This window comes from Ammospiza caudacuta, chromosome 15 (assembly GCF_027887145.1).
Source record: "Ammospiza caudacuta isolate bAmmCau1 chromosome 15, bAmmCau1.pri, whole genome shotgun sequence".
NCBI classification, from domain to species: Eukaryota; Metazoa; Chordata; class Aves; order Passeriformes; family Passerellidae; genus Ammospiza; species Ammospiza caudacuta.
This window is the reverse complement of record NC_080607.1, coordinates 10,329,495-10,469,342: the sequence shown is the minus strand read 5'-3', so window position 1 is coordinate 10,469,342 and position 139,848 is coordinate 10,329,495. Positions and strand designations below refer to the sequence as shown.

General features: G+C 52.2%; 4 protein-coding genes across 5 annotated transcripts; 2 read left to right on the top strand and 2 right to left on the bottom strand.

The window, feature by feature from the left end:
• The first annotated feature begins 12,001 nt into the window (after positions 1–12,001).
• Positions 12,002–21,444, top strand: EMILIN3 (elastin microfibril interfacer 3). Its single transcript, XM_058814948.1, has 4 exons — positions 12,002–12,195; positions 15,645–15,767; positions 18,400–18,647; positions 19,550–21,444. Exons 1-4 carry the CDS (start codon positions 12,020–12,022, stop codon positions 21,442–21,444), a joined length of 2,442 nt encoding a protein of 813 aa, XP_058670931.1. The 5' UTR covers positions 12,002–12,019.
• Positions 21,445–25,082: 3,638 nt separating this feature from the next.
• LOC131564271 (phosphatidate phosphatase LPIN3-like) lies at positions 25,083–33,093 on the bottom strand. Its single transcript, XM_058814632.1, has 19 exons — positions 32,893–33,093; positions 32,476–32,571; positions 31,501–31,709; positions 31,175–31,279; positions 30,616–30,736; positions 30,074–30,455; positions 29,369–29,468; positions 29,084–29,247; positions 28,908–29,001; positions 28,675–28,744; positions 28,499–28,588; positions 27,861–27,925; positions 27,601–27,730; positions 27,212–27,360; positions 26,961–27,047; positions 25,894–26,046; positions 25,525–25,636; positions 25,330–25,433; positions 25,083–25,218 (listed from the first exon to the last, which is right to left on the bottom strand). Exons 1-19 carry the CDS (start codon positions 33,082–33,084, stop codon positions 25,083–25,085), a joined length of 2,559 nt encoding a protein of 852 aa, XP_058670615.1. The 5' UTR covers positions 33,085–33,093.
• A 23,677-nt stretch (positions 33,094–56,770) lies between these two features.
• On the top strand, positions 56,771–85,883 carry ZHX3 (zinc fingers and homeoboxes 3). Its single transcript, XM_058814762.1, has 3 exons — positions 56,771–56,869; positions 76,197–79,104; positions 80,342–85,883. Exons 2-3 carry the CDS (start codon positions 76,347–76,349, stop codon positions 80,350–80,352), a joined length of 2,769 nt encoding a protein of 922 aa, XP_058670745.1. The 5' UTR covers positions 56,771–56,869; positions 76,197–76,346; the 3' UTR covers positions 80,353–85,883.
• Positions 85,884–86,315: 432 nt separating this feature from the next.
• On the bottom strand, positions 86,316–135,459 carry PLCG1 (phospholipase C gamma 1). 2 transcript variants are annotated; one of them, XM_058814455.1, is made up of 32 exons: positions 135,247–135,459; positions 113,741–113,893; positions 113,332–113,425; positions 112,848–112,895; positions 107,291–107,375; positions 106,177–106,260; positions 105,985–106,007; positions 104,842–104,914; positions 103,772–103,873; positions 103,008–103,126; positions 101,759–101,844; positions 100,691–100,811; positions 100,155–100,323; positions 99,617–99,739; positions 98,662–98,763; positions 98,267–98,454; positions 97,804–98,004; positions 97,362–97,481; positions 96,822–97,002; positions 95,889–95,966; positions 95,312–95,415; positions 95,000–95,096; positions 94,825–94,894; positions 94,415–94,572; positions 93,828–93,924; positions 92,789–93,013; positions 91,893–92,041; positions 89,631–89,745; positions 89,255–89,416; positions 88,676–88,764; positions 87,891–88,078; positions 86,316–86,879 (listed from the first exon to the last, which is right to left on the bottom strand). In XM_058814455.1, exons 1-32 carry the CDS (start codon positions 135,446–135,448, stop codon positions 86,837–86,839), a joined length of 3,849 nt encoding a protein of 1,282 aa, XP_058670438.1. In that variant the 5' UTR covers positions 135,449–135,459; the 3' UTR covers positions 86,316–86,836. The 2 variants fall into 2 exon arrangements, with proteins under 2 accessions (XP_058670438.1, XP_058670439.1); XM_058814456.1 differs by having other exon boundaries at positions 87,891–88,075.
• Positions 135,460–139,848: the final 4,389 nt, after the last annotated feature.

Genomic DNA, 139,848 nt, shown 5'->3' with positions numbered 1-139,848 from the left:
CACAGACACCCCTGATTCTGAGGCATTCCCAGGAATTCAACAGTTACTCTATAATTATTGTCATCCCCTTGCTCACGGGGATCCCTGCCACCCCCAGCTGGTCCCCCATGGCTCAGGGGAATGAATGAATGCATGCCATGGCCACAGTCCCCTTCACCAGGGGCAATGTGACATTGGTGGTGGGGCAGTGGGGAGGTCAGAAGTAAAACCACATTGCAGAAGAGATTAGAGCGGCTCAGGGGGGCTGCAGGGGGCTGGCCCAGAGGTGTGCCTCACCCTTTCACTGCCAGCAGCATCCCTGCACTCTTACTTCACTCCTCCTGTCCCAGCTCCCGCTGCTGGCTCATATTTGAGAGGTGACGTGGGGCTCCCCAGGCCTTTGATGTGCTCCAGCACAGCTGTTCCCAGGCCTTGATGTAAGGGACAAGAAATGTGACTGAAATAACTGACAGAGTGAACAGGAGCAAGTGTGAAAGGCTATAAATAAAGATGACACAATAGCTGTGGTCACTGCTAAATAGGTTTTAAATTGAATTGATGGTATAAATAGAGTGGAAAGCAAAGATGCCCCCAGCAGGTGACATGGGTTTGAGGAGGGGAGTGACCAGGGTGATGCAAGTGCAAACACATGGAGGCCCCACATGTTCTCACTGTCCTGCTCCATCCTTGCTTCTCTGCTTGTTCTGCCCTCTCCTGCTCTACAGGGGATGTTGGGCAGCAGCCATTGCTCAGCAGTGAATCCTCCTGAGAATCAGGGTGCCCCTGAGAGGGGACAGGGCTGCAGTGGCATGGGGAAAAGCCAGTGGTACCAGAGGCTGCTCCTTCCTTACCTCCCCTTGGCCATGCAGGACCTGGATGACCCAGGCAGGGTGGGATGTGCCAGCCCAACCCAGCCCTGGAGGCACATGAGGAAGGCTGAGCCCCTTTGAGGCATGTAGAAGCTTGGGCCCCTCTCCCAGAGCCCCCTTGGAGAGCTGACAGCCTCACATGTGGCCTCCATGCAGCCATTATCTGGAGTTTACATTTCACTTTCAGTGTTTAAAATCTTTTCTCCCTTCCCTTTCCCTTTGTGTTGCTCCCTCCAGCAAGTCCTGGTCCTTCATGGGGCTCCAACACTTGGCAGCAAGAGCTGTACCTGCATTGACTCCCTTGCTGGCTGATGCAGGAGCCTTGTGAGCTCCTTAACCCAGCCATTTTGCAGCTATCCCCAAATTCCAGAGGCACAAATGCTCTGGGCACCTCAATTCCAAACCCATGTGAGAGTGCCAGGGCTGGTTTTGGTACAAGCACTGCAGTTCCCACGCAGCCAGGGCACCATCCCATGTGCTTGGCCACACAAACAGAGCAAGAAGCAGAGCCAGGGACCTGCCCCCCCTTGGCTGGCCTTGCTGTTCTGGGCACAGCAATTCAGCAAACAACACCCCAGAGACTGAGAGAACACTGGGATCAGCCATGGGAGAGCCTGGCGGGGACAGTGATGTGCCACAAAGGGGACAACACTGCCAACTCCATCGGTGCCAGCACAGGGTGCTGCCAGCTCCACAATGCCCAGCAGCACGTGGGAGGACATCCCATCCATGGCTGGTGGGGCAGACACCTCTTCTGATTTCACCCATGGGTGATTTGCCCAGCTCACATTCACAGCAATCCTGGCAAGCTGGAACACTTCCCCACTCTTTTCTCCCTCTTTTCCACCTTCCTTGCTGCGGGTCCAAACCAATCCCTCTCCCAGTTAATATTTTGGGCAAACACCCCCCTTGGCAGAGAGCTTTGGGCTGGGTTCAGCTCCGTGCAGGGGGGAGCTGTGGGAAGGGGCGAGGGGCTGCAGATCAGGGCTGATATGGGCTGGCATTTTGGCAGAATTTTCTAGGACAGTTTGTACAGTGCCTTCCCCATACAATGGTTGTGTCTAGCCGCTGTGCTGCAGCTCTCATTTCCATGAGCAAGGAATTCAACCGAAAAGTAAACAGGAAAAAACGTTACATCTCACAGTTTATAAATATATACCGAATTATTTAGGCAGTCAGGCCAATTTGCACAGATGCCACATATATGCTGTGACAGATCTCTGTGTTGTTTTGGAGCCACCCCTAGTGAATGGGAAACAGGGCTGGTTTCTTGCCATGTCTGCATGAAATATCAGTATCCTCCTGCAAGCTGGCTGCCAGCAGCAGTGCTCTGGCTCTTGGGAACAGCTCTGAGAGCTGATGTGAGCTATTTGCACGTAGTGCTCACAGACTGGAGCCCCCACGTTTCCAACTCGGGCTGCACAAGGCCTTGGGAAGAGGCAGGGGAGTTTTTCCTGGGGATTTCAGCCTGGGATCTGATGGGACAAGCTGTGCTTCGGTGGGATGGGGGCAGGAGTGCCCTGGCACTGACATCTCCATCAGGGTGAGTCAGCATTCTGCAGTCCCAGTTCCCTGAGTCTGACAGGCTGGAGCCACGGGTTCCCAGAGCCTGGGGGCACAGATGGGGACAGGCAGGACAGAATTGCCTCCACACTGCCCAGGGGAACAGGGAACCTTAGCCCTCATCCCATCAACCTCCTCCGCAGGGAGCATCCCACTGTGCCCCAAACCTGGAGCCACCATTCAGATCAAAATGATGGGAGTGGGCTTTTTCCCTTCCTCCCCCTCTCACAGCCAGCCTGAGCCCAGAGGTTTATTCAACCTGACAGGCGAGTGACTTGAGCCTTCCAAGCGATGTCTTAATTGCAGGACATCCTCCATGGCGTTTTCTGGCTATGGACAGCAAAAGAAATTTCTCTTTGCCGTCCTCCCTGTGCCCCCCCAGCAGCACTGAGCCGTGCCGAGCCACGAGAGCTGCTCAGACAGTGGGGATATTGTTTTGGCCATTGCCTGAATGGCCCAGCCTCCTCAGCTGTAAAATTACCTAGAGGATAACTAAACAAATCCCAGACAAACACTTCTTTAAAGGCACTGCTTACTTTGCAGCAGCCGTTTCCCCCTGCCCGCCACATGTGCTCATGCTGGGTTTGCTTTTCCTCCTCCTCTCAAGGGTGACACACTTGCAATGCTCTTGCAGGGCAATGGATGGGGAAGAAGGGACGTGAGGGGACGTGGGGGATGCCATGGGCTCTTCTGGACCAGGCTCTGCTCAGCCCAAACCCAGGAGATGGTTTGGGGCAAATGCCAAGGCATCCCGAGCAAACAGGGAGGCAGAGAGCAGCTCCTTGGGCTGGTCAGTGTTGGAGCTGGGAGGAGGATAGTGTTTCTAAGGGTTCAGCTCTGCCTACAGTGTCTGAGGTTTTTCCCAAAGGAATGCTGGTCCAAAGTCCACTGAAACCAGTGGAAAAGCTGTCCCACACTCCAGCATCACCCAAGAGGATGCTGAGCTCCTGGGGACAAACCCAAGAGTTAAGGGATGATAGAACCCCTCTGGACTGTACTGGTTAAATGGGAAGGTCAGAACAGGTCCCCTCTGGGAGGTTTTGCTGCTTTCCAACTCTCCCTTATAAATAGGAGAAAAGTTCTGGCCAAATCCTCCTTCAGAGTCAATCTAAGCATTTCCTGAGTCGGTGTTGATTTCACAGATTAAAGCTGGTCAAAAACAACCTGGTTGCAATCCAGACAGTATTAATTTTAGGAAAAAGACCTTGAGGAATTTCCTTTGAGTTTGTTCTGATGGTAGGGGCTGCGCTCTTCCCACCCAGAGCCTTGTTTGCCTTTGGAATACGTGCAATAAACACATGAACATCGAGCCCCAGCTACAAGCAGGAAGGTTGAGGTTGCCTTCTGCTGCAAAGGCTTTTTTTTTTTTTGAGGTAAAAATATGGGTTATTAGTTAAGCTGAGGTTATGCCTTTAGTTTCAGATCCACCATTAAAGTATTACAACTGCACCCAAGTTTCCATGTTCATGAGGGCTGCAATAAAAGCCTGGGTTTGGCATGGGGAAGCAAGACAGGAATTTAGGATGAAAAGTCCCGTTGATCCCATAATAAAGGGATGTTAAATAAATCCCTCTGTATTCCTGCAGCCTGTCAGAGTGGGAGTTTCTTTTCTCCTGTAGTTGACCCATTCAGAGAGAGTGCCACAAAGGGGCAAGTGCAAAGACAGGGGTGGAAACCTAAAACACAACACCACAGCATGTGCTCTGGAAATATGCATGGCCCAACCGAGGCAGATCCCAAAGTTTGGCAGATCCCTAGGATCAGGAAATTCCTTGAGAGTTTGGGAAGTTCTCCAAGGCTGAACCCAAGCCATTTCACTTGCAGAAGATATCAAGTTCTCCTCCTCCTCCTCTTTTTTTTGTTTGTTGGTGAGGGGTCAGTGGGACCTTGGCGAGCACACGTTGCTGTACAGTGAGACAGAGGATCAGCAAACCCAAGCACAGCTGCTTGCAAAGGGAAGAGGGTGAAGCCAAGTATCAGCCATGAGCTCCAAGCAGGTCTGGAAGGAGCCCAAGCTGGTATCAGTTTCTCTTTCTTCCCCGTGCATAAATAACCACCTGTTATTTATGGCCACTCTCATGGCACCGGCGTGCCTGCGCTGTCACCTCGGGGGATGGGGCAGAGCTGGCTGCAGCAGCAGGACATGGAGGGCCCCTCTTGGAACCCAAAAATAGCTGCCACTCATCCCCTTGCCTCCAGTGATGTGGATGATGGCAGGGTTTCAGCCCAGCTGCTCCCACATTGGGTACATCCAGAGTCACCCAGCGCTTGGGGACATGAGGGAGCCACGCTGCCCATGGCTTGGAGCAAGCAGGTATGGCCACAGCCAAGAAAAAGCAGGGCTGAGGTGAGGGAAAGCTTCCTGCTGTTCCAGAACCCCATCTCCAGGCAAAATGGCCATGGCTGGGCAAAAATAGGCACAAAATAGAGAATGAGATGTGCAGGATAACTGATCCCAGGTGGGCTGCTCTCCATCAGTCACCACAGAAACACTGATTGGCCACTCTGGGACAAACACTGGGACAATCCTCATCCAAGCAGGCTGTGGGTGCATCCTGGGAAGTTCTGTGTGGTTTGTGCCTCTAAAATGCAGGAGATGGGGGAGAAGGGACAAACCTCAGGCTGTTTCTTGACAGAGCCCTGCAGCAGCCTCTGCACTTGGCCATCACCCCTGTGACCCACCATGTACAGGGAAACCTGTACCCACAGCTGTCCCTCATGCTGAAATCACCCCAGCAGACCTGGCTTGCTGTCCTTCCTTGCCTGCACAAACCAGATGCTCATGGGTGAATTAAAAAAAAAAAAATCACCAAGGAAGTTTTTCTGTATTATTGCCCTTCAATATTCCCCACATCCCAAAGGAAAAGTATTTTCTTTCTGCTCCTGTGATGCTTTTCTTCCACTGTGTGCAGCAGTGAGGTGACTGAGCAGAGGTTTGGTGACTCAGGGGCTGGGTGGCTGCCACCATCCTGTTCCCAGGAAAGGCAGAAGGTGACTCAGCTGGACACTCAGCTAAGGAGGAATATGGATCTTTCTAAAATCCAAAGGCACAGGTCTGCAAAGACCAGGCTGAGCCATGCAGAAACAATCAAACACATCAGCTGGTTTGGGCTGGAAGGCACCTTAAAGCTCATCTAAACAGTTCTGGGGTGTTTCTTTAACCCAAAAGCGGTGAAATTGTTTCTTGCACCAGGGATAGTCCCTAGAGGACATTGACACAGGAGCCCTGAAGCCACAAAATTCCCCAAAGCCAGGGCTCCTCAGCCCTGCAGACAGCACAGCCTGTAGGATAATGTGATGTGCTGGGGATGAGCTGGCATCAGCCCCTCTCCCAGATCCATGGGACTGGCATGTCAGACACCTCTTCTCATGGCTGATCCTCTGTGAGGGCACCAGGGACCCCCATGGTCTCAGCCAGGCTGAGCAAGACCATGACCTGCTGCCAGAGCCCTCTCCAGCAAAGCCAGCATGGACAGGAGTCACCAGGATGGACGGGAATTGCCAGGATGGACAGGAGTCACCAGGAGGGACAGGAGTCACCAGGATGGACAGGAGTCACCAGGATGGACAGGAGTCACCAGGATGGACAGGAATTGCCAGGATGGACAGGAGTCACCAGAAGGGACAGGAGTCACCAGGAGGGACAGGAGTCACTAGGGTGGACAGGAATTGCCAGGATGGACAGGAGTCACCAGAAGGGACAGGAGTCACCAGGAGGGACAGGAGTCACCAGGGTGGACAGGAATTGCCAGGTTGGATAGGAATTGCCTGGCAAGAACCCCTCCTGCCAAAGCTCCCCAGCTGCACCAGCACCTTCCCTCCCAGCACATCCCTTCAGCTCTGCTCCTGCCAGCACAGCTCTGTGCCTGACAGCCTCAAGCCTGCACTCTGAAGGCATTTTCCTCTCCTACCCCTTTCCCTTGGATTCAGGGATGCTCTTTCAGGTAGGCAGGAGCTGAGCAACTTTTTTCTTGCCCTAGGGATCCCTCCCAGATCTTTACCTGCCCACAGAGCAACCTTTTCTCTCATACCCTGGATAACGTGGGGAACAGAACCCCTCTCCTCCCCAGCCCTGGCACCAGCCTTTTCCAGCATTCCCAGGCTCCTGCCCAGCTGGGATCAGAGCTGCTCCTCCCTGGGGCTCCCAGGGCCAGCTACCCCATCCCCACAGGCTCCCAGAGCCCCACCATCAATATGCTGGGGTTTACTGGGATGGTGTAATCTTCTTCTTTCCTCACTCTTCATCCTCTCACCCTGATCTGTGTGCTGCTGAATCCTGCTCCTGCTCCATCTCCATGGCTGCTGCCTGTCAATGCTCTCATCCCTGGAGTCCTGGCAAAGCTGGGAAAAGTTGTTTAAGCACATCCCCTCCTGCCTGCCCATCATCCTTGCTCAGTCTCCCACTGCCAGTCTCCCTGCACATTTTCCTGAAGGAAAGAAGCTAATGGATATATAAATAAAGCAACCTGTGTATTCTTTTCCCTGCTCAGAGCTTGGATAACCTGTGGTTGACCCCTCCTAGTCCTCCCTAAACCACAAGCCCAGTATGTGCTGCCGCTGCTGCTGCTCTGGCATTTTTATGAATGGCCTTGAGCCCAGGGAAGAGATGTGAGCTGGATTTGGAGCAGCTCCATCCCTTCTACCGCAGCGCTAATCTTGACAAACGATCAGCGTGTGCCTTTCCAGCCAGAGATAAGGCTGCCTGCCCACTCCAAGTCACTCTGCTTTCCCACCAAGAAAGGGATTTTGTTCTCAGCCCCTGGCCATGACTGCTCCAGAGCCTGGGCAAGCCCAGGTGCCCCCAGCCCACAGTTTGGGGGCACAATCTGCAGTCACAGCCCTGGGACTGAGGCCAGGGGATGGCTCAGAACAAAGCCCTGGCAACCTCCAAAGAAGGCAAATGTTACTTTGCCTGGGTTTCTGATGCACCAGGGATGCCTCCTGCCTGCCCACCTGTGCTGCCCTGTCCTTCTAAGTTCTTCTAAGCCTTCTGATGTTTATATTTTTTGTAATGGAGTTTCTCACGCACTTTTCATGTGAATAATGATTGTTTTGCATTCCTTTCTAGAGGAGGAGAGAATTTGATAAACTGTTGGTTTGACCAGTGTGGCTGGAGAGGTGGCAATTTCATCCTCCAATCTATAGTCACTTTTGTAAGTCTATAAATATTGGAGTTTGGAAATAAACTTCCCCTTTTTTACCTGAGACATTTCAGCGTGTGCATGTCGTTCATTTCATGTCCTACTGGGACACAACTGCATTGTCTTCCCCTTGACACCAATGGGAGAAGTGGCCCATGCCCAGCAAGGAGCTGGCAAAAGCATGTGCTGGGAGCCAAAAAGAGCTTCCAGTCCTGCAGCTGAATCATGAGCATGGTGGGCTTTCCTTGAGCTCAGTTTAGATGGGATCAGGAGCACCTGCAGAACTATCACTGTTCTGCTTGAACTGGTATCCCACTGCACTGCTGTGGTTTGGGACATGGACAGCTTGGGCAACACATGTCCCCACCCCTCCCTGGGGCTGGGGAAGCAGTGTGGGATAGCTGTGGGATCTTCCCAGGGATTATGACACGGGAGAATGAGCCCTGAGTGATCCTGATGGATGTGCACCTGGGAAATGCAGGCTGTGCAGAGGGGTTCCTCTCTCACACAGACACAGACTCACTGCCAAGAGAAAAGGCCTCTGTGAGTGCCAATTCAAGGAATGCCTTTGATCCAGTGGGAATCACTAGGGAGAAACTCTGCCTCTAAATAGAGCTGCTCTCTTGCCTTGCCACTTTGGGAAATGAATTTGTGCTTGGAAAAATCTCAGGCTGGGAGAGCTCTTGGGAAGCCATCCAATCCATTTCGCTACCCCAAATTGGTCCTGACAGGTTTTTTTTTTTTATCTAACCTTTCCTTTAAAATCTCCAGATGGCCCAATACAGTCTCCTCCAGGGCTATATTATTTTTACTAGCAGATACTGTTTTATTATTAATACTCAAATTAAATTTCCCTTGCTGCAATCTGCTCCTATCCCATGGCAACAGAGAGAGCAACTGCCCTCCTATTGCCCAGCATGCTGGGGGGTTTTCCACCACTGGAACCTATTTAAAGCTCAGCATTAGGGTGGGCAAGGCTGGTCCTGGCCAGGATCAGGCTGAGTTGCAGAGTTCCTGGGCTGTGCTATCACTTTTGCTGTCTCTGTGGGTCTGGGGGTACAAGAGCACACACCCAGCCCTGTGCAGGCACCAAACCTCATACCCAGATGGGAACGGGAGGTCAGGGTCTGCTGGCTTGTTGACCCATGAAGGAAGGCAATTACTCAGCTGATGAGGCCATGCAAGTGTTAATTAAAAAGCATGGGAAGCAGACCAGGTCACTGTTTGGTGTCACCCGCTCGTGAAATTAGCTCGTGGTGGCTCCCCAGCCCTCCCCAGGAGCAGGGCAGCAGCTGCCCCCTGTGCCTCTGCTCTGCTCTCATCTCTTCCTGCTCAGCTCCTGTTTCTGGGTGCCTCCTGTGTCCTGCACAATGTTCCTGCTGGATCCTTGCTGGGAAAACTACCTATTCATTTCTGGACTGGCTTGGAGCAGGAGTGAGAGGTGTGACCAAAAGAATCAGCTCCTGGCTGTGCAAGTGGAGAAGGCAGCTCCCTAGGCACATGGTGAGCCATGGTAGGATGTGCTCACGTGGAATCACTGATGGACACAGCCCTCCTGCCTGGGCACACCTGTGGGCAGGGTTTTCCCAGCATCCAGATGTGAGCAGCAGCAGCAGCAGCTCTGATCTGATCCCCCTCACTCTCCAGGGGAGAAGGCAGATCTTTCCTCTGGAAGCACCAAGGGCTGGTGCTCCCTGAGCAGAGAGCAGCTCTGCAGAGCCCTTTGGCAGCACTTCAGCGTGGCAAAGCCCTTCCATTCTGCTGGAGAGCCCAGTGCTCAGCAAGTGTTTCACAGCCCTGGGAGATGGGGTTTGACATCTTCTCCATCAGCCCTGGGACATGCCCATGTTGGGAGGAAGGTGTCTCCTGTTTGCTCTCCACATGAGACCTCTCCAAAGCCAGGTTGCCATGCCAGGCTCCTCAGGGCACCCTCCTGTGCCTGGCCAGGGCTGGCAGTGTGCTGGGCACTGCCAGAAGCACAGCTGAGCGCCAGACAGTTCAACCTGAGCTGCTCCCTGATAAAAGCAACTTCACAAATCCCAGTTTCCTGCTGCTCTGTGTCTCATGGCTGGGTTAGCTCACAGCTGAAAAGGCACTTGAGAGTTTTCCCCATGATTTGGGGCACCCATAATGGCTTTTTCCTGTATGGATTCCTTGATGTTTTACAAAAGAGCTGATGATGAATCCATTTCCTCAGCTGGGACCTGAGTTTGGCTTTCTCTTGTCTACTCAGATGTCTTTTTTCATAAACAATTAGACAACAGAACAAGAAAATGGGATTCAGTGTCTCTGAGGGTCCTGCCTCACTCTGAAATCTGGTGCTTCAAAGGTGAGTTTGGACAGCAATGCCAGACAGACAGACAGACAGACACACCCACCCCAGAGCAGTGGCTCCCACCTCCCTGCCTTTCCCAGCCAAGCTGGTGAGGATGAAGGAGCACTTTTAGCTCAGCCCTGCTGTACCCATCCAGCACAGCACAGGCTCCAGGGCTGGGGCCAAGGGCTCTTTCTGCAGCCCTGCTACACCAGATGTTTTTTTCCGGAGGCCTCAGACACACACGTGCAGCCTGCTGTTGTTAGAACTGGCTCACACTCCCTGTGCACAGGGAAAAAAAATTAAGGCCGTGCTCAAGCTTCATTCTCCACTTTGGCATCCAGCATTAAACCAGGCAGGCTCGGTCAGCTTTTGTTTGTTTTGATGGAATTGCTTGTGGAGCGTCCCTCCCGCAGCATCCCAGCGGAGCAGAACAATTCAGTGCACCAGCTGGATGGGGATTGCTTCATGTGCTGCCAAATGCACCACGTACAAAGCACTCTGCAGCACCTCTGGGGTGCAGCCTGACAGGCTCAGCAACACCCTGCAGCAGCTTGAACCAGGAGGATGCACTGCTTCAGTGCTCAGCCTTCCTCCTCTTGGTTTTCTGCCTGCTCTGTCCAGCTTGCCTCTCCCAGCTCGGCATTCTGATGGATTTTTCTTCTCCTGATAATGTTTCCGTACTCACCTCAGGCCGAGCCAAAGACTCATTTTAACTGAAAAAGGCTGTTTGTCTCAGTATCTTATCATCTCTGTCTCAGCCCAAGCCTTGATGCCTCCTTCCCCCAGCAGCAGGTTTCACTCCTTCATTTGGAATTTCACACAGCCACCTTTTCTCAGCCACCTCTTGTTTTCCTCCAACAGTTTCAGAGAAGCATGGCACACCTGGTCATGGGGCTTCCCTGACTTAAAGCTGGCTTCTCTGCCAGCCAAAAGAGAAGTCTAATCAAAAATCCACTGGTGAGGTTTTGATGGGATGCTCAAGGGTGTAACTGCCTGCATATATAACAAAATTTCCTGCTCCTTGGCATGGCTTCACTTCTACAGGGCTTCTATCAGACTCCACTGGGTAGCACCAGGGATGTTACCCCCTCCCAAAATTCCCAGTGCCCCAGGTGGGGGTTCTTTCCCCCCACCTAACAGCTGTGGCTCACACAAAGGGTCTTGAGGGGCTGTGGTTCATGGTGTGGATCCTCAGGAGGGCTGGCAGGGCAGGGCAGGGTGCTCAGAGTGCTCCTTGCGTGGGTCACCTGTGGGTGGGGGCATTGGGGTGCAGGACAGCAGGGATCTCTGCAGGGCAGGAGGGCAGGGAGACACAAACACACCTTCCAGAGCCATGAAAGATGAAATGTCCTTGGCTATGGGAGATCCAGGGGTCTGCAGGGAAAGGCGAGGGATCCCTCCCCACTCTCTGCTGGAGCCAAAATCTGGGGAGGGCTCCAAAATAGCACCACTTGCCTCTCCTCCTTCCTGCAGGTGCTGAGTTATGCTCTATGCATCAGGCTGGTGCCAGCCATGTGATTGATAGCTGCCAATCTCCAGCAGCACAGAAATCCTCGGGGGCAGCATTGGGGTCGCTCCAGCCTTTCTCTCGCTGGTGCTCCGGGATGAACAGGGCAGAGCTGGGGACTGGGGGAACCAGAAGCCACAGGGCTCCGGACCCCGCTGCACCTGCGGGGCAAATCCCAGTGCGCGGGGAGGGGACATCGGGACAAGGGGACAAGAGGGGGCCGGGACAGGGTGCGAGCCCCAGGGTGGGCAGCGCTCACCGGGAGCTGCAGCACGGCTGGGGGGCTGCGTGGAGGGACAATGGGGGTCGGGGGGCTCCGCTTTGTGTCCCCGCCCGCGGGCCGGGGTCGGCGGCCGAGGGAGGGCGGGAGGAAGGAGGAGCGCGGCCCGCCCCCGCCGCCGCCCTACAAAAGGGGCCGGGCGGGCGGCGGAGCGGCGTGTGCCGCCGGGCAGGACCGGCAGGGCTGGGGACAGCGACAGCGACAGGCAGGGCAGGGGCCGGGCAGGGCGCAGCGGGCGGCGCTCGGTGCCCTCCGCGGCGCTGTCCCGGCGGGGCCCCCAGTCCCGCCCCATCCCCATCCCGTTCCATCCCAATCCCAGTTCCATCCCGTCCCATCCCGCTCCGCCGCCGCCGGGCCGGGACCATGCGGCGCCGCCGCGGAGCGCTGCTCGCCTGCCTCTCGCTGGGGACGCTGCTGGCCCTCGCCGACGCCAAGGGAGCCTTCTACCCCCCCGCCGCCCCGCTGCCCTTCGGCGGCAGGTACAGCCTCTACACGGCCGGCTCCAGCCCGCAGCTCGGCAAGCCCGTGGGCAAGCACAAGTAAGCGACAGCGGCCGCGGAACCCGTCCGGAGGGCACCGGGAGCCGCCGTGCCCGGCACCGAGCTCCGTTCGGGCATCCCTTACCCGGAACAGAGCGCGGGCACCGGGAGCTGCTGTGCCCAGCACCGAGCCGGGGCTCCGTTCGGGCATCCCTCACCGGGCACTGGCCGCTCTCCGGGCATCATTCCCAGGGCAAGGGCTGCTGCGAGGACCCAAACCCCGGTGCCACCTTCAGGGCTCGCCTGCGGTCATCCCTGGCCGGGCGGGAGTCCCTGGGTACCGCCGCGGCATCCCCTGCTCTGTATCCTCCGCCAGGTACCGAGCGAGGGCTGGCTGAATGTGCCAGTGCCCCCCTCCATCTAGAGGAGGCTCCGGGAGTTGTACTTCCAGGAGGGAACAGGGTGCGTGCGGTGCGGGACGGGGCTGGGGGTGCCCGTGTGTGGTTTTGGGGGTTTGGGGTAGGTGCAGGTACCTGCTCTGTGTGACATCGGCGGGTGGTGATGTGCGGGCAGTGCACAGATCTGCGTGTGGAAACAGCTTGCTTTGGAGGGAATTGCTTGTAAAATACATGCATGCTGGAGTTTAAATACGTTTTCAAGAGACCTGGAAAGCTCAGGCAGTGAGGAATGTGGGTTTTACACAAACTGTGGACTTTTTCCGTTCAGTTGCATAAGAGCTGTTACATTGGGGGTGTTGCTTCCCTCTCTGTTTGCTAGGGCAGTTTCTGCCGGGCTCCTTTGAAAAAGGGAGGATGTGGGGTTACAGAACAAGCTGAAATGAATAAAGTAACCCTAGGGATGAACAATACTGGCAGTGCCAGTGAGAGCTTTCAAAAACCCATAACATTTTCCAGCTGCTCACTCTAAAAACATCGGGCTGGAGCTATAAAACTGCTTGCCACAGGTCTGTGAGAAGGGAAGGGGTTCTGAGAGAGAGAGTGAGCCAGAACCATGCTAACCCGAGCAGCCACAGGTAGGCAGGGTTTATTACTGGCTGGTAGAACTGCCTGCACTGGCTACTGGCTAACTTAGAGGCAGCTGGTGCTGTTTGTAAGCAGGTCCTGGATTTATGGATAGACTGTGATCCTAAATTTCCACATACACACATGAGCTCCCTTGCCTGCAGCTGAGAGAAGTGTCTGCCCTTCCTTCTCCTGTGGTCCTGTGCACGGATGAGTTACTCACTTGTGGAGGAGCAGGGAGCAGCACAGGGCCCTGCTCATGCTCTGAGTCTGGCAGCCCCTTGCCAGGGCACAGCTGCTCAGGTCTGGGCAGGCTGGAAATGCCAGTCCCAAACGGGATTGGTGTGCCCATCTCAGGGGATCAGAGAGGGGCTGGGGTGGATGTGCTGCTGCAGCTCCTGGGGGCAGCAAGTGGGGTGTGCTGGGGTGTGGGATCAGGGGATCCCTGCTGGAAGGGAGCAGAGAGAGGCTTGGAGGGAGGATGACCCTGCTCACACCTTGCTGCTGAGAGAGCTGAGAGAGAGCTCCTGCCCTGGGGGGCTGTTGGAGATGGCGCAGCCTCTGGATGGGGGCACTGGGAGGCAGCTGGGGCTGCTCAGCTCAGCTGCCTGGTCGCAGGCTGGGATGCAGCCAGAGCTCCCTGGCATGGCCATCACATGGCCTGTGGAGAGCAGCCTGGGGGCTGAGCACAGAAACGAGCTGCAGGGCCTCGGGTCGTACACTCTATATAAGTTAAATATAGGATATCTGCTTTATGTAGAGTTGAATATTAACTGACTTTGGACTGAGGTCTTGACAGTACAAGGAGTACTCTCTTGTAAAATTAGATCCAAAATTAATACAAAAACTTTTCTCTATAAAAAAATATATATTTGTATATGACCAAATATCTGTCTTGTGTTTCATTGTTACAAAATATTACAAAGAAACCTATCTGGTAAATAATATTTTCTGATTCACAAGGAATAAAAAGGTAACTCACATGGGCTTGCTGTGGTGGTCTGGAGGATGTTGAGACACTTCTGGCAGGTGGAGGTACAGGAAAGGGACTGTGACTGTCAGGGTGGAGCAGAAGGGTTTGGTAAGAAGGGTTGTGGTGTCTCCTGTTTGAGTGAGTGTGTGTGTGTGTGCATGCCCAGGGTGGGTGTGCACAGCCCTCCCCCAGCACCCCATGTCACACTCAGGGGCCAGAGCAGCAGCACTCTGGCTCACCCTGAGTGGGGAAAGATCAATGAAGGAGGGACAAGCACTGATGCAAACAGGTGAAGACAGAGGGTGTTCCCCACCCATGCACAGCAAGCCCCCAGCTGGCACAGGGGCAGCCACGTCCTCCCGCCTCACTGAGCACCTCCCTGCACCTGCAGCCTGCGCTGGCCCATCTGCTCATCCCTGACCTCCTGCCTCAGCCCTGCTCTGCTCCCTGGGCCTGTGCCCTGCTCTCCTCCTGCTCTGCCGTCTGCCACATCCCCCTGCCCTTAATCCCTGCCTCCCCTCACTTCCCTGCTGCCTCTGCCCCTGAGGACCGAGCCCATCTGCTCCTGCCGGCAGCCCTGCCTTCAGCTGGAGCAGCCTGGGCCTCCATCTGTCCTGCAGCATCCTACATCCTTCCCACACACTGCCTTCCTCCCAGCCAGCTTCCCTCAGCGCCTGGCTGTGCTGCTCGGCTCAGGAAAGCTGACTGGTACCTGTGGCACCCACTCAGGGGGATGGCAGGAGGGAGGAGGCTCTCTGTGCTCACTGTCCCAGGGATCTGAGGGGGTTTCCAGCCTCCATCACAGATCTGTGTCCCTGGCTCCATACCCACTGCAGGGGTGTGGCAGGAGGGAAGAGGCTCTGTGTGCTCACTGTCCCAGGGATCTGAGGGGGTTTCTCCATCACAGGCCTACTCCATGTCCCTGCCTTTGACAGAGGGACCCACAATGCTGCAGCCCTACAGAGCAGCATCCCCATCCCATCTCCTCCCTGTGCCTTGTCTGTGGCAGCACCCACAACAAGGGCTGAAGGCTTTTGTGTTGGCCCCTGCACTGGCAGCACTCCAGGAGCTGCAGCAGGACAGACCACCCCTGCCAGGCACTGCTGGAGCTGTTTCTGGGATCCTATTCCTATAACTGCTGCTGCTGCTGGGATTCTTCTGACTGTGCTCACAGCCTGTCTCACCACACAGTCCATGCTGTGCTGAGCTCAGCCCAACTCTGGGGACACCACCAGCACTGGTGACAGCATGGCTGTGACAGTGACAGGAACCACGCTCCTGCAGCATGGTTGTGATCCTCCTCCCCAGCAACTCTGGGGACACCACCAGCACTGGTGACAGTGACAGGAACCACGCTCCTGCAGCATGGTTGTGATTCCCCTCCCCAGCATCTGCCCAAGCTGGGGGGCTCCTTCCATCTCCTGCCCCCAGAGCTCTCAGGCAGTGTCTGGCAGTGCAGGCACTGCTGTTTGATTGGGCAGGGGGGTGACAGTGTCTCTCTCTGTGTCCCCCAGGAGTTTCTGTGCCTACGTGGTGCAGCGCAATGTGACGTGCACGCTGCAGGACGGGGCCGAGAGCTACGTCAAGGCTGAGTACCACAAGTGCAGCTGGGGACCCAAGTGCCCAGGGAAAGTGCTGTGAGTATGGGGCACACTGGGCCATGGCTCCCTTCCCCTCCCAAAGAGATTTATCTCCTGAGACCCTATGCCACCTTTCCAGAGGGCAGTGAAAGGGGCTGAAGGACTTTTCCTGGACAATGCAGGCAGTGGCAGGGCAGTGGTGTTGGGACGAGGCAAGGTGGGATCTGTCAGGAGGGAGAGGGAGCTCTATCCCTCCTCAGAAACTGTCAGGGGAGGTTTAGATTGGATATCAGGAAGAGGTTTTCACCCAGATGGCAGCTGAGCACTGGAAAAGGCTCCCCAGGGAAGGTGATCATGGCACTGAACCTGACAGAGTGGAAGGAGAATTTGGACAATGTTCTCAGGCCCATGGTGAGATTTTTAGGGGTGTTCTGTGCAGTTGCTGAGCACAAAGATTCTTAAGGGTCCCTTCAAACTCAGGATATTGAATGATTCAGCAATAAACCTGTAAATCATGGGAAGTGGGAAGGTGCCTGTGTAGGAGAGCAGTTTGTCAGGGACCTGCAATGTGGCAGAATGATGGCAGCTCAGTGAGAACCTGGCTGAGAGGATGAGGAAATGGAGCCTGTGGCTGGGGATGTCTCAGTGCTTCCTGCTCCAGGAAATACCTGCAAAACCCTGCTACCTCATCAGTGCTGGAGGGAAACACTTCACTGTGCCACAGCTGGAGCTGCTGGTGGTGCAGGGGCTTTGTGCTTCACCGCCCTCCAGGGATGCTGCTCCCTGTGGAAAAGCTCTCCTGCATCCTCCCCAGGCTGGAGGAAGAGCAGAGCTGAGCACAGAGGAGAACTGGGATGAGAGAAGTTTTGGTCAGAGCCTAGAACCCATCCTGTGGCAGCTGGCTGGGACTCTCCATGCCCCTGTGGTGCCACAGGCTCTGCTCAGAACCTCTCCTGGCAGAGACGGGCAGCTGGACCCACCCACTCACTTGCTCTTCCCATCACAAGGGTTTTAGCAGCATCTGGGGACTTCAGGACATCCTGCAGCTGCTGGTATCCATGGAGGAGATCTCCAAAGCCTCTTCCATCTCCATGATGCCCTCTGTTTGTCTCCTTCAAACAAAACCAGGGTGAAACCAGGAGGTTTTCTGAGAGCAGCTGGACCCACAGCTGTATTTTCTGCAGAGCCTCAGCTGCTGCATCCATGGACAAAAGGGAAGGATGGATTTTCCACGTGCTGGGGCCATCAGTGAATGTTTGTGCAGCTGGCTACAAATACTTCTCCTTGCTGCTGTTTGGAGCAGGGGTGGAAAGATTTGGAGGTGCCCAAGGCTTTGAGCTCCTCTGCAGAGGCTGGGATGGCACAGAGAAGGTACTGGGGTGACACAGAGAAGCTGCTCTGCCTTATGGATGCCACCCTCCTCCTTTCTTCACCCCCTGACACTGGCTGGAGCAGCAATCTCCCATGGTACATCCAGGCAGGTTTCTACACACAACAACAGGAGCAAAGATCATTGAAACTCAGCAGCATCTGTGAAGAGGAGTATCCAGAAGAGCTTGTTTTGAAACTGTCCCTTTGGGAAATTGATGTTGAGAAGTTTTGAAGAGATTTAAAGAGCAGAGGCTTTGGGTTTGGTTTATTCCCTTGCCCTGTGGTGTGTGTGGAGGTGGCTGTATCTCACTGGGAATTGTGTGGGAGCAGCACTGCCAGGGCTGGGGACGCTGAATTCAGACAAGGACATGGATGGCAGGGACTCAGCCCTGTGTGCTGCCCTGACTGATGGATTGGTGCCTTCTGCAGCCCCTCTGCAGCATGGATGGCTGTGCTGCTCCTCCAAGACCTTCTGCTGAACATGCTGCAGAAGAACAAGATGCTCATGGTGTGTGCTGCAAAACAGCAAACTTCAGGATTTTCAGGCCCTGGTAAATTCAGATTGGATATTTCCAAAAAGCAGGCTTAAGGCATTGATGTTTGGAGGTGGTGAGAAAAGTGCTGTGTTCATCGCTGCTGCCCCACAGGGGAGCAGGAGCAGCTGAATCCTCCCCCAAGGCTGGTGGGACCCCATCCAGAGCGAGAGCTGAGGGGGAACTGTGAGGTGGGCTTGCACCTTGTGTGGTGGATAAGGGAGGATCAATGCTGTAACACCCAAATTTGTGATGGAGACACTTCTCAGGGCATCCTCACCAGACCAGCCCAAGCCCCTTTAGGCTTCCCAGCAAACTGATGCCCTCCACACAGAGAGAAAACACCTTTCCAAAGGCATTTCACCTCTCAGGGGGGCTTCCAGACAGGATTACAGTTGAGAAGTGAGCTTGCAGGGCTTTTGGAATCAGTTCCATCATTTCATCTTGTGCTCTGCTGGCCAGAAGTTGCCAAACAGTGTCACAGTGGTCACTTATCAGGCCTGGGACTGCAGCAATACATTTAGAGCTGCAGTTCTAAATAACCACAGTGTCCCAGGTTAGAAAACACTCACCAAAACCCCTCTGTAATGCTGCAGTGAGCTACGGTGCAGCAAGAGCTCTTGGAGAAGATGGGCCATGGTCTGCAGGTGCAGCACAAGGGTTTCAGCCAGGTTCCCCATGTGCCCAGATCTCCCACACCCAACAGGACCATGTCCCTGCTCTATCGATGGATGTTGAGGTTATTTCTCTAACCTGTCTTCTCTCTCCCTCCCCTCTCCTGCAAGGTACCGCACCTTCTTCAGGCCCAAGTACAAGATTGGGTACAAGACAGTGACAGAGCTGTCCTGGAGGTGCTGCCCAGGCTTCATGGGAGAAGGGTGCCATGACAGCCCCACAGACCAGCCTGGCCTCCTGCCCCAGCACCCCAGCCCCAAAATGCCCCCTGGGCAAAAGATGTTTCCAATGCCCAGGCTTCCTCCCTACCCCAAAAGCCACCCTGACCTGTTTCCAGGACCAAAGAAGAATCAATATGGTGAGATCTTGCTCCTGCTTCATGTCCCCAGATCACCCCATGCATTCAAACCTCCAGGTTCTCTCTGTTCAGTGCAGAGCATGAATCTGGCAAAAATTCAGTGGGTGATGTTTTCCATCAGAGACCTGACATTTGATTGCTTTGAGGACCACTTGCTTTTTAAATCTTGTTTTTTTTCAAAACATTCAGCTTCAAAATTGCCTTTCCTCATTGACTGAGAGCATTTTCCCATTAATTATGGGGTTGGTAGGGGTGTCTCAGGATGAAGCTCTCCTGGGCTGTTATCATCACCTGCTGTTGAATGTGGATGGATGGATCCCAAGAGGAAAGAGGATTTCCTGATAGCTTAAGGAGAGAAATGACAATTTGCTGAAATGACAATAACAGAGGGCAGGACACAAGGTTATTATGGGAAAGGACTCAAAGAGGGGAAGTTAAAGGAGCACCAGCCCTCACTGTGCCCTCTCTCTTTGTGGTAAAGTTCCTCATTCAGGGCTCACCAAATGTGGTGGTGTTTGCAGGGGTCCCAGGATGAGGGAAGAGATGAGAATCTTGACTCCATGTTTCAGAAGGCTGATTTATTTTTTTATGATATATATTATATTAAAAGAATATGATCTATTAAAACTGTACTAAAAGAATAGAAGAAAGGAGTTCATCACAAGGCTAGCAAGGAAAGGCAAGTAATGAGAATAAAATCTTGTGACTGCTCACAGCCTTGACACAGGTGGCTGTCATTGGTCATCAAGTAAAAAATATTTCACATGCTGGGTAAACAATTCTCCAAATCACATTCCAAAGCAGCAAAACATGGAGAGGCTGAAGCTTCTCAGGAGAAAAGATCATGGCAAAAGGATTTTTCATAAAATGTGTCTGTGACATCTCTTTCTTTCCCCATGCAGGCAGGAAGCTGCCTGGCCTCTTTGGGGACCGCCTGGACCGGCTGGAGGAGGAGGTGAGGCGCCTCTCCCAGTCCTACGACAGCCTGCACGCCTTGGTGAGCGGGCTGGGGGACCGCCTGCGTTTGGCCATCCAGGAGGACACCACCAAGATGATCGGCTCCCTGATGAACAGCCCGGGCACGCCGGACTCCTCCGTGGGTTTTGGCATCATTCCTGACGGGCTGGTGGACGTGGCAGACAAAGCCGACATGGCCACGTACCCTCCCGTAGGGGACATCCTGACCAAAGTGACCGAGGTGAGCGACGTGCTGAAGACCAAGGCGGATCTGCTGCACGAGGTGCGGGGCATGGTCCTGGACCACGACGGGCAGATCAAGCACCTGCTGGAATCCGCCCGGCCCTCGCCCCTCACCTCCATCGACCTGCTGGAGGAGTACGTGGACACCAGGCTGAGCAGCCTGCGTGGGGAGCTGCTGGATGGCTTTGAGAAGAAGCTGGGCAAGATCCAGACCACGTGTGATTTCCGCATCCAAGAGGTGCGGCAGCAGTGCGAGGAGGAGAAAGCCGCCAACCTGCGGCTGCAGCAGACGCTGGATGGGAAGGAGCTGGAGATCAAGAAAGAGATCTCTCAGCTGGAGACCCAGATCCAAGGGCTGACAGTGGTGGAAAGCTGCTGCAGCAACCTGGACTACCTCACTGATCGCATGAACATCCTTGAGAAAGGCCTTCACAGCATCTCCGAGTCCCAGAAGAACCTGCACTCACGCCTGGATGGAGAAATCTCCACTGTCACCCTAGGGAACCTCTTTGAAGGGCGCTTCGAGGACCTGGAAGCCAGGCTCAATGCCACAGAGAGGGAAACGGGGAGCTGCTGCTCTGGTATAGAGGACAGCATGAAAGGCACGGTGGTGGCAGAGGTGGATGGCATGAGGACTGCCTTTGAAGACAAAATGCAGACCCTGGAGGACAGGTTCATGACCATCATGGGGGAGCTGAACAATGTCAGTTCTCCCATGGGCATGGATGGAGCAGTGGTGCCTGTGCTGGAAGGGGAGCTTGCCAGCATGAGGAAAAGGACAGATGAGACACTGGAGGCGTTGCAGAATCGCCTCATCACCCTAGAGACCACCTGCTCCCTGGGCTGCACCTCTGCCTCCAAAGATGTGGAGACCTTTCGGACGGAGATTGAGGACTGCCAGAACAAGAACCAGGACCTGCTGCTCCGCATGGACAGCAATTATGACCTCCTGCGCAAGCTGAACGCCACCATCCTGGAGATCCAGCGGCGCATCGAGGAGGAAGCATCGGGGGCTTTGCAAGGGGAGATCACCTTGCTGAAGATCAACCTGAACACTGTGAGCAAGTCTCTGACAGGGCTCAAGGACTCCGTCTCCCAGTACTCAGACACCCTGACGCATGTCAACTCCTCGCTAGATGAGCACGAGCGGAAGATTGAGGACGAGGTCCACTCCATCCAGGAGAAAGTCAACGACCAAGGTTCCCAGCTTTTCTTCAGCAACCGCCGCGTCCTGAACCTCAAGGGAGACCTGGAGCGACTCAAAGCCAGGATTGTGAGCGACCTGAGCTCCTGCAAGAGCGTGGCCCACGGCCTGCAGCAGGAGGTGTCTCGCTTCGACGAGCGGGTGGCGCGGGTGGAGAGCGCCTGCGGCCTGCTGGGGGCCATCCCCGGCAGCCTGGACGGCATCAGGGAGGAACTGGAGAAACACACGGGCAGCCTGTGGGACTACATGGACCACGTAAACGGGACACTGGCTGCCCACTCTCAGGAAATAACAGGACTGAAGGACAACTTGCTCGACTGCCAAGCCAAGGTCTCTGAGCTGGCAGAGCAGGTCGGGCACTTGGAGGAGAAGGCGGAGAGGAGGCAGCATTAACCACACTGCCATGCCATGTGCCTTCCTTCTCCTGCTGTGAAGGACAGGATTAAATTATATCACACAGACTCACTCCAATGTGACAACAGTTCTTGGGATATTTTTTTTATGAAAAGCTGCTACATTTTTTTCCCTTTGATCTTGTTGGCCCCACTTCTCCTTAACTCTATCATGGTGGTGCTCCCCTCCTGATGCTCAGCAACTGTCCTGACCCTGGCACAGCAGTGTCACTGCCTCCTGGCTGGGGCTGTTGCTTTGGCTCCTGGGCTGATGACCCCAGAAGGACAATTCAAAAGTAAGCTGGAGGCAGAAACATTTTTTTTCATTTTATTTTTGTGGATTTATCGTTTCTTGAAGACTAAAACCCTGTAGTTATCAGCTGAGGAATAGTTTCTCTGACCTAAAGACCACCTGCATCTTAATCCAGAGACTGAGCAGAGCCAGGGCTCCTTGCAGGGAACAAAACTCACCACAGGAATTGTAGATTTCAAAGAACACACGTATTCACACGTCCCTCTGGGAACTGGCTTCCCTTCTCCGAGATGGCAGCCCTCCTTGTGTATGGTAAATCCATTGATAATGCTCCCTCCTCCATGCAGATGCACATGCCTTATGGAGCAGATGAGGGTGTGCATCAGGAAAACACATATGCATATATATATATATATATATATATATATATATATATATATGGTATGTGTGTATATTTTTGGACGATTCTGTGTCATGGTGCTCATCTGATTCCAGTTTCCTAATGCTGCCCCCATGTCCTTTGCCATATTCCAAAGGCCCACAATGAGCAGCTAAAAGCTGTGGCAGCAGTGTTTGGAGAGAGCCCCATGGTTCTGGGGGCTGCTGTGCTTTGCAATCCCACTTTGCTGGGCTCTCTGGTTACACCTGGGACTGACTGATGGTTATGGGGAATGTGTCTTCCCTGAGGAGAGCTGTGTCCATAGGTCCCTGCAGAGACCAAGCTGGGACAGAGCAGTCCTCTCCTCCAGCTCTGGCTCTCTCCTGTTTTATTGCTTAAGCTGTGAACTTAATCATCTCATCCCAGGCAGGAGAGTTCCAGCTGCTCCAGGGTGTGAGTGCAGCAGGGGAGGAGCAGGAGCCCACATCCTCCTCAAGCTCTTCTGATCCTTCTGGGATGCCAGTAGCCCTGGGACCAACACCAATGTGGAACAAGGCAGGGCATCTGTGAGAGCCTGTCTGGAGGCCTGTCCTCAGCTCAGAATGAAAAACCCACATCATTTACCCAGCTTGGCTCTGGTTTCCCACAAATAGGCAGGCTGGAAAACGTTGTCCGTGTTCCTGAGCAGCTCCAGCCTTGTCCTGCAGAGCTATTGCACACAGATCCATCTCTCCCTAGGAGCCCACCATGGGCACCCTCCACTGACCAGCCAATGGAGACTTCATTACCAGGATGAGGAGGAAATTAAAGAGCCTCCATCCAAGCAACTCTGGCACTTTATAGCAGAGGAACATACTTTTCTCTCAGCATTAGAGCTCATGAACCCTCCCACACCAGCCAGCCTTTGGCTCTCACGCAGTGCCTGTCACCCTCACCAGGCTGTCCCTGCTCTCTGCACCATAATTCCCCCCTTGACTGCATGAAGGAGCAGCTCTGTGCTCTAGCACAAACCAGCAGCAGCAGCTCCCAGCAGAGATGCATCTGGGCACTGTTTTTCCCTCAGAAAAATCTGGGTGAGCTCCCTTAAACATGCTTCCAGTTTAGGGAGGACCACAGGGATCCCTGAGGCAGTAAAAGCTCATTCTCCTGCCAGAGGAGCACGAGCTGTGGGAGCATAGAGAGGATATGTGGCCTCCCCACTTGCCCGGCCCTGCCAGGTGCTCACAGCACCAGAATTCACTCTCACTGCTCTGGCTTTGCTGATTTGGAGCTACCCTCCAGCTGCTGAGACACTTCTCCACATGAAGAACAACGTCCTGCTGCCTTTGGGCATCCTGCAAAACCTGCTCTTGGACAACAAAAGTTATTTTTTCCTCCAGCCTAAGAAAGGAGTCTCAAGGCAACCCTGAGTACTTTGTGTTGGGCCAGGGGAGCCCTCACCCTGCAGGGGGAGCATCCTGCCTAAGCCCCTTTTCCATCCCCTCACACCAGGGAGAAAACCAAAGAGAAAACCAAGCCAAGGGCCAGGCTCCCCATTCCCCAGCCTGGGTTAGAGTGGGTGAACAGGAACAGCTTCCCCAGAAAAGAGGGAGCCAGGACTGGCCATAACAAACCCAGGACAAGGAAGAAGTCTGGCCTTCCAGAAAATGGTGCTATGTTTGGACTATTCCTGACTAGTCACTTGAAGCTATGGACAGTTTGTTATTTCAGTTCTCAACTATTCATGTTTAAAAAGTGAAAGGAACTTTGTACAAAACTGGGCATTTTTAAAAAAATTGCTTGCAAAGTAAGGAAATGCTGCCCACGGGGTTGTGCTTGCATGGGCAGCTTTCTGAGGCAGTTTATAACTGATCCTGTTAAAAGACTGTGTTCTGTTGTTTTTAAAACCATGTCTATTTGTTCAGATTTTAAAAGCTGAAAAACTGTTTGTACTGGAAAGGAAAAAAATAAAGTATTTCTTGCTGAGGTTTCCAGGACCAAAATGACTTGTGTGGCTTCCAGAAGTGGCAGACAGGATGCCTTACACACAGGGGTCAGGGAAGGAGAAGGTAGGTGCCAGAGGAAGGAGCCCAGCAGTGCTTCTGCCTTTGTTTTACTTTATAACTTTTAAAAACCTCCCATGAAGAGAGAGTTGGGAATGCTCAGCCTGGAGAAGAGAGGGCCATGGAGGGGCCTCACTGCAACTGTACAGGACTTGAAGGGTCCCATAGGAAAGATGGGGACAGAGTGTTCAACAGGGTCTGTGGTGGAAGGAGAAAGAAAGATGGCTTTCAGCTGCAGGAGGTTGTATCTAAGAAAACTGGTATTTTACTAAGGGTGGTGAGGCACAGGCCCAGGCTGTGCACAGAGGCTGTGCATGCTTCATCCCTGGGAACATCCAAGACCAGGCTGGATGAGGCTCCTAGCAACCTGGTCTTGATAGATTCCATCACTCCTAGGACCCACTTGGTAGGATGCTTGAATAAGAATAAGTCAAATCACATTTTAGAAAGGATTTGGAGCCTGGCTCCCACTTCTATGCACAGGGCTAAAGCAGACAAGAGACAACCTTGATTAAGGCACTGTTTATTATTGGTTTTTGTTCAGAACACTCAAAACACCAGCATCTTCCATCAACCTTTACAAGTTGGTGGGCAGTTTCAGCTATCAAACTGCAGGTAGCTGGACTGTCTGGAACACTGGTCATACCAAAGGTAGTAATAGCTATGGCAGAGGCTCATCAATAAATACAACAGTGAACAACCACCAGCTTTAAAAAAGAGCCGGGCTTTAGAGGAGCTACAAACACCAGAAGAGACCCAGCTTTCAGGAATTTGTGTTTAGCAACTGGAGTTTTTGTAGAGTCAGAACTCCCTCTTACCCCCTTTGGCTTCCTGTTAAGGGGTGTCATGACCTCTGTTACAAGTACAAAATGCCCAAACAGGGGGGGATGAGGTGCACCTGGAGCATTTATTCCTAGCAAAGAACATACAGGAGAGCTCTGGGTCAGGTCTCCACAGGGATGGGGTTAGGAGGAGCTATCCCAGTCATCATCAGGCAGTGAAGATCTCCAGTGGCTGTACTCTGGGGACACCAGAGCAGCGCTGGTCCTCCGTCCCACAGGAGGGAAGAACACCTCCACCAGCTCTGACAGCTGCTCATACCTGTGGGGGTGAGAAAGAAGTTACACTGAGGTCATTGGGTGTTTGTTTGATGCTTCTCTGCATCACAGCTGGGTCATCCCAAAGATGCAGAGGAATAAACACTTTGCTTACGTTGACTTTTGGTTTTTTGTGAGCTCCTGGATCAGCTCTCCTTTGGGGTTTACTGTGAATATGCGGCTCTCTGGCAGCCCCACTTGCTTGTAAGTGTGGACATCCTGCCCAAGGAAGGCCAGCACAGAGTGAGAGCAGCTGGAAGGCACCAGCACCCAGCCTGAGCCCTCCCTGCACACCCAGAGACTCACTCACATGGGGCGTGTTCCCAAAGCCTGCGTAGAAGGGGAACTTTGTAGCAAACAGTTTTCGGATGTCTGTCAAGCAGGGGATCTTGAACACCTCTGGGTTCTTCTCAATCACCTCCCTGCAGCACAAGAGACATGGTCACAGTGGCAATGCTGGCCAGGACTGTGGGCCCCAAAGCTGTCTGGGGCTCAGGGAAGTCATTTGAAGAGCAAGAGGTTTTGTGCTGTGAAGCTCCAGCAAGGTCAGGCAGCCCCCCAGCATTGTGCACCAAGGAGGGCAGAGCAGTTTAAGGCCAGGACAACTCTCAGGGTCAAGCTGGGGAAGGGGTTGCTGTCCCCAGGGATAGAGGAAGTGCAGGAAAAGACAAGACAGTACCTGTGGAAGGCAGACAAGAGGCTGCTGGGGGAAAGCAGCATGGGGCCCATGGGGAGGCCACAGCCCTGCTCATTGACCCATTTGAGGTAGCCTTTGGTGATGTGGGCCATGCCAATAGCCCTGGCTGAGCAGTAGAGGAATTTGTAGCCATTCCTAGAGAGAACACAGGGAGCCACTCTGAGCTGTGGCCTGGGCAAAGCATTCTCCTGCTCCAAAGAGGAAGAGGTAGCCAAGTACCTGGCCTAAGACCAAATCTTATTCCAGTAAGCAAGGTGGCTCCACAAAGAATATGAATCCCTTATCTGGAAACCCCATCTAATCCCAATCCTCACCTGCCTCACACTGGGGGCCCCTGCACCACCCTCCATGCTTGTCCCAGCAGGCACACACCCACCCAGCCCAGCTGCACAGCCCCCATTGGTGCTCAGCACCCTCACACAGCACTTTTATCCCACAGCACTGCCTGCCAGCTGTGGAGGGCAGTACCCAGCCCTTGCAGATGCCTGGGCAGAGGCGATACCCGATGGCCAGAGGCAGCTGAGATGCCGTTCCTGCAATCCCCGGGAGCGCATCCCTCCCGTGCTCCTCCCGGGGCCACAACGAGCCATCCACGGCCCCACAGTGCCTCTCAGTGGCCACAGGGCCCAGGCACCAAGCTAGAGGCTCCGCAGGGACTCACTGCTGGTGACACCCCTCGCAAGGAGTCCCCTGGGTTGTGGGAAGCAATCGCTGGGTGCCCAGAGAGGTACCAGCACTGCAGTGCTGGGGACCCCCGTGCCCCCCTCTCAGGTGTGACCTCGGGTGGTCTCCTCTGCTGTTCAGCTATGTCTCCCCAGCAAAGCCTCCACTGACACACACACTCCTTCCAGGGAAGGTAATCCCAGCATCTGCTCCCAGGGGACCCTCTGCTTTCACCCCTCAACATCACATAGGCAGCACAGCCAGCATCAGCCACCACTGAGAGCAGACAGTGCAGCCAACTGGGCCTGCACCAGTGAGTAAGAAGCCCTGACTCTGACTCAATCAGCTTCCAACCTCCCCTTGAACTCAGCTGATCCAATACCTACAGGTGAATTTTGTTGAAGAGTTTAACAATCCCAGGGTGAGTCCAATCTTTACCCAGCTGTGGCAAGATGTGTCCAAGAGCATCCGATCTCAAAGGAAAGGAGGCTGAGTTAGTGCCATCCAACGTGGTGAGCATCCACCCCCACCCCACAAGGGGTTGTGCTCCCTTCTGCCTGCTTATGCAAGCCTTTAAAGGAGATTTTCCCCCAACAGGGAAAAACAAGGTATTTGGGGTGGGAGAAAAGCCTTTTACCTGGTGATGGTGCCATCAATGTCTGAGATCACCACCTTTTCATTCCAGTTCCACAGGTAGATGGTGGCCTCACAGCGGCACGTACCCTGGTACCGAGTTGTCACGCTGAATGCCACCTCGTTGGGGCCATCCTGCAGATTCAACCTTCCCTGGGGCAGAGGGGCACCAAAAGTGTTACACCAGCACCAATTCACACCAATCCAGGACTTGCCAGAGGCCAGGCTGCCACCCACCCAGGCCAGAGGTCCCAAGACTCTACAAGGTGGCCAACAAGGGAAAATATTTGGATGTCCTATGAAAACATGAGGTCAGGAGTAGAGAAATCCCTGTTGAAGGGTTGTCTCACCCCTACACACATGGACAGTGAAGATGGAGGAATAAATACATACAATTTGTTCCGAGGAGAGCCGCAGGGATTTCCTGAAGTTTGGCAGAGGTTTCTGAGCGGGAGTTTTTGCTGCCAACGTGTCCCCAAGGTGCTGGGGCTCATTCTCACTGGGTGACTCTTTTCCCTCCTGCCTACACAAAGAAGAGAAAGGGTCAATCAGAGTCTTAAAAAAGCTTTCTACCCTCTTTTATTAAGCAAACTTAAGAATAATTAGTCACACAGGAGAACAGGAGTATCCAGACTCCAGAGGGAGGCACTCACCTCTGCTGAACAAGGTCACGCCACAGTGTTCCCAGGCTGGCTATCCCTGGTCTCAGCTGCTGCTGCTGCAAGCAGAGAGGGGTGTGCTGCTTCTGGTTCATTTTCTTCACAGTGACTTAGATATGGGGCTGTGTTCTGGATTTGGGCTCAACACAGTGTTGGATAACAGAGATGTTTCTGTTACAGCTGAGCAGTGCTTGCACAGAGCTAAGAGCAAGAGCATGGGCTGCTTTGCTTTTCTTCCAGTTGTAAGAGCAATGCCAAAAGAGGCATCACTGCTGTCCCTGCCTTCACAGAGACACTGCTGATGGAAGAGGAAGCACAGCCTGATGCTGTGGTGGGGCAGGGAGACCAGCAAGCACACATGCTGCCCAGGGACCTGGCATGACAGGTACGCAGCACGAGGTCTCACCACTACAAGGTCCACATTTCTGCATTACCAGGTGCTGCTCTGCTGCTCAGGCATTAACAGACAAAAGGGACAGGTAGCAACCTTAAGAAGTCACCTCATCAGGTCCTGGATGTCCTCAGAGTCAACCTCAGGCCATCCCCAGGACCCTGCTCCCACCCTGGCCAGTCAGCAGAATGATGCCTGTCCCCATGGGACATGGTTGTCATATCCACTGCTGCAAACATACCTCCTCTCTTGAGCTTTCTCTCCTCCTCCAGAACCAATATCTCCTGTCTTTCTTGGGCGTCGTCTCCTTCACCAATTCATCAATGATACTCTGTGAACATGGCAGAGCATGGGAGGTCATTCCTCAGCCCAGGCCCTGCTGAAAATCATAGCCAGTAAATGTGCTGTACCACTGACCTCAGGAATGTTCTTCTGGAAAGCCTGCAGGGCCAGGACTATGGGACCAGCCACTGCCCAGCTGTAATACCTGGAAAAAGCAAGAGAGATGAGTCATCACCATCCTGCAGCATGGCCAGGTCCCACAACTACATTGTACAATCATGCTCTGGGATGGAGTCACATTCCTGCAGGGACAAAGGGGCCATGCTGTCCATTGTGGGATGAAGGAGCAGGAAGAGTAGGGCACTTACTTCTTGTTGATCATTATCACCAGGTTTGGGTCACTGACGAGCCTTGGATTCTCAGCAAACTGCTGGTAGGAGATCCTGTGTTCCATGAACTTCTCTGGTGGGACAGAGGCTGTGTCAGGCCATTGGAGGATAGAAAGGATTTCAGGGCTGCAGATTGCCCCTCTCCTCCCACCTACCATGAGAGATCTGTGTGTTGTCCCTGAGGCCTCCACACAGTGACAGGGCAACTGTGGGCATCGAGTCAGAGTCCATGGGACTGCTGGCAGTCGAGGTGGATGGCAGCTCGATACTCACAGGGTTCCTGGGGTCTGTCCCAGGACTCAAACTCTGCTCTGTGTCACTGCCAGCAAGGGAGGAAACGGTGGTGACATCAGAGAATAGCTTTAAACAATACCTCCATCATTTGTGCCAGGGGAATTGCTCAAAAATGTCTGAGCTTGGCCAGCTGGGGCAACTCATACCTCTCAGCCAAATAGAGAGCCACTGGCTTGTGGTTGGGATCAGAGAAGTCTTCCAGGTAAATGGCTCTGGGGCCCTTGTGACAAGCTCTTTTGATGGATCCTCAATGCATAGACAGAAGAGAGAGAGCTTAGTTGAATCACCTTTCCAATCACCCCAGCATCTATAGAGAAAGCTAACAGCATTTTCCTCACATCCATGTACCATACAAACAGGGCAGACATTTTCCTACTGGAAAAACTGCTGTAAGTCAACAGCAACAGAAGTGTTTTGAGACACTTGCACTAGCATGATCTTTAAATACAATGTGAAGGAGGCCACAGAAATGCTTCTCTATGATTTCCCTGACTTGGCAAGCTCAGGATGAAGACACAAGTCAGGCCAGGTGCTGTGTGACACTTGAAATTAAGGTATGGCCTGTACTGCTGAAAAATCTTCTAAGAATGCAAAAGCAGAGACATTGTAGGATGGACTTTAGGGAACATAAGGCAAGAAAGCCTTCCTGGGAGCTGGGTGGTCACTGAAAGGTGAACACCTAAGGCATGTGTCTTCAAAGCAAAGGAGATGGTAGCACACAGAGAAGGCAAAGCAAGCACACCACACCTGCAAGTCATGGAATTACACTGAAGGGACAACCCAGAGGCTCATCTGAGTCAGACACATCTGCAGACAAACATCACTTCAAGGAGCACCAGTCACCCTCTCACCTTGTCTCCTCTGCCTCTCCAGCTGGGATGCAGGGCCTTGTGAGCCTGCCTGCCTTGGAGCAGTGGCTCCCTCAAAGTGCTCCACATCTGGCACAGCATTCACATCTTCCTTCTGCTGCTCTTGTGGGACTGAGGAGGCCCCCAAAAATGTCTTTGCCCTGATAGCACGAAGGACGTCCTTCAGCCTGCAGACACTGTTTTCAGCCTGGGGTGTAAGTGTTGGCTCAGTTGCAGACACAGGCAAGGAATGGGGCATGTCTTGAGGTTCTGCTGGGCTTGAAACCCCTCCTGGATGTTCAGAGGTGGCAACAAGAGGGGTTGTCCCATCCACGGCAGTGATCTTTGTGGACTTGGCTGGTTTAACTTGCACCAATTTATTCACCTCAAGGGAAGCAGAAGAACAGGTTTGAGGATGGAAAGTTGCCCAAAGCATCACACAGAAGAGGACAACTTCTCTAAGGCTGCCTGGCCACAGCCTCCTCTGCTTTCTGCAGGTCTTTTGGACACCCACTCCCAGCAAAAGAGCAAGAGCAGGGACTCACCTGAGGGAGCTTTCCCCAGATCCACTTCATGTGGGATTCAGCCCCTAGAGAAAAGCTTTCCTGTGGTTTGATTTCCAGCTCAGAATCACTTTTGTGAGGAGGCTGATGGCTCAGCTTGAAGCTGCAGGAAGAGAAGGTGATGTGGGGCCTCACCTACTCTGCAGCCCCTTGGTGTCCTATCAGTGCAAGGACATTTAGGGCCAAGAACCCTGTAATGCTTGTTTCCCATAAAGTCACTTCTACCTTATAAGACTGTCACTCCTAAAGGACCAAGATCTATGGAAGCTGAGGCCCAAGGAAGAAAAGTGCTATGCCAGCAGTTGCCCAGAGCACTTCATCAGCAGACAGCCCTGTGCAACAGGCTTCTCACACCTGTGACCATGGCCTCAAGTGTCCCCTGTGCCCTCTGAGCCTTCCTCCAGCCACACCAGTTCTCAAGCTAGGAGAACTGTCCTCTCCTGACACCTCCAAGTCACTTTTCCATACCTCCTTCCCTGCCATGGGGCGTGTGCCCTGCTGTCACCAGAGCTGTGCAGAACACCTTAGCCCTGCCCCTTACCTGTCTGCTTGGAGCAGCTCCCCATCGGAGAACGGGCGTGTCTCTGGGGGCTGCAACGACCCAGTTACTTCAAGGACATCAGAAAAGGATGAACATGTTGCATCACTGCAAAGGAGGAAAGAGAGGGAACTTGTGCTACCCTCATGCAGCAGCCTCCTCTCCAGAAAGCTGGCAATACCCAGTTTCACCATTCCCCCTGGCCTTCTACTCCACAGGAGACTGGGCTCCAACTTGCACTTTCCCCCTGTTTCAGTACTGGTGGCCATCACCAAATGAACCCACAGGCTTGACCTACTGCATCACCCAGCCCAGACCAAGCAGCTCACCTTGGGACTAGCAGCTCTTTTTTGGCCTCATCACTGTCAGAATCTGTGTCCAACACCTCCCTCTTCCTGGGCCTTCTCCTGCGTCGCCTCCTCCTTCGCAGGATCACTCCAGTGCTGGAGACCCCCAGCCCCTGGGAGGGCTGAGCAGCGCCTGTCATGCACCGCTCCTTGCAGATGGGGGATGTGCAGAGGAAGAAGGGGATGTTGCTCTGGAACAGGGATGGGACAGAGCACATCAGCTCCCTCCAGCACGCTCCTTTTCAGCCTAGCAGCTCCTTGCTCTCTATGGAGCATATTATGGAACAGCACAACCAACACCACCGAGCCCTCGGCTCAGGGGTGGTTTTGTGGCCTGGCCTGAAAGGAAAGGATTTGTACCTACAACATGTGAATAAAAGAATATTAGGGTGATCCAGCCACAAGCTAAAGACATCCTTAACATGGGCCAGGAGAGACAGGCAGAAGATGGCACCACAAGACCAGAGTTACCAAGGCTGCAAATGGGATTTGACTCCAGAGCCCTTTACTACTTCCAAACCCAGCCCAAGCCAGCAGTGACCACAAGTATGCCTAAGAGAAGAGCTGCCAGGATTTCTGGAAGCCACAACTAGTCCCATCCCACTTCCCATTGGAGCAGGCAGCCTGCCACAGCATCTGTCTCATTCTCATCACTGCCACAAGATCCCCTGAGAGGCCAAGCTCCAAGATATCCACCTGTCTGGCCAGCAGCCATGCCCATTGATGGAGACCAGTCTGGGATGCAGATATTTGGTCTAATACTCCCTCAGGGTGCTCCACCATGTGGGTTGCAAGGTCCTTTGATCAGGAACCTTTCCAGACACAGAAGACATCAGATGGGACAATGGAGTCACTCTGGGGAGGAGCAGCATTCCAAACCTGGTCATTCTAACTCAACACTGCACTTCCAGGGAGTCACACCAGGACACAGACATGCAGCATCTCTTCATAACCAACCTCATGCTCCTCTAACTCCTCGACAAAGAAGGCCTCTCCATTGTCTCCCAGCTTCATGTGCAGGTCCACAGGCTCTCCATTGATTTCAATGTCAACCTAGCAAGGGACAGAAGCATCCTCATCCACTGGAGCACAGGGCACTTCCAGATGGAGGGGATGGGTTGAAGTTGCTCACAGGGCTGACAGCCACACGGCCTTTGGGGCAAGGGACCTCTCCCAATTTTCCTGGAGAGCACATTCCACCCTGGAAATGGATGAGCTCCATTTGGGGGCATCCCCCTCAAAAACTTGGCAACCCTTTCAGTGGGCTCCCATTTCCCTCAAAGAAAGTCTTCCAATAAACCCCTGGGTTATAGAAAATCCTGGGTCTGGAGACACTGGGAAGGAAGCATAGTCCCAGGGTTATGGGGCACTTACCACCTTCTCCTTGGAGCGCAGCACCCCCAGCTTCCCGAAGCGCACGTGAAATGGGGAGCACTTGAAGGAGTTGTCGGGCTGCCTCACCACAATCACATCAATGCAGCCTGTCAGGGTGGCAGGGTTCAGGTCACGGTACAGACTCTTCACTGTGACAAGGACGCTCTCAGCCAGGTGCCCCACATAGTTCATGGTTTGAGACTGCAAGGGAGAGACACAACCAGACCCAGGTAGGAGAAGAGAACTGCAGCAACTAAAGGCAATGTGAGTTTAGTGCAGGAGAGTCATGTCATGGCTGCAACACACCCCCAACATGGGGAGAGGCAAGCCTCTAGAGAAACTGAGGCGAGGCAAACACCTGAGGGCTTTGATGGAAATCAACCACGGCCTCTGTGAGCACCAGAAAACAGGACAGAAGCCAGAGCATGAGTTACTGCATCCAGCTTGGAGGAGAGACGTCCTTGCCATTGGGATACACCATCACATTTCCTCCTTGAGAGGGCAAATACAGCCTCATAGCAACACCACACAATCAAGCTGTCAACATCCCATTCAAACAAGAATTGGGCTGGCAGGAGACCTCCTGTCCTGCACTGTCCTTAGAAATTCCCAAACAACTCATGGTAGAGAGGTGGGACATCCGAGCTGCTCCATACACCACACACTTTGAATAAAGCCCAAACCTAACATTTCCCACTCAGAAGAAAAGGTATCCCACTTAGGCATTGCAGAATTGGCCAGACATGGCTCCTGTACAAGCAGAACTCCTGTGCTGGGCAGCACAGCCAGGTGATGATGTGGTGTCCCCAGAACTCTCAGCACAGCACCCAGTGCACACTCAACTCAAAGAGCAGCTGGGGGGAGTTGGTTCCTTACCCAAAGGGATGATGACAAGCATGTGCCACGTGACAAGCCCTCTGCCCCCGCAGGTATCCAGCCTCTCCGATCTGTTTTGCATAAGCTCAACCCTGTCCCATTCCCAGACATCCCTCCTGGAAGGGAATCTGAGCAGGCAGATGTGGTTCCTGCTCCATGCCCCGTCCCCCACCTCTCCCTGGCAGGCAGGAGTAAGCCCAAATCCCAGATCCTCTCTGGAGGATGACAGCAGGGAAGTGCTAGCCAGCTCCCGAAGCTTCGGTGGCTCCATCAGCTCTGCTGTGAGCGGGGCTCGGATCACGGGGCCTCTCACCAACCTGCTGAGCCCAGCTTTCCCAGGCACTGCTGCCAGGGCAGACAGCCCTCCAGCTGCTTTCCCTGCTGTGCTGCAGGGCCTGGCAGCAAAGGGGAGACAGCTCCTCTCTGTACATGGGGGCAGTTTTGGAGAGAAGGAATGATCAGACTGACCCTGATGCTCCCTAGACAGCACTTATGAGCTTCCAGTTGAGATATACACTGACACAGACCTGAAAAGTCCATAGGGAAAGTCCTGGGCAGAGAAATCCCATAGGATTTGGGGTGGGGGCTTGGAAGTTATCCCCAGGTGTGATGCACTGAGCACCACCTTCATGGTGAATGCAGGGTGCAAGAGCTCAACACAACACTGCAGCCACACAGCAAAACAAGTGCCACCATGTCCTCTCTGCAGAGCCACTGTCCCCCTTTGTCTCAATGGGCAGCTGCCCTCTCCCCATGCATCTCATTGCTGGAGTCTGCATGGCTCTGGCACAGTTTTCAGCTCAGTGAATTTAATTCCCTGTGGGTCTTACCTGGGATGGCTGGAGGAAGGCAGGGAATGGAGAGAAAGAGGCTTTACCCCGCAGGCCTCGGCCCCACCATGGATGGAGCAGGCCCGTCAGGGAGGTGAAGAGTAGGTTATAGTCTGGAGAGACATTAATAGGCAGACAGGGCAAGAGAAATGGTTTTTAAGTCATATTCAATCAGCAAACCCTCTAGAGGAATGGGGCATCTCCAGTCCTCAGCCCCCAAACCTCAGCCAGGACCACAGCCCTCCACCATGCAGCTCTTATGGAGGATGAAGGGGACAGTTCTCCCCTGCCAACAGCCCATATTAACCTCCAGACCCAAAATAAGCCAGGTGCTTTGTTGACACCAGTGTGCTTTGCTCCTGGGCCACCCTGCCAGCAGCACATCCACACCCAGAGCTGCTCTCCCATCCATCGCACGCTGCAAACCAGCAGGGCCTTCTCCATTACCTGGGCTGAGCCTCGGCACCTCCTCGACTTCGGGGCAAAACTGAACCCCGGGCTTGCTCTGTGCCGGCAGCAGCACTCACCCTCAGCTCCTCCTCTCCCTGCTGCTTCCTTCCTCTCACCTGAGCGGGGGAGGGCCGATCTCCGAGCAGCCCCGGCCCCGTCCCCGAGCGGCCCCGGGCCGCACACGCTGCCTCCCGCCGGGCCTCTGAGGGCCGCGGAAGGCCAGGCTGGCTCTGGGCTGGCACCGGCACCCGGGGCTCGGCCAACAAACAGCCCCGGGCACAGCTGCCGTGTGCTCATGGAGACCCTTCCTTCTCCAACTCACCATCTCACAAGGACACGGTGAAGCCTTAGTGAGACGTCAAGGGTGGCCAAACCCCAGGGCTGCTCTGCCCTGCACCGTCTCCATAGGGATGGGAAAAGAGGGCATGGTGAAAGGAGAGCACAGAAAGCAGACGCTTTAGGAAAATTGATGCTCTCCAGATCTCAGGGAGCCTAAGAGCAGTGGGGAAGTGATGTGGGAATAGCTGGGTGGACTCAGGTGAGAAACTGACCCCAAAAAGTGCACTGACTCCCACCATACTATAATTCCAGGGCAGGGATGTGGCTGGTGTGGGCTTTGTCCTGTATTTTCCTGACTTCTGTGCTGGTGATTCCCCAGCAGCCTTTCTGCTGGGTTTTGGAGCGTTGGGGACTGAGTGGTGGCACTTTAGGGACAGAACCTCTCCAACACAGCACTCATGGAGCTGACATTGTGCTGTGAGGGCAGGGAAGCACCAAACATCAAGGGTGGCTGCTTAGGACATCTTTAGACCCTGAGAAGAAGGATCCAAAGCTTGTTGGTCCCAGATGAATGGTTGATCTGCAGAAATGCCACAGCTCATTCTCAGGACAACCCTCTTAGCACCCAGTGCCTCACTTTCCTCAGTTATGCTGATGGCAACTGGAGGCACAGACATCCCCCCTGTGCCCATCCAGTGCCAAACATGGCCTGGGCACAAGATCCCAATCCCAACATAGGAACTTTCCTGAAGGCTGTGGCAAATCTGCTGAGGAATGAAGCTTATTTTCCAGCTGCTTAGTCTTCTGAGAGCTCTGCCCCTCAGTGAAACTGGACTGAAAGCAGCTATTGTGGATGGCCCAGCATGGCTGCAGTCCCTGAGGAGGGCGGGCTGGCACTGCAGGGCAGGCAGCTGCCACCAAACCCCACAGCCCATGGCCAGGTCACTGGGCACTTCTGCCCAGCTGGAGAGGAATCTGCTGGAACCTCCATCAACACACCTTGGGTGTGACATTTCAGGTGTTGTCCCTAGACTGATGCCACTGGAGCGGGTCTCACCCAGGGCAGGGTGTTACATCCTGCAAGCCCTGAGGGTGTAACACAAACCCCAGGGCTGCAACACAAAAGCAAGGACAGATTTGGATGCAGATTTCGATGCAGATGCCTGTTAACTGGGGGGACTGCAAATGCCTGGAAACTGGTAAAAAATGCTGCAGAGAACATTCAGCAAAGGACATCCAAGCACAGGACACCATTTCTTCCTCAGCCAGCTGAGTGCATCTGGAGAAGGAACAAAATGCTAGCAGGAGCAAGCGGGCAGCTCAGCCTGGCTGTGGCTCCAGGCCCCCACCCTCTGGACACAGGAATGAGCTCCTGGCACTTGGGCACCGTGCAGAAGTACAGACCCCATCATTTACCTCCAAGGCTCCTTGCCCAGCTGGTTTTCCCCACCAATCTGTACTCCTGGTTCCTGACACACCAAACCTTTGCTTGCACCCCCATGCCCCCGCAGCAGATCCCCAGCTGTGCCATGGCTGTTCTGAGTGATGGCTCAGGGGGTTTCCTGAGATGCTGGCAAAATCCAGGCAGGCTGAGGCACAGCTGTAAGGATTCCTTTTCCTGAATGCTGTGCACTGAGCAGGATGCTGCAGGGTCTGGTGAAGGATGGCCAGAGCTGTGGGGCTGTTTGACAGCAGTCAATCAACCCATCAAGCCCAAGGTCCTTGTGGCAGGCAGCTCCCAGGAGCAGCTGCCTGCTGCTGGCAGGGTTTTCATCCCTGACTGACATTCCTCTACTGTGACCCTCCAGGGAATCCCTGCCAGACACTGGGATATGAAAGGGCTTTCTCATTATCATGGCCCCTTCTCCCAGCAGGGAGAATCAGCATTTCAAGAGGACAGGGAGCTTCAGGAAGGTTGGCAGAGCTTCCTGACCCTCAGCTGACTGGGCTGGGGCTCCCATTTCCTTTCCTGGATCAACAAAGAGCTCCAGAGGCTTGTGAAAGGAGTGATTCAGCAAAACAGGATGAGAGGAGAGGCAGAAACACTAAGTCAGCACAGCTGGATGGGGTCAAATTCCCATCCTGTGAAAGCCATGGGGAGCAAGGCTCAGGTGTCCTACTCCCTCAGGCACAGGGACAACTCCTGACAGTCCAGCTGTTCTGGATACCAGCCCTGGAGTCAGGAACACAACAGGAAAACAGCGTTGTTGGTTTTGTTTTTTATTCCCATTACCAGAAAGATCAAGTCAGACTGGCCTGGCATGCGATGGAGTGGGTGGGAAAGCCATTTTGCCTGAAGAGGAGGAAATGCCATCCTCAGTCCCCAATCACAAGCATTGAAAAAGCTGAATTATAGCAGCAGAACTGGTTGAAACCATCCGTTCTGGTTTAAAAACATGCTCTGCTGATTTGGCTCCTAGTTTCTGACCTGTTGGAAGTTCACATTTCTTCTGTAAACACAAAGAGTTTAAGCTTACTTAATTAAAAAAACCCAGAAAGCTGCAATTCCCACACAGTTGTGTGGCTCCAACAGCCAGGGCTTGCAGAGAAATCCAGCAATACCCTCAAAATGGGAGAGCTGAGAGCCCTGAGCAAAACATGGTCCTGAAAAATGAAGTCTCTGAACTGAGAGCCCTCAGCTTTTGTGTCCCAACTCCTGACAATCCAGCCAGGACACACACTCTAAAGCCAATAGCTTTAGATAAGTGATATATTTACATCAATGTAACTGTGACCAGAGACTGACCATCAGCTTCAAATCCAGGAAAAGTGAGATAATGTGCACATTTAGGCAACTGGAAAATCTTTTATCTTTTGTCCAAAGCTGGTGTCTGATTTCAAGACAAGATCTTTCCAAGACACACTTTATTTAAAGGAAATAGTTAGTGCTTGGTTCGATTCCTGACCTGCTCACAGCAGGCTGGGAGTGACGCTGCCAAAGCCTTGGGGTGCAGAGGTTTGGGCACCCCAAGTGCCTCTCCAGGCCGGGGAGTGTGGGGGAGAGCAGAGAGCAGCTCTGGGGTCCGGCTCACTCCGTGACTGGACCCCTGAGCCCCCCACAGCACCTCCGTCCCTCACCGGATGGGACAGCCCCACCTGCCCAGGGAAATGGGAAGGAGAAGGGGCTGGGGGCTTCCAGCCACACAACTGGCTCCGCCGCCTCGGACACCGTGCAGGGCTGTCTGCCCGAGCCGCCCGCGGTTCCTGACAGCGCTGATGGAGATCGGACTCGTCGCCCTCCTCCGGTTCCAGCGGAGCCCCGCGTCGGCGGGCCTGGTCAGCTCCGTGCGGGGAACGGCAGAGCGGCGGGGACAGCGGGGTCCCGTGTGCATCGCGCCGTGCCCGGCCCCGGCCGTGGCCACACGCTCCCCATCACCGTCCCCTCCCCGTGCCCGGGGCTGCCGCCGCTCCGCGCACCCCACGGGCGCTCGGGGGGCTGCTGCGAGCACTTGGGAGCAAAGCCCCGGTGCAGGCGCTCGCCGCACGCCCCGGTGCCCGGTCCCGGTCCAGATCCCAGTCTTGGTGCCCTGTCCCAGTGACCGATCCCAGTCCAGATCCCGGTACCGGTGACCGATCCCGGTCCAGATCCCAAATCTGATACCCTGTCCCGATCCCAGTCCCGGTGACCGATCCCGGTCCAGATCCCAAATCTGATACCCTGTCCCGATCCCAGTCCCGGTGACCGATCCCGGTCCAGATCCCAAATCTGGTGCCCTGTCCCGATCCCAGTCCCGGTGACCGATCCCGGTCCAGATCCCAGTCTCGATGCGCTGTCCCTATCCCAGTCTCGGTGCCCGATCCCTGTCCAGATCCCAGTGCCGTTGCCCTGTCCCGATCCCGTACAGATCCCAGCCTCGGTGCCCTGTCCCGATCCCGTACAGATCCCAGTCTCGGTGCCCTGTCCCGATCCCAGTCCCGGTGACCGATCCCGGTCTAGATCCCAGTCTCGATGCGCTGTCCCGATCCCAGTCTCGGTGCCCGATCCCTGTCCCGATCCCAGTCCCGGTGCCCTGTCCCGATCCCTGTCTAGATGCCAGTCCCGGTAACTGATCCCGGTCCCGATGCCGGTCCCGGGACAGCCCCGACCCAGCCGGGTGTCCCCGCGCGCAGGCGCGCTCCGGCGGGCTGCGGTGACGTCAGCGCCCCCCGCCCGGCGATGGAGCCCGGCTGATGCCGGTGTGTGTCGCGCCCGCCCGCCCCGCGCTCCCCCCGCCGATGCCTGCGCTCGGCGGCGCCCGCCCGCCCCGCTGCGCCGCCCGCCCCGCGCTCGGGGCCGGGGCCTCCGCCGGACCGCACCGGACCGGACCGCCCCGCACCGAGCCCCGCCGAGCCGCCACGGACCTGCCGCGGGTGAGTGAGTGCCCAGCGCCCGGCGCGGCGGGGAGGGTCCCACGCCCCGCGCTTCGCTGCCGCCCGCACCCGCTGCCCCCGGTAGCGCAGAGCCCCGGCAGGTGCGGGGCAGCGGGACAGAGGCGGTCGCACGCCCCCCGTCCCCGTGCGGGGCGCCCACCCGAGGGTCGGAACACGCGTGGACCCCCCCGCCCGCCGCCGCCCCGGTGCGCCCAGCCCTGCCCTGCCGCTGGCCGGGGAGCGCCGGGGCCGCGCTGCCGGGCGCTCGCCAGCAATTCAAATTGAAATAAACCAGTTAAAAATCGGGTCCCGCCGGTCTGGGAGCTTTGCGTGAGCACCGGCTGCGTGGGGCGGCCCGGGACCCGCTCGGCTGCGTGGGGTGGCTCGGAACCCCTCTCCCCGGCGTGGTCTGCGTTGTTTTTCTTTTAGTCTGGGTTTTTAGAGGAAGAAAAGTGCTTTTTTCTAGCCGTCACTGGCTGCTCGCTCTATGGGCAGCGGGGCAGCACACCCCACTCGTGTCGCAGCTGGGGCTGGGAGGGTCGGGCACCGTGGGGATTTTTGGAGCTCCTGCTGCTGCGGCAGTGCCGGGTTTAAAGTGCCGGTGCTTGGGACAAGCCGGGATGTGAGCAGGGACATCTCCCTGTTCACAGGTAGGAAAGCTGAGCGGCCGCTAAGTGAGGAGCCCGAGGCCGCACAGGAAATGTGCGGCGGAGCCGGGACTGAACCCCAGATTTCCCGTTCGGTGCTTTCCTTGTCTGGCTGGGGGCAGTGGTTTAACCTCACGCTCCCGGGGTAAAGTCCTGCCCAGCTCCCAGCCAGGGCTCCTGCGGTGGCAGCCGGGCGTGTGGCCAGGTGCCAGCAGAACGAGGCCTCTGTGCTGCGAGAGCTGGGTCTGGAGAGCAGGGATGTCCCTGTGGATGGGAACTGGGTCCAAGGTGGAGACTGGGCTTGTGCCACTCGGGTGTCACATTGGCTTGGCATGCTGGCCTGCGTGAGAAGTGGCCCCATCCTGCTGCTCAGGGCACGCATTGTCTGCACCCCCAAATCTCAGACAATGCGGTTTTTCAAAGGAGTTCTCTGTTACTCTGATTACCTGATGGGAAACTTTTGGGGGACTTGTCTTGTAAGGCCGTGTGACGTACCTTGAAAACCTCATTTACAAGGCTTTCTTGATCTGATTTTTCCAATTTCTGCCCACTAAAAGCATGAACTCTGCCCAGTGCTGTAGGGTGGCTCCAGTTGCACAGGGAGGGTTTCCCTGCTCTTCTCCCTGACCACCTACTCTGGCTGCAGTCCCCAAGCAAGGATCATAGTGTCCTGAGGAGCACTTCTCCATGGGTAGGAAGCCAGAAGTTTACTTCATTATCTGGAACAGCTTATTCTAAACTAATCTCTCTTTAAGAGATGAAGAGGAAGGGAAAACCGCTCAGATGCATTTTATTTACCGTAAAAGAAAACAGCAATTTAATGATAACTTGTATTAACTAGGTTGGGTCTGTGACCTTGATGTATTTTACAACGTAGCTGAGAAGAGGGAGCAGACTGTTCCAGTCTGTTTATTGTTTCCTCTTAGTGCATCCCAGTAACTCGCAGCACACGGATGCCCACACAGTTCTGCAGTCCTGACCCACCTTTGGGGGTGGGAAAGATGAGGCTGTTGCATCTGATTTGCTTCAGATACAGCCTAATCTGTAGCTGGTGTTAATTATATTAGAGATGGGTTGGGGTTTAGCATAGGTTTTTCTGACAGGGCTCAGCCTCCGCAATTCATGCTACTGTAGAAAAGCTGTAGTAACTTGAAGCCCTGAAGTTACTCGTGGGAGCACATCCCTATCAATAAATTCCTTGTTGTAAAGCCAAGTGAAACCAGCCCTCTGGTTTCACTTGGGGACTGCTGGCTTTCACTGGGGAGGCACAGAGATGGATGCAGGTGGTGCTGACAGCCTGGAGCAGGTGAGCCAGGCTGGTACTGAGAGCCATCTGCGTTGTCAGTGTGGGGAGATTTCAACAGCAGTGTGCCTCCAGTTCTCCTTTATATAAGTGTGTCTCCCTGCTCTGCAGGGTTTTCCTTCTATTTAGACCTCCCTCCTGCTCCTCCTCTCCAAAAAGGCTTTCCCCTGGTGTATACCAGCTTTTCCCTCTGCTTTGGTTACTATGGTGCTACTATGTAAAAACAGCTCCTCTTGTAACTCCTGGAATGATCTGCACCTTGGGTTTGCAGTCCAGCCCTGGGACAGGGGCCTGTGTGCATCCCTTGTCCAGCCTTTCCTTGTCTGTGTGGTGGGACAGGTGATGGATGCAGCCTTGTCTGCAGGGCACGGCTGTGCCTTGCTCCCACAGCACCTCCTCCAGGTTTCTGGGCACCAGGATCTCACTGCTTTGTGCCAGGCTGTCACACAGGTGCATCTCTTGCTATTCCTGAATGTGGGACAGGATCTAGGCTGTGATGAGCCCTGCAAGACCTGCTCACATTCATCCCCTCCAGGGACTGAGCTGATGGCAGAGAGGGCATCAGCTCCCCATGAAAACTGCTGAGAATGGAGACAAACAACTGGGAGTCTGTAGAAACCTGTGCAAATAAAAGGCACAAGATGAGAGCAGACATCTCCTCAGCCCCCCCAGCTTGTGCAAGTTAACCCCCCTAGGGCTGGCTTGTTGCTGCCCACTTTGCTGCAATGGGTCCCTTGCTTCCCTTGCCTGACATTATTATTCCTTTCTGGCTTTCCACCTGATTTGCATGTAAAAAAGCGTGAGGGAGGTTGCCCCATGGAGAGGTCCTTGGTTTGCTCACAGCTAATGTAATTATCGTTGCCCTCATTCTTGCAGGGGGCTGGGATCACCCTGGAACAGAGGGATTTTGTTGGGATTGCAGGAGCCCAGAACCAGGTCCAGGTTCCCCCACCCTGCTCATCCTAAGGGTGATTTGCCCCATGCAGACACAGAATCATGCTGAGTTATCTCTTTGCATGAACTCCATAAGAGATCAGGGGCATTATGTCAGTAACTAAAACACCTGCTCCAGGTGGAATGAGCCTAGTTCTGCTATGGAGCTGTTTTGGAGAAGATCCTGCTTGCTGGTGCCTGATGGTCTTTGTGGTGAAGGTCAGCAGCCACTCTCCATCTTGCAGCTGTGATGGCTCTTCTGCTTTGTTAAGTAGGAGTGGGGTGATGCTTCTAATTATAAAGGAAGAAGCCTTGTGCTTCTCCCCTCCTTTGTTTGTTTGCTTTTTCTCTTTCTTTTTTTCCTCTTGAGAAATGTTCTAAATAACAATGCTTAAAATGTAAATGTAACGAGCTTGCTGAAGTGCCTGGGAAGGCCTGCTTGGGGTGGACTGTGGAGGGGCTCAGGAGCTGGTGATGACACATGGCACAAGAGCAGAGCCCAGGCAGGGGCTGGGTTGTCACCAGAGCAGTCACAGCCATGGCAGCCGTGGCTCATCTCCACGTGGAGGACGCTCTCATGTCCTTCAAAGGCTTTGTGGTTTCTCTTTCCTCTCCCCATTCAGAGGGGCACTGTGAGGGTGCCCACTCCTTCTTCTACAGGCACAATAAGGGGACATTTAAGTGGACTCCCTTTTATCTGTGTGCTCTTCACTCCTTATTCCTGCTTTTATTTTTATTATTAGAAATAGAACAATTGGACAATGAGCCTTCTAAACTGTGTGTCCAGTTGCAGTCATGGCATCTGTAAAGTCCCTCCTACTGCAGGCAAGTGCTGCCCTTGCTGTTCCAGCCAGGTCCCTCATGTGTTTTAGCATTTGCTTGGGGAAAAAAAATGAAATAAAATAACATGGTGTTGAGGTTGCAAAAGTTTCCATTATAGCTCCACCCACACTCCTGCCCAGTAATGCTCAGAAAATTCAGTCTGGGTGATGGGGCTTTCCTGCCTGCTGGGCTGCTTGAGGAGAAGGGGAACAGCTTTTGGGGTTTAAAAAATTTTTTGAAATTATTATTATTTTAATACAGAGATGCTGGAGAGCCATGTCAGGAATAGGATGGGGAATGAGCTCTGGTGCCTGGCTCCTCCATGAAGAACCTGGGTGGTGCAGGTTTAAAGTGTGGGCACTCAAAATTCACTGAGCAACAGGCAGATGGAGCAGAAAGAGGCTTCCAGAGGGGCTCTGTGCTATTTGTGTCAGTGTTGTTTAACTCTTCTTCTCCTGAAGAAGTGCCTTGGTGTTGTTTTCAGGCTGATTTTGTCCCACTGGTCTAAAGGCATCAGTTTGCTCCTCTGGGAAGGGTAAGAAGGGAGTCAGTTCCTCCTGGAACATGGCTTGGTGTGCAGGATGCTTGCAAATGCTCTGCTCTCATGCCTCAGTAAATAAAGAGGTTTTCATGGGACTTATAAAAAACTTCTCTTTTGGAAATAGGTCAAGCAAATATTTATTTCCCTAAGGTGTCGTGCCAGTGTTGCACAAATACTTGAATGGGTAGTCATTTTATTTTTCACTGCTTTGTTTCTTCCTAAGCACATTCAGTTCTTTTTTTCCAGTGGTGTAGGGACACACATTAATAATTGTATGTAATCAGTGCTGTCCCTCTCTCCATCTGGAAGTCTGTGCATCTTCTGTGGGCTTGGGCTGTAAATTGGAAGCTGTGACACTTTTTTCTTTACATCCAGATGCTTCTCTGCTGTGAGGATATTTTTGTTTTCCAAAAGAGTTTCAGGTCAGTGGCAGGCCAGCTGCTGCCATGAATTTCAAAACAAAACTCCCAGAATACAGCAAAGCTCAACATAATGGCCATGCTGGTGTCTTGCTTTTCTGTCCTAAAGCCTCAGCCATGGTTTTGGGGGTGTGTTTATGGAAAGTAAGTCCAATGCTTGGGTCATCCCACAGATGGAGAGTGCAGTTACTGCCAAAAGCTTGTGCCCTGCTGTCTGCTGGAGCTCCTGTCTTCCCCAAATAATCAGGGATCAGTTGGTGTCTGTCTTTAAAGAGGGATTGAAACTTCTTGCCTGCTCTTAAAATGGTAAAAATAAAGAGTTTAGTTAAGAGGACCAAAATTAGGCTTGAAGTTTTGGATACTTGATCTTAGAGCTCTTCATCTCCAGATGTCCTCCATGTAGGGTAGCAAGGGTTTATGTTGGAGTGCACTGGAGGACTTGGAGTATACTTTGTGTAGGATGTTTGAGATGGGCTTGTCTTGGATGCTTTTTGGTGTGTAGAATATTCAATGAAGTCTTGGGTCTCTGTGTGAAGGATCCAAATGGATTCCTGGCTCCTGGTGCTTGTACTCAGGGCAGGCTGCAGTGGCTGGAGACCCTCCTGGTGCCTCCAGCTGCTGCCTCGGGGCATGGCAAGCACCAGGGTCATTCCAGCTTCCAATGATGGAAAGCACTGGGCTGTCTCTTGCAGCCTGCAGCCTTGCAGAGGTGGTCACCTCTCAAGCAGCACCTTGAGCAGGTGGCTTTGGAGACCTTGAAGGGGTGAATGTGATGCCATTTCTCACAGCCCTGCTAAGACAGGTGTTTACACTTTGCATTAAAGGCTAATTGGCTCTTGCATTGTTTCCTGGCTGTGGGATGGCCCTTGGAGACAGATCAGCCTGACCCGTGCTGGAGGTTGTGCAAGCCTGCTGTGTGCTGTGCTTTGATTTGTTAAACAGGATGTAAAAGCAGGCTCCCCATCTGAAATGCATCCTGCTCTTTCTTTCTTTGCTAGGAATCATTTCCACGTCAGAAAACATTTCAGAGAAGGGGAGTGTCTCTGTTTGATAGAGGCAGAGCTGACTTGAACCCAAAAATCCAAGCACAGACCCCCTCAGCTGTGCTGGCACAGGGGAGGCAGGCTGTGGGCTGGGGTGTGAGCAAGCAAATGATGTGAATATTTCATTTAGATCATAGTCCACCTGTTGGGCTTTGCTCCCCCAGCCCTGCATGCACTGGGAAGTGCAGCAGATGTTTTAAATGGCAGCCAGCACTCCCTGCTCCAGTGTCTGCCATCTCCATGTTGCTTTACAGGCAGGAAAGACAGACTGAGGATGATGTAGAACTGCTGCTGCAGCTTTGCAGGTCCTTTGTTTTTAGTTGTTTTCCCTCTGTTGTTCTGTCTGCTTTGGTGGTGTGGTGCTGTCCTGCTCTCCCAGCCTGTGCTGAGCTGTGGCTGCTCTGCCTTGTGCCAGAATAATTTCTGCAGGTTGGAAATTTGGCCCTGGGAACACAGTATTACTGATAAGGGCACTAGAAATGAAGGTTCTGTGGAGGAGGTATCATTTAAATTGGTGTACTGGGGGGTTTATTTTACAAAACCCCTCTCCTGTGTGCAGTCACTGTGTGCCCCCCTGCTCCTAACCCTTCTCCAAGCTCCTTTTGCTACTCTATGCTCTCCTGATTTTCCTGGCATCTTTCTCTTTCTTTGTCAGCTCTTTAGATGTGTTTTTCAGTTTTATTTTCTGCTGTGGGGTCACCTGTGTGTTTCCCTTTGGTGTTGCAGGACATTGCTTTTCTTGTAAAACAGGATTTAGGTTTCTGAGCAGCTTGTGGGTGCTGAGCAGTTTGTGGCAAGCAGGAGATTGGGGTGTTTAAAGGAATTTTAAAGCCTTGGTGCTCCTACTTTGATCTTCTCTGGCACCTGGGATAGGTTTTGATTGTTTGTTTGTTTTTGTAGTTTTCAAGGGGATGGTTGGAACGGAGAAGGTGGGGATGAGAAGCAGCCCTTGCTTTGAGGGGTAACTACAAATAAACAGCACTGACAGGTAAACATTTTATCCCCTGTGTGCTCAAAGCCCTGCTGTTGACAATATTGTTGTGCCTGTCCAGGTGAAATGAGATGGTAAATAGCATTTGAGATGCAGAAGTGAAATTAGGGATCTCTCTGCTGGGTATTTCTGAACAAAAGGGGTTCCATAAGGAAGACCTGAGAGCAGGATAATGTGGTCCTTGCTGCTGGATGTTGTTGGGTGTTGCTCTGTCCCTTGTGCTCTCCTGGTGTGAGGATGAAGCTACCAAAGTCCCCCAGAGCTGCTCATGGGGCAGGAACATCATTCCTGCCTCTCCGTGGGCATTTCAGCATTGCTGGAGCCTTGCCCTTGGAAATGGGGGCTTGTTCCCCACCTGTGGGGAGATTTCCCTTCCTAATTGCAAATATCAGCCAAGTGGAAAAGGGTATGGTTCGTGTGAGGCAGTGGAGGATGGGGGAACAGCAGAGGTGTTGATGCACATGGGAGGGTTGCATTGCCTTCCCAAAATATCTGCTCTGTGGATTTCATTTCTGCTCCAGTCCTTAATGCTGGGAAATGCCTTGTGCATCTGCTCTGCTGGGGCTGAGTCTGTCAGGGCATTGTAGGCATGAGGCTGGGAACAAAATGAGAAAAAAAACCCCATGTTGAATGTAAAATGTCATTGATTTCTTTCTCTTTTTCTATTTTTTCCTCTAATTTAATCAATTCCCTACTGGGTTGTAAATTCCAAATGTGAATGGGAAATAATCTCACCAGTACAATAATTAGCATGTAACCAGCAGATGAAGAAAACCCAAACTGCTGAGCTGATTGGTGAATGCTGACTGTTTTTCGAATTAATTTCAATAATCACATCTCCCATTAAAAAGAAGACGGGGTGGGGAGGAAGTCTTAAATTTTCGTCAAGCTCAATGTAGCGAAAAATGGTATGTGCAGTGTAGCTGTTCTGCATGTGATTAGAAGAAAGAGCTGAGGGAGGTTCCTGCAGCTGAATTAGCAACAAAGTATTGCTAATTTTACAACCAAGTAGCTCAATTTCACCTGCTTTTTTTGAGAGGAGAAATAGAATTGTAAGTGAAATATCCATAATTGTATGTAGGTGTCTAACAGTAAATAGTCTTCTAGTTCTTCTAGTAGAGGAAAATATTCCCTTGCAGTTGTGCTTTGCTGCAAGATGCAAAAACAAGTCCACTGGAGTAGCAGTGAAATATGGCCATTAGCAGAAATATGTTTAGTGTGCATCCATCCAGCTCCCAAATATTTTGTTCTTGTGCTTTGAAGGGAGAGATGGAAATTGGTGTTTGGCGATTTCAGAGCATCCAGGAGCTGCACACCCTCTTGGCACAGGGACCTGCAGCCCTGCCCTGCCTTCCTCTCCTGCTGTTTTTTGGCTGGTTCTGCCCCAAAGGTGGGTGGTGTTTGGAGGATTTAGAAATGCTCTCTCAGCCCTGATACCTGCAGGTGTCACATCCAGACAGCACAAGGAAAGGTCACCTCTGCAGGGCTGTACCTGGCAGCTGGTCTAATTATGCACCTGAGTTCACAGTCAGGATTAGCAGAGATGATTTTATCTCCTAATGATGTTTTTCCCCTGGTGGCCATGGCCACCTCACCCTCAGGGCTTGTTTTCCACCAGTAGAGCCCAGGTGATGCTGCTACCAGCTGTTGGACCAGAGCATCGCTTTAGAGATGCTTTTCCAGTCCAGTTTAAACTCAATTTTCAGAACATTTGTGAAGTTATGATAGAGCTTGGTGCTTGTAGGCCTAAATTTTTTCATTTAGAAGTGCAGGGATGGTCTGCAGCTGTATGCAGAGGTGGGTCCACACTGTGCTGCAATGGTGAGAAATCCTGGAGTGTGTGATGGAGCCACCTTTTAATTAATGAAAAATGCTCATTCTGGCATGAAGCTGGTGATCCCATGTGCTCCCTGTTTCCATTGTGGGGAATGTCACCTGCCCAGAGCCAGGGCAGTGACAGCCAGGAGGGAGAGCGTCTCTGGTGTGTGGCACTCAGGTCCTCTCCCTCCCAAAGCCTCAGGATATGCTGGTGTATGATATTATTGTCATATATTATTTAAAAAACAATTTGAAAAAGCCAGGCCAGCCTATGTGCTTTGAGACAGAATTTGTTATTTTATCAATTTGAGCTTGGTGTGCTGTGGGAAGGTCTGCAAGTGGAGCACTATGGGATTTTCTTGGCATGTTTTCCTAATGTTAGAGACTGTCTCAAAGAAGAATCACATTGTTTCATTTCCCCTCCACACTTGATTTTTTTTTTTAACCTAATGCAAAGAACCCTACAATAACCAGTGAGGGAATATGCACATTCTGCACCCAGTTTGTCTGGATTTTTGTGAAAAGCAAGATTTAGCTGGCAATCATGTTATGAGGTATGGATAAAAATATATGTTTTAAACCACCTCACTGATGGCTTTTGCTTTTTTAAAATGCAATTAATTGAGTTACAGATTTGAAAAAAAATCAAAGCAGAGACTGAGAAAAGTCATTTGAGGTGAGTAAACAAGTTGGCTTTTTTTGTTTAAGGAAAGCTCAGAAAATGGCCCACTGCCACTGTGGATGTTAAGGGTACCTTAAACACAGAGTGTCCTTCAGTGCTGACAGGCATCCCAAACACCTTTTGTAATAAACCTCTAATTATAGCTTAGTGACTTTGTAGGTTCTCTGGATCAGCTTGGGAATATTGCACTGAAATCAGGGAGAATATTTCTATTTTCTGTGTCTTCTGTGTGAACCAGATTCAGAGCAGGACTTGGTGAGTGTGGTACAGAGTGATGTATTTATGGTGTGTTAGATAGTTGTGCTTGCTGCTTCATGATGCACTTTTGGGGTTAAACTCTGCATTTTGGGAACTGCTTCCTGCATGCAGCAGTGTGGATTCCCAAGTCCAGAGCCCAGCTGAGCTGGTTGGAAAGGGCTCGGCCGGTGGCCAGCGCCTGCAGCCCATCACTGCCTCCTGATGTCTGCCTCTTGGGGCCCTTGGATTGCAGCCCAGCCCTCAGAACCAGAGACTTCAGTCAAAACCTCGCCTTCTTAAAGGGAAACAAAACCTCCAGAGCTTTGTGGTTGTGGAGAAAAGCTGGAAAATGGGAATTCTTGGGCAGAGAGTGGCAGGGAGATGCATTAGCCTGGTTGTTTCCCAGTATCCCAGACTGGGAACAATGCCATGGGGTCCCGGGCTTGACTTTTGGCTTTAGAAATTGGCATGGCAGACAGTGCTAGGTTGGTTCTTTTCTCCTCTTGTTTATTTGTTTCTTCCCCCCTTCATTTTCATACTGTCTCCTGGGAGATTCCAGCTGAAGTCTATTAATTGCTGAGATGTTTCTTTTCCCCCGTGCTGTGGATGCCGGGTCCAGTTTGGCCGCGCGTTGTTTCTGGCACAAAGGGAGGAGCAGCAGGACAGAGGAGCTGTGCTTGTGTTGGGTGTGTGTCTGTCTGTCTGTCCTGCACAGGTGCCCTGGAGGTGTTATACACTCGTGTTTGGGCTCAGCACATTTCCACAGCAGCAGCAGGGCCAATGCTCTGTGCCACCGAGGCTTGTCCCCCATGAGAAGCTCTGTGTATCCCCCAGGTTTTGATGGACCTTGCTGAGTCAATGTGGGGCTTTATTTATATTTCTCTTGCAAGCCTAAGCTGGAGGTTTGTGAGATGGCTGATCTGATGCCAAGGGATAACTTTGGACAGCTTTCTGTTGATCTAGAAACTCTTGGAGGGGTCTGGGAAGTTGCCCCCCAAAAAGCAGTCACCAGTGGGACACTGCAAAATCCTGAGGATGGATCAAATCTAGTGATAATTCATCAAAGGTTCCTTCTGCTTGACCATCAGCTCTTGAAAATCTGGATCACTTTGCCCTCCTATTGAAGAGATTTCCTCCAGAATTGTGCATTTTCCCCCTATCCTTATCAATCTGAGGTCCTCATGACCCCAGAAGATGGAGTTTCTCTTATGCTGATGCTCCCTGCAAGGGCATCTTTTCTCTCTCCAAGTATTTTGGAGCTTGTGATAAAATTGCAAGGCTTTGGCAGTGCCCATTTGGGTGCTATTTGTGTGCCAAACCCTGCTGAATACATCTTTTATCACAGATTTGTAACAGTAGCTGTTGGAGGGGAGTTTCACGGGAGAAGTGCTTTCAGAAGAATGCTTTTGTAAGGGAACACTGTCCTGCAAAAAAAAAAAAAAAACCCAACATTTTTAATGTTCTAAAATTTGCCCATTAATTTGGGTGAATCAGGTTTTGCTTCCATTTCTAGACAATTTTGTCTGTCTTCTTTGTACAAACTGTTACGCTCCGGGCATTTTTTGAGGGGGAAAAAAAGAAAAAAAAGGCATTTAGGTTCAGCTAAGAAATGCCAGAATCCTTGTTTTGTGTGACTGTCCCCAGGCTGAGCCCCAGCCAGGTCCCTGCAGGAGCTGGGACTGGGACCCAGCTGCACTCTGCTCAGGCTGGCCTCGTTCGTGGTGTGGATAAAGATGGATCTGCTCTTCTGGTCCATGTTAATAGCAGAATTTAAGGAGGAGAAGGGGCAGGAGGGTTTCTGAGCAGGAGATGGAGTGGTAATGAAGGATGTACAGCCTATAGGACAGGGCTCTGGTGTGCTCAGCTCTTGTCTCTGCTCAGGTCCCACTGATGGTCCCTTTGTGGCCACTGTTGAGTTGAGCTGTGTCTCTGCAAGAGCCTGGGATTCCTCAATAAACACAAAGCTTGTCCTCCCACATTTCCCTCATAATTATCTGTGCTTTTCCTTTAATAAAAGGATTTTTCATGGGAAATCTTGCCTTCAAATCACACTGGTGTCCAAAAGTGTTCTGGATGCTGAGCATCCCCTCTCCAAGGAGGAGGGGCACAGCACTGTGCTCCATTTCCAGTTTTGGTTTGGGCCATCATACGCTGTTCTTAAGTAGCCATTTACTCTCCTTCCCATTTCTCTGGCACAGGAGCAAGAGAATAAAGCATTAAAAAAAGAATGTGATTATAATCCTGTAAAAACTGTCAGAGGAATTTGGCAGTGGTTGCAGCCTGTGAGTGTAATACATAATATTATATTCATTTTTTAAAAAGGATTCGATTTCAAGCTGACAGTTTAAATGACAAGTCACCTTAAAAAGATATAATGGACAGTGTAAAGACTGTCAGTGTGGTTTTTTCTTTGCTAACTGTGGAGTTTTCAAGGTCTGTGCACCCCCCAAAAATTAGGAACCTTTGTTTTTTGGCAAGCTGCATGTGGAAGCTGAGAGCAATGAGGTCCCTTGTATTAATAATTTGTATTATAATAGCATTGTCACTGCTGGCTCCCAGGCTTTTTTTTATCCCTGAGTTAATGGCAGGGCTGCCTGTCAAAGGGAATTTTTTTGGAAAAAACTTATTTTTGCTTTTGTTGTCTCTCTGCTCCCACAAAACTGTGAATGGCACCAGTAACTGCAGCTGGGAGGGGCTGGAGATAAGGGCAGAGGAACTGTTCAGCCATGTTATTGAGTGTATTGACAGTTTAAATGTGCTATTCAGCATGGGAAGCAGATCCCAGGGGACTGACAGAGCTCCCCATCCCAGAAAATCCCAGCAGGAGCTGAAGCTAAAAATGCCAAAACCTCCAGGCAGTACAGGAATGGAGCCACAGCTTCCCACATCCTGCTCTAGGCCTGGGAGTTTGGGATGAAAGGGAAACCAGTGCTCTTCTGCTTCCTCAGCTGGAAAATCACACAGATGATCACAGCCCCTTGAATAAAACATGGAACAAAGTGACGATTACTGCTCTCAAATAATAGATTAAATTATAATTTAATCTAATAATAGTTAAATTTATTAATATTAAAGTTTAATGATAGTTAAATTTATTAATAATAGCTAAATAATTAATAATAGTTAAATTTATTTAATAACAAATTTATCTCTTTGTGTGGTTCTGAGAGCATCCTTTGGGCAGTGAGATGAAAATGAGAGGAGAGGGAGTCTGTTGTTTCCTTTTTTTAGATGAGAAGCTGACTGTCATTTACTGACTTTTAATGCTCCATGTTGTATACACCTGTTTGGTTGTTTTTAAACCCAACCTGAAGAGGATTTGAAATTTTTAAATAGGAATTTCCTGCAATAGGAATTTTAGCATCATGGGAATATTCCATAAATCCTCCTCTTTGCAATGGAAAAAATTATTCCAGTAGACATGGACTGGACCATGATCTGCTTGTAAATTCTTGGGGGCTGGGCATAAAACTCAGCTGAAAATAAACATCAGCATCAGGAGTAGTGTAGTGCAGAAGGATGGGGAAAAGTGTCCTTGTCTGGTTCTGTCAGGAGGGAGGAGAGTTTGGGTGGAGAAGATGCAGAGAGTTGTAAGGAGATTGACTGCAGGTCTAGAAAACCCTGGTCTGAACAAACCTGAGCTGTTTGGCTCTAGATGGGAGAAGAGCAAGGCAGGAAAAGCATCTTCAGGTCTGAAAGGGAAGGAGGTGGTTGCTCTCTGTGTACACAGTGGGAAGAGCAAGAGGTCACGGCCCTAAAACTGTAGAGAAAAAAGTTCAGATTGAATAATGGGCAAAATTAAGGCCAAAATAATTTGCTTGAAAGTAACAACAGGATTTGATGGTCTGAAGAGCTTGTGGAGCATCAGTTTTCAGAGGTTTAAACAACTTGGAAATATCTTTCTGATATTTCTTGATGGTCACTGATGCATGAGGCAGATGCAGTTTATTCCCCTGCAGTGGGAGTTGTCCTGTGCTCCCTTCCCTCCTGGCTGGAGTGGTGAGGCTGGAGAAGGTTGGTTTTGGTCTAAAATAAGCAAGAGATGAGAAATGATGTTCTGTGGCTTAAATTTTCAGGCACTTAAAAAAGATTGAACTGACTAAACATAATGTAAGTTTGCATGCCTCCCTACGAAAGCAGATGTTGCCTAGAAATGTTTTATGCTCTTTGGTTCTGAAATGGAATGTTATGGACATTAAGTTGTACAACTTGCCTCTCTCAGTGGTGAAGCTTTTCTGGGATGCTGGTTCACTTGAATAGGAAGAGACAGAGGGGAGTGAATGATGTTGCTTTTAGTACAGATATTTCTCTTTAAAGAAATATCAGTGAAGTTGAGTTCCCAGCTCTGTAAATCCTGGATAAATAGAAACAGCCACTCTAGAGATCCTGAATGGTAACTTGTCAGTCCTTTAATTGTACCTTGGGAATGGTAACTTTTAAAAATCAGTGTTCCACGAGCAGCAGAGGCTGCAGGGCCAGACAGTCTCTGCTGGGCAGTGTCAGGAGGTCTCACATGTCTGAGAAGTTTCCTTCAGCTCCACGTGGACACCTCAGGAAGGTGCCCATCTCTGCTAAAGCTGGGATCCTGCAAAGTGCCTTCAGAGCTCAGCTATTTCCTAGTTCTGAGAACTGCAAGAAAAGGTGAGGCATCCCTCAAAGCATCTCCTTTGGAGACTGGTGGGCAGAATTGGTTTTGTGTTTTTCTGTATAATTTTGTTGTTCTTCAGCCCAAGCTCTGTGTGGACAGAGAGGTGGGCTTGGGGCTGCTGTGTCTGCTTGTGCGAGTCTCAGGGTGAACCAGGCTTTGCTCTGCAAGGAGGTTTTATTCTGGGACAGCCTAGTTCCCTTTTCAGTCATGTCAAAAAAAAAAAAATCCCAAAAGAAAGCAAGATGTTCTGTTAAGATCCCAAAAGAGAGCTAGCAGCTGTTAAAAAAATAAATCTGAGGTGGGGTTCAGGTAAAAGGAAAACAGGATAATCTCTATTTTGAGCCTTTGCAGTGGATTTGATTTTGAAACGTTCAGTCACTTAGTGGTGCTGGAGTTTCTCTCTCCCCTTTCATGAGCCCACTGGTCCAGCTGGTTCAGAAATTGCAGAGCTAAACCTCCAGGTGCAGTAAGATGGCTCACTGTGTGTGTTGAATTTGCTATTTGGGGAAGATATTCTCCATCCTGGAGCTGTGTGCAGGGTTTGAGCTGCTCAGTCAAGCCTTGGGAAGCTGTAAGGACAGCAGTGGGATGGTAATGATGGCTGTGGTTCTGGCAGACACTGCAAATAACCGAGACAGAAGGACCTCAGTGTATCTTGGCTGTTGGACACTGGGATTTTAATATCTGAAAGAAGTTAGGGGAAAAAAAGCATGCCTTGGTTGTCCTTGTTGCTGTTCCAGTTTCAGTGATAAGCAGCTGAGCTGTTTGCATGTTCTGCTCTGAGGAAAGCCCAGTCGCTGCCCTCTCGCCCCAGCCCCCTCTGAGTTATTCTTCTTGAAGCAGCAATTCCAGGGAATTCAAGGAGGAGCTGCCAGGGTAATCATGGCTCATGGTGCCAAATTTGCAGGGGCTTTACTCCATATTTCAGAACGAGGTTTTGGAAGACTCAGATTTATCTCTGCCTCCAGCTTAAGTTTCTATTTAAGCCACCTTTAATTTCTTGAAGCGCGAAGCTGCTCTGACTGCTGTGATCGAGGTCACTCTTTAATTTAGGTACTCCAAGGAATGCAAAATCTTGTTTGCTGAAGTCTTAGGCATATGCTGAATCCCTAAAGGAGTGTGTGAAGGATATTAAATGTACCATGGCACAGGGAGAGGAGAAGCACTATTGCAGGAGGAGGAATGGCAGATAAGCAGTGGGGCCATGCTGTTATCACTCGGTTTGGGAGTTGCTGGGGTTGTGCAAGTTAATATAGGACATTTACACAAATTTCTGGAATAAAAACCCACTCCATCAGCAGTCTAGTATTTGTTTCTTATTATATGTTAGATTTTTTCTGGCACAGCAAAGTTTGTCACCTGTTATGTCAAGGTCTCGGCATTCAACGCTGGGATCTTTCCAAGTGTGCTGAAACCTAATTGGTTAGGGGTGAGCCTTCCCTTCATTTTAGGGGAGGAAAAAAAAGAAAAGCGAGGAAAAAAGAAAAAACTGTGGCATCTAAAGCATTTTTTCTTGTTCTCTCAAGTCTTGTGATTTGCCAGACTTAGGCCTCCTGATTTTTCTCCCCCCTAGTTCTGGGCTTGCTTTGCTTTTCCTGTGAATTAAATTGAGATAATAACATACAGCAAATAATTTATAACAAATAACATTGAGCAGCCAGCACTGCAGGGCTGGGGAAAGCTTTCTCCAAGCATGACTCTGCAGCAGGGAACATTGGGACACCTGAATGCTTTGTGAGGGAAAACCTTTGTGTCCTTCCACCCCTGTCCAATTGCTTTGCTATTGTTTTGGTTTTTTTTTTTTTTTTGTTTTTGTTTTTTTTTAATCCTGCTGAGTTTGGTCTGTAAAATTACAGCCAGAGTGGAAATTTCTTGTCTGCAGGATGTTGGGTGGGTTTGGGGAGCCCTTTCCTGAGTTGTAATGCATCTGTGCCTGTTATTTGGTGAAATCTCTCTGTGTCACTTTCTTATTTAATCCAAGAAATGCAACAGTTGCGTTGAAAGCATGTGGTCAGCAGGATCCAACCTGAGCAGCACATCAGTGGGGCCCTGGCAGGGAACTTTAGGGACTGGAGCTGGCTGAAGCACAGGGACACTTCACAGAATCATAGAATCACAGGATGGTTTGGGTTGGGAGGGACCTTAAAGATCACATAGTTCCAGCCCTTCTGTCCTTGGGCATGGGACACTTGGGACATGCTGCTGGGAGAGGAGGACCTGTCACTGCTCAGGCAGGAGCAACAAACAACTTTAAATTTTCCTTTACTTGGGCAGTCACAACCTAATTTTCCTGGTTTTCATCCTTGTTCCAAGCTCTGGCTCACCTTTTTCCAGGGTGACTCTTTGTTTTTCAATATGCTGTTTTCTCCCCTGCTCTGAACTTAATCCCAGAAATCCACTTGGCTGCTTATCTCTTTAGACAGTAAAGTTTAGAAATTAGGAAATACATGGAGCTGGCTCTGCTGCTTCCCCAGTGGTGAGGGAACAGGGATTGGATGGCAGTGGGGGGAAATGAGGGGAGAAAAGAAAGGCCACAGCTATGAGCAAAGCTGCATGTTATATTTAGCTGCTGCTGTGGCTGTGGCAGTCAGGGTGCTGTGGTTGCTGCTCTAAATATGTTCTGGTCAGTTGAGGTTTCCAGCCCTGGAATGGACCAAGCCCTCAGGGAGCTGGGCAGCAGTGTCACTGGTTTCCAGTACAGCCACTGGTTTCCAGCACACTGCAGCTGGGGGATTGCTTTCACTGGATTCAGGGCTCGGTGATTAATTCAGCAAATTGGGGTAACCTCTGCTAAATAATGTCTTTACTAATTGAGAGGGAGAAAAAAAACCCCAAAGATGGGTGTTTGGGGTGCTTTAGGGGGATGTACTGTGGGAACATGGCAGGGTGACACCTCAAACTGATCAGTGTTTTATTTTTGCTTTTAGCCTTTGCTAACCAAAGGCTGCCTTCTCCTTTAGGGGTGCAGCAGTAATTTTTGGTGTCATGTCTTCTCTTCCAGCCCTGAATCCTGGTGCTACTGAGGCAACTGCAGGCACTTTAAAGATGTGGGTGAGCACAGAGGAGGGGCAGGAGAACGACAGGCTCAGGACGTGCTCCCTCGAGCAGGTAGGACACTGCTGTCACCTCAGTGCTGTGTGGGATGTGAAACCTTCTGTGCTGTGCAGCCTGGGCAGGGAAATGTGGTGTTTCCAGTGTGTCACAGAGATCCCTGATGGCTGAAGGAATGATCTTGCAGTGGTTGGCTCCATTGCCTTGAGAGCAGGGGCTGCTCTGTGGTCAGACCAAACCTGGCTTATGCTTCCAGGTGTCCCTGAGAAAGGGGAAATTTTTATTTTCTTTGCTTTTGGATATCACTCTGTGAACAAAGCAGAGTTCAGATAGCCTGTGTGTTTGTACTTTTCTCCTGGCTGGCTCCTCTATCTGTGTGCTAGTTGCTGATTTACTTTATTTCCATATCACTTAATAAATATCCATCTGTCCCATGGTGTGGATGAAGGGTCAGGAGAGCAATGCTTTCTCCCTTGGCTTCTGTGGATGGAAGAAGTGTGCTTGGAAATAACACTCCAGTTTTCCATCACACCGTTCCAGGCTTTTGAAGAAGAAATTGGGTCTCATAGCAGAGCCAAGCCGTTTTATTTGTACAAAAAGTAAGCTCCATGCTTGAACATCAGTGAGCAGACTGGCAGGGAATTTGTTCACCCAGTTCATGGCTGTGTGATAAATGACAGTGTCCCTGTGGAAATGGGGATTTTCAAACCCTGCAGTGGTTTCTACCCATGTGCCACATTTGGAGACTGCTTGTTTCTAGACTTTATTAAATAATCAGCATTGGGAGTACAGGAACTGGACTGATGCTATTTGCTGCAGCTTTCCTGACACACTTCCAGTTCTGCAGCCTGTTAAACTGGTCGGAATAAACTAAAGCACCCTGCTGGAGCATGTGATGTGCTGGGATCCACGTGCACCCTCAGCCTCCTGAGAGCTGTCCTCCTTGAAGTTCCCTCCACTAATTGCATCTAGGTGGGCCCTCAAAACCTTATGGCAGTAATTGTGCAAATGCAGTGAACATTGTGGCTCTCTGGTGGTCTGGCTGTTATAAACAGAGAATTTTGCAGGAGGAAGAGGGTGAAGCTTTGGTAGCTTCTCTCTGCCTTTGTAAGCAGAGTTGGTCTCTTAGGAGGGAAAGTAGGGAGAAGGAGCACTACATTTTATATCTGCCATGGAAAGACAGCAATAATGGATGTGGATGGTTCATGTGGAAGGTGTCTGGGTAAATAAAAAGGATTCCTTTGTGTTCCATCTGCAGAAAAAGACATTGTTCATTACGGAAGGGCAGCACTCAGAGATGGCTTGTGGCCTTGTAGCAGTGTGCCATCCTCCCTGCAAGCTCGTGCTCCTGTGCTGGCCCACAAAGGCTTTTCAGTATCTTCTCAGGGAGCTTTAAGAACCAAGCTGGGGATCTTTGCTGCAGAAGTTGGCTCCTTTCTCTCTGCTCCTCCTTTCCCCCCACCCTCCTGTGGTGTCCTCTCCCTCCCAATTCATTTGTTTTTAAAACGATTGTGCCATTGTGTGCATCAATACGTGCATGGCCTGTCTTGTTTTGCTCTTGGCCTGAAAGTGCAAAGCAAATCTGTTTATGGTTTTGGTGAGCTAATTCTTCCCCACCCTAGGTTTTTAAATAGACTCTTTCTTTACCAAGCTTGCAGAGCTTGCAGGATGTATTGAAGTAATGGGAAAAATATGTTGTGTGTTAACCTTCCTTTTTTGTAAAACTTTATTTACAAGACCCTATTCCTGGCAGTGCATCTGGGAAGTGAATATCTGGATGCTGGAGAAAGTAGAAGACTTTGAAATAGCAAAATGGGCATTTAATGCATTTGGGGAGGAAATGTTTTGAGGTTTCCACGTTCAGCACTTGCATTGTGAAGCAAAGTCTAGTGAGCTGTGCTCAGTTGTGCCTTTAATTATTTATCTTTGCTTGCAAATCCCAGTTTCTGGCTTGGCTGTTCCCTGGGCTGTCTGTTACCTTCAAACAGGCTCCTCCAAGGCAGCTGCTGACCCAGACCTTGCAGCTGAAGGTAAAAGCAGCAAGGAATGCTCTTGGCCTGTAAATAGTGCCTTGGATTAAGGGCTTGGTATGTCACTGGTGTGTTGGAAATGTTATTTTTGCCTCTTGATTTCATCCTTCCTGCAAATCAATCTCAGACCTGTCTGTTTAGGTTAACAGCCATCTCTGCATCCTCGTGGGGGTTGCAGAGCTCTGAGTGCAGCATTTTCACCAGGGTGTTCTGGCTGCTGGAGACAGAGCTCAGCTCTGCTGTGGGAGCACTGGGGGAGCCCCAGGGACACCCCTGGCCATGGTGCCTGGCTGCTGCCTTCATTCCTAACCCTTTCCTGCCTCTTTCCTGTAGCCTGCCCTGTTCACCTCCAGCCTGGCTGTGAGTTATTTCTAGTGAAAACTGAGCTGCTTGTGGCTGGCCATGGGGCAGGAGCTCTCTGTGGGGCTTTGTGCAGCCTGATGTAGGGTTGGTGTTCCTGCCCGTAACAGCAGCGCTGGACTGAGATGATCTTTAATGTCCCTTCCAATGCAAACCATTCAGTGATTCTATGGCCATGACATGTGCAAATGCACTTCTGCAGCCCCAGCTCTGCAGGGCTTGGCTGAGGCCTCTGGGTACTCCTGTAACATAAATAAGCAGGAGTAGGATTTCAAAGCAAGCAAATTTTTGCCATAGTTGATGTCACGCCTCTTCAGCCCCGTGTTCAGGGCCCAAGGATCTGCAGGCCCACAGCTGCCAGTTTGGTCTTGTTGCTAATAAGCCTGGGGAGGTGTTTGTGCTGAGCTGGTTCTTGCACAGGGCTGAGGGCTCACCCTGATCTGATGGTGTCAGGATCCATGGTGGGACAACATGAGGTGCTGTCCCAGAACTGGTGCCCTGTGTGAAGCTGCAGCCCTGGGTGTGCTCCTCACTGGGGTTTGTGGTGTGCAGTGACAGCAGGGACCTCTGGTGAGTGGCCTTAAAGGGCTGGGGCAGGGTTATCCCACTCATGCAGCCCTTCCACCCAGAGCCTCTGCTCTGCCAGTGAAGAACAGATGGGCAAAGGAGATTTCATTTCCTCACCCTGAGAGGTAAATTTTCCACAAGATTTCGTTCATCTGCAAATCTGCAGCAGAGCTCAAAGCAAAGAATTCCCCACACAATGGCTTTGCAAAACAGGATTGTCCTCTGTCCTTGTAATTTGGTAGCATGTGGGGTTTCTTTCTGTAACAGAGTCTTGGAAGAGGTGAAGCTCTCTCTCTTTTTTCCTTTTCTCTCTGTTAAGCTGGCAGTGTTGGTGCTCCCTGGGAAGGTGATGGCTGGGGCTGGCACTGCCCAGTGCCCCTCAGTCCCCAGGCAGGGCTGTAGCCCTGAGCATGGAGCTGTGAAGCCTCTCTTACCTCCTCTTTTCCTATCCCCCCAATCAGTATGTGTAACTGCAAAGTTCCCCAACTTGCAGATCAGATGGAGTTTTCCAAATGCCTTTGGATCCTTTCCCCTCATTCCTCCTTTCTTCTTACTGACCTATTTGCTCAGGACAAGTATACAATATCAGTGTGACAAATTAAATTGCTAGTACTCAGAAAGATGAGGCCACAGGATGCACAAACTTCTTGGCTAGCCCCACACTAACAGTTTTGACTCCTGCCCCTCACATTGTATTTTGTGAAAGGCAAATTCCATCCTGCATGTCCCTTTCCAAACCTATTGCCCAACACTTCCCCTGTTTGTCACCAGCTGAAAGGGATCTGAGCACTGCAGATATGCACAGATGTGGTTTGATGGTCTGTGCTGTTACAAACCACATCTGTGCATCAGGAGGGTTTGGCTTTGCTGTTCTTCCCCCTGTGCTGAGGTTGGGATGTGCAGTGGCTCTGCTGTTCTCTGGTGAGGTGAGCAGTGCCCCAGGAAGGCTCTGGGGGCTCCAAGAGCAGGAGGGCCCCAGGAGCTGCAGTTGGATGCTCCAGAGATGCCTTCAGCCAGCCCTGTGTGCCAGGGTGCCCTGAGGCTGTGCAAGGCTCCAGTCAAGGCTGTGTCCAGTCTCTGTGAAGGGACTGGGGTGTGCTTGGACAGGTTTTCTTTAGGAAGGGAAAGACCTGTGCCTGTGGCCTGTGGAAGTCTGGATAAAGTCCATTCTATTGTTTTGTACCAACACAAACCGGTGGCACGTCAGGTTCAAGGAGAGGCCTGCAAAGGGAGAGGCTTTGGGATGTCTGGCTCAGAGCTAAGGCTGCAATATTCTGTGTCCTCAGAGGTATTTGTGAAAGAGGACACAAATCCAAGGTGAAATGGTGAGCTCTTACTCACCACCCTGCAAACTGTGGACTGGAGGCCACCCTTCAAAACAAAGTGATTCACTGCAGAGGAAAAACAGCTTCTTATTTCCCAGCTTGATCTGGAGCCTTGTAATCATTTCAGTGGTTCAGCTCACTGCAGCACTGAGGAGTTGCCTGTTCCATGCTGCAAGTTTGCTTTAATTTCCAAAACAGCCCTTTAAGCATGTTGGGCTGTAAGGGAAACTTGTTATAATTCCCTCTGCCAGTATAATTCAGTGGCAGTGCAAAATAGGAGGGTATCTGACTAAAGGTGACCCATTAAAGGGTGAATTCTGATAAATAACTAGACTGGGGACTCACAGGTCCTGAGTTTAATTACTGACTTTGCTATAAGCTTTCTGTGACCTTGGGCGAGTTATTTAAAATTGCTTTGTGCCTCATTTCCCTTTCTGTAACACACTGGTGACAGCATTTCCCTTCCAGCCAGGAGCTGTGGCAGTGGGAAGGTGTCTGTACCCTTTTCCAGAGCAGCTGTGTGAAGAACATGGATGGACTAGGAAGCATGACCATCTCATGGGCCTCTTTTCTGTTTTCCTGGGGAAAACAGAACAGGATGATCCATTTAAAGGGTTTTACCCAGAGAATATGTTCCATTAGGTGCTGGCATAACTGCACTAGCAAGGTGGTTGCTCATTGAGCTGTAAATCTTCCTTAGCACTGCTCTCAGCTCTTGAGCTTTAAATTGATGGCCAGTTTGGGCAGAGCAGGTTTCTGGTGCTGCCTTTCTGCTTTGAACCCAGGTGGTTGCTAAGGAGGGGTGATGGCTTTGGGGACAGAGATGATGGCACATGGTCCTGCTCCCCATGGCAGTATGCAGACAGACCTTGGGCAGATCATTTCATCTCTCCCTGCTCCTTCCCAGTGCAGGGTAACAGCACTGAGCACCCCTTTTCCCACTCCCTAAATGTCAGGAGAAGCTTTCCAGCTAAAACCTCGTGGTTGGAGTAGCAGCCATCCTGGGGGGAACAAGGGGCTGGCTGTCTCCTGTGTGCTGCTCTGAAGGCTCCCTGCCATTCCCATGGGGTGAGCTGTGGGAAACCCTCACATCACAGCTGTCCTGGGGGGATCTGCCTCTGTTTTAGGTACAGCAGAGTTGAGACAGAGTGATGCTGAGCCTCCTTTGTCCTGGGGACATGCAGCCCCTCTTCCCTGTGCCATATCTGGGGTGGGTCTGGGACAGCCACCAGCCTGAGACCCCCACCCTGTGGCAGTGAGTGAGCTCCAGCGGGTGTGGGATGCTGTGGGTGGATGGAAATTATCATCTCTGGGATGTGGCAGAAAATCAGACCTTGTGGTGGTTGTGGAGGGAAAATGTTCTTGAGGAGTATCTGACCATCCAGAAATATTAAAAGTGCTGCTATCTGTATTTCCCTCTGGTCACACAGTTGAGAACGAGAAGTGTGAATTGTGGCCACTCCTTCATCTTTGATGTGAATATATAATTTAATAATATAATAATATAATTTCTATCACCTGTGCAAGAGGCATGGCCCAGCAGCTGGAAAAATCCATCCATTTTGGACAGAAGCTTTGCTTTCATCTCCATCCTTCCCTTCCCAGGAGGCAAAACCCCAACCCCCTTCTCCTTCAAGGTATCCTGAGTTAGTGACTGTCCTGCTGGGATGCTGCAAGGCTGGGCAGCTGGCAGCATGTGGCCTAAGGGCACAGCAACAGGCGGGGGCTGCTTCTAGACCAGGATTGTAAATCTCAGTCTAGAGCCAGGTCTGGCTGTTCCTCAGACTCTGCCTTGTAACTGGGAGTAAAACTGTCTTGAACAGCACCCCTGACACTAGAAAGGGAAGAAATTGAATTCAATGTACAGGATGTGGTATCATGAAGTACTTCTGCTGTCTAACCCTGTTGTTTTTCCTTTTTGTGGTTTGTGTGATCTTCCTGCTGGGCCAACACATATTTAAGGCTGTGGATTTTTCCCCAAGTTGTGAGACTTTTAGTTGTTCAAGCCACTTTTTGGGGGAGGGTGAGCTCCAGACTGATGTGTGGGGAAGATCACATGGATGTGTGACTTCTAAAAGTCTTCAGGGCTGTCTGTTGGAGGATCTTGGAGCCCTGGGGAGAGGCTTTGCACATGTCTCTTGGGAAATTCTAAAATGCCATGGAAATAACTACTGACCAAGGAAGGGAGCAATGTGGGGAAGATGCCAGGCAACAAGGAGGAGGCTGGCAGCAATTTCCTGATGGATCTGAGCCCTGGTGAGTGATTTCAGAACACTGATGTAGTCTGGGGGATGGCAAGTGAGTGTACCCTGAATATCCCTCAGACAGGGAGCTGCCATCCCGTGGGACCTTGCCCAGGATGAGCCATTTAAACAGTGAGGGTCTCTCCTGCACTGGCAGCTTCTCTGCACTCACCAGCACTTGCAGGTGATGATGAGACTTGTGCCAAATGTGAGAAGGGTGAAGGGTGCAGATAGGAGCAGCTGGCCATGAATTTTCTGTGGTTGCTGCTTGTTTTTGATGTGCAAACAGATGGTCCAGAAGAGCCCCAAACACGGTGGCAGTGCTTTGGGCAGTGCTGCCAGCCACTCTCCCAGCCATCCCTGGCAGTGTCATGGCAGTGATCCATGGAGAGCTCCCTGGAAGAGCCCTGCTGCTCACTGCTCTGCCTGCTCTGGCCCCTGGGGAGGCAGCTCCGTGTGCAATTATCACAGGGGTGTTGCTCTCGGGGGGTTCCTCTGCTCTGTCTGCTCCTGATGGGATCAGGGATGAGTCCTGCAGGCTGTGAGCACTGCCCTGCCTGGGAGGCTTCTATTCCCTCAATCCTGTGTGGTGGGTGATGTTGGGCTGGTGCATGGAGGCAGTTCCTGCTGTCCTGAGCCTGACCCAGTGTGACACACTGTCATTTTGGAGCAGTATCATCAAGGTGCTCCCAACTCTGTTCACTCCTAGCCCAGAGAAGAGGGCAAGTGCCTGGGGGACCATGTTCTCCTAACCTGACTGTGATTTGGGCTGCTGGCCTACAAGTGAAATGCTCCATCATGGCATTACCAGTCAGCCATCCCCATTCCTGTGTGTGCAGGCTGCCTGCTGACACAGCATGGATGTTTTTACCTTACTGTCCCCCGTGCTGACTCCTGCAGTTCACTTTATCCTGCTGTTTTCCTAGTGCTGTGAAACAGAGTTAATAATGTTGCTGTGCCCTTTACCCTAATGAGGATAATGAATGTTTTAGACTGGTGTAATGAGACAAGCCTTCATTTTTTTCTGAAAAGCCAGGAGGGGTTCTTGATTTCTGACTTGCTGAAGTTAAACATAGTCTGTGATGCCTTTGGTGTAAACCAGAAATATTTCTTTTATTCATGGGACACTTTGCAATGAGAACTTTTCCACGTTCATTTGAAGGGCTGGGAAATTTTAAATTTGCAACAGATGGATTTTCTCCAAAGGCTACAGGTTAAGTCAGCTCTAAGGAAATTACAGTCTTTGTGTGGCAAACTGATTCTTTTTTAATTGACTCTTACTTCATTTTATTCCCATAAAGGATGTTGTTCCCCTCTGCTACTCCTGCACCCAGTCTAACCTGAGTTCATGCAATGTTTCTGAAGGGTGGGATGGTTTCAGGAGGGCAAAATGCAGCAGTCAGCTCTCCTGTGAGCACTGCAATGATAGAAAACAGGCACAAATCCTTTGTTTTCTCTCCTCACTCCTCTTTGTCACCTGTCTGCAGGCCTGATTTGGCAAATAGAGCAGCTATTAGTGACCTCCCACTGCAAACTGGGGTGGTGAAGTGGTAACAAAGTCTCTTTGCACTCCTATGAACATATAAAATACTTAGAAAAGTCATCTAATACAGCTATTGGAGGTGTATTAGTAGATTCACACATGACTGCATGCACAGAAAATGAGGATTTCCTTGGCCTATCATTTCTAGGGATGGATTTTTACAGGACCTGAAGATAGGTTTGCTATCAGTTGGTGGTAATTGGGCTGTACTTGCATAATGATAGTAATTTCCTTCTTCTTATATCTTAAATTTGATTTATAAGACCATGCTGCAGTGTGACTTTAAGTGTTTGTCTCTGCTGGCAGTTGGCAATGTATTAGCTGTGATCCTTGACAGAAATAAGTGTTCAGTGTTGGAGCTAAATTGAATAATATGGTGGTGTTTGTGTCTTAATCTTCCAAATAGCTCTGTTAAGTTTGCTACATTGGTGTCTGAAAGGCTTAAAAATAATAAACTCCATTGTATAGAGCTTTGAATATAGAGTGGAAGCTTAGTAATTGCTGGCAGTTCATGGGCAGACTCACTAAAACATGGCAAGGAGGCAATTCTCCCAGCAGGCCTGAATTTTTTAAAAGAATCTCCTTGTATCAAGGCCTTGTGATCCACAAGGTACAAAGTACATTAATATAAATTCAGGCTCGTGGGACTCAGTCCAAACCCCCAAACCCTTTAATTGGAGTGTCATATGAATTTAAAACACCTTTTGTCTTCCTCATCAATCTGCTGGGAGCTGTTTGCATCACCAGCTTTTGGGCAGGGTAGGTGGAGTGGGCTCATTGTCAGCAGATATTTGGAGTCCTGAGCCCCCATCCCAGTTCCCAACCTTTTGCTCTTCATAGGAAGTGGTGAAAAAACCTAAATACATGGTGTTTTGTTTCTTTTTAATGAGGTTCTCAGGGAATCAAGTGTCAAAGGAAAAGCTGTGAAATCTGAGAGCTGGCTTTGCTGTTTCTTCTCAGAAGATGTCTGTAGTTCCCCTGCATCCTTGTGAATGAGTTTTTAAATGAGGAGTTGCAAAGAGCAACTGAGGAAAAGGCTGCTTGGACTAGCAGGCATGATTTAGAAACAAACAAACAAAACCCAAAAAACTCCAAACAACCAATCCCCCTCCGCCCTGCAAAAAAACCCAAACAAAAAACCCCAAAACAAAACAGGAGAGGGAAAGGAGGAGAATATGATTTGTTTATCACAACTGAACTTGAAACTAATTTTAAATGTCTGGTTTTTTGAGAGTAAGGAAATTCCTTTTGCTTCCAGCAGTAAATAACTGGGATGCTTTCAGCTCACAGCTGATCTAGAGGATGGTGAGTTTTCAACTGAAAAAATAATTGACTCTCCAGTAAGGCCACTCCATTCCAAGTGTCACTAAACAGCTGGAGGAAGGGGAGAGCCCTGACTGGTATGGTTCATATCACAAATAACCCTTGAACTTTGTTCTGTGTCTCTGAGTTCTGTCCAGAGTGTCTTGACAAATGGTTTTGAACAAATACAGTTTCTAACCAGGGGGCAAATGACCAGGATTGCATTTGGGCGGCAGGTGCACGTTCCAGATGCCCAGATTTTGCCCAGAGAGATCTCAAATCCATTTTTCTCTTGCTATCAATCCTAAAAGACATGGTGAGTATTTCAGAGAAAGGGAGAATGTTGTCCCATGGGAAGTCTTGAGGGTCAGTGAATGAGGGTGTGGTGGTTAGGATGGTTGTTCTCCACGCCAAGCTCTTCTTGGCCATTGAGTGGTGAAGGATTTAATGCTGGCTGTGGAGAGCAGGATTTCTGAAACTCAGCTTCTCCCCAGGCTCATCTCAGCAAAGGGTTTGGCTGTCAGAGATACTGAGCTCTTTTAATGATCTGCCCTTCTCTATGCCAGCAGGGCCCGTCCTGTGCAGTCCAGTTGGGACTTCTGGAAGTCTGTCACTTATGTAGGTGCTAAAAAGGAACTGAACTTATTTGGGAACTGGTGTTCCAGCTGAAGGAGCTGAGCACTTGCCAGTCTGACCATATGCTTCTGAAGTCCTTGTGGTTCAGTGCTTTAATCCAGGATATTGCCTATTTAAGGCAATGGAAGGAAGCCCTGTGCCACTCCTGCAGAGCAGGTATGTGAACTTCAAGCATCAGGACCAAATGGTAGTTCTAGAATTAGATGGTGTCCCTAATTTCCCTCTTCAGTTTTAAGTGGATCCAGCATTCTTCACTTACAGCCTCAACTGTTGTGTTGCATTGTTGTATGGGGTTGAACATCTGCCCCTTGCAGCCACAAAAGTGGCTGTGCTCCAGTGGTGGGTGGTTTCTTTCTATTCAGGGATCCTCTGAGGCCTGGAAAAGCTTGAGTATTAGGCATGACATACTGTCAACTGCTGCAGATCCCCTTGGCTCCCTCCTCCCAACATCTGCAAGGCCGGAGTTGTCCATCTTGCCTTGTCCATCCATGTACAGTGCACAGAGCAGAAAAACCCAATTCCTACAGCTGCTGCTGCTGAGCAGGGAATGGGCCCTCACCAGGAACCTGCCCATCCCATGCAGGAAACATTTGTGGTCCCAGCCTGTAGAATAAGAGAGGGAAGAGCTATTACCAGGTCCCTCAGGAGGGCTGTGTTGCTGGGACCACAGTCCTGGGATCATCCCCACTTGCAGCACCCCGGTTTGGGATGCTCATCCTCCATCCAGCAGCTCTGCTGTCCTGTGGGGTGGCAGGGGGTGGAGCAGGCAGAACAGCAGCACCGTGCACCACATGAAAGGCTTGGATGCTAAAGCAGAGCCGTGGTGATGGACAAGGTGCCTGTCTCACACAGGTCTCTCAGCCCAGTGTTTTTTTTTCCCTGCAGCATTGTTTCCCTGATTGACTGGCGCTGGCTTGGCAAAAGCCTTTTGAATATTCATTTGGCTGACGGGAGATGGGAGTGCGGTAGCTCCTTGAAATCAGCTTGGGGAGGGGAAGCAAATAAGACTGCCTTTTTCTCACTCCTAGTGCTACTTGAACTCTCTCAAATGCATGCTTCACATGGATAAATGATTGCAGAAGCCTCAGCCTACATAACAAGCCTGCTGTTGTACAGCAAAAATTACAGTGCCTGCATACTTGCCATCCTCATTTAAATGCCCATTCCTCATTAATATCACTTTATACATATTATTGCAGCTCGAAGTGCCATTCCTCTTCTCCCCACCCATTTCCTTGTCTGGCTGTGACATACAGGAACTACACCCAGTGCTCGACTCGCCTCTCCTGACCTTTTGTAACTTGGCTCCAAACTCCTTTTTTTGGGTCTTTTGCAAAACACTGTCAGAAGGGAAAAATCCTTTGTTAAAACACAGCCAACTCCTGCCTCAACGTGGAACAGTTTGTTCTGCTGAAAGAATGAGCCAGTTCAGTGAGCAGAAAAACATTGCCATAAACCAGCGGGCTCAATAAGCTGCAAAAGCCATCGGCTGCGCGCAGCGTCTGAAAGGATGACTCTGAAGCAGAATGCATGGGGATGGAAAAAAATAATCCACAATCCCAACCTGCCAAACCCTGTTTCTTTGCTTTCAGATGAAGTATTTTGCAGTTTTCTTTTTGGTTATAGCAACTGTAAGTGGAGGAATGGGAGCTGAGGCTGAGCCAGGATGTAACACGGCTCTGGAAGCTGCATATTGCAAAAGGGCATGGGGGATGAAGTAATCCAAAAATGCTCAGCTGGGAAGGGGCTGCAGCACTCGTAGTCATCAGGCTGTGCTGCAGATGATCAGCTCCAGCGCCTCTGGTACTGTTTAGTAGCTTGGTTTAGTCCTTCCCACCCACATCTTGTTTTAGAGCTCTGGGCACTCTTTACTTCCCTGGAATTGCTGTTGGCCTGTCCCTTTTGCGGCTGCTCGGTAACTGGTGATCAGGCTGGTGGTCAGCCTGGCTTCAGCAAGAGGCTCTTCATTCCACAGGGGACTTGGATGCTTGGTGAGAAACCTGTGTGACAGGCTTTTGGGTTTGTGTCTGCAGTGGGATTGTTTTGGTGCTGCTATAAAAGCTGACACTGGTTTTGTTTTAACAGTAAATGTTGTGCTGGCAGGAGAGCATTCCCAAATTTGGGGTGATGGCCCCTCAATTAAGGTTTGCCCATATGGAGGTGATGTGCAGTGGGGCTGTGAGCAGTGGTACATCAGCAAGGTGGGCTCCAAGGCTTCCCCAAGATGATTCCTTAGGAAGAGGCAGGCTGGAGCAGCACTGAGAGCACAGTGGGGCAGTGGCACTATGTGAGCACAGTGGGGCTGTGGCACTGTGTGTGCTCTGTTGCACTGGGTGCTCTCACACCTGTGAGCTCCTCAGCAGCTCAGCCTAGTGTTCCCTGCTGATTTAAAAGTCTCAATATCCTTGTTGGAAAATTGATGTGGACAAAGATCTACCTCTGGTGCTTATTCGTTGCTCTGAGCTCCTCAGTAGATTTTTGTCTTGGAGCCAGTTCAGCAATTTCAGATAATAAAAACACAAAGAAGTGTATTTTAGGTGTAACCTATTCATCTTCACATATATTCTGGAGGGCTGCATCTGCCAAAGATGGGCTTGTCCTATGAAATGGTGATGCTTGGCAATGAGCTCCAAGGGTGGGATCAAAAGGCATGTGTGTGGCACATCTGAAGGTGGTGTGGCAGGATATAATTGATGTGTGAGATGCCTGTGTTTCAGATGAAATCACAGACAAAGCCCTGACAATGCAAGCAAAGAGAAAACATCCTAGAGAAAGCACAAGGGGCTAAAATGGGAACTCCAGTGTGTTTACAAGCATGGTCATACTGTCCTGTTCAGGCACAAACCAGCCTGCTGGCAGTCACCAGCTGAGTGTGAGGTGATGGGACACCCACATTCTGATGAGCTGAGGGACTTCCTGAAGCTCCATTAATGCTATCTGGTGTCCTCTGCTGGTAGTGCTAACCCCAGAGCTGGCTCTGTTGAGATGTGATTATCTGTCTGCTGGGCCTTTTGCTTTGGGGGAATGCTGGGAATGTTGTGCAGCATGGACAAAATCTGAGGATTGAAGCTGTGGAGGTGGGTCCCTGGATTGCTGGAACTGTGAACCCTGCTAAGGTAGTGCAATGTGGAGCAAATCTGTAATGAAGCCTCTGTGCCAAAAGAGATTATTACTTTTTTGGAAGATGTTAATGGTATGATTACATAACATTTATTTTGTGCTCAATCAAATGGATGAAGGCAGAGGAAAAGGAGTGAATTAATGTTAGTGATGTTCAAACAGAAGCACGCAAAGCTCTGAGGGATGATCAGTGGTTTTGTTTTGATGTGTGTTGTGGTGGTTGTTTTTTATTCCTCACATTCTCCTGAAATATAGCACACAGGCTTGTCTCTAAGGGGGGCACATTGCCAATAGTGTAAAGGTTATATTATCCCAGTGACCTATTTTTATACTCTAATCGTGTTCTGTTTCAGCCAGCTCTTTCTAACCTTCCATCTTGCTCAGTTTTGCGCTTGTCTGGGGAAAAAAAAAAAAACCAAAAAAGCAGAGATAATTGCCCTTAGTCCCTGAGTGCTGAGGCAGCCTCTGCCCAGATACCAACACATAGGAGAGGTGCTGCTGTTACAGCACAAGAGCAATCCAAACACACAGCTCAGAAATGGGCACCTACTTGAGACAGGGGGCTGAGGAGCACTGTGGGGCAGAGCAGAGAGGGCTTCTCTTAAAGGCAGATTTTCAATGGAGAAGTCCAGCAGTCTGGAGAAGGGTGAAATTTTAATGAATAGCTCTGTTTAACTGGTCTAAATGGAAAAGACTCTTTTCTGCTCTAGGCCTGCCAAGGAATGGAGAATGAATACGATTGTTCGGTCAACCGGCTCCCACTGCATTTAGACTGTACCCGTGGTTTCAAAGCCAGGCTTAAGCTACAAAGCACCCTGACCAGTTGGCATAAAGAGAAATTGTTCCTTAGTACAAACGTTGCCTGTGATGCTGCTTGAAGCTCAAAACTGCTGAAGTTTGTGCGTGTGTTTGTACATTCGTGCAGTGTGAAATAATAAGATGTGAAGAGCCTTTCTTGCCTGTGTGGCCTCTCTGGGGCTGTGGTTATTGTATTGCTGGTGGCTCTGCTTGTTCATGGTAAGGTTTGAGTGCCTGCAGAGTTAGTGTGCTGCCAATCTGCTCTGGAGGGGAAAATCTCGCTAACTGCTCATTGATGAGCTTGCAGTCCTGAATGGGGTTAAAGCCCCAAAGAATTAAGTGTGTCACGACCTCGGTGTGGGTTATGAACCTCCAGGTGCAAGGGCATGGCATGGGGATGCGTGCCAGAAGCCAGGGTGATGCTCAGCAGCGTTTTTAGGCTGCTGGAGATGTTCCCATGCTGCATGCTGTGACTTCCTCCCAGCTGCAGCCTTTGCAGAGTTACTCAGGAGGATGCTGGACTCTCCAGCTAGCTGGGATGCACAGCCACACAGTGGGAACAGAGGAGCTCAGCCCTGCCAAATCTTGCCCTTTCTTCTCCTTCACAGAGCCAGGCTGGCACAGCTGGCAGAGAGGTCCCTCCCACACCTTGGAAGTTTCTCTGGAGAGGTGATCTGTCCCTGCTGGCTGTGTCTGTCTGTATGGAATGACAGGGATGTGGCTTGGAGAGGTCTTTGCTGAGATGTCCATCCACCCAGTGTGTCCCTGGGATGGATTAGCAGTAGCCCCCACTGGGCATCCTTCAGCAATAATTCAGACTGGTGGAACTCCTACATGACTTCTCATGAATGGACTGCAAAGGCAGAAGGAATGTTAATGTCCAGCCAAAGAGGAAGAGTCCCAGGACAGCCCTGGCTGGCAGCAGGGCCTGTACCCCAAATCCATGAAGCTGTTTATCCTCCCTTCCCCATCACCATGGTAAATGCACCCAGTCCCAGGCTGCTGAGCTGGCTCCCCGGGCAAGCTGGGTGCCTGTCATGCTGGGGGGATCTGCTCTCAAACACAGGGGGATGTTTGTGGGAAGGGGGCTCAGCCCTCAGGTTTGGGTTGATGGTTCTGGCCACAGGGATCATTTATTTAATGACCTGGCTAATTACAGTGTGATTGGGAAGTCATCTGGAACTCCCAGAGACAGCGCTGCATCTTCTGACCCTGGCTGGAGGTAGAGCCTGAAGGGAGAGACAAAAACTCAAAAACATCAACTTTTCTTCCTCCTTTGATTTCTTCCTCTTTCCCCCCTCATATGATGCTATCAGCTGGGGCCTGCAGAGTTTCAGCTTAAAAACAAACCGCTTTTATTTAAAGTGCCAATATTGTGCTTGGCTCCATATGAGACAGAAACATTAACTTTGTCTCTGACCTGGGGAGCGTGTCTGCCTGCCTAGCAGGCACTGAAAGTGTTGAGAAAACTGTTATTTTACTTCTATTTTAGTGCTGATTTTTAGAAATGGAATTTTTTATTAATTTCATTTTATTTTAACGGAGCACTCCCTCTTCAGCAGAGCCCACAGAACAGGCAGGCATCCTTTGTGTCCCCATGGAGCTTTGTCCCTGCTGTCAGTGCTGGCAGGGCTGGGGGCAGGGGAGTGTGTCCCTATGTTCCCATGCCTGGGCAGTGGGGCTGGAGCTGCTGTGTCCCTGTGCTGCTGCCTGGTGGGTTTTCTGCTTGCTGTTTCTAGGCGAGGTTTGCAAAAGGTCACAAAAAATTAATCTGCTAACTGGGAACCTTGGCTCTGCATGCAGTGAATGTTTTGCATTAACAACCTAACTCGTTAATTCAGTGAAACATTTAAAACCAAACCAGTTATATCCAGCCAAGCTGGAAAAAGCTGAAAGTTCATACTCAGCAGTGCAGATTTCGAAACCTCCCTTTGTTAATCTCTGTAGAAGTAAATTTTCTGCTATTGCAGAGCTCACTGTGACTGGTCTGGGCATTGTTTCCCTCAGCAGAGGCAAAGCTGCTCTGCAGAGTGTTGGTTTTGTACCTGGAACTGCCACCTTTCCCTCCAGCCTTCATTTCTGTGAGCATCACTGGGAAAAAAATTGGTTTTACTCTGCTTTAAGTCAGTTTTCCATCAAATTTCCAGCAGTAGGGATGGTTTAGATGCACTGGACATTTGACCTGCTTACTCTGCTACCTTGTTTTGAAATTAGCAGGTATAAATTAAATTGGAACCATGAATTTAAGTACAATAATTTTGTCTTCCTGGCACCAGGTAACTCTTTCATTCAGTTTTGTCTCTTTGTTCCAGTTAATCATAAAATAATACATAGGAAATAGAATTCTTCACTCATGGCTGTGCAGATGGGTCTGACGTATCTGCAGTGGTGATATATACACTGAGATCAGTTGTAAGGATCTTTTTCAATTTATTATTTTTTCTGCCATTAATTTACCCTATCAATTAGAACACCCTCACTTATTTTAATGAGGGAGAAATCAGAGAATTATCCATTCTGTTATATATTAGTGGTGTATTAAGTGCATTCCAGAAGGTGAGCAGTGAATAAAACATACTTCCAACATGTGGTTATGCAACTGTTCCGTGGAAATGAAATGGACAAACAGTACACTTGATTAATTTTTTTTCCCCCAGTAAATTGCCACTGTGATTCACTTCCAGCTAAAATTTGCAATCTGTGTTCTCAGGTGGCATTAATATTGGAGCCCCGCAGGAGAGCTGTGGTGGCTGGGGCTGCTTTGATTGCATTTTTAAGGAAAGTTGTTGGAAAGAGCACAGAGTTTGATGCAAATGTGCTGGTAAATGAAATGCAGAGCTTTTAGGTTCTCTGTAGGTGGGTCAGGCCATTCACACTTACCCAAAATAATAGCGCTGGAGTGCTCAGGAGAGGCACTTTATTAATGTGGCACAATGGGGGTCTTTGTGTGTCGCTGTTGCTTTGTATCAAATTTACTCTGTTGACAGATAAAAATCATCTTTTTGATATCCGGAGACTCCATAAACACTGGGTCAGATCTGTCAGGGACTGGAGCTGTCTCAGTAATGGAGATAGGAGTTTGCTGGAAAGAAAAAAGGTTGCAGAGGGCCCAGCAGCTTCTCTCTGTGCTAAAGCTGCAGGATAAAATGAAATAAGTATTCCCTTTTACCACTGCTTCCCTGACATGAAACTCCTCTCAGCCTTTAAAGCTGTATTTTGTAGCCTTCAGGCTGATCTTACTGCTTTTCCCCTGATTGACTCAACTTGGAAAGGTCATTGCAGCCTGCTAGACTGTGTAATATTTAACTTAGCATCAAAAATGAGCATCTCGGGATTGGTGTCAAATGGATGCTGTTCCCCTCTGAATAGCACAGCCCATTCATAGCCATCCAAATATTCCACTTGCTAATGCTAATGAATAACTCTGGCCCTCTGCAGAGGGCAGGACCAGCCAGGAGAAGGTGGGATGGATGAGAGTGGCACAAAGCAGGTATTGAGATGTGCAATCCACATGCTCTAAATCCAGTTCACGGCTTTCATACCTGTTTTATTTATAGAATTTTTTTTTAAAGTTATAACTTCTAGCTCTTCACCATGCCTTAGCATAGCAAGCAGTCTTTTCTGATGCCAAGTTCAGTGATGACTAACACTGTTTACAGGACTGTTTTGTAATCTCAGATCAGCCCACATTAACGGGAAGTTACGTTTTCCCGTCAGTCTTTCAAACGGTGCCTGAGAGTTGCTGAGGCCAGAGCCAGCCATCCAGGCTCTCCCATTTGGAAAAAATGATGTCAGCTTTCAGAACCAGCTTTTTTAAAAAATCTAATAAAGTTAGGGAGGTCATTTGAAATGGAACTTCCTCCATTTGATTTTTTTTTAATTTCTTTTGCATGAGGATCTTTCATTTCTCTGTTCTAAAAACTACCAACAAAACTAAGCACAGGAGGTATTGCATAAGCACCAACAAGGCATTTGCCTGATCTGCATTTCTCAGTGCATGAGATCAGCTCCAAATATCTGATCTGAGAAAGCTGCTGGTGCACAACTGCTGTAACTGATAGGAATTACCTCGGTGAGTCATCTCATAGGATGGTAAGTCTTTTTTTTTTAAGTTCAAATTTTTTATGAGTGTTTTTATAAAGCTCAGTTGTTACTATAAATCTCAGGGAAATCTGGCACGGAGTCTTTGTAATATGAATCAGTGTGTCCATATGCTTCCAAGTGACCTTGCAGTCTGGAAAAATACCATTTTATCCCTCTGTTGAAGAGAGAAGAAAAGCAGAGTTGCTGTAGAAAAGGCTGACAGAGGGGTGTCACCAGGCAGATGACTCCTGGTGCCAGCTACAGCAGCTTTGCTGCCCTGGGGTCATGATCTCAGGCACAGAGCATTTGCTGTGCAAGTGGGAAAGCTCCATCAGGCCAGGAATAAGGTTGTGGCTAATGCCTCAGCCAGCCCTGACCTTCCATGGGCTGGAGCACTTCAGGGTCTGCTGGAGCTTCAGAGGAGGAAAAAAAATAAAGGAAAAAGTTTATTGCTGGTTGGTTGGGTTTTGCTTATTTTTGTTTGGTTTTGGTTTTGAATGTAACAAATCTCTGGTTAGCCCAAGGCCAGCAAAATGGGCTTGCACTGACGAGAAATTACCCTTTGTTAGGGAATATCCCAGTGCACAGGGTGGTGTGACTGCCAAAAGCTGCAGAGGTGGTGGGAGGGGAAGCCTAGGAGCCAGGAACAGTGTGATGCTGCTCTTGAGCTGTGGGGCCTTTACCTTGCCTTGCAGCTCCAAGTGAGGACTCACAGATGGTGTTGGAACAGGAATGAAGTGTACACAGGATGGGAAGGGCATCTCCCAAATGCTTTGCAGGCTTGCTGAGCAAGAAGGGCTAAAATACTGCAGCCTCCTCGCTCCCAGCAGCAGCTCTGGGTGTCTGCAGAGACTCTTGGCACAGGCACAGTGCTCTGAGCTGGCAAGAAACTTCCTGACAGGATGGATGGAAAATGCTGATTTTGAAAAAATTGAAATGTTCTGTGGGGAATATGTGGATTTTTCATCCTTTCTTTTGTGATGGAAAGCAGGCATCTTTCCCAGGTGACCCTGCCTGGTGTCACCTCCTTTGTGAGGCTGAGCTGGTACCTGGGTGCACAGGGAGCCCAGGTACTGCTCTCCCTGCTGAAACACCAAGGATGGGTCTTGACAGGGCAGAATGAGGGGGAAATTCAGTGTTTTTCCTCCTTAAATGAGAATTTGATGTGGGCTGTAAAAGTGACACGTTTGTGTGTTTGGTTTGAAACAGATAGTTTCACAGGTTTAGGTGTGAAAATACAGTAAATCCAAGGTCAAATTAGATTTTTCCAATGAAAGAAGAAAAATTATTTATTGAGTGAAGCAGTTAAATACCAGAGCAGTTGTACTTTGTCTAATACCAAGGGAACTAACCCCTCCTCCCTCTCCTTATCCTCAGGTTCAGTGGCAAATATGAACATTTGTCAACAACTCCTTGGGACACCATGAGTTTGCTGGAATCTGGACCACAGAACACTTGCAATAGTGCTTTCTAAATTTGAATTTCATTTAAATGAAAGAATAATAGTCCTCTGGATCAACTGTAGCGATGGCTAGCAAAAGGAAATCCACAACTCCCTGCATGATACCAGTAAAAACACTGGTGCTTCAGGAGACCGAGCAGGATGCTGGAGAAGATGATCATGAAGGAACACAACCAGAGGCTCCTGCAGAAGGACCAGCAGCGAGTGATGCTGGGGCCAGCAGCAGCAACAACGGAGCTTTGTCCAACGGGCACCGCGGCATTGCCGACGGCGACACTTACATCTGCAAGCCTTGTGACTTTGGCTCTCAGGACCTTCACCAGTTCTTTGGGCACTTGGACTCTGAGCACCCAGACTTCAGCAAAGAGCCTGCATTTGCCTGTGCTAGGTGCAGCTTCCTGGCCAACAGCCACGAAGGGCTCTCGCACCACAACGCTGAGTCGCACGCCGGTGAGACCGGCTTTGTCTGGAGGGTGGTGAAGCAGGACACTCGTACAACCGTGGAGCAAAGTCCCTGTGAGGCCACCAGCAGCCATGACCTGCCAGGAGAGCTCCCTGAGGAAGGGGCAGATGGCCAGTCTGAAATTATCATTACCAAAACCCCTATCATGAAGATAATGAAGGGGAAACCCGAGGCCAAAAAAATCCACACGCTGAAGGAGAATGTGTCGAGTCAGTTGGGCGGTGAGTCAGAGGTGAAGGATGGAGAGCATTCATTCCCAAATGGGTCGGTGCCAGTCAGCCAGCCCACTGCAAGTTCATCAAAGTCATCCCACATAGTGAATGGCTCTATCATAGGAAACGTGCCTGTTCTGCAGGCGGGGGTTGCACAACTTGTGTCTCTGCAGCAGCAGCCCCCGTTGCATCAGCAGCTCCCTACATCCAAGTCCCTTCCCAAGGTGATGATCCCACTGAGCAGCATTCCCACATACAATGCTGCCATGGACTCCAACAGCTTCCTGAAAAACTCCTTCAACAAGTTCCCCTACCCCACCAAAGCTGAGCTCTGCTACTTGACCGTGGTGACCAAGTACCCAGAAGAGCAGCTGAAGATCTGGTTCACTGCCCAGAGGCTGAAGCAGGGCATTAGCTGGTCACCAGAGGAGATCGAAGATGCCAGGAAGAAGATGTTCAACACTGTTATCCAGTCTGTGCCACAACCCACCATTACAGTGCTGAACACGCCCCTGGTTGCAAATCCTGGGACCGTTCCCCATCTTATCCAGGCAACTTTACCAGGCCACGTGGTGGGGCAGCCAGAGGGGACGGGGGGGCTGCTGGTCACGCAGCCCATCATGGCAAACGGGTTGAAGGGCACCAGCTCCTCTTTCACCTTGGCAGTGAGTTCTGTCCCCAAGCCACAGCCGGCAGGGCAGCACAGCACCGTGAGCTCCAGCAACACCTCTGGGGTCAAGGTGGTCAACAGTGGCCAGTCCCTGCTCACCGCCTGCCCTGCCATCTCCTCGCAGACCTTCCTGGATCCCAATGTCTACAAAAACAAGAAGTCCCACGAGCAGCTCTCAGCCCTCAAAGGCAGCTTCTGCAGAAACCAGTTCCCTGGCCAGGCTGAGGTTGAGCGGCTGGCAAAGATCACGGGCTTGTCCACCAAGGAGATCCGAAAATGGTTCAGCGACAGGAGGTACCACTACAGGAATGTGAGAGGCGGCCGGGCCGTCTTCCCTGGAGACAGTGCTCTTGATTCCCTGCCTGAGATCACCTTGGATGTCCCACCCAGAGGAGCTGAGCTGAGTCCTGCAGCGATGGCGGCTACGCCGGCCCCTCACCACCCAACACGGCGGCAGTCCTGGCACCAGGCACCTGACTTCACCCCAACCAAGTACAAGGAGCGAGCGCCGGAGCAGCTGAAGGCCCTGGAGAGCAGTTTTGCCCAAAATCCCCTTCCTGCCGAGGAAGAGGTGAACCGCCTGAGGGGGGAGACAAAGATGACACGGAGGGAGATCGACAGCTGGTTCTCGGAGAGGAGGAAGAAGAAGGTGGCGGAGGAGAATAAGAAAGTGGAGGAGGTGGCTCAACAGGAGGATGAGGAGGCAGAGAATGGCGGCGGGGAAGGGGAAGACTCCTCGGATGAGCAGAGGGCCACGAGTGAGAACGGCTCAGTCGACGCCTCCGGCAGCAACCCCAACTCGGCGGAGCGGAAGGTGAGTCCCATCAAAATCAACCTGAAAAACCTGCGAGTGACCGAGTCCGACGGCAAAACCGAGGTACCGGGGACCGGCGCAAATGAAAAGGGGGACGGCAGCTCCAGCCGGCCGCCCACCCCTCCCAAAACCAAACTGAACTTCAAAAAAACGGCCCAGCAGCGGCATCTGCTGAAGCAAATGTTCGTGCAGACCCAGCGCCCCACGAACCAGGAGTATGATGCCATCGTGTCCCAGACGGGCCTGCCGCGGGCCGAGGTCATTCGCTGGTTCGGGGACAGCCGCTATGGCTACAAGAACGGGCAGCTGAAGTGGTATGAGAATTACCGGCGGGGGCTCTTCCCCCCGGGGCTGGTGGAGGTCAGCCCCGCCGGCCGGGAGGTGCTCGAGGACTACTACGAGAAGCACAAGGGGCTGCGGGAGGAGGACGTGCCCGGCCTCTGCGAGCGCGCCCGCCTCGGCGCCCAGCAGCTCAAGGTGTGGTTTGCGGTGAAGGCGGAGGAGGAGGGCAGGGGCTGCGGCCCCGAGGCGGCCGGCAGCCGGAAAGGGCCGTGCGGAGCCGGCGCGGAGGCCTCGGAGAGCAGCGAGGCGTGGGAGCCGGGCGGCCAGGAGGGCAGCGCCGGGAGCCCCGACGCCCCCGGGCCGCCGCCCGCCACAGGGCTGGGTAAGGCCCCTGCCTCGGCGAGGGAGGGCTGCGGGGGGCACGGCGCTCTGCAACAAACAGGTTCGGTGAAGAGCGGAGCGTTTGAGGTTTAACCGAGGAAGTGGTGAGGAGCTGGCTCTGGAGGAGAGGCGTAAAGGAAGCGCGGTGAGGAGGGTCTGGCAGGACGGGCGCCACTGCCTGCCTGCCCTTTCCTGCCTTGGTCTTTGGGTGCTGGCACCGCTCAGAAAAAAATCCTAGCTTTGTTTCAAGCTGGACTAAAACTTTAAGAGTGTCTGGTCATTTTAGAAGATGACCCATGGATTTATCGATTTATTTGGGAAGAAAGGGGCCTGGCTGCTTGTCCTGTACTGCTGGTTCCTTCCATGTCCCTGCCTGCCTTTCTCTGTCCTGCTGCTGCTTTCCAGGTGTGAGCATCCTTGTTCGGTGTGGAGAAAGGTGAAGGTGGAGGCTGCAAAGGCAGGAGGGGACATGTATTCCCCAGAATTCACTTTTGGAAGTCGTGTGTCTGTGTGTGCATGTATGTGTGTGTGTTGGAGAGGAGAGGTGCTTTCCAAGCCCTTGGTGGGCTTTTCTGCAGTGCAGTTGGGGGCTGCTTCCCTCCTGGTAGGGTTGCCATCAGATGGGGATGGCAAAGTGCTGGTCCTGTCCCATGGTGGTACAGACACAGAGCTCCTTACTGGCCAGCTGGGATCTTCTCCAGTTCCACTGCCTTGCTTTGGAGCTTTCCACACAGCTCTGCCATGGTTGCAGACCTTAAAAAATAGTTATAAAAATCGAGTAAAATTCATTGCTTCCCATCCCATCTAATTTGGAGAAGGTGGAGCATGGGTGTGGATGGGTCCTGCCTCTGCTGTACATTGTGTGTGCTTTGCAGGGGAAGGGTGAGTGTGGGGACTGGTCAGGGGCCAGATTTTGTGCTTGGAAGGTGGCTGTGCCCCTGCTAGTGCCCTCTGAGCATGGCTTCTGCCAGCCAGAGCAAGGGTCCTGTCAACCCTCATGGCACAGAGGTGCTTAGCAAAGGTGCATCCCTCCTTAGGGGTGCAAAGCCAGCTCCACCCTCTCAAGGATTTTGGGTTTCCTGGCCCCTTTGAATGTTGCTAGCCCTTCTTTGCAGCTGACTCTTATCGAGGCTCCTGATCTTGCCTATCCTGAGGCACTCTTGCATCCCCTCCTCCCCTCCCAGCACCCCACCTGGAGCAAGGCCAGGAGCATCTCTGACACCTGTGTTCTTTTTCAGAAACAGACTGAACTGAAGCCACCAGCCCCGGAGGATCCGCTCTTACCCTTGAGAAGAAATTAGTGATCTTAGAGAAACCCATGGGCCGGCCTGACCCAAGCCTGAGGAGCAGACGTGGTGATGAAGCACTGCCATCCATGAGACCTTTGGGCACAGCGCATGCACAAACTGGGCACTCTGTGCTGAGCTCTTGGTGGCCCAGCCAAGGAGATGGCTGGGAGCTGGCAGGGGCTCAGCTCACACCCAGGAAATAGGTTGCTCCTGTTTGCTTTCCAGTGACAGACTTTCAGATTTCATATTCATATACCGATGCCTACAGCTGCCTATACAAGCATAACAAATCTCAGACATTGTGTAAACAAGGTCATTGCTTAGATATGGACTATCATGGCATAGTACTTGTTTCTTTTTTCTTTGTATTTTTTTTCATCTGTCCATTAAGGTGTTTGTTCTCTAAAGGTTGGCATGGCTGCATATATCCTCTCTGCCCTGGCTTTGTGGGCACACAGATGTGAGTGTATTACGAAAGGGAAAGGATTTGAGAAGAAAACTGTCAATCTCGAATTTGGGCGAGATTCTCTTCCCTCCAGATGAGGTTAGAGTGAGCATTGCATACTCTCTTATAAGCAGCAGGTTCCCAGACTGAAGCAGCCCAGGAGATGGAGTTTGGTTTCATTTGTCCCTTGCTGGCTAGAACACATTCCCTGTGCTCCTGGAGCCTGACTGTAACAGGCTGTTAAATCTCCAAGTCTCTCTTTAATATCTGAGAGCTAGCACATAATAATTTTTGCATCCTGACCTGGAATCCTTTTCATTGTTTGGAGAGAACAGTCTGTTCTTCAGAGAACAAACGCAGAGAGTCACAGCGTGGCTGTGAGTGGTTCAAGTCATTGTTGTCACCAAGGCAGCGGCTCTGCTGCCACCAGGAAGTTTCCTTCTTGCAGCCCTACGTGGCAGATCCTCCTGCAGCACTGCTGGTGATTTCAAGTGTTTGTTCCAGTCCTTTTTGTTTTAATTTTCTTTTTTTTTTTTCCCTTTTTTTTTCCCCCAGGCCATGTGCAATAGTTCTGGAAAAAGAGCAAAATAAATTTCCCAGTTATCCTGCCTGCTGCATGGTACCTGTACATTTTTAATGTGTGTTGTCTTGTGTGGTTGCTGTGTGATGCAACTGCTTGAACATTTTTGCTTTAAATATTCTTTTCTAATAGAAAACAAAGTCTAGAAGGGAAACTCTTGAGCTGAATAGTCCAGCCAAATGCTGTGTCAGATCATTCTGTCACAAACTAATCAAATCCCAACTCCAAATTGGTTCCATGTTTTGCCTTCACTTTTGCTCTTGGAAGGCAAGTCCAGAAATTGGCTGCCTTTGAGTGGTTAGAAACTGTATTTAAATTTCTAGTTTGAATTAATTTGTGGCTGGTACATTCCTGGTTTGTTTTGGAGCCAACATTGTCCCTTAACTTAAATAGTTTTTGGTGTTTATCTGCTGATGTATTTATGGAGAGTAGTCATAGCTCCCTATTTTTTGCCAAGCCAACTCAGCCAAGCTTTTTCAGTAGAAGGTTTTTATTTAGTGAGAGCTTTTTAATGTGGGAGACTTTATTGTTGGTGGTAAATGATATTTATTAGGAGGGTGGGTAGCAAACCCCAAAGGATCGGAGATTTACAAAAAAATTGTTTTAAAAACAAAAAAGCTCTTTCAGAACCTCTTCCAAAGATGGTGTCTGATTTCTACCTTTAATTGCCCTTGCTTTTGCAATTCTTTCTTTGCCCCCTCTTCAAGAGGCCGCCCTGCTCAGCTGCAGGAAGGGGCTGTGGCTGCTCAGTGCTTTGGCAGAGGCTTCCCCTTGCCTGGTGGGATGTGCTGGGTGCTTGTGCCTGAGCTCTCAGGGCTTCCCTGGTGTGACACCATGGCCAAGTGTGACCATCTGCTCCAGACAGAGGTGACCATCTGCTCCAGGCAGAGGTGACCTGCACCTGCTGTAACAGGGATGTGGAATGCCACTGGCACTGTGCATCCCACAGCCAGAGCAGCCATCCCACCACACTGTGAGCAGGGGTGGCACTGACCTGGAGCAGCCTGTGTGGCACCCTAAATTTGCCTTTGGGAGCACTGCTGATGGTCATGGCACAGTTGGAGGCATGACCAGCACCCATCCCACCTTGGCTGGTGATGGCTCAGCTGGTGGCACCCCCTCTTTAGGGACCAGGGACAGCTGCCCTGTGGTGACAGCCCCAGGAGCTCACCCTCATGGGTGCAATCCTGTGCACCCCAAAATATCAGAGAGGGTGGCAGAATCTGAGTGGTTCTAGAGCTGAAAGCAGATGTGGGAGTTGTGCAGCCTGAGGATATGGATGTATGTACAGTGTCACCTTCAGAGAACAAATACAGGTAGGTCAATTTACTCTGTAGTGTCTGTGTACATGCAGGTTTATTTAACTACACATATATACAGTTCAAATATGCCATTGATTCTTTATTGCATTATGATGTACATTAAAAATGTACACTTTTACTAACTACTTGCTATATAAATAAGTTGGAAGTGTAGTTTGCCCATTCAAGGTGATTTTCTGTGGGATTTTTGGTGTACACTTAAGGGCCTATGGCTGATTGGAAGAGTGATCCCCACTCCATCTACAGGAATGCTTAAGGACTATGGTATGAACTGGTCCCTTCAAACCATGTTTTGATGCACTAGCTGAAATATTTTGCACTTGGATTGTATTCAGCCAGTTTTCCAGAAAAATTGAAAAGAAGTCTTGTGAGCTAGAGGGAGAATTTCCCGGTGTACACAGAAAAACCAGCCTTGAGGGTTGGAAGCTGCTGAGGTTTTTGAGCTTTGTCTCCATGCATTCATACAAGCACAGCAGGAGTTTTCTTTCTTTTGGGTCGGAGGAATTTTTAAAAGTGGTTCCATGCAGGCTCCTCTCGGACATGGCAACGGGGCTGGCAAACGCCTGTGCGTGGGGAGGGTGAGGTTTAGAGACAAAAAAGAAATCAAAACATGATCGAATTCCCTCTCTAACTCCTACATTCCTTGTTATCTGCATTTTTTTAGTTGACTTGAAATCTCCATAAAAGTATAAGCTGAAGATTTTTGAGGGTTTAGCACTGTGGTCTTCTGTTTCTCTGCTGAGGAGAAACAGGTGCCACCTCCAAACAGGCTTGGTTTTGGTGCAGGACATTGGAAAAGTGTTTGCATCTGAAACTGAAGAGAAAAATTGAGAGGTGGCTTGACAGTCCCAACAGCAGCTCTTGTGGTGTTTAGAGGAAGTGTCACCACAATTCTTCACAGTGTGTGAATATTTATCATCATCTAATCAAAGATGACTATCTTGACTTGAAAGGGGTGTAAGATTGAGGTGATGTAGCCAGCATCAGTAAGGAAGGGAAATGAAATTCTCCACCTCCATCCTCTGTGCCTGAGCTTGGGCTTGGCAGGCACAGCAGAAACCATCAATTTTAATCCATGTGAATCTTGTTACTTATGTCTCTGAGGCTGCTTAGATTAAGGGCACAATCCAATTGCTTAATAACCCGAAACCCTGATTTGTGCTGGCCCTGCCTTGCTCATGGGAAGGGCTGCTGGTTCTCCTGGTGCAAGGAACTGAGTTTCTTTATTCGTTGATGTCAGCAGCCCCTGCCTTGAGATTGCTAGACATTGTTCCATGTTTCATTTGGGTACCTTATTTTTCAGCTCTGTAATTAGCATCCTTGAATATTTTTTTCTTTGTTTTTTAGCAGAACACTGAACAAACAGTGATCTACAGGTTCCTATCTCCACTTGCCTGAGAGCTGAGTGATGCTGCAGCGTGGTGGGAGGATGGGCACAGGTGCTTGCAGGTACTTACTGTGATTTCATGTCCCCTCCCTGAGTTGGTCACCAGGAGAAGCCACCAACAAGAGCAGTAGCTGCTGGCAGAGAAACACTGTAGTCCTTAACCTGGTTGGAGGATGCTCACCAGAGCTGGAAGATACCTGCTGGGTTATTTTTGTTATGTGTCCCCTGACAGCTGAAGAGAAGGAAGCTGTAGTAGGCTGGTTTTTCATTTAGGGTTTGGGTATTTAATTTTTTTTTTATTGGAAAGCAACAGATTTTGGTCACCTGCAGAAGTGTTATATTGATTTCCCTGCAGCCCCTCTCTTACAGATAGAGGCAAACGGATCACAAGCTTGCTCACTGGGAATCAGAAGAAAAAGATGATTTTTGAGCACTTGGGCACAAATTACAAAGTGAATTGGGTGCTGCACATTCCCATTAGGGTGACAGTATCCAAAATGCTTGTAAAGGTCTTCTCCCTATTGCCCAGATCATTTTGGCTTTGCTCTCTTCAAATCAGTCAAGGTCCTGATGTGATTCAGCTCACCTGTAAAGCTCTGGTGTCACTTCTCAGCTGATCCCAAAACCAGCAGGGTAAGTTTAGGCAACACAACACATGGAGGGGAATGAGGCACTTGCAGGCTATCCCTGTTCTTCTTTTTATTGAGAAATTTAGTTTCTGCTGTATGTTTTACTGGCAGTGGTCTGTGCCAGGAATGTTGGATTAGCATCAGAAAACTAAAGCAGAGCAAGGGAGCTCAGTTATGTAAGCAGTGATTTTTTTTTTTTTTTTTTTTTAATTTTGGGTTTTCTTGTTATGGCCCAAGTGCTCTGTTGGCTGACATTTGGCATATTCTGCTGGCACAATTAAAGCCCCTTTTTCCCTGTACTGAGGCAAGGTGGTGTTAGGAGGATTCTTGCTTACTGGTGCTAGTGAAGGTTGGGCTAGGAATCCATGGCATAGAAAATTTCTAGCTAAAATTGCACTTTCTCTCTGCCCCATCTGGCTCATGGTGGTGTTATGGGTACGTGGCTGTGATTCCCCTTGCACATACTAACATTGCACTAAAAGAGAGACTTTGGGAACAGCGTGTTGATCACTTTGTTTCTCAGCAGACCACAAAGTCAGCCTAACGGGGTCTCTTTTTATTTTTATTTTAATTATTGTTATTTAGAAATCATGCTGGTGCTGAATGACCTGGAATTTTTGCTTGGATTTATCCAAAGGAAAATGTAACTGTAGCTGCAACGGGACCTTTCATAAGGGTGGCCGGTGCAGTGAGGGAGCAGGGTGAGAGCTCTGCTGTGTAAAGCTGTCTTTGTACCAGGGAGCTGTGGGGGGTTCCAGGGGGGTTGTTACTTTGGATTTTTTTTTTTTTTTCAAAGACCACAATTTTAAATGGTCACCTTGGCAATCGTGTGAAACAGGAAATAGTTTTTACTTTTGGTAAAGGTTTTAAAGAGGAAACAAAAAAAGAAGCTGCCTGTGATTGTGGGCTGTAGCTATTACTAGGGCTAGGGTAGCTTGTACGTGCTATGGACTTTACCTGCTCTTATTCTGAGGGCAAGAACTCCCTGTAGCAACAATGCCACTTCTGAGAAGTGAACGGCAAGTTTCCCTTCCTTTTGTATATGTGGATGTGAGGGTGGGCAAGGGGAAGAGCTTGCTTGTACAGTTTGTTGAAATGAAACCAGACATTTTTGGTTGTTCCTAAATAAAGAGCGTAAAAATCAAACGTGAGTTGAGTGGTGCTTGCACTGGAATTTGGGAGGGCCCAGCAATGGCTGCTGGGCTGGGAGTCCTCCATCACAACCTCCTCATTTATTTTAAAAGAATGCCAACTTTTCCATGGGGCAAGGTATGAGTGAGTGCCCCAGACACCTCTGCCCTAGAGGTGCTTCTTCATCCCAGAGTTCTGTCCCCAGCCTGCCTCAGAATGGGCAGCTGGAACACATAACTTTGTTTTTACCCTTTTGAGTGAACAGCATAAAACCTGAGGCTGTTCCTGGTTATTTTTCCTCTCCTAAAGCCAGGAGAAAGGAGGGAGCAGTGCAACCTCTCTTCAGGAGCGGCTGCAGGGCACAGAGCACCAGATACCTGAGCCAGCACACACATAATACTGACACTTTTATTGTCATTTAAAGCTAGAGTGGCCCTGTAAATGTCGAGTTTCACTACTGGACCCTTTGGCAGTGGCTATACAGGTTCAGATGTGGTGGCACCAGGACAGACAGAGGTGCTGCTGTGCTCACTGCAGGCCCAGAGCTCTGGGCATGGACACAGCACAGGATGGCTGCAAACAGGCTCCAGCAGCTGCACACAATCTCTGGATTACAGGCAGAGCAGTGACACAGAGGCTGGATGGGGAATTTTTAGGTCTCTTCTTGTGATTATAGACAGTTTGGGCTGTGGCCTCTGGCAGCCTGGCCGCACCGACGCTTCTTAAGGGCTTCGTGGTGAAGGTTGCTGGGTGCTTGGGGCTGGTTCGGGGTGGGGTTTATTTCCAATTTTTTTATTTTTTTTTTTAGTTCTCCACTTGAACACACTTCAGCAGAGAAACTGGAGAAGCTGCCTGAAAGTAGGCCATAGCAGTGCCGTTTCCATAGAAACCAGTTCACAGCGTGCTGTGAGATTCACAAGCACTGGAGGTGCTTTCCCCGCCACGGTGGGCTACAGCCGGTTGTCCCCGTTGACCCGGGTCCTCCGCAGTACCCTGCAAAGGGGCACACACAGGGGACACAGCTCAGGCTCTCCATGGCATGGCCAAGGACAGCGCTCTGCTGGGCTCAAATTGCCCACTGGAGTAAAGTAGGGGCACAGCCACTTCGCCCTTGACTGGGGATCATGGCACCAGATGTGGCGTCCCACCCTTCTCCCATAGCAGGAATTCCCACAAGCACTGGCACAACTTGCGGCTCAAATTTAGGGTTTGCAAGCAGCAAACAAAGCTGCAGCTCCATTATCCCCCTTTGGGTTAGGGGGATAATGGCACCAGATGTGTCCCACCCTACTCCCATGGCAGAGACTGCCACAACTTGCAGCTCAAATTTAGGGTTTGCAAGCAGCAGACAAGGATGTAGCTCCACTTTGGGTTAGGGGGATAATGGCACCAGCTGTGGTGTCCCACCCTTCTCCCATAGCAGAGACTCCCACAAGCACTGGCACAACTTGCAGCTCAAATTTAGGGTTTGCAAGCAGCAAACAAGGCTGCAGCTCCACAAGGCTGCAGCTGCAGCAAACAAAGCTGCAGCTTCATTATCCCCCTTTGGGTTAGGGGGATAATGGCACCAGCTGTGGTGTCCCACCCTACTCCCATAGCAGTGACTGCCACAAGCACGCCACAAGGACTGGCACAACTTGCAGCTCAAATTCATCCACTTTGGGTTAGGGGGATAATGGCACCAGCTATGGTGGCCCACCCTTCTCCCACAGCAGAGACTCTCACAAGCACAATTTGCAGCTCAAATTTAGGGTTTGCAAGCAGCAAACAAGGCTGCAGCTCCACTTTGAGTTAGGGCAATAATAGTACCAGCTGTGGTGTCCCACCCTTCTCCCATAGCACAAACACTTGCATAACTTGCAGCTCAAATTTAGGGTTCGCTAGCAGCAACCAAAGGCTGCAGCTCCACTTTGGGTTAGGGGGAGGCTGCATTCATTGCCTCCACCCCAAATGCAGGGGGTGTGTTATGCTGCAGATCAAGAGCTGACTGAGCACCAGCCTCACCTTCGCTCCCGGCTCTCAAAGTGGTCAGCGAGCTGCTCTGGGGCCACACGGAAATCCTCGAAGGGCTGCTGGTACCTCAGCTCAAAGGAGCCCTCTCTGCCTCTGCTTGCCAGCAGCTGGCTGGAGCCATCCCCTGCTCGTTCCCGTAGGGATGAAGCATTGAAGAGGTTTATTTCGCCATTTTCCTGCTTGGATGAGGAAAAAAATGCTGTAGTCAAGGGTTTGTGATTTTAAAGCATATATCCTGTAGTAAGGGCAGTTGTGGTGCAGGGCCCTGGCTGCCCTGCAGGCTGTCCAGGGCTCATGGGGCCTTGGGGTTTGCAACATGCAGCTGCTCTAACAGCCATCGCTGGCTCTCACCAGCACCATTTTAAATGAAGAAATAAAAGAACCATCTGTCTCAGAAGGAGCCCTGCCCTCTGTTTATGCCAACAGGGACAGCCCCAGGCCAGCCAGGTCTGTGATACTGAGCTGCAATGTCCCTGGAGCACAGACAGGCACTGTGACAAACCCGCCTTCTCCAGCTTTTGCTGAAGGGATTTGCAGGCAAGTCAAACCCAGTGCAGTGCAGGCAGGACCCTGCCTGAAACACCCTGAGACTGCTGCAGGAGGCAAATCCAGTGCTTGCTGTCCTGCTGGGCATCCCTAAGGAGCAGCACTGGGAATTCAGCCATCCACAGGCACTGAGGCCACTCACTGAGCCTCACTGCCCCAGGTTGGGCTCACTGGCTCTGCTCCTCAGCCCAACAGCATGGTCACCTTCTCGTGTGTGCAGCCAGTCTCACCTTGCAAGGGAAAATGTCTATCTTGACAAGCAGAGAAGCCAGCTCCAGGTTCTCACTGTAGTTGTTCTTGAGGGGAACAGCTCGGAAACCTACGGCAGAGACAGCCCTGGTGTCACTCCCTGCACAGGAGGGGAGGTGGCAGTGCCCTGGCACAGAACTCAAGGGGGTTTTCTCCCACAAGACCCTTTTTCTCTTCTGCCAAGAGAAGCTGTGGCTGCTCCATCCCTGGTAGTGCCCAAGGTCAGGCTGGAGGGGGCTCGGAGCAGCCTGGGGTAGTGGAAGGTGTCCCTGCCTGTGGCAGTGGGGCTGAAACAAGATGGTCTTTAGGGTCCCTTCTAATCCAAATCAGTCTATGATTCTGTGATTCTCCAAACCCTCAAGTTTCCCTCCAAGTGGCAGGTGGCCCCAAGGGCTGTTAGCAAATGGTTCTTCCTTCCTTTAACTGGTTGGGGATGGGGACAGGCGAAGCCAGCCTGGTGCCCAACAACACCCTCCCATGAAACTCAGCATCCCCTTGGCTAACAGTGTGAACTGGTGAGGAGCACCATGACCCCCTCCCTGCTGTCCCAAGTGCCTCACCTGTCTTCAAGCCTTTCACCAGGAAGGTGGCCTGAGCCAGGAAGTTCTCGTCACTGAACATGTCCTCCTCGTACACCACGAAGCGCAGGAAGGCAAAGTCAGGGTTGCTGACCTGAAAGTGGAACTGCTTCGGGGTCCAGAGAGGGTTCAGGCCGTTGTCAGCTGCTCACAAAACACAGCTGTCAGTGGGCAGCCCCACTGAGCCCCTCCGCTGCCCCCATGGCTGATGCTGGGCTTGGGGGCAGCACAAGGGCAGCTCCCAGCTCGGTGCCAGGCTTTGCTGCAGAGCCCAGGGCTCACACCAGGGTCAGGGGTGCTCTGATCCTGGTGTGAGCCACAGATCATCTCCCTCCCTTCCCTTCCCCACACCACTCACCCACAATCTCTGTTTTCTGCTTGGCATTGTCGTACTCAGCACCAGACACCTCCACCTCCACGAAAGGACAAACGATTCCCCTCCCATTTTTGGGAAGGTGCCTGGCCCCCAGGACCTGAGCAGAGAGCAGGAGAGGCTTGGTAAGAGACAGGAACAAAGAGGAAAAAATGTGTTTGCATACCAGGACATTTTCTTCCCAAATAAATCACCCTGGCTCTGTTAATTGGAGAGGGAAGCAGCACTGACAGCCAGCCCAGCCGGCAGCTCGGAGAGAAATAGCTCCCACCCCTGGAAGATGCTGTAGTGTTCTTGATCCACAGTTTGACTTGTAAGCCACAAAAAAACCCAGCTGAACTGCTCCAGGTTCTGCCTGCTGCCAGCACAGCCAGGCTGGGGCCACAGCATCCCTCCCTCAGCTGGCCAAGCTGGAGCTGGGCTCCCACCCAGCACTGTTCCCTGCTGGGAGCACTACCCTGGACCCCTCATCTTTGCTGAAACTTCTCAGCCCTCCTGCCTTGGCGCGAGGAGGAGAAGGAGCTGCTCTCCGGCCTGCTCTGCCTCGTGCCTGCAGCACAGGCTGTGCTCCACTCATGCCAAGCTGCCTCCTTGCAGGAGAGAGCCACGGCAGCTCCCCCTTGCCCGTAGCCATATGTCGCTCCAGCACGCTGCTGCTGCAGGGGAAGGACCTGCTGCCAGCGCTGGATCATGTGCTTTGAGTCATGCTGTGCTCGAGATGGCTTCTCCATCCACGAGAGCTGGCTTTGGTGGGGACAGCAGGCAGCTCTGCCAGACAGTGAGAGGCTGAGCCTGTCTCTTAAAGGCGACAGTGACTGGCTATGGCACAATGATTCCTGACACTTGGTGGGGGCAGTTGCACTTCCTGAGATGCAGGAAGAGCTTGGAAAATAGAATGGGGCAGGGATGTTGTCATCTTATTGCAGGGGTTCCATGCTGTTGTCTCCTTATCACAAAAGTTTCATACCTTCCTGATGGTTCTCATGGCCAGCTCCTCAGAGCACTGACTCTTTCCTCTTCACAAAGCGGCCAACTGACCCCAGTTCCCTTCTCACCCAGCCACCCCACTCTTTTATAGCATCTTCTTCTCATTGGGTACAGCTGTGGCCTGTTAAAGCCAGGCCTGTTCCTAATCTTTGATAATTGGCCCAGCTGCAACTCCTTAGGGGTGAGATTACTTTCTACACTAGCTTCATTTTCTTATATTCCATCCCTCTACACAGGGAATTTTTAGGGAGACAGTGGGCATGGGGTCAGTGGTGCAGAGGGTAAATGATAGGGTGTCCCCATGGACAAGGGCTGTGGCTTTTTTAGGTGGGATTACTCTAAAACAGAGGTGGCCACAGAGGAAACCTGTGAGCACCTGAAGGCAGGATCTCCACTGCATCCTCCCCAAGGTCTACAAAAGCAGAGGGGACTGGCAAAGCAGACTGCTGACCCATAGCTTGGTTCTAAGACCACAGGGAATGCCTGCACAGGCTGCTGGACCCTGCTGCTCCAAACATGGGACCCAGCTGGTTTGGCACAGCCCTCCAAAGCTTTGCCTGGCCAGCTCTCCCATGTCCCTGCAAAGCCACAGGAACAATCCAGCCTCAGTTGCACCATTAGGGAAGTAAAAAAACTCATCAAGCATCCACACCCCATCCTCTGGCACCCTCCTCCTATCATCACCAGCAGCACAACACAGAAATGGCCTGAAAAGTTTGCCCTGACCTCGAGCATCTTCCTAAGAGAGGCCATGAGCAAAAGGAAATGGAAACATCGAGCCTGGAGCAATTCAGTGGCAAGGAGAGGACAAGGCACAGCTCTTGTGTTGTTGGCCTGTGGATTCAGGCTCTGGGGACAGGGATGTCACCTCTGCGGCTCGTGGATGCCACCTGCTGGCACGGGGACCTGCACAGGAGGAGTCCTGGGGGAGCACCCCGGGATGCTCCTGCTGCTCCTCTCCAGGCACCCTCGGCAGCACCCACGAGGGCCTTTAGGGCCCCTTCTAATCCAAACCAGTCCACGATTCCGTGATGCTCCAAACCCCCAAATTTCTCTCCAAGTGGCAGCCCTTCCTTCACAGGGAGACAAGCCTTTCACAGGGGACAGCCAGGGCTCTCCCAGTCTGTGCTGCAGGACAGGGCCTTGGTGAGGAGCAGCTGCAGGCAGAGCCAGGAGCCCAGAAAACCATTCTCTCACCCCAAACCTGGCACCCCACTGGGGTCTGAGCCTGCATTCCCCACACCAGGAGGAGGGACTGACCTCGATGGAGATGGACAGTGGCTCTGTGCCCCGCAGTGTGCTCTTGTCAAAGGGGTCAAAGATGTCGTCCCTCATGTTGGTCGGCTGCAGGACGTACCCACACTGGCCACTGGACATGAACAAGGCCTGGTTCATCTGCATGGGCTTGTCTAGAGCACAGGCAGAAGAGACAGGAGATGAAGGATACCCTGTGCACAAGCTGGATCATCACCCCCATCGCTGATGCTTCCCAGGAAGCCCTTGGCAAGAGGAGCTGGCTCATTCCTAAGCAATGTGTCCCCACGTGTCAGGGCCATGAGGTGACTCTGCCATGCACGATCTGCCCAACTACCCAGAGCTCCATGGGTCACCTCCCTCTTTTCCTCCTATTTTCAGCCTTCCATGTGCAGCCTGTAGCATTTGCCAAACCCCCTGTGAGATGCCTGAATTCACAGAAGGACTGAAAAAGCCAGCAGGAAAGAAGAGGCAGGTTGTTTGCTGGTGTGCTGGTGAGCTGAGCAGGCTCACAGCAGGGTTTGGCAAAGGCCAGGGAAGGGAAGGCTGGAGTGCATGGCAGGAGCAGGAATGGCAGCTGGGCAAAGGCAGGAAGAGCAGCCAGCTGGACTCTGGTGTCACAGGGGCAGCACCATCCCCTTTGGCACCTGCCCTGCTTACCACCAGGGACCCGGGAGAACCCACCCCCTGCCTCCTCTCCATTCCATCTTGTTCTCATGATGGCACAATCCCCAACCCCAGTGCAGCTCCTTGGCTCAACCCAGCCCTCTGGAGCTGGTCTCACTGCCTGCAGAGCCCCTCTAAGACCCCGAACCCCTTCCAGCCACCCATTTTCCTGGAGCAGAGATCAGCAGGTGGCACAAGGTACCCCAGAGCCAGCCCACCCTGCCTGCTGCCCTCACCCGGGGTCTGGAAGTTGAGTGCCACCAGCTGGCTGCCACAGATCCACATGGGCAGGGGGTCGTAGTTGGAGGAGTCGAGGCGCTGGCCCTTGGGGTAGATGCGGGACAGCTGCAGGCGGTTGTACTGCAGGAACTTCTTGCCCTTGATCTTGTTCACGTACTTCTCTGCCTTGGTCTCGGGAAAGGAGGACATGTCCCGGTAACAGGCCCGCTCTGTGCCAATCTCTGCGAGGGGACAGTTCTGTGTGAGCCAGGGGCATACTCCCTTTGCTGACACTCAGCTGTCACAGACATCTTTTATGAAAAATCCTTTCCTTAGGATTTTTCCTCCTGAGAAGCTGAGAGGCCTCAGGAACAAAATGTAAACAATGATTATCTGCTGCTGTGGAATGCAACAGGTGCATCTGGGATTGGTCCATGTTGGATATTTCTAATTAATGGCCAATCACAGTCAGCTGGCTCAGACTCTCTGTCCGAGCCACAAACCTTTGTTATCATTCTTTTCTATTCTTAGCCAGTCTTCTGATGAAACCTTTTCTTCTATTCTTTTAGTACAGTTTAAATGTAATGTATATCATAAAATAATAAATCAGCCTTCTGAAACATGGAGTCAGATCCTCGTCTCTTCCCTCAACATAAGACCCCAGTGAACACACCCCAGTGAACTCAACCACCCCAGCTCCTTCCTGATGCCATCCTCTTACCCCTGGCGCAGCCACCAGGGCTGTGCAGACCCTGCTCTGCCCCACTGGGTGTTTGTCAGGTGCCCAACACCAATGAGAGCACCAACACAGCTCCCACTGACCAGGTACAGTGCTCCCAGCCCCACTCCCTCAGCAGCTGCTCTGTGTGCTGACAGACACCAGCTACACAGGGATAGGGAAGGGAATTTGTACCCTCTGGAGCTACCCAGAGCTCCAAGGTAAACTGGGGATTTGGACACCTAGCCCCAGCTGAGATCTAGCCAAAGCAGCCCCTTGGGGCACATCACAGGGTCTGTAATGCCACAGTGATGGCCACCAGCTCAGCAGATGCTCACTCTCTTCATCAAAGGGCACAGGTCGGCAATAGACCACCAGTTCTGAAAGCTCCAGGGCAATCTTCTTTCTCCTCTCCATCATCTTCCCTTCAGAGAGCTGCCAAGAGAGGGTGAGAGAGATGTCAGGCCAGGTAGGAGCAGTGCTGATGGATGACCCAGCTCACAAGCTGACCCTCACTGCTTGGTGTGGCTCCTGCCCACTAGGGACCACCAGCAGATCTGCCAGGTCTGCATGGGGGACATCACACAGGTAGGGCCTGGCTAGGTCCTACATCCTGCCCAGAGCAGGGCTGGCAGAGGTCCCAGCACAGGGCATCTGTGGCCTTGCCACCCTTCAGTGATGGAGATCCCCCACTTCCTGAGGCTGTAGCAGCCACCCAGTTGTCCAATCTTCCCAAATATCCACCCTGAACCTCTCAAGCTGTGTGGCCACCACCTCTTGCCACATTGTCCAAGATTGCTCTGGCTTTAACATCTCTGCAACTGCTCTGCCAGCCCACACCTCACCAGCTCGTCACTCCTGGAAAACCCATCAGCTGGAGACCCAGGAGATGCCTCCTGCCCTGCCAGGGGCTCCCCAGGCTCACCCTGGCATCAGCAGTCTGAGCTGCCTCGCGGATCTTCTTCACCCAGTCGAGCAGGTCCTCGTGCGTGTCGGCCGCCACGTCCAGGGACAGCCGTGACACCGAGGCCATGCTGATGGAGAACACGAAGAGCCGGTTGTTCTTGCCCTCGGGGCGGATGGCTGTGAGGGACAGGGAGCAGGGACAGCGTCACTGCAGGTGACCATGGTCAGCAGACCTTGGCTGAGCCAAGCCCTGCACAGGCAGCAAGGGGGAACACAGGCACAGGGACTCATTGCTACCCTGGCACTCCACATCTACAGGAAACTCCCATTTCTGGAGGCAACAGATGGAGCCCAGGCAGCAGTAAGTGAAAGCTGAGCTCACTGAAAAGCCTCAAGGAGACTTTGCAATGCTCTCTACCAGGCACTCACCGATCTGGCAGGAGGGCACGTCCAGGACCCCTCCGAGCAGGTCTCCCAAGGGACTGTTCTCATCCAGCTGCTGCTGGGAAGGAAGCATAGCAGGATGATGCTGGGCACAGAGGGCAGAGCAGCCCAGCTCAGGGGGCACACAGACCCTCCTTGCTGCACTCATGGCCACACTCACCTCCCGCTCTGGCTCCAGGCTGGTGGGACTTGTAATTTCCTCTACGTAGTTGGAAGGGAACCACAGCTGCTTTTTGCCACCATAATCTCCTCTCCACCTGGAAGGGAGGGAAGGGGCAATGTCAGCACCTGCCATGGGACCCCAGAGTATTCTGAGTGGGGGTGAGGGGAACTGGCAGCTCTTCCATCATCTGCTTTTAGGGTTTGTGAGGCTTTGGAACCCCAGACAAACCCACTCCTAGAGTGAACACACCTTTGTGTGGATGGTGACAGCAAGGTTTGACCATGTCCCCTAGGGAAAAGAGAGACTCACCAGCCTCCTTCCTGTTTCTCCACATTCTGGATGATGGCATTTTTGGTGAAGGTGAGCTCATCCTCCCTCTGTGCCTTGTAGTCAAACAGGGCTTTGACTGCACACTGCAATGAGGAGGGGTCCCATGAGGCTGGCAGGGAATGGACAAGGAGCCCACAGCATGAGAGATCACCTCCCACCACAGATGTGTTTGCTGGGGGGCTGTGAGGCACATCATGTGCAGGCAGGCACCATCCAGCCCTGCTGCCAGAGGCTGCCAGACCATAGTGACATCCTGCAGAGCAAATCAAGGCCCCCACTGATGCCAAAGCAGAGCTCACAAGTCTGGTATGGCCCCACACAGGCACTCTCCTCTGTCCCAAGAGCCACTGAGGGGCTTAGTTTGGAGAGCTCAGAACAGTTTGGAGAGCTCAGAAGGGGCAGCCCAGCCTGGGAACTGGAGGTCCAACCTCCGCTGTCTCTCTCTTCATGGTTTAGAAATGAGTGTGCAAACTAATACAGCTCCTAGAAAATAAAAAGACCCCTGCTAAACCCTCCAGCCCTGCAGTTTGTTTTGTGCCAAACAGTGAGAGTGTACCTTGAATGTGGGCATGGGGTTGGCCTCCACATAGAACCCAGGATGGCGTCCCTCATACAGGGCTCCATAGTCCGGCTCCTGTGGAAGCAAAGGGACAGTGGTTACAGCAGTGACTGCAGGGGAAAAGGTTCCCTACCTTGGGGCAGGTGGGACAGTGCCCCAGGAAGGCACTCAAGTGTCAGGAAGCCCCGAGAGGTGTGGGCTGCAAAGCACAGAGATGGCTCACACACCACTCTCGGGTATTTGGTTGTTAATTGCTGCCCCAATATGTGCAGGATGTCTCTGTTTCGGCCCATGTGTCTGAAGAACAAGTCAGAGCTCTTCGGTTTTTTGTCTTGGAAGTTGTTTATTAATTCTTATCTATAAAATTTTCTTTCTGCCTAGCTGAGGTCTGCTCAGCAGGGCAGCCACAGGCACTCTGCCCACCCCTGAGGCAGTGTTGTCCTTTTATACTACAAACTACAGATATCATATTCACACTTAATTCCCAATACCTATCACCTATGTTAGATAGTGCACTTCTACTATAAACCAATTCCAAAATGCCAGCATCATTGCAGAAAATGGGAGAACAAGAAGAAAGGCTAGACATGCCCAAGTTCCTCCATTTTGTCCCCATAACCCCCATACCAAAAATCCTAAAATCTACATTTTCACCCTGGGATAATTTTTATAATAACATTTTTTAAAATAATTATTAATATAATTATTATACTATTTAAACTTCTGTGACTTTCATGTCCTCATACAAAGTTGGCAACTTGCTCCAGGGGTCACAATCAAATCCCCAGGTGTTCTGGGCCGTGTGCCAGGGTCTCCGAGCCCCCTGGTGGGGTCCTCAGCAACTCTGGGCACCCGGAGGGATGTGCTGAGTTCTGACACACCACCACCTCACAAACAACCTGCCCTTGATGGTCTGGCCCCTGCACTCACCGCTGTGCCGATCTTCTCCAGGGTCTCCTCGTTGATGGGGTAGCGCAGCTTCATCTTGCGGTACAGGGGGTGCTTCTCGTAGTAGCTGATCAGGTCCACCAGGCTGTCGAACTCAGAGTTGCCCAGCAGCACAGTCTGCCCCTCCTGCTGCACCCTGCAGTGCTTGATCTTCCCTTCTGCCCTGCAGGGAGGAAACACAGCGAGAGGCCTCTTGGCACCTGGCAGGAGAAGTCTCTGCCAAAATAGAGACACCAAGGAAAAGGTGTCCCTGGTGAGGTGGCTGAGCACAGACACCTCCCATTGCAAGATGGGAGGAAGAGCAGGATCTCAAGGACTTATTCAAGGGCCATCCCAGAGCAAGAGTTCTAGGACGGCTCAAGGCTGGCTGATGGCAGCTGTCCTGCTCTCTCACACACTGCAGCATCCCAGAGCAACAGGAGTTCTGGGAGGGCTCAAGGCTGGCTGGCAGCACCTGTCCTGCTCTCTCACATACTGCAGGATTCCAGCTCCACCTCCAGCACCCTTGCAGCAGGGACACACCTGAAGGAGATGGCGTAGGAGCTGGGCTCGCTCCTCTTGCGCACCAGGAAGGCTCCATCACGGGGCACCCTCATCAGCATGTGCTCAGCTTGGGCCCGTGTGAGGTTGGCGTGGTACCACCTGGCAGGAGAGACACGGCTGTGCACAGGTCACACACACCCAGCCCATCCCACACCTCAGCCCCTAAAAGGCTCCTTGAATCCTCCAGAGGAAGACAGGGACTGCAATGGGGCAGGAAGGATCAGAGCCTTTGGTGAAGGTTCTGCACTGAGCCTCCATGACATTCAGCTCCATGAACAACAAAGCTGGCCAGCATGGCTGCTGTGACAGAGCTCCATGGGGACCAGAAAACTCCAGCAAGGGAGGAATGGCTGAGGAGAGACCTGGGAGAGCTTCCTACAGTATCCAGCTGCCCGATGGACACACACATGACAGCACTCACTCTTTGCTCTCATGGGCATTGGTCTGAGGCACTGGCTCTGTCAGCCTCATCTCAAACTCGTTGCACCTCAGAGGCACCTCCTGGTAGTGGGTGATGAGGTCGTAGAGGCTGTCAAACACCAGGTTGTCCGTCAGGAAGAACTTGGGGCTGCCGGCGTCCTGCCGCGAGTGGATGCGGCAGTGCTGCACCTTCCCATTGCGCCTGCGGGACAGGGAGGGAGGGACGGGGTGAGCCAGCCTTGATCCTGCACCTCAGCTCCAGCCTGACACAGCATTCCTGCCCCACAGGAGAGTGACTGCGTAAGAGACTTGACCCTTCTGCACTGGGACAGGGAGCTGGCATGATGCTGGGACACAGAAATGGGGAGAGGCTGCTCACAGGGGAGCCAGCAAAGGGACCCCACCACTGAAGAACACAGCAAGAGAAAACAACCCCAGAGCGACACAGAGCAGTGGGCCCTCACCAGAAGGAGAGGGTGTAGTCCCCCACGAAGGTCTCGCTCTCCCTGACCAGGAAGGAGCCGTCAGGGGCCCCTGTCTCGATGCAATATTCCGTCAGCAGCCGCTCCGCGATGTGCCGCCCGTCACGGCCCGCTCCCAGCTTCCCGTGGAACCACTTCTCCGTGGAGTGCAGCTCCGTGCTGTTGCTCACCTGGCAGGGGGATAAAAGCCATCACCTTGGGTTACTGAGGGCAGGCTCATGGTGCTGGATTCTGCTTTGCTCAGGGGTCTTCCAGCTGGGAGTTCCTGAAGCAGCTCCCATCCTCCCCACCACGGGATCTCCCCCTGGAGTCAGCTGGCAATGGCAATGCTCAGCCCCTTGAGAAGTCAACTCACAGTCCCACAGGAGAGCCCTCACCTCCTTCTGCTCTTCCTCATCCTCGTTTCCTTGGTCACTGGTTGTCTCCCCAGAGTAATAGATCTTGCTGCTGGTCAGCACAAAGTAATGTGGGTTCCACTCCTGCAAGGAGATGAACTCTGGCAAAGAGATCCCTGGGGAAGCACCAGACTGCCCACCACCCACCCATGGGATCATCTCCTGACCAGTACAGGGAGGGACAATCAGGTTTGTGAAGGAAAGCCACCAACACTGATTCCAGTGAGTCACATGAGCTTCCAAGACATCCCCCAGCTCCCCCAGAGGCACGGATTTATCAGTAGCAAAAAACCCAGCATGTGACAAATCACACTGCAAACACTCCAATATTTAATAAACGGAGATGACCAAATGAAGAACAAATCAATGCAAAAAACCCCAGTCTGCATGGACTCAGCACAGGGGCAATCTGAGGTGAAGATATCAGAGATGTTTATATGGATTTACCATTGCATTTTTTACTGTTTCTTTTAAAAAAACCCTGTTCCATTTGCATGTGGCTTTGCCAGACAGACCCTCAGCAGAGTAAAGCTGCTGAAGGTGGGCTGTGAGTGAATGCACACAGTGATGAACACTCAGTGCTGTACAAAGATAAACCCTTGCTTAGGTGTGTCAGGTGTGCAGGCACTTGGCAGGAGCAGGGCTGGGAGCGCAGCCATCTCCAGAAACTCCTGCAGCACAAATCACAGGCTGCAGTGCCTTGGCCCAGAGCTCCCTCTAGCTCAGCCTCCTGCCTCTAGCAAGGACCCACAGGAGATTCCAAGGGAGAAGCACTGAGAGAGCCAGCATGAAACACCCCCAGCCTTCAGGGACACCTGAGAAACCAGACAGACCGAGAGCCTCTCCAATCATCCGCACCACAGCCCTTCCTTCCAGCACACACAGCACCTGACAGAGCCCTCAGAGCGGGGACTGGGCCACCATGGCACACACATACGTGATTGATGGGGTCTTCCAGGTAGAGGATCCCATTCTTGATGGAGTTGCTGATGTCATTCTCTGAGTACATCACAGAAGTGGGCAGCTCCTCGTAAGCGCTGCCCTCCGCCAGCTTCTTGTGCTGAGGGATGAGAGAGGGGGTCAGGCACCCAAAACCAGCACAGATTTCCTGGTGAACAGCCCTAAAAGCTCAGGTCTGATGCAGTGGGGTCCTCCACATTAGAATAAACAAGACCCATGCAACAGGGATCATCAAACAGCACTGAAGTCCCACCCCTTCTTCCCAAAGGTTCCTGAAGCAGAAATACCAACATCCCCCATGCCCTCAAAGAAAGGCAGCACCCAACTGCTGAGCTCATGTCCCAGCAGATTCTCTGGGGTAATTAGAGAGCTTTTTTGTATCCAGCTGTTCTTAGCATAAGGTCTCCACTTCCACCCCTACACTGCCAACCACCCCTTTCCAAAGGCACTGCCTTCAGTCCCAAACCCTCACCCCTCTCCCTCACTTAGGAGCCCTGCTGGGCAAGGGAATTCACCTTGATGAGAATCTTCCTCTTGAGCTGGTTTGGAGATGGAAGGCCATCAGCAGAAATATCAACTGGTTTGGTCAAGAGCATGTCTCCAAAAACCTTCTTGAAATTCTGAGCCATGTTCCTCTGCTGAGCAATGCTGCAGTGGTCCTCAATGGACAGGATGACAGGGAAACTGGGAGAAGGAGCAGAGCCATCAAAACCAGCATGGGATGTGGATGGAACCAAGGACTCCTGAGCTCTGCCTCAAAGCCTGGCCTCTGTGCCCTCCAGGGGCAGCTCACACCAGCAGCCATCTGTTGAACATCCTTCAGGAGGGCACAGGGTGGAGAAGGACTGCCAAACTACTGGGGTTTACCCAAAGCCCTCTCTCCCACAGCATTTTTCTGGGAAAATCTCCCTTTGTCTGGCAGACATGACACACCTTCTTCCCACCACATCCAGGCCTTGTGCTGCAGCTCTGGATAAAGTGAGCTTCACTTTGCTACAGCCTGGGCTCCACCCTCTCCCTGCCCTGCTAGCTGAAGTCCTGCTGCACTCACTCAGAGGTGACAAAGGCGTGCTCCTTGATGGTGACCAAGACATCAGAAAACTTGATCTTGGTGGTTAAGGTGTGTCCATGGTAGATGACTGGCATGCCATCAGGACCATCCCAGCAATCCACTGAAAGAGACCCACAGGGGACACTTAGCCCAAAGGCTGGAACAGAGGCAAGACATGGACATGAGATGGGCTGAGCCAGGTGCTGCTGGGAAATGCTCTGGAAGGCAGTAAAGGAGTGAGGTGATCAGTGAAAGCCCTGACCTTTCTGTGGGACCAAAACCCTGGGCACAGATAACCCAGTCCCACAAAGCAAACAACCTCAGCTCTTCCTGCACATCATGGTGTTAATTGTTGGGGGAGATGAAACAGGAAAGCCTTATAAATACAATTGTCTGGCAAAAGATTTTGAGAATATAGAAACTATAAGGGATTGAAATGAAAGCAAGCTTTGAGATACCTCAGTTACTGAACAACTGGAAAACAATGGTGTGACCAGCTGAAGGTAATCCCCTTTTGATGGAACAACACCCTCTGCCTGCAGACAGGCCCAAGGGTCAGAGCAGACCCCACCAGTTTTGCAGAAGGGGCCCAAAGAGGAGTTTTTAGGGTTTAAAATGTAACAAAGTATGGTGATGTAATGATTCTTACAGGCTGTATGTAAATGCTGTAGGATTTGTATATTGTACTAGATTGGTTAGTGAGAATCGGAATATTCAACACAGAAGAAGATTTATTGTATTGTAACGAGAACTTCACCCTCTTACCCTTTTACACTCTCTCACCCTCTCATCCTCTCTCCCCCTCTCTTCTCTCAGCCTGCTCTGAGCTGTGTTTGGTAGCTCCCAGCAGGGCCCTGCCCCCAGGCCCTTTGCAATGAACCCCAAGTTCCAGCCCTGGCTGCAGAGATCTCTCATCTCTGTCTGTCCCCACTGTCCTACCCCCCAACGCTCCTACAGTTAATGCTGCCACTGGCGTGATCTCCCTTCAGCTCTGCCCTCCTTGCACAGCCTCCCTGAGCAGCAGGAGCTGCTGTGCTGGCAGACAGAGGGGCCATTGCTGGTACTCACGTTCGATGCAGCGGCAGCCCATGCGCAGGCAGCGCGCGTACGCCTCCAGCGAGGACTCGCTCGAGAACTGATCCCCCGTCAGGTACCTTCCAGGGGAGACAACACATCAGCACACTGACAAGCCCACAGCTGGCTGCTGGGACACTGTGGAGCTGCCTCTGGCACATGGAATGGCAGGAGTGGTGCTTCTCCACACCTGACACTTTCCCCAGGTGAGGGTTCTGTGACAGTGGGCACAGGGGTTTTCAGGATGAGGGGAGAGATGAGAATGTTGACTCTATGTTCAGAAGGCTTGATTTATTATTTTATCATATATGTTACATTAAGACTATACTAAAGAATAGAAAGAAAGGTTTTTCTCTCAGAAAGCTCGATAAAAATAGAATAAAATAAATAACAAAAGCAGCTGGCTCAGACAAAGAGCGAGAGCCAGCTCTGCCATGAGTGGTCACCAAATCCAAACACCTACAGGAGACCAATCATGGATCCACCTGTTGCATTCCACAGCAGATAACCATTGTTTACATTTTGTTTCTGAAGCCTCAGCTTCTCAGAAGAGAGAAAAATTCTAAGAAAAGATTTTCACAAAAGATATCTGCGACAGGGCTCAGCCCTGCCCCTGCTGCAAGGGGCTGCCAGCACTGCTGTGAGGTCCAGCCCCAGCTCCTGAGACAAAGCTCAGACAGCAACATCAGCACTGGTGCCACAAAGAGCCCCCTGCAGCCAGAGAGCAGGGTTAGATGAGCTCTTGCAAGCAGACAGTATCTCACTGCTTGCCCTCAGGGCTGCTCAGCTGGCTCAGGCTCTCAGTCCTTTAAATTTGGGTTAGCATGAACACAGAGCACAGACAGAGCCTGTCTGCACAGAAAGCAGTTCCTGCAAAATTATTCTAGCAGCAGAGAGTGGAAAATGGCCAATTTCAGCCTGGCAGGGTTTATCACATCTGTCCTGAGGGGCTCTGGAGAATGACATTGCTAATGGTGAGAAATTACCAGAGCAACAGCTCAGGACGTGAAGGCACCTGAAGGCCTGTGCAGATCTGTGCTGCTGAGAGTGCCTGAGCAAAACATTTATGGCTAAATGACAGAAGGGAGGAGTGGGGCACCAAGAGGAAGGTCTCTGATGTACTGGCCTTGGTTTGGAAAAGCCTTTTTGACCCATCACTGGAATCAGGGAAAATACTCCCACCCTAGCATGAGAAAAGGATGCTGAGAGCAGCTGGGTGCAGAGAGCCCTCCCTTGTCCTTACGTGTTGTGTGAGGAGGAGATCCAGTAATGGGAGAGAGGGTTGTTCATGTTCTCCAGACACACCATGTCCAGCTGTGAGTTCCAGATGCTGTTCTCTTTGGAAAACAGGAAGGTGAGAAACTGCTCAGGAAGAAACAGAAACGTGTTAATGATGCAGAAGAGCCAGCTGCTGTGGTTTAGCTTCACACACACCTCCCACTCTGTGCCAGCACACACTGACCAGGGCTGCCCACAGCACACCAGCTACCTGAGTGACCACAGCTTGGGCACTGCCACCTACCCACTGAGCTCTGTGTGCCACATATCTGTGTGCCAGACCCTTTGACCCAGCTGGAGACAAATTAATGGCTCTGCACTTTATTTTGCAGCTGACATGGCAGGCAATAGCTTACTAAGGCCATGTGGGTCAAGGGACCTTGGCTTAGTCCAGAGTGCCAGTGACATGGTCATCTCTGGTTGTTTTTATTCTTTATTCAGCTCTTTTTGCTTTGAAGAGATCCTTACACACCCCAAGGCAGCCCCAGCCCCTCTCCTGCTCCAGATGAGCTGCCTGGAGAGTGCTCCCAGCTGCACACACCCAGCACTACAGGACAGCCCAGAATCCATTCCCTCTGCCAAGCACATCCATATCCCAGGAGCTGTGACCCTCCCAGCACCCCCACCCTGCAGCAAAGGCACACACAGCAGAGCTGTCACACCTCAGCACTCATCACACCAGGGGTGCCATCCCCTGTGCCACCCCACCACACCCTCGAGGTGTCTTACTTCATCCAGGGAGAAATAAGGCTCATCAATCTCCCTCAGAGGGTCTCTCAGGAAGTTGAACATGAATTCCTGTACCTGGAGGGTATCTGCAGCCCAGAGCTCCTGCAAAGCCCAGGGGAGACATAAAAGGAGCCATTTCAGAATGGATTACTGCAAACCACATGCAGCTCATCCAGTTGGAAGCTTTAACCATTAAGGAGGTGGTTTTTGATGCAAGACCATCTCTGCCAGGAACTCAACTGTCAGCACAAGTGCTGGAGAGCACACAAGGAGGAAATCTGCCCTGCTTCTGAGTGGGCTCCATTTTCTCAATGCTGTGCATTTTTCTCTCCAACAGCTCCTTTGAACAACATCTGCCATCCCTCCTCCTCCAGCAGCAAAGCCACCCCAGCTTCCTCTGGCTCTCTCCCCCTGGGTTTCCTTCATTAGCCACCAAAACACTGCATGTCCCCCCTGGTTAACTCCCTGCTGGCTGCAGACACAGGCAGGGAGGTGGCAGTGGGGGACAGGAGCTCTGAGCCATGGCAGGGCTCTGCCAGCCAGCCCTGCCCTCCTGGAGGAGACCAGCAATGAGACAGGAACCTGGCAAGAGCCAAGGGCTCTGTGCTGCCCACAAACGCACAGCTGGTGCCTGTGTGTGTCTGCACATGCACGCTGTGCTTGCTGAGTGACCCAAGATTGCTTTTAAATTGAAGAATCAGCAGATGAATCCATCAGCTGCTCCCCAGAAACTGCTGACACCTCCTGAGCACCAGGATGGACACGACTTCTTGGCTGCAGCAAACCACTGGTGACCAGCTGAGGTCACAGGGATTGGGGCAACCTCCACTGATCATTCCTGCCTCCTGGGACCTCCACTCCTCCCACATCTCCTGTTCATTTTCTGGCAAGGGTGCCCAGCTGAGTTCAGGTCTGCCCTCCCCAGTGCTTCCCCTACAACACACTCTGCTCCAGAAGGAGCACTGCACCCCAAATGCCACCACTCCCAGCCCCACAGCAAGGAGCACTGCACCCCAAATGTCACCAGTGCCCACCCCATTGTCCCTCCCCACTGCCTGTGCTGAGCTTACCCTCTGGTACTCCAGCAAAAACTTCTGCAGCTCCAGCAGGGACACCCTGAAGTGCTCAGGCCTTTCTGCACCCCTGGCAAGCAGAGAGGGAGAGAAGCTTCAGTCACTGGTGCAGCACACCCTGTGAGATGCCATCTGCCCCCTTCCTGGCACGTGCAGCACTGAAGGAGCAGAGTGGGATGAGCAGAGCAAACAGAAATCCACATCCCAGAACCAGGGACCTCTCCAGGAGCACTACAGGGTTCACACTGACAAGGGCAGGGTAACATGAAATTCTGGTGAAGGCCAGCAAAAACCATTAGAGGGATGGATTAGTGAAAAAAATAAATAAAAAAACAGAGGGTTTGGTTTGAACCGGAGTGCAAAGAACTAAACAGGGGCAGGGCAGTTAAGGGGTGACTGCAGACAGGACAGACCTACAGGTATGCAAAGAACATGGGTTCATGGACACTATTCACAGGGAATGAAGAAGGGAACTGTTTGAAGGTGATAATCTCAAAAGACTGGTCCATGACTGCTGTAAGTCACAATGGACAGCCAAGGGCCATGCCAATGCCAAGTCACAGCCAAGGGCCATGCTGGGCACTAACACCACAAAATCCAAAGGGGACTGGGCAGTGCTGGCTGCCCTGGGCAGAGGGCTGAGCCAGATGCTCTGCTGAGGGCCCTGACATCTCTTTTCTATGGTTATAGGAAAAAAAGGAAGAAAACCACTGGGAATTACTGGACAAGTCAGTAAGTCTTTCACTCTTTAGCTCCTGTGTCTAAATTCAAGCTCTCTCTGTCACAGCCAAGGGGAGCAGAGGGCAGGGAAGGGCACAGCTGGCACTGCCTGGGTGGGGAGGGCTCTGCAGCCACCATGAGCATAATCCCTGGGAGATGGCTTGAGATCTGACCACATTAACCAATTAACCTGAGCTGGACCCCACTGGGATATCTGGGAGGGACAGAGCCCTCCCTGCCCCAAGCTAAAGAGCTAAAGTGTCTGCAGCAGTGATGCTTGCTCAGAGCACAGAACCACAGGCAGCACAGGAGCACAAGGAGTGCATAATGCCTCATCCCAGCATGCTGCTGCAGGCCTCAAAGATGTTATGGAGCAAAAGAAAACAGCCCCTTCCCCAGAAAACACAGAGAATGATCCACCTGTCCAAGAACGGGACATCCATCTGCAAAAGAAGAAGCACAAGCATTAGGTTTGTACTCAGTAACTCCTTTACTCCCAAGAGAAGAGCTCACCCCGAGGGCAGCAGGGTTAAAAGGTCAATTAAGTGGGGATGCCCAGTAACAAATAAGGTTTCTCCCTTCCCTCTCCCCCCTGGGGAATCCAGCTCTTACTGTTTTCTGGGCACTGAACATGAGGCTGCGGTAGAGCTGTGCAAACTGGCCATAGGTGATATCCCCATTCCTCTGCTCCACATCCTGAAAAACAAATCAAACCCAGAGGTTTTACAGAGGCCACAGGTAACTCTGCATGGCTTAAGGAATGTCTCTTCCCACCAGTATCCCTGGGGAAAGAAAGAGGAGAAAAAAGCCAAAACTCATCCAGACTTTGCCTCCTGCACAATGGCCTCAAATTGTGCCAGGGGAGGGATAGATTGGATATTCTGAAAAATTCATGAAAACAGTGGTCAGGCATTGGAACAGGCTGCCCAGGCAGTGGTGGAGCCACCATCCCTGCACCTGCTCAAAAAACATGTGGATGTGGGACATGGGGACATGGTTTAGTGGGCATGGCAGTGCTGGGCAATGGTTGGACTCAATGATTTTAGAGGGCTTTTCCAATGTTAACAAATCTGCCACAGTCTCTGCTGTGGCCAGCAGGACCTTGCAGTGCCCAGGGCACAGGCACATCCTAAAATGAGTTTCACAATTCCCCAAGCTCACCCACACAAAGGCACCCCACACACTGATAAAGTGTCACCACTTACTGAATACTTACAAAAGGACAATTTGATTTTTGTTGGCCCAGAGTGTCTGAAGTGCCTGGAAACTGCAGGACCCCAAGTGTGTGCTCTCCTTTGGATGCACCACTCTTTGGCCTTGGAGCTCTGTGCTGCTGGGAGCAGCTGGTCACCACGAGATGACCCCTCATGGGTCAGTGGTGATGCTGGCAGAGCATCTCTCCCTGGCAGGGGGTGCAAGAGCCAGGATGCAGGACCTGGCAGCTGCTCTGCACTCTACCCCACCAGCACCAGCCCATGACTGGAGCCAGGAGCAACGAGGGGAGTGTGGGAGGCAGGGTGGGGTAAGGAGAGGGTGCTGGCCACAAATGGGCCAGGGCGTGGCACCCAGTGGGAGCTGGCACCTCTTCAGTCACCCCCGTGGGTGGGGGCCCTCCCAGGAACGGCTGGGAGGCTCTGCAGTATGCAAACACTCCCTGGGAGCTGAACCACCAGCAGCTTTTGCTCAGAGGCTGCTGAGAGGGAGAGCAGAGGGGTCCCACACTCACCGTGAGCCGCTCGCGCAGGAACCTCATGTTGGGCACGCGGTAGTTGACCTGGGACAGCATGTTCTTCAGATCCTTGGCAGAGATCCTGGCCCGGCAGGGGAGAGAGGGGACACCTGGTCAGCAGTCTGGCATGGAGGGGGGCTCACCCTGGGGCTGGAACAGGCACAGAGAGGCGGTGCCCAAAGGGACATCAGCTGTGGCACAAGGATGGATGCGTGACCCTGGGATGATGCTGAGGCTGGGAACAGTGGGAAGATGTGGGGAGCAGAGAGAGGTACCTGCACATCAGTGGGGACTGCAAACACTGCTCCTGCAACTCTGCTGGGTGAGCCCAGCAGCCTCTGGCTGATGCCACAGCTGACAGGCAGCACCCACTGCTTTAAAAGAACGAGCAACAAGAAGCATTTCTCAAGTATCTGTGCCCCAGCATTCATGCTGGGTGACCAACTCCGTTCCAAAACCCACTCCCTGGCCTGCTGGAGGACAGACTCTGAGTGGTTAGGATTCAGCTAATTTTATCTTAAGGAGAGGAAAAAAGCCATTTTAGGTCCCCAGCCACAGGCACAGCACTGCCACGTTGTGCCCAGCTGTGCTCTCCAGCCCCACAGGCAGGGAGCAGCCAGCATGGTTGAGCTTCCCCAAGCCCTCCTCCACACCACAGGTGCTGCTTCCACACCAGGGAAAGCTCCAGTGCCAGCCCTGAGCAGGATCCCACAGCCCAGCAGGCAGGAAGGAGCTCTGGGCTGCCCTTGTGTGTTCTGGAACTGTCCCCACATGGGGCACCAGCCCTGCAGCAAGGGGAAATGAGGATGCCTCCCATCTGCAGGGTTTAGGAGCTGAGGGGTCTGTGTCCAATCATCTCCTGGCAGCTCCTGCCTTAAAAGCAAGTCCTGGGAGTCCACCCCTGCAGTCACAGATGGTGCTCCTGTCCCCCACTGAGCACGTGGGAACACAGCATCCTACAGGATGCTCCCCCATCCCACAAAGCACAGGGCAAGTCTGGAAATCCTTATGGCTTCAGGGCACAAATATAAAAATAGCAGGGAAGATGCCCTGCATGGGGGATTTAACCCAGGGGTGTGCTGGCATTCACATGTGACATCTATTTTACACTCTTCCCTGAGAGCAGGGTGATCTCAAGCAGCACAGGAAGGAGGAGGGATGGAGAGGGAGAAACAGGCTGGTGTCAGGCGCTGCAGAGCCCAGGGCTGGGCAGCCAGCAGCACACAGAGAGCCCTTGTTCCTGGCCTCAGAGCCTGGGACCCACACACAGCCACAGCAGGACCTGGCCCAGCTCCTGGGCCCTGCCCAGGGCCAGCCAAGACTTTGCAGGGTCCTGCCACTCACTGGCAGAGCAGAAAAATAATAAAAAAGAAGCTGGGAAATGGCCCCAGCCTCCCCTTTTTTCATACAGTCAGCAACACACACAGCACGAGTACCTCCCCTGCATCTCCATCTCCCTGGGCAGGTGAGGTTACCCTGGGGGCTCACAGTGAGTGTTCTGGGGAGGAGATCCTGCCTTTTCCCATTTCAAACACATCCAGCAGCCACAGCCATGGGCAGGTAATGTGCGTCCCCCTGGGCAGGGGGTCCTTGGCAACAGGGAAATGTGTGGGGCGAGCAGGAGTACAAGGAGAGATGCCCTCACATGTGAGGAACCACAGCTGCCATGGGACCCCCACCAGCACATACAGAGCCCCCGGGGCTGCCCAGCACCAATCCCTCCTTGCTGAGAGCACGAGGCTGCACAAAAGCTCATGGAGAAAGAGCAGGAGAGGCTGGAGGAGCAGAAGCAGCAGCAGCAGCCATCCCTGGGGCCTCTCTGGAGCTGCCACTCAGCTCTGGGGATGCTGAGCTGCTTCACAGGAGGTGCTGGAGCATCGCAGACATCTTTTATGAAAAATCCTTTCCTTAAGATTTTTCCTCTTGAGAAGCTGAGAGGCCTCAGGAACAAAATGTAAACAATGGTTATCTGCTGCTGTGGAATGCAACAGGTGCATCTGTGATTGGTCTCATGTGGTTGCTTCTAATTAATGGCCAATCACAGTGAGCTGGCTCAGACTCTCTGTCTGAGCCACAAGCCTTTGTTATCATTCTTTGCCATTCTATTCTTAGCCAGCCTCCTGATGAAACCTTTTCTTCTATTCCTTTAGTACAGTTTTAATGTAATATATATCATTAAAATAATAAATCAGCCTTCTGAAACATGGAGTCAGATCTACATCTCTTCCCTCATCCTAAGACCCCTGTGAACACCGTCACACTGGAGCACAGCCCTGTCACAGCTGTGACCAGCATTTCCCTCTCAGCCACAGGAAGAGGACAGGGTACAAAAAGATTTTTATTTATTGTGTGTTACTCATCATGTTAAACTTGCTGGAGACCTTGGATAAACAGCTTGGTAGTATTTTCAGACTAGAAAGTAAAAACAAAATAAACTCATTTTTTTCTACAGAGCAATTTTTAAGGTTTCATGACAAACAGGCCAGAGGCCCAGGCTCTCACAGGGGATGGAAACATTCCCCTGCCAGCCCTCAGTGTGTGAATGCTGCTCCCAGAGCCATGGGCAGCTCTCCTGGCCAGAGGTGAAACAGTCTCCTCCAGAGCAATTAGGAAAAAAAACCCCAGCATCCTGTTATCCTCCTCTTTCCACCTAACCTGCCCTGGAAAAACAAATATACCCAAAGGGCCAGCAGCCAGGGGAAACAGCCAGCATCTGCTGGGGCTGCAAGGGACAGCCCAGCCCCCAGACAGGCAAGGCACAGAGGAGAAAGGGCTCCAGCACAGGAGCCATGGGGCACACAAATGCTGGGAATGATTTCTGCAGCTGCCAAAACCCTCTCTGTTCTGGAAAGGATCAAGGATGGTGTGCAAGTGGGGTTAAAAAAAAGAATAAAAATCACAACTCACTGTTCCCCTCGAAAAACCACTTCCAGGCTGAGAGGCAAAAGCAAAGAGCTCAGTGACATTAAATTTAATGCTGGAATGCCTCACAGGGGCCAAGATTTAACCCAGGAGATGTCACATAATTGTAGCCTCTACCTTGCAGAAAACACATGGATGCTTGTAAAATGTTTGTAAAATGGCAAAACTCCAAATCTTTCCACATCTCTTCTGATGTTCTGCTCCTCTCACTGCCTGGGCTCTCCTAAATCTGCACTGAAACCTCTCCCTGTGAGTGACAGGTAAGGAATGTATTGGAATTTGCTGCCTCAATTCTAAATGCTAATAGAAAGATGATATCAACAGAAACAACAGGGATGCAACAGGCTGACTGTGAGCTCTGCTACTCTGCCTTGGGCACAGATCTATACCTGCAATCTCCTTTTGTGCTGCTGGCATGCCATTTCACCAGTTTTACTGCATAACCAGGGGGAAAAAAGGACCAATTATTTCCACTTTTCCTGCACTCCTCCTCCAGAACCTCCACACCGCTACCCCTGCACCTGCCTCAGTGCTCTTCTTTGCAGAATTGGGAAATACTGTGCTCAGCCACCACAGTGCATATAGCCCAAGCCTGGATTTGAAAGGTGTCTGGCTTATGCAGAGCAGCTGCAACAGATTAAGGCTCCTCTTCTTCCCTTTCTGTGAGGATTTATCCCCCTCCACAAAATCCCCATGCACCTGTCACAGACATCTTTTATGAAAAATCCTTTCTTTAGGATTTTTCCTCCTGAGAAGCTGACAGGCCTCAGGAACAAAATGTAAACAATGGTTATCTGCTGCTGTGGAATGCAACAGGTGCATCTGAGATTGGTCTCATGTGGTTGTTTCTAATTAATGGCCAATCACAGTCAGCTGGCTTGGACAGAGAGTGCAAGCCACAAACCTTTGTTATCATTCTTTCTTTTCTATTCTTAGCCAGCCTTCTGATGAAATCCTTTCTTCTATTCTTTTAGTATAGTTTTAATGTAATATATATCATAAAATAATAAATCAGCCTTCTGAAACATGGAGTCAGATCCTCGTCTCTTCCCTCATCCTCAGACCCCTGTGAACACGGTCACATGCACCCAGCACTGATCTCTCACAGAATAAATCACTGCAAAGGCAAAAACATCCAGTGCAGCAGGATCTGCCCCATGCAACACCCTCCTGGCCAGAATCAATTTATCCCCTGGCTGTCCTGGGAGGGGCACAACAAGGACAAAGCAGAGGATGCTCTGGAGCCCAGTGTTCTGCAGCCAGCCCTCTCTGGAGATCGGAGCATGGAAAAGGGGCAGGTGGGACCCAGGTGCTGCACAGCAGGCAGGGCTGGTGCCCCCGGGGGAGGGAGCACATTAACACGGGGATCAGTGCTGAAAGGTTAATGGGCTCAGTTAACATCACTGACAGGGGAGAGGCATGTCCCACACAACAGCAGCCCAGTGAGAGCAGCACTGGGACTGGAAAACTGGAGATGGCAGTGGGACAGAGAGCAGAGCATGGTGGAACTCTGTCAGAACCCAGCACATCCCTCTGGCTGCCAAGACCCCTGCCAGGGGGCTCAGAGACCCTGACACAGAGCCCAAGATGCCCCTGTGGGTTTGATTATGACCCATGGGAAAAATTACCAACCTTGTATGAAGATCTACAAACACAACAGTTTAAGTAGAATAATAGTGAAGTTATCATGGGGTGAAAAATAAATTTTAGGGGTTTCTACAATGGGGGTTCAGAGGGCAGGATGGAGGGATCTGGGCATGTCCAGCCTTTTTCCTTCTTCTTGGCCTCCATCTTCTGCTGTGATGGAGGCACTTACAGATTGGTTTAGAGTAGAAACTCACTGTCTAACACAGGTGATAGGCATTGGAAAATAATTGTAAATATTGTACAGGTAGTTTTTAGTATAAAGACATAACACTGCTCTGGGGGCAGGCAGAGTGCCTGGAACTGTCCTGCTGGATGGACCTCGGCAGGGCAGGAGAAATACTTTTATAGGTCAGACACAATAAACAACCTTGAGACCGAGAACTGAAGAGCTCTGACTCATTCTTCAAGCACTGGGCTGAGAAAAGAGACTTTTAACATTTCTTGGGGTCACAGTGATCAGCTAAAGATCCTGAGAGAACTCACCTCCCCAGCAGGAAAATGTCCCCTCCCTTATCTAACAGTGACTCATGACCCAATTCCCTTCCCTAACCTCCTCATGACATTTTCCTTGCTAGCACAACACTAAGCACTCACCCAAGCACCCCACAAGCCAAGCAGTGGGATGATCCATGCCTTATGGGCCTCAGAAAAGGAGAACAGAACAAACAGGGTGGGGAATAACAAACACAACCCAGTTCAGCCCTGATGGGGGGCCCTGAACTGCCTCTTGGCTCTTTGATGTCTGCTCCCTTGGGTGGTGCCAGCTGGGGGAAGGTGTCAAGGTGTTACTGGGTCTAAACAGCCCAGAAATAGGGCAGGAAAACAAGACAGCTTTTTAATGATCATTTTTTAATTCAGTGAAAATCAGCCAGGGAAGTTTGGGACTTGGATTAAAGGTTCCCTGAAGATGAGCATTAAAAGCCTAACAAACCCAGAGGGTTTCAAGTACAAGGTGAACCCTCCCAGCCCAAACCCCCCTCCTCACCTGTCCTCCCGGTTGCGATCCAGAGAGTAGAACTGCTTCCGGAGCCACCTGGGTGGGAAGGCACAAACAGGCACAACTCAGCCCCTCAACAACCAGCCCCTGCTCCAATCCCCCTCTGGAGGATGCTCAGTGCCACACCAGCCTCTCCCACATCCCTCCTTCCCACCGGGAACCCAGCTCTGCCCCTTTCACAGGCAGCCTACCCTACTTTCTTACAAGTTCTGCTTTAAAAGTGCCTCTGCACTGAAGTGCTACAGATAATACAGGCTGTGCACATGCAGAAACATCAATTTGTGGTGAAGCTCCTTCTCCCTGATGCATGAGATCAGACTCTGGGGTCAGCAGGATGAAGCTGCTGGGGTGCAGAGGCAGAAGTGATGGGTCAGCACAGCTCAGAGAGGGAATGTCACTGTGCTCACTTTTTTTCTGTCAAAACAGACAGAAGGGAAAAGAGAAAACAAGTGCAGGAAAAGGCTTTCCTCACCTTTCAATCTGCAGGGGGGTGGGTGCCCTCAGAGTGTCTGCCACCAGCCAGTTCAGCCCCTTGATCCACATATTGACCTCATCCTCAGAAGTGGCTATGGAAAACGTACGGGAGAAGTGGGAAGAAGGGACACACAGCAGGCTTGATCACCAACCCAAACCTCCTGGGACTATCCCCAGCACCTTACATGCCCTATTCACTGCTTCACCCCCTTTCTGGTAACATTTCCCCCACACACAGATGCTCTGGCTGGTTCCTCTCCACGGATGGATGTGGCTGGCTGCACCCCTCACCCCCGCTTATCCCACTCCCGAGAGCTGGGAGTTATCCTTGTCCCCGAACTGTCTGGGCTCTGTGAGGATGAAGCTCTGGCTCAACCCTGCCTGGCACAGCCCCAGGAGAGCTCTACCTTGCAAGCTGAGGGTTTTCAGGCGGAATTCTGTGCCGTAGAGGACCACAAAGCAGTGAGAGTGCTCCGGTCGGAAACACGGATCCTCCTGGTAGCGGTCAAAGTCCCGCGAGTTCCTCCCCAGGCGGATCTCCTTGATCTCACGGATGTCCACTGGGAGAGAGGGAAAACATTCAGTGAACAGCTTGGATTTCCCACAGCACTGGAGAAGGAACAGCACAGATGTTATCTTATTGCAGGGGTTCCATACTGCTGTCTCCTTATCACAAAAGCTTCATGCCTCCTTGGTGTTTTTTGTGGGCAGCTCCTCAGAGCACTGACTTTCTTCTTCACGAAGCAGCCAACTGACTCCAGTTCCCTTCTCACCCAGCCACCCCACTCTTTTACAGCACTCTTCTTCTCAGGCCTGTTCCTAATCTTTGATAATTGGCCCAGCTGCAACTCCTTAGGGTTAGGATTACTTTCGACACTGTCTTTATTTTCTTATATTCTATCCCCCTACACACAGATGAAGTGGATTTAGTCATCTGCAGAGCTGGGTTAGCACCTAGCACATGATGGCAGCCCCAGGCTGGCATCCTGTAAGCACAGTCTCCTCTTACTGCTTCCCAAGGAGGTTTCCCCAGCCAGATCCCCCCAATTTCCTCTCTGTTCCCCAAAAACAGCTGAATGTCACCTCCACAGGGATCTCCAGGAAGGGGCAGCTGTGTGCATGCTGGAACATTAGCACTAAGCAAGGAGGACACTGAAAAGGGAGCATCTCACAGAGGAAATTCTGGGAAAGGATTCCTATTGCCATAGAACAAAGAGAAAACAACAGCAGCAGCAAGGCAAAAAAAAAAAAAAAAAAACAAACAAAAAAACAAAAACCAAAACAATGAAACCCAACCCAAACCCAAGAATTTTTGCTTCCTGGAAAAATAGTTTCTTAAATGCTCGTGGGAATCAAATAACAACATTTCTGAGTCACATTTCCAAAGCAGATGATGCTTCTGAGCAACGCAGGATGGAGATTACTGCAAACCTGGCATGTAATTCATCCCAATTAAACTCCACTTACTGCACTCACTGTGGATCATCTCCCCTTTCATTTCTATTTACTGCAGCTTAAAACCAGACAGAAACGTGACCTGCTCATCACCCACAGCACTGAACTGCAGCATGAGAGATGATGCTCTCTCCAAACCCCACAGCAAGGCAGACACAGGGATTGACTTTGGGAGGATTTGTGAAGCACAAAGGATGTTGGATCCTCTCTTGGATCCTGAGAGTGCACCTGGAGACAGTGGCAGCCTGCTCATGGGACACATCCAGACAATCTGTGAATTTTGGGGGTGTCCTGTGCAGAGCCAGGAACTGCATCTCATGATCCTTGTGGGTCCCTCCCAACTCAGGATATTCTGTGACTCTAATAACCCTCCAAAGCTCATCAAGCTGTGACAAGGGCATAGAAAGACCCAGCTCCTTGGGGCTGCAAAGCAAGGACAGACAAGCTTCCTAAAATAAGCAAGAATGTGACTTTTTGAGGCATCACTTACCCTTTGGAAAGGAGCTGTCTGGCAGCTCCAATGTTAGCATGCCCTGCCATAACCTTACCCATGTGCTCACATCCTTAGTGACACAGCAGGTTATTTTAGCCCATAAAAACCCATCCCACAGCTCAGGTCTGTGCACCCAGGACACACACAGTGGGGCTGAAGGCTAATCCTGCCCTTGGAGGATGCAGGGTTTGACCAACACAGTGGGGAAAACATGTCGGATGAGTTTTCCTGGTAATTTACCAGGCAATAACTACCAAAGGAAAGTGCTGGGATATTCCTGCCCTGCCTTTGCAAGTGCTGTCTGCACTTTAGGATGTTACAGAGTTTGCTGTGCCCTGTGCTCACCCCTCCCTGCACAGAGCACCAGCAGGTTATTACCCAGTGAGGCTGTTACAGAGTGCATACCTAAAATCCACGCACTGGAGAGAGCCCTGGAGCAAGAGAGGTGCTTATCAAGGACAAAAGCACGCAGGGAATTCCTGGGGCAAAGGGCAGGAGCCGTGAGGATGGGGCAGGAACCTCCTGCCCACGCATACCTGCAGCTGCTTGCTGTTCTCTCTCACTCCCAAACCTGCCCGAGTGTGCTGGGGAAGGCAGCTGGGGCTGGTTTGTGCAGCACAGGGCTGAGCCCAGGCTGCCCTGCCAGCCCTCCCTCTGGCAGTGCAGGACCTGGAACCACCAGGGAAAGGAGGGCTGGAGGGATTTTCCTCTGTTGTCTTATATATCCAGATATATATATCTTATATATATATATTCTTTTATCATTATAGTGCAAGGATTCCCTATCCTCAGAGCTTCATGCCTCCTCAATGCTTCTTGCAGGCATCTCCTCTAAGCACTGACTGTTCCTGGTCCTTGCAGCAGCCATCTGACACCAGTTCCCACCAATCCACTCTTTTATACCACTGTTCTTATTGGCTACAGGTGTGGCCTGTTAACATCAGGCCTGCTCCTAATTTTTAGTAATCGGTGCCACAATAGCTGCAACTCTTTGGGGATAAGATTACATTCTGTACCACCTTCATACTGTATCCCCCTACGTTCCTCGAGCCCAGGGGTCACAGGGACACGCTGCAGGCTCTGCAGCCCAAGTGTCACAGGGAAAGGAGGGCTGGAGGGATTTTGCTGGAGCCCAGGCGTCACAGGGACACTGCAGGCTCTGCCCTGCTCAGCACCAGGAGTTTCCCCATCTGTGGTGGCACGGGCTCTGTGACATGACCCAGTGTCCCACCATGGGGCTGCACCTCGTGTCCTTGCTGGGAAAGACTTGCCAAGCATGTGGGCAAAGTTTTGTGTTGGGGCTTTAGCTGCTCACAGTGACCCCGAGATGTGTTAGAAAGTCTCTTTTCCCAGCCTGGTGCTCAAAGGAGGAGTCAGAGCTCTTCAGTTCTCGTTCTTAAGGTTGTTTGTTGTTTCTTGTCAATAAAATTTTTTCTCCTGCTCTGCTGAGGTCCATTCAGCAGGACAGACAGAAGCACTCTGGTGTTATCTTTTTAGACTAAAAACTACATGTACATGATTTACCATAACTTCCCAATACCTATCACCTATGTTAGACAGTGAGCTTCTACTCTAAACCAATCCAAAAGTGCCACCATCACAGCAAAAGATGGAGGTAGAAAAGAAGAAAGGCTGGACATGCCCAGATTCCTCCAGCTTGCCCCCTGAACTTCCATTCTAAAAAACCCCAAAATCTATTTTTCACCCCATGATAAATTCACTGTCATTCTACTTAATTTTTCGTGGCTTGCTGATCTTCATCTAAGGCTGGTAACTTGCTCCATGGGTCACAATCAGAACCACAGGGGCATCTTGGTCTCTGTGCCAGGGTCTCTGAGCCCCCTGGCAGGGGTCTGGGCTGCTCAGGACAGCCAGAGGGATGTGCTGGGTCCTGACAGGTGCAGGGTGAAGCACCTGGGGGGGTCCCAGCTCCACAGGCACACCTGGGCAGGTGAGCTGGGGCAGGCCCTCCAAAGACAAATCCTCTGTCACCAAGGTGAGCCACATCTCCCCCTCACTGAGCTGCCCTCTCCCACCAGTGTACAAACTGGTCCTTATCCCACCTGGGATGTGGCAAGAGAGGAAGAACTTTGTTGTCGCAGACATCTTTCTATGAAAATCTTTTCTTTAGGATTTTTTCCTCCTGACAGGCCTCAGGAACAAAATGTAAACAATGGTTATCTGCTGCTGTGGAATGCAACAGGTGCATCTGTGATTGGTCTCATGTGGTTGTTTCTAATTAATGGCCAATCACAGTCAGCTGGCTCAGACTCTCTGTCCAAGACACACACCTTTGTTATTCATTCCATTCTATTCTATTCTTAGCTATCCTTCTGAGATTAAACCTTTTCTTTTATTCTTTTAGTACAGTTTTAATGTAATATATATCATAAAATAATAAATCAGCCTTCTGAAACATGGAGTCAGGTCCTTGTCTCTTCCTTCAACATAAGACCCCTGTGAACACAGTCACACTTGGTCCTGCAGCTGTGGCACAGGAAGCTCTGTGATGGAACAGGAACCCAGCTGCAGCATCCCTCACCCCCATGAACTAAAAAGGCAACTCAGCCCTTGCAGTGAAGCACTCAAATCCACATAAAACATCTTCTCCCTTCCCTTGCTGCCCCAGGGAGGAGCATCCTGGTGCCCAGGGATCAGTGGGCAGAGCTGGGTGCCCCAGAGCAGAGCCAGCAGCACACAGGGCAGGGTGGATGAGCAGTGCTGGGATTGCAGGCTGGCTCCTCTCCAACCCTCCTGGGTCTGTGTGCAGCCAGCAGAGGCTCTGGGAAGGAGGCAGCACAGCCCATCCAGCCCAGGGATGCTCTGAGCTCCCCACACGGTTCCACAGCGCACTCTGAGCCATCCCATGGCTCCACAAACTGCTGTGCCCTTCACAACCTCCCAAACTTCCCCACTGCCAGGAGAAACAGCCTGCCCCCCCCTTTCTCTCCAGGGCTGAAAAAAAAAAAAAAAAAAAAAAAAACAAAAAGAAGAAAAAAAAAAGTCCCATTTCTGGGCAAAGAGCCCTCTTTCAGCAGGAGTGGGTTGCATCAGAAAGAAAAAGCTGACCCCGGATCCACCTCCCTCACCATGTAAGAAAAAAACCCCCACCAAATTACCCTCTGGTTACATGAAAACCAAAACCAGATCCACCCTTGAAGTCATTTAAAACTGAAACTCCATCCAAGCCTCATTTCCCCGCTGATGGATGGGGTGTTGTAACGTGCAAGGGTAAGCACAGCCTGGAACAGGCTCTGAGGGTTGCAAAACAGCCACCTCCAGAGGATTTCTGTAAAGATGGGAAACTGATTAAATTCAACAAAAAAAAAAAAAATAAAAGAGCTGACCAAAAAGAGCATTTAGCCAGATGACTTTCCCGGATGGGTTTATCAGGGACAGCCTCCAAGCAAACACCCACCCCATCAACAGGCACTGCTGGGTGTCCCTGGGGACAAATGCAGTGAGAGGCAGGGGTCAGTGCCAGCCCAGCTGGCTGACATGGGCTGATCCTGCCTGGGGGCAGTGGAAAAGCCTCCAGCCTGCTCACTCTGGCACAGAAAAAGAGGTTAAACAAAGAGCCTTCCTGCTATTTAGCATTGTGGACCCCACTGAGCACAGCCATGTGGTCATCCCCAGGCTTCCCATCCCTGCAAGGGGCACCAGAGGGTCAGGTGGCCCCCAGGGAGAAAAAGGAAAAAGAAATGTGAGTAAAATACAAGAAAAATCTATTGTGCAGCAGCATGGAGAGTAAAGCAGTGCCACCCCCTTTTGATATTTCAGTGGGAGCCCCCTGGAGGGGCCATTTGGGCCAGCAGTGGCTTTAGGAGCTGCAGGAGCATCCTGGCTCACCTGCCCCTGCTGCACCCACCAGCCTGGTGTTCCCCCCACCAGCAGCCCTGCCCTGGCTCTGCTGCTGCTGCTGCAACCCAACACCGGCTGCAAGAACAACAAAACCTCAGCACAGCTCCCCTGTGAGCTCAGGAATGGCTGGGCAAGCTCTAAGTGCTTGGCTGGCCGGGGGCCAGAGCCCTCAGCACCTCTCGGTCTGCCTGGAGCTGTCTCTGCCCTTTGCTGCTCATGGAGCTCCTTCCTCTGCCCTGCAGAGCCCCAAACTCCTGGCAGGCTGCAGGGAATCAGGCAGAGCCAGCTGAACTGGGGTTTGGCACGGGGCAGGGATTAGGGTGGCTCTATGGACACGTGTGTGACACCCATAATGGGCACACTCAGTGTAGGGACACGTGTGTGACACCCATCATGAGCCAATGAGTGTAGGGACACGTGTGTGACACTCATAATGGGCACACAGTGTAGGGACACGTGTGTGACACCCATCATGAGCAAATGCATGTAGGGACATGTGTGTGACACCCATAATGGGCAAACGAGTGTAGGGACAGGTGTGACACCCATAATGGGCACACTCAGTGTAGGGACAGGTGTGACACCCATCATGAGCACACCGAGTGTAGGGACGCGTGTGTGACACCCATCATGAGCAAATGAGTGTAGGGACACGTGTGTGACACCCATCATGAGCAAATGCGTGTAGGGACACGTGTGTGACACCCATAATGGGCAAACGAGTGTAGGGACAGGTGTGACACCCATAATGGGCACACTCAGTGTAGGGACAGGTGTGTGACACCCATAAGGGGCACACTCAGTGTAGGGACATGTGTGACACCCATCATGAGCACACCGAGTGTAGGGACACGTGTGTGACACCCATAATGAGAAAATGTGTGTAGGGACACGTGTGTGACACCCATCATGGGCACCCTGAGTGTGGTCCTGCCCTCTGCATCCCCTTCCCAGAGCCAAGCACTCAGCACAACAATCAGGAGCGCATGTCACATTGGGATTGGTGTTCAGAGTGACAATAGCTCACCCTCTCAAGGCCACAAGCTCCCTTCATGCACAGGCTAAAGCAGGCACAGTAACTGTGAAATTTAACATCCTTAATTGAACATCCCTGGACTGAAACATCCCTGGACTGAAACATCCCCACTCGGACGAGGTTACCGCATCCCCCTCGCTGCTCAGCATCCCCGATCAGGTTTCCAGAGGAAGAGCCAGTGCCATTAGCAGATGGCTTATCCAGTCAGGACAACAAGAAAGCAGCTGAGGCCTCTCATTTGACCTTAACGGTTTTTCAGAGGGCAGGGAGCACGGCTGAGGCATCCTGGAGGCCAGCAAGCACCAAAGCAGCAGCCCCCTGTGCCCCAGAGCATCCCTCACCCCCATGAACTAAAAAGGCAACTCAGCCCTTTCAGTTAAGCATCCAAATCCACATAAAACATCCTCTCACTTCCCTTGCTGTCCCAGGGAGGTGCCCAGGGGATCAGTGGGTCCCCCTGCTCTTGCTGCTCCCACATGCAGGTGGTACCTGTGCCTCAGGAAAAGGAGCAGGCAAAGCCATTTTCCCCTCCAGACTCAGCTCAGCCGTGGCTCAGGTTGCTCTAACGAGGTGCTTCATCTCACCTGCATCACAAACTGGATTTTTTTTTTGCTCCAAGCCACTGGATTTTGCTATGAAGTCTCAATATCACTACCCCAGTGCCAGCAACATCCACGGGGATGGGATGGGAGGAAGAACAACTCAGTGGGCTGGAGAGGGGACAACAGGGAGCTCCTGACCAGCCAGGGTGATGGGGCTGGCCTGGATCCCAGCTCAGATCCTGGCTCAGCTCTCAGCACTCCTGTCACTCAGAGTGGAGTGAGAGGATGTGGCAGGGAGCTCGAGCACCACCTGGGAATGGCAGGGGCAGCAGTGCCAGCAGCAGTGCCAGCAGCAGTGCCTGGGCAGCCCACGCAGGGCACGCAGGGAGGGGCTGGCTGCTCTGTGGGCACCAGGGCTTCCTGCCCACCCTCTGCTGTGCCCCCCAGTCACACGGCCTGTGGCTTCTGAGCTCCTGTTCCTCCCCCCCAAAATCCTTATCACCTGCAGAGGAAGCTCAGGAGATGTGCAGGGAGATAGGAGATGCTGCTGGGAGGATGTGAGGACCTGACCTCCCCTCCTCCTCCCCACACAAACCCCACATTAGGGGCTGGAGCAGGGAGGCAGAGGATCCTGCCCAGACACTGCTCCTACAGGGCACAGTGGCCTCTTCCCAGGCTGCCTTACCAGCAACAGCCTCACCCAGGTGGCCTTCAAAAGCTCTTGAACATCCTCTTGCTGTGAGAAGCAGAGGCAGCTGTGGGCTGCCTGACCTGTTATCAGCACATCTCTCCTGCTCGCCCTCAGCTGCAAGAAAATACGTGTAAAAAACCAAAGCCGATCCTCCCAGCGAGCAAAGCAGGATGCTGCCACCTCCCAGCCAGGGCTGGGGAGCTCAAGGAGATGGGCAGCAGGTGGCAAATGCCAGGCAAGGGCTCCAGCAACCCTCCTCCTGCAGTGCTGGGGCTCCCTCCTGTCCTCCATGAAAATTCTGAATTTGTGGAGCTGTGGGGTTTGGTACCAAATCCTAGGCTGGGCATCCAGGGCTGCTGGCTGTGCCCAGTCCCACATGCAAGGCTGGCACCTCTGAGAGCCATGGCCTTGTAGCACTGTCACCCCACAGGACGTGGGAGCACATTTCCATCCCACAGAGGGGCACAGCTGCTCCAGCTGAGGCAGAGCAGTCCCACATGGCTGTACCCAGTGCCACATGGCTGTACCCAGGGCCATATGCAAGGCTGGCACCTCTGAGAGCCATGGCCTTGTAGCACTGTCAGGACATGGGAGCACATTCCCACCCCAGAGAGAAGCACAGCCCCAGGTTTTGCTGACACAGAGGCTGCTCTGAGGACCCTGGTGTCCCTGTCCCAGACAAAATGAGGCTGGTGGCAGCCTGAGAGCCCCTCCAGTCACCTCCCTGTCTGAGAGGCACAAATTCCACTGACTCACATGGAAAGGGGAAGCTCAGCTCTGCTGCTCTGGCCTGCCTAGGGAAGCTCCACAGCCCACCCCAGGGTGACCCTGTTCTGCAAGGCAGGGCAGGCTCCATCCCCCAGCCCTGCAATGGCCTGTCAGGAGCAGAATAAATCACAGGGAGGGTGGGATGGAGATGGGTGAGCACAGCTCCTGCCTCTGCCCCTCTTCCTCCCTTCCCTGCAGGGAAGATCCCACACAGCTGCAAGGAGACAGAGGTGGGCAATGATGAGGCACCAACACATGCTGGGAAGAGGGTGAGAGGCTGAAGGGAGCTGCTCCATGGGCAGGTGCCCTTCATGGAAAGGCTGAACAGGGAACCCTCCTGTGCAATGTCCCTGCATCCCTCTCCTGGACCTTACAGGGTCACTGATGTCCCTCCCCAGGCTCTCAGCCAGCCAGGGGAAGGGGATGGGACCAGGCAGACTGGCAAAACCAAGGACAGAGGGGCAGAGCTGCCAATCCAGCAGCTCTGAAAGCACAGCTCACAGGTGGGAGCCTGGCAGAGCCAGTGAGGAACCCCTGGCAGAGGTGGATTTAGGGACCTGAGTGTCCAACAGCAGCAAACTCTCCTTGGGGCATTTTGGGGATTCCTGCACTCAATAAGGTGCCTTCCCTTCCCAACTTTCATGCCCTGTCACAAAGCAATTGTAGACAAGAGTTGGACATTGTCCCCAGGACAGGGCACAAAGGCACGGAGTGAAAAGCAAAGCACAGAAAAGATTTGTCACAGTGGCAGCAAATGTCAGCGATGCTCAGATGCTGTGACTCAGGTTTCACCCACCCCTCCAGATGACACAATCAAGTTTCCATGACAGATTTACAGCAGAGGTGGCCAGGACCAGGATTTACAGCTGGCCAGGACCCTCATGGCAGCAGGGAGTGGCTTGTCCCTGTCCCCACCAGGGCTTGGACTCTGCAGGTGAGGGAAGAGGAGGGTGGGATGAAGATCCCATGTGCTGCTGAGCTGCTCCAGGTCACCACAACAGCCTGGCCCCTTCCTGTCCCATGCTCAGCTGCTCTGAGGCTGGCAGGGCTGAGGATTTGCCAGGGCACAGATGTGACTTCCAGATGTGTGCCCTCCCCTCCATGTCCCTCTGTGCCACTGAATGCAGAGAGGCCCAGGGGCTGGAGCACCTCCTCCTGTTACCTCCTCCTTGGATTCTCCACCTGAGTCACTTTTCCACCTCAACACAAAGAGCAGAGCAGCTGCAGGTGCAATCAAACCTGTCCCAAGGTGGTTGGAAATGGAAGCAGTGACTCTCCTCTTCCCTTTCCCCCAGATTTGCTCCCTCTGCTCTAACCACCATGGGACCCCCTGGGCTGGTTTCACCTTCCAATGCCAAGGCAGGATTGTGGGGGATAACCAGCCACAGGCAGTCCTTACAGCACCATCCAAGTGGAGATGTCCAGGCACTGAGCAGACACTGCCCTGGCACATGACAGCATTTTCAGTTTATGGGGGAGAAGCAGAAACCCATGGTGATGGTGTCAAACCACTTGGGACTGTTTTTTTTTTAATGACCTCACCTGGGATTTATTTGGTCCCCAAAACTGGAGACCTCTTCCTGTTTGTACCCCAACCTGCTCCACGGTTCCTATCAAACCTGATGCATCAATGCTCCAGAAATTTCATTCCCTCACCTCCAGAACTCTTCACAAAGTGCCCCAGAGCTGCTGGAGGTTACAGGGACAATAATCCAGCTAGCAGCAAGACCTTGAAAACAGGCTGACACCAGTCACTACAGGACATGTGAGACACAGAAGAGGGGGAAAAAAAAACCAATAAAAATCAATTTCTGCAGCTTTGCTGGGACACAGAGACAAGCAGAGCCAACTCCCCACTGCCCTGGCAGTGGAATCTGGAATCAGGGACACAGCTCTTTGCTCTTCTGAAGCTCAGGAGGGCTGAGAGCTGCAGGGATTAACAGGGCAAGGACTGCAGCTCAGGAGAGAGGGAGGGTATCCAGAGTGCCCTGAGAGAAGGAGGGAATGCAGAATGCCCTGGGACCCTGGCAGGAGGAGCCAGAGGTGGGTGAGTGATGTCTGAGGGCAGGAATCCAAGCACAGGAGGGATGAGGCAGCAGGCTCTGGGTTCTGCTCTGATGAGCCAGGGGCACCAAGAAGGACATGGACAGACAGGCAGTGTCCAAATGCTCAGCAAACAAAGCCAGGCAGCCCCTGCCCCACCTCCTGCCAGCTGGGAAGCACGTTTATGGGGTGCAGGTCCCCAGGGCAGGCAGCCAAGGGGGTGAAAGTCCTCTGGGACATTCCCTGCTCCCAGCACCACAGCCTGCCTGACTGGGCTGGGCTTACACCACCACAGGTGAGGAGGAGGAGGAGCAGGAGGGATGAAGGATGCACTGGCACTTGCAGGGGGGTGTCCTTTAATCACCACAGCATCAGCACTGCTGGGAGCAAGGAAACAGGAAAAGGACTCTCGGGCAGCTGCTGTGCCCAGGCCTGCAGTGACAGCTGTCCCCAGTGTGGCCATTCCCAGCCCTGCCTGGTGTGGCCCTACCATGGGCTGATGCTCCAAGGGCTCTGCATGGGATCCCAGCAGGAGGGGAGCACAGGATAGCCCAGAGGGAACCGAGAGCAGGACAGCTGGAGCAGCAGAGCCAGGAGGCAGCAGAGCAGCCCCAGCAGGGCTGTGTGTGTCACCCAGAGCACCCCTCCAGGCCCTGGGGACACAGCACACTGCCAGCTCCTGGGGAGGGAGCTTGGAGCCAGCAGAAAAGGCAACCCTGTTGTCATTACATTGCAAGGGTTCCATATTGCCAGAGTTTCACACTTTCTTGATGTTCCTTGTAGGCAGCTCCTCTAGCACTGACTCTTCCTCATCCTCACAGCAGCCAACTGACTCCCATTCCCTCAACCAACCAACCCACTCTTTTATAACACTCTCCTTATTATTGGCTACAGCTGTGGCCTGTTAACATCAGGCCTGCTCCTCATCTTTAATAATTAACCCAGCTCCAACTCTTTAGGGGGTAAGATTACTTTCCATACTACCTTTATTTACTTATGCTCTATCCCCCTACACAACCCTTGTCCCCAAGATGCTTCAGCCACTTCCCAAAGGAGCAGGACTGGGAAGGCAGGAGCCCTGCACACCCCCCAACATGGGTAAAGGCTGGGGGTGAGCTGCAAACCCAAGGCAGCACAGCACTGGGATTCCATATGTCCAGGCAGGAAAAAGAGTTATATTCCAAGAAAAGGAAAATAAATGTGTTTGTAATGGGTTGGGGAGAAAACAAAACCTGTAAGTCACAGTCCTGCCCCCTCTGCTGTGGCTTTTGGCCACTGCATCCTTAAGGGCAAACAGCTCAGCACAGCATCCCACAGCACAGAGATCATGTGCTGGACCATAACCTTCCCTGGGAGGATTTCAAACCAGCACCATGGGATTCCCTGGGACAGCCAGGGATGCTCTGGGGCACCCTGACAGCACAGGAAGGGACTGACCAAAACCTCAGAGCCACAAATGTTTACAAACACAAGGGAGGACCTGCAGAGGAAAACAAGGGAGAGATCCATCCCAGATGCTGGAAGGTTTCCCATGGCTCCCCACCCAGCCAGCCAAGCTCAGGAGCCCAGATCAGGCTAAAGAGCCACCAGAGCACAGGGACAGCAGAGATGGAGCTAAAATGCAGTCTGAAAATCACAGAGACTTTCAGAGTATGGGCTGGCAGCATCCTAAGGCTCTGCTGACCTGTACAGCCATAGTGTGCCAGCTTCTGCTAGAGACATCAGCCCATGGCTGTTTGGGTGCTCAGAGTGCTCCCCAATCCTGAATCCTCCTGCCATCCCCTGTATCGAGGTGTTCAATACATGACAAGGACAGATCAACAGGCAGCAAAGTGCTCAGAGATAAGGACACTGGGACGGGAGGGATGAGGCTGGCAGATCAGAAGCAGACAGCCCTGGGTGAGAGTTCCAAGTGCTGGGGGATCTCCAGAAAGGCTGAAAATTCTCAGAAATGAGGAAGCTTCTCATTGGAATCAATGTGAAAAAGCTTTTTCCACGCACAACAGCGCTTTGCTCAAAATAAGAACACTCAAAACTTAAAGATTAAAACCATTTGGAAGGACAGCTTTTTCCAGCACTTCAGAGTGCCTTTGGGAATGGCTGCTGTCACCATGTCCCTTCCTAGGGTCTGGAAGACACCCTCCCCACCAGGGCATGATGTAACAGCTCCAGCAGCAAAACCACATTGCTGGAACAGCCATGGGATCAGGCAGGACACAGCCAGGGATGGGCTGGATGCTGAACTGATCCCTCAGGGCACACCAGCAGCACCAACCACCCAAACCAAGTGAGCTGAGGAGCCTCCCAGGTTCCTGTGAGCATCCCCAGGTGTCAGGCACCACACAGCCCTCTCCATCCAGCTGCTGCACACCTGGGGAACACCCAGAGCTCCTTCCATCCCTCTCTAGACCAGGTATCGCTCTGATGGTAAAAGATTTTAAAATCACAGAAAATTCAGGGAGTTAGGAAGAAAGTTAGGTTTAGTAGGCCCTGGGGAAATGTTAAAGGTTGGCACTGGGGAATGTCAGCCCTTGTGTTTGCTGAGCATGTTAAACTCTGCCTGTGTAGTCAGTATATGATAAATGATATAACTGTTAGATGTGATTAGATATAATTATTGCTTAAAATATCATGAGAAATTATGTTAGGAGTTTGAGGAGGATCACGAGAAATCCATGCTTGGATGAAATCAATGTATACAACAGACCAATGTAAGTTAATTATTAAATATGTAAGTGATGTAATGATAGAATATAAAACATGTTCGGCTCAAAACCATGTCGAGTCAGACTTGGGTCTGTGCACCCCTGACACCCAAAGCTCCTCAATAAAAGCACCTGCACAGAATCATTCTGTGATGATGTGTCCTGAACACCAACACCTCCAGTTGCTCCAGTCCAGCATCATCTCCCACCATCCCCTCACCAATCCTCTTTGGCCAAGGGGAAACAGGGAGGATGTGGGGGGGGACCTTTCAAAAGCATTGTAAGAGCTTCAAAATGTTCTGATTTCTACTGCTCTTAAACCTCAGAGAACACCAGAAAAGCAATAACTCTTCTCCACTGTCTTCACCCATTTCCTTCTAACGCATGGCAAGGTGCAGCCACTGGTTTTTCAGCTCAGAGCTGCTGGGGTTTCTGTGCTCAAAGGCCCACACCTCCTCCCCACACACTGCAAGCTCTTCCTGGGCTCCCCACACCCTCCTTCAGCGTGAGCTTCACCCTGGCTCCCACAGAACCTGCAGCAGCTCAGGGGCAGGGACACAGCACGGGGGCTGCCAGGTCACACAGCCCCTAGAGCCACTGTCACACACCCTGAGCCTGCACTGAGCACAGCCTGTCCCTGCTGCCCCCTCACCTGCCAGACACAGCCCAGTGTGGGGCTGGGGTGTTCCTACAGCCCTGCAGGGCAGAAACCACAGGCTGATCCCCAAGGGCAGCACCCACAGGCTGATCCCCATGGACAGCAATCACAGGCTGATCCCCAAGGACAGCAATCACAGGCTGATCCCCATGGACAGCAATCACAGGCTGATCCCCAAGGACAGCACCCACAGGCTGATCCCCATGGACAGCACCCACAGGCTGATCCCCAAGGACAGCAATCACAGGCTGATCCCCAAGGACAGCAATCACAGGCTGATCCCCAAGGACAGCAATCACAGGCTGATCCCCAAGGACAGCAATCACAGGCTGATCCCCAAGGGCAGCACCCACAGGCTGATCCCCATGGACAGCAATCACAGGCTGATCCCCAAGGACAGCAATCACAGGCTGATCCCCAAGGACAGCAATCACAGGCTGATCCCCATGGACAGCACCCACAGGCTGATCCCCATGGGCAGCACCCACAGGCTGATCCCCAAGAGACCCCACAGCTCCTGTCCCATGGCCTGGAGGGTGTCAGCACCCAGGACATCCCTCTGGCTGTCCTGAGCAGCCAAGACCCCTGCCAAGGGGCTCAGACACCCTGGCACAGAGCCCAAGATGCCCCTGTGGTTTTGATTATGACCTGTGGAGCAATCTACCAACCTTATATGAGGATGTGCAAGCCACGACAAATTAAGTAGAATGACAGTGAATTTATCACAGGGTGGAAAAGTAGATTTTGGGGGTTTTAGAATGGGGGTTCAGGAGGCAAGATGCAGGGATCTGGGCATGTCCAGCCTTTCTCTTTCTTCTTCTTGGCCTCCATCTTCTGCTGTGATGGTGGCACTTTTGGATTGGTTTAGAGTAGAAGCTCACTGTCTAACAGAGGTGATAGGTATTGGAAAGTAATTGTAAATATTGTATATGTAGTTTTTAGTATAAAGACATAACACTCCTCTGGGGGCAGGGGGAATGCCTCTGTCTGACCTGCTGAGTGGACCTCAGCAGGCCAGGAGAAAGAATTTTATAGATAAGAAACAATAAACAACCTTGAGACCGAGAACTGAAGAGCCCTGACTCCTTCTTCAAGTGCCAGGCTGGGAAAAGAGACTTTCTAGCACATCCTGGGGTCACTCTGAGCAGCAGAAGCCCTGGCAGGAGGGGATGCTCAGCACAAACTCTGTCAAGCCCAGGATCCCACTTTGGCAGAGACAAGTTAAACACACAATCAAATGTTCCACCTCCAGCAGCTCCTGAGGTTGCCATGAACAGGCTGAGCTGCTGCAGCTCATCAATGAGCCTGCAGCTCCAGCAGAAGGGTGTGTGATTAGCCAAAACTGTAAGGCAGTCACAGGAGAGGGTCTGTTCTAGAGCCCTGCTCCATTCCCAGTGTTCCACAGTTTTACATCCTGGCCAGGCTGCCCATCACAGCTCACTGATGTGGGTCAGCTCCAAAAGGACACAACAACCCCAGTGCTCTATGGAGGGGAAGGTCCCAGCCCAAGAGCAGTGCCCAGGCTCCCAGAACACAGAGTTTACACCAAACCTGCTCTCCTGGGCACCTCCTGGCCAAGCCACACACAGACAGCACTGGGGCACTGGGAGCTTAGGGCTGCTCAGGGCTGGGGACTTCAGCCCTGACTCAGGGCTGCAGAGCCTCTCCTCCGTGCCTGCAATCTGTGAGATATGCAGGAGGCCACACGCCTGCTCACAGGGGACAGGGGACAGCCAGCATGTCCTGGGGGTGCTCACAGGGCAGCCATCAGATAAGGAGCCGGCAAACACTCTGAGATAAGGATAAAGGATAAGGATGACCATCCCCACTGTGCAGGCAGGGCAGCTCAAAGAGAGAGTAGAGATCCCAGGCTGGCTTGGGCAGCTGCTGGCTCAGCTCCTCAGCGTGGAGATGGGGCACACTAAAGTTCTGTATAAAACCCCACAACAGGACAGCCCCCGGTGACAGGAGGGGACAGGGCTGAGCTGAGCACGGCACCCCATGGCACACAATCTGCAAGGGCAGATGTTCACACCCAGCTCACTGAGGGGCTCCTGCTGCCACACATGGTGTCCAGCCATGTCAAGGAGGAAGCCAAGCCCTGAAAAACTCAGCCCCTTGATGTTGGTGAGAAATAATCAGTCCAACACTTTGAAAAACATCTCCAGCACATTGCCATTAGTGGGCCTGGACCCCACAAGGCAATTCCTGCCACGTGGCTGATGGCAGGGGAAGGAACCAGATGGATGGGGGACGTGGTGCAGGTTCTAGGGGAAATCACCACAGCCAACTCCCAGCTGCTCTCCAGGTTCAGAGCAGCTTTTGAGATGCCAAGGGAGGAGGTAACACATCTTACTGCATGGGGAGGGGTTTTGTAACCTGCCCCTCCTGGAGGATGCTACCAAGAGTAAAGCTGGGATGACAAAGGGGAGAGGCTGATTCAGTCTGGAGGTGAAGGCAGAGCAGAGCTCACTCGCTTTGTGTGCAGCACAAATGCCCTCACAGGCAGGAAGGGGGACACAAAACCCTGCCCTCAAAAGCTCCCACAGCAGAGCATCAGCAGGGGAAGCTTCAACCATCCTGAGAGCCACAAGCTCTGCTCTCCCTTCCCACCCCAGCCCTTGCACAGCCCCTGCTCCAGGCAGCTCCCTCCTCCCTTTCCTGCCCACTGCACCCCTGGCTGCAGGAGCAGGAGGGACCCTCCAGTGCAGCAGCTGCCCTGCACCCCGCGAGGAACTCACTCTGAAGTCATTTTATCCTTCAGAACCATTTCTGGCTCACTCGCTTCTTAAGAGCTCCAAGCTCCTCAAGTTCAAGCAAATGGCCCCCAAAAAACATAATTAAAGAAGCTGTGTCCCAGTGGGCTAATGAAAGAGGCTGGTGCTTGAAACGGCTGGGGCGAGTACGAGCCACACTTCAGAGCCACTTTGCATTAATATTTTACAGCTCATTTCTTTTCTTTTACACAGGCAATGGCTTTTCTCCACCTCCAAGGGACTGAGCTCATTTCACTGAAAGCAAGAATGCAACCAGGGTTTTTGTGAGGTAGGTTTTTTTTTCTTCTCTCTCTCCTCTATAAAACAAACATCTGCTCCAAATTTTCAGCTCACTCTCTGAGCAAACTCTCTGAATTTTCTGACGTGTTTCAAGGCAAACAGTTCAATTTGAAACTGGCCTATAACCCCCCCAGCATGAGAAGGTAACAATGCAAGACCCTTTTTTATTAAAAATAAAGAATCAGTTAACACAGGAAGTTTAAAAGAAAATAAATGCATAAAAGAAAACTGACTTGAGGGATTAGCTCTACTCTGCTCTGGGTGCTTAACAAAAAGAACAGAAAATTTTTAGCACTCTTCCTATTGTAGCAGCCAGGCCCTCTGCAGAGTTATTAGCAAGAAAGCAATGCGTTGGTAATTAAACCTGGCTGGAACTCTATGAACAAAAACAAGTATTAATTGAAAAAAAAAAGCCTTTTTTTTTATTTTTTGGCACAAACCAGGGTTGCATTTTGCACAGTTTTGAAGAAGCACAGGAGAAGGGAAAGGGGAGCCCAGGGGAGCTCACCCTCCCTCCCCAGCCCTCAGCTCATGGAGATTCTCCTCACTCTGGAGTGGAGAGCTCAAGGAGAGCAGCTCCTGTCCAAGAGAAGAGGCTCTCATGGGGCAGCCCAGCTGGCTGGGCCCTGCTGAGCCCGAGCTGCCCACGGAGGGCACACAGGGGACACACACAGGGTCTTTATGCACTGGCACAAAGCGCTACACAAGGGGCACAAAGCAGGGGACGAGGACAGGGCTGGCACACCAGCAAGGGCTCTCTGCTCTCCATCCCCCAGCACCTCCTGGCTCGTGGGCAGTTCATGGCGGCCAGAGAGGCCAGCTGGTTATCTGTCCATCTACAGCACAGGTGGTGATGCCACCCAACCCTTCAGGGAATCATTAGGAAAAAGTCCTCTAAGACCATCCAGTCCAATCATTAACCCAGCACTGCCAGGTCGACCACTGAGCCATGGCCCCAGGTGCCACATCTGGCACAGCTGGTTACCTGTCCATCCACAGCATGTGTGGTGATGCCACCCAACCATTCACAGAATCATTACGGCAGGAAAAGTTCTCTAAGAGCATCCAGCCCAACCACCAACCCAGCAGTGCCAGCTCCACCACTGAGCCATGGCCCCAGGTGCCACATCTGGCACAGGCTCCTCCTCATCCAGCATCGCCCTGGTCCAACCTCACTGCTGCCAGGAGATGCTGAAGCACACAGAGACCTTCATCCCTGGCCCAACCTCACTGCTCTAAGGAGATGCTGAAGCACACAGAGACCCTCATCCTTAAGTGCAAGAAGTTCCTTGCAGAGGCCAGTCAGACCCTGCTGGCTTCAGTAATTTGAATAAAGGTGGCACAGGAGCATGGCAGAGAAAGGGAACTCACAGAATCACAGAATTTCTAGGCTGGAAGAGACTTTTAAGATCATCAAGTACAACCCATGCTCTAACACCTCAACTAGAGCATGGCACCAAGTGCCACATCCAGTCTTTTTTTAACTCAGACCCACAGCACGAGGCTGCTGAGGCACCAAAGGCACAGAGCACAGGGGTTCCCTGGACCTCTCTCCAGCAGTGGGGTGCCCTTCAGCCTGCTCAGGCTCTGCTCCCCTCTAAGCTCCACATCAGAGTGCACAGAAAGCCAAGCACCACCCAAACATTGTTTTTAAGGCAAAGAACTGGCTGCCTGTTGCAGAGTTCAGCAGAGATCAGAAGTACTGACAGATCCTGGGGCAGCAGCTTCTCCACAACACCTCTGACAGTGATGGCAAAGCTCCAAAATGAGCACCACCACACTGAGGAATGATGGCAGGGGCTGTGCCCAGAGCCCTCTCCTCCTGGCACGCTGCAGCTTCAGCCCACCTGCAGATGAGCCAGCACACCTCTGTCCCTCCCTGCACTGCCCACCAGGCACCAGGAGCTCCCCAAGCTGCAGCCACGGGGCTGTGCTCTTCCCAACACATCCTCACCCACCCCTCCCTGGACAAACACACATCTCCTTTCTGCACACCCACCAGGAGTAGAGAAAGGAGCACAGATGCTCCACAGCTGGTGTCCATGGAGACAGAACTCTCCAAGACATGGGCATCCACACAGACATGCCCCGAGCCCAAAACCTCCATATGTGATATACTGTGGATGCTCACCTGTTCTGAAATGGATAACAACCCAGAATCACCCCTACTTAGACAATTAACGTGTATCCAGGGTGGTCTAGAGCTCCCCAGTGGCCTCCATCTCTCAAGAAACACAAGAACATCCATTACAGACCCATGAACACAGCAATCTTTGACCTGTAAGTCCCCAAACACCGTTTGGTGCAGATGCTGTTGCATGGGAAGGAACATCTCACCTCCTGAGAGCTGGCCACCCCCTCAGCGAGCAAGCTGGGGCCAAACCAGAACCACCACCAAAAGCAAAATCCAACTTAGTGCTCCCTGTGCTGGCATGGCTTGTCTTCATGGGGAGAACTGGCTCCATGGCTGACACTATCCTGCCCTGAAAGTGACCAGCTCAGCTCCAGATTACTTCACCCCTGGTTCCCACCATGGCCATGCTGACCTCAAGGGGATCAGCCAGGAAGGGAATTCCTTGGTGTATTTGCCACATGAAGTGGAGCTGTCACGCACCTGGCTTCTCCCAGGCATCCTCTTTCTGCCCACAAAGCACATCCAGATAAAAGCAGGGAAGCTGGCCAAGAACCCAGCACTGCTGGCCATTGATCCCATGCTTTGCCTTGCCTGCCTAGAAACCCAGGCACTATTTGTGTACACAGGCTGGCATTTCCAGCTGGAGCCCCACAGCTCTGTCCAGGAAGTGTTAAAGCAAAGCTCTGCTCCCAGCCCTGCCAGCTCAGGGTGCTGGGTGACACCAGAGCAGGGGACTGAGCACAGGATGAGAGAGGATGCCATGGGGAAAGCATCTGCATCAGAGAGATGGAGCTGAAGATACAGCAGCTCTTCAGCCTGATGTCCTCTGTGTCCAGCAAGGCCCACCTGGCCCCCTGGGAGGGTCACACATAGTGTGGGGACACCATCAGCATTGGGGGGCACACACAGGGAACCCAGAGTCCAAAGCCACCAGCCAGACACCTTGGAGAGAAGCCCCAAGGAATTTTCCTCTGTAACATTAAAAGAAACACAATCATCTCGGTCGCTGGGACACTCTGCTCTTGGACGTCTGCACAGCACAAGAATTCCTTGCAGCCACTGCTTTATCATTGTCAGGCCCACAGTTCTGGTATAAAGCTGAAGTTCTCTAGATTTACCCCACAGGTTACAGGGACACACCTAGGTCTGTCCCCAGGAACAACCACCCCTGCAGACACCAGTGGGGACCTCTGTCCCTCGTGGGCACACGTGGGCTGTGGGCTCAGTCTCAGACCCAGCAAAACCAACGTTTGCTCAGCCTGAGTTTAAGAACAACTTAAGCCCAGGGTCAACAGAATGCTGCTCTCTCCTCCCTCTCACACTGCCTCATCACTCCCAGAGGCCTTTCTGGGAAAGAGATGGGGGAGCTCCACATCCTCATGATGCCAAAGGCTCCCCCCAGACCTGCCTCCACACACCACAGGGCAGAACATAGAGGACTCAAAGGGTCTCAGGGCATACCAAAGCCCCAGACTGGCATTTTGCGGACCTGCCACAGAGATGTGCCACCATCTCCATGCCCTTTCCTCATCTAAGCCCCTGGTACTAACAGCATCCCAGCTTTCCATCCTGGACCAGCAGCACTTGCCAGGAGAGATGACAACCCCTCCCTGGCCTTGCTGGGCCTCAGTCACATCCCCCAGCATGGGGAAGGCCAGTGCCATGGCCAGCACCACCTCTCCACCCCTGGGCCTTCATGCACATCCCCTCTTCCTCATGTCCCACAGGGAACAGAGACCCTGTCCTTGCGCTGGAGCACACGGGGGCAGGAAGGATAATTTAACAAAAATTATCTGGGAAATAAACACCAAGTTTAAGAGTGCAGAGCATGCCAGATCTCACCCCCTTCCCACCTTATGCCCATGCATAAGAAACCTGATTTTACACTCAGGTTTCTTACGCATCCTTTCCTCTGTCCTCCTCATCCCCATCCAGCACATGAAGCCGGGGCTCACCTGACCCTGTGCCATCACCCTCACAGGGCAACGAGGAAGGGAACGGAACCACAGCACAATATTTTGGGCTGGTTTTCCTCTGTTTAACCTTTTCCGTTTGCTCTCATCTGTTGCTCCGAGGTGCAACCGCAAAAGGGCTCACACTAACCCTGCCTCCTCTGAGGCTCCCTTAGGCGCTGCTCGCCAAGGCACCACCCGGGAAAACAACCCGTTTATCCCGGGGGAAGTTTGGTGCCGAGCAGGGATGCGGAAAGTTGGGAGGCGGCGCTGGGCGGGGGAAGCGGCGGTACCGGCCCGCGCATCCCCCGCGCACGGAGCGGCCCCGCGCCGGGACCGGACCCTCTCCGCGGGGAGATGCCGGGCACGGCGAGATGGGGGTCCATTATTTCTCATTTTCTTCCTCCTCTCCCCGCCAGCGAGCCCCGGCGCTCCCCGAACGGCGGCTCCGGGAGGGCTCCGGCCCCGCCGCCCCGCCCGGGCAGCGCAGCCCCTCCGCGCCCCTTCCCCCGCACTCACCGGCGCCCTCGACCTTGTCGGAGCCGCGGCTCCAGGTGACCTGCCGCGTCTCCAGCTTCACCTGGAAAGTTTTCCTCTCGGGTCGCTGCGACTTTTTGGAGTAGAAGAGGGTCATGACGGTGCCCACCTCCAGGCTGCGGCACAGCTGCGCCGCCTCCGCCTCGCTGGGCGCCCCGGGGCCGGCGCCCGGCCCGGCCGCCATCGGCGCGGCGAACAAAGGGGAGCGGGAGCGCCCGATCCCCGCCGCGCCCCGCGCCGCCGCCGCGGGAGGGGAGCGAGCCGGAGGAGGAGGAGGAGGAGGAGGAGGAGGAGGAGGAGGAGGAGGAGGAGGAGCGAGGAAGGAGGAGGGAGGAGGGAGGGGAAGGGGCGGAGCGGGAGCGGCGCGCTGCCGGCGCGGGGGGCGGGCGCGCAGCGAAGTGCGGGGGTTCCGCGGGGGGGACCCTCACCCGGGGCTGGGTTGGGGGGGGACACGGACCCGGTGCTGGGGCTCGGGGGCTGCGGGGGGACACGGACATGGGGCTCGTGGACTCGGGAGGGACCTGCACCCGGTGCTGGGGCTCGGGGGGGACACGGACCTGGAGCTGGGGCTGCGGGGGTACACGGACCCGGTGCTGGGGCTCGGTGTCGGCGGGGGGGGACACGGACATGGGGCTCGTGGGCTCGGGAGGGACCCGCACCCGGTGCTGGGGCTCGGGGGGTACACGGACCTGGTGCTGGGGCTCGGGGGGTACACGGACCTGGTGCTGGGGCTCGGGAGGACCCGCACCCGGTGCTGGGGCTCGGGGGGACCCGCACCCGGTGCTGGGGCTCGGTGTCGGCGGGGGGGGACACGGACATGGGGTTCGTGGGCTCGGGAGGGACCCGCACCCGGTGCTGGGGCACGCACAGACCCGGTGCTGGGGATCGGGGGCTCGGGGGGGAACCCGCACCCGGTGCTGCCCGCCCAGGGGCTCGGGGGTCGGAGCATCCCCGCCCAGCGGGGCAGGAGGGCAGCGGGACCCCATGGATGGTGCGGGATGGCAGTGCCACAGACCACCCAGCGCGCCTGGGAACCGCGCCACCCTCCGCATCATGACACGCCCGGGGGACCGGGGACTCTGCACCCCACGGCACTCCTGGGGGACCACCGTGCACCTCACTTGGGTCACACAGCTCACAGGATACCTTAGGGCTCCAGCACCCACAGCAGGGTTTGCGTGGGATCCTGGCGTGGCACACGTGGGGTCCGCACATTGCATCCCGCAGTGGCTTTTCCTGGGGACAGACCCCTCGGTATGCCTGGCACCCGGTCTGCGTTTGCTGTCGTTTCCTGCACACAGATCCCAGCCGGATCCATGGCATGGGGAGCAGCACGGGTTTGCAGGGTGGCCTGTGGCATCCCACCCCTGGGTGACCTGTAGGGAGCCGGGGGTCACTGGGCACTCTCCAGCTGCTCTCCGGCCCCACAAAAAAACAGGGTTAGAGACCACACAAAGGCAGGGTTAGCGAAGGGATAAGTGGCTGAATTGGGAAGCGTTTCAATGCAGTTTGCTCCATTCATGTGGTTAAAGCCTGTGATTTCCCTTTCTGTGTGCCACTGACCTTCTTCCCCACGCCCTCCTTTCCATCAGGGCACCCCATGGCGCACACATTTATATGTATGAATGTATAAATATGGGTTAATGCTTGGGCCTGATGATCTTAGAGGACTTTTCCAACTTTAATGATCCTATGATTTTTTTCTTTTTTCCAAACTTCATGATTCTGTGAATACACCCATGTACACATGTACACACACGTGTCCACAGGCCCATGGCAAGGCAGCCTGTGCTCAGCAGCCCTTATCTCACCCCCTCCAGCTCACAGCTGGGACTGGGAGGGGCATCAACTTCTAAGTGAGGGGCCCATCCCTGAGTGCATCCCACATGTGAGCAGCTCTCTCTGTCCTACTGCTCCGCCTGCCTCCACAGGGACATTCCCCAGCACACATGTAGGAGCCCTATAAGGTGGTTTAGGATTCTACCTGGTGTAAAAAACAGGCAAGGTGAGACCCTAAACCTGCCCTGATAGGAATAGTAAGGATGCTGGGGATGTGCTCAGCCGAGCCAGAGTTACTGGGGGCCGTGCTTGGTGCTGGCACAGCACTCTGGGCCTCATTCTCTCCGGGGTGAGCGCCGTGGCCGCCGGGGAGGTGGCTCCTGCCTTGTGTAATGGCCTCGCTTGGGACCAGCAGGAAGCAGCCGGCTCCCAGTGGTCTTAAAATAGCTGAGCATTATGGGCACACCCTTGTTTTTGAGGGCAAAACCTGAGAAGGGAGTGTGGCCGTGGAAGAAGCAGAAAAGGTAACTCCCTTGTTCCCAAACACTGCCTGTTCCTGCTGATGGAGAGCACCCGCCAAGGTGTGTCCTCAGCTCAGAGTGCAGGGTGGCTGAGGCCAACAAGCGGAGGATGTGGTTTACAATGAGCTCTTTGCGATGGATATTTTTTATTTTCTAAGTTTGAATGATCATTTTTTAGCCTTGCATTAGCTCTCTGTGTGTAAGATGCTGTGTGCCAAGGAATTCTGCTGTTTAATTGGACAGCACAGGCAATTTGACAGCCTTTGTGCGCTGCTGCCTGACAGCCCCATTTGGTGATCCCAGCTCCTGTACCAGCCAGGCTGTGAACAATCACCCCCACCCCTTAGGGCAGCAAAAACTTCCATTATGTTCCTGTTTTGCTTTTGAAGAAATTCCCTGGACTGTGTTCATCATGTGGCTGTGGAAGCCTGCGGGTTCTGGAATCTCCCCTTGCAAACAACTCAGGGAAAAGGGGGATTATCCCCTCGGAGTGGCCCCAGCACTTCCCTCTTCAGAGCTCCAAAGCACGGGATGCCATCCCCCATATCCTGTAGGATTCGTGGAGCAGCTGCATCCTCCCACCAGGAACAGGCCAGTGGCCAGGTGACCTCTGGCTTTAGGCGTGCTCAAGGCCTGGGGAACAAAATCCAGGGACACAGCGCTCTGAGCCCACTGCTACAGCCCAGCATCTCTCTGAGCAGTGTCTGGGAAGGGATGCATCCCTCTCCTGCACTGAGAGGAGGTGCTGGACACTCAGCCAAAGTGCTGCAGTCCCTCGGAGCGATGCTCCTCTCGGGGTTATTTATTCATTCCTGCCTGCTCTGCGCTGGGTAAAGACAACACCAGCTGAGAAAATCCCCGCGGGGGAAGCGCTTCCGTGGTGCTGCGGGGAGCAGGATGCGGAGGGCGCAGGGGGCAGGCGGCGCTGGCAGCCCCAGCGCGGTGTTGCTGTGCCGGGGTGGGGAGCAGAGCCGCCCGGGGCTGTGCAGCGCTGCGGGGGCTGGCGCGGTGCCGCTCGCTCCCCGCGGGGCTGGGCACGGCCCCTGCCCCTTCCCGGCACTGCATTCTTCCCTCTGGCTGAGAAACCCGCTGCAGCTCCGGGCTCTCTGTCCCCGCTCCTCAGTGTTGCGCAGGGAGCACACACTTTTTTAATATCGCGTTCACCTGGTTTCAATTTTCAACCCTGGAATCCTTAAGGCTTCAAGGGGGATGGGGCTGCATCCTGCAGGGTTTTGCACCTCCCCTTGGCCGCCGGGCTCGTGCTGCACAAGACGCAGTTGAAAGCTACGTTTGTGCACTCTCAGCACTGCTGCCTCAGTTTCCCCGGCTGCCACACACAGGCCGTGCTGCGGGGGTGGTGGCACCGGGGCAGGCGGGCACAGGTGCTGCAGCAGCCGAGGGATGCAAGACAGGATGTGGCACGTTTGCGGCCATTTCTCTGTTTGCACAGTGACTCAGTGGGCTCTGGGAATTCTCCATGGAAAGCGTGGGGTGTGTGGTCCTCACCCTGCTGTGCCACAGGCAAAACCACCGATTGAACCCTCCTCAGCCCCCTGGCCAGAACACAGCCCGTGCTCCCCGTGCTGGGAGGGAGCTGGGTGGGTTTTGCACTAAACATCCTTCTCCTCCTCGCTGACAGAGAGGCACAACACACTCCAGCCTTGGACACCAGCCTGGCCTTGCACTTCCAGGCAGACACAGCTCTCCCAGCCTGGCCAGAGCACCCCACCATGCCCAGGGAGGAGGTGGATCTGCCAGCAGCAGTGCTGGGGTGGGGGAACCCCTCTGTGACAGAACATCCCTTCCCACTGCATTCCACAATTCCCTGCTCAGTGGTGTAAGATACTGGAGTTTGTAGGATAGGGGATAATTGGGCCAGGTCTGCAGGCGGGAAGGAGGGCTGTATAAATAGAAATGATATTTTTACAGGCTGCATTGTTCAGGCACAGGCAGGCTGGGAGCACAATGAGCCCCTTTCCCTCTCCTCTGGCATTTTCACCGCTGCACCTTGGAAAGGCCCCAGAGAGCAAACGGCAGCTCCTGCCAAACTCCAGCTTTGTGCAGCCACAACAAAGTGCCTGAAGATCGCAGTGAGCAGCAGGAAGCCCTGCTCAGGGCTGGCTGCCCTGCTCAGGCTGGCCGAGCCTGACCCCACAGCCACCCTGAGGGGTTTGGGAGCCCTCCATAGCTCTGGGGTCACGGGGAGGTGCCTGCAGAGGAGCCAGGGCTGTGTCTGCTCCACAATGCACAAGGAACCAGGCCAGGGCTGCTCCCAACGCCAGGG

Bases quoted from the DNA above. Each gene is read 5' to 3' on its own strand.
- EMILIN3 (XM_058814948.1), top strand. From the start codon at position 12,020: ATGCGGCGCCGCCGCGGAGCGCTGCTCGCCTGCCTCTCGCTGGGGACG. The intron at 12,196-15,644 runs GTAAGCGACAGC...TGTGTCCCCCAG, and splicing joins AAGCCCGTGGGCAAGCACAA to GAGTTTCTGTGCCTACGTGG. The intron at 18,648-19,549 runs GTGAGATCTTGC...TTCCCCATGCAG, and splicing joins ACCAAAGAAGAATCAATATG to GCAGGAAGCTGCCTGGCCTC.
- LOC131564271 (XM_058814632.1), bottom strand. From the start codon at position 33,084: ATGAACTATGTGGGGCACCTGGCTGAGAGCGTCCTTGTCACAGTGAAG. The intron at 29,002-29,083 runs GTAGGTGGGAGG...CTGTCCCACCAG, and splicing joins CAACACACAGATCTCTCATG to AGAAGTTCATGGAACACAGG. The intron at 27,731-27,860 runs GTGAGTGCCTCC...TTCTTTGTGTAG, and splicing joins CGTGACCTTGTTCAGCAGAG to GCAGGAGGGAAAAGAGTCAC.
- ZHX3 (XM_058814762.1), top strand. From the start codon at position 76,347: ATGGCTAGCAAAAGGAAATCCACAACTCCCTGCATGATACCAGTAAAA.
- PLCG1 (XM_058814455.1), bottom strand. From the start codon at position 135,448: ATGGCGGCCGGGCCGGGCGCCGGCCCCGGGGCGCCCAGCGAGGCGGAG. The intron at 106,261-107,290 runs GTGAGTGTGGGA...TTTGTTTTTCAG, and splicing joins TCCTGCGCGAGCGGCTCACG to GATGTGGAGCAGAGGAATGG. The intron at 93,925-94,414 runs GTGAGCCTGGGG...CTCTCTTGGCAG, and splicing joins CTCAGACTGCTGATGCCAGG to CTCTCTGAAGGGAAGATGAT.